The 140,749-nt window shown below is 44.0% G+C and overlaps 6 protein-coding genes across 7 annotated transcripts in view; 4 read left to right on the top strand and 2 right to left on the bottom strand.

The window, feature by feature from the left end:
• CAPZB (capping actin protein of muscle Z-line subunit beta) overlaps positions 1-27,931 on the top strand; it is a gene marked incomplete at its 5' end in the record, with an annotated part of 42,737 nt that extends 14,806 nt beyond the window's left edge. Inside the window, 6 exons of the mRNA XM_082009302.1 lie at positions 2,419-2,532; positions 15,601-15,742; positions 16,264-16,380; positions 24,338-24,403; positions 25,643-25,719; positions 27,007-27,931. Of these exons, the coding sequence (XP_081865428.1) occupies positions 2,419-2,532; positions 15,601-15,742; positions 16,264-16,380; positions 24,338-24,403; positions 25,643-25,719; positions 27,007-27,109 (619 nt within the window). The 3' untranslated portion in view covers positions 27,110-27,931. The remainder of the gene's footprint in view (positions 1-2,418; positions 2,533-15,600; positions 15,743-16,263; positions 16,381-24,337; positions 24,404-25,642; positions 25,720-27,006) is intronic.
• A 5,434-nt stretch (positions 27,932-33,365) lies between these two features.
• On the bottom strand, positions 33,366-37,242 carry SLC66A1 (solute carrier family 66 member 1; the record flags this gene model as incomplete). Its single annotated transcript, XM_082009493.1, has 7 exons — positions 33,366-33,464; positions 33,796-33,981; positions 34,351-34,443; positions 34,675-34,829; positions 35,947-36,034; positions 36,270-36,399; positions 37,073-37,242. 7 exons carry the CDS (start codon positions 37,240-37,242, stop codon positions 33,366-33,368), a joined length of 921 nt encoding a protein of 306 aa, XP_081865619.1.
• An 809-nt stretch (positions 37,243-38,051) lies between these two features.
• On the top strand, positions 38,052-41,692 carry AKR7A2 (aldo-keto reductase family 7 member A2; the record flags this gene model as incomplete). The annotated part of the gene is made up of 7 exons (XM_082009454.1): positions 38,052-38,250; positions 38,764-38,951; positions 39,481-39,585; positions 40,085-40,181; positions 40,282-40,381; positions 40,706-40,835; positions 41,402-41,692. The coding sequence occupies 7 exons, from the start codon at positions 38,052-38,054 to the stop codon at positions 41,561-41,563; spliced, it is 981 nt and encodes a 326-aa protein (XP_081865580.1). The 3' UTR covers positions 41,564-41,692.
• Positions 41,693-42,349: 657 nt separating this feature from the next.
• On the bottom strand, positions 42,350-44,534 carry MRTO4 (MRT4 homolog, ribosome maturation factor; the record flags this gene model as incomplete). The annotated part of the gene is made up of 8 exons (XM_082009393.1): positions 42,350-42,478; positions 42,791-42,867; positions 43,306-43,457; positions 43,701-43,768; positions 44,019-44,100; positions 44,192-44,295; positions 44,366-44,424; positions 44,507-44,534. 8 exons carry the CDS (start codon positions 44,532-44,534, stop codon positions 42,350-42,352), a joined length of 699 nt encoding a protein of 232 aa, XP_081865519.1.
• A 187-nt stretch (positions 44,535-44,721) lies between these two features.
• On the top strand, positions 44,722-55,502 carry EMC1 (ER membrane protein complex subunit 1; the record flags this gene model as incomplete). Of its 2 annotated transcripts, XM_082009267.1 has the most annotated exons (23): positions 44,722-44,798; positions 44,977-45,101; positions 45,378-45,443; positions 45,612-45,705; positions 46,167-46,295; positions 46,449-46,575; positions 46,926-47,075; positions 47,449-47,616; positions 48,194-48,265; positions 48,742-48,801; positions 49,048-49,170; positions 49,404-49,500; positions 50,204-50,320; positions 51,221-51,420; positions 51,663-51,812; positions 52,341-52,502; positions 52,747-52,866; positions 53,103-53,240; positions 53,621-53,794; positions 53,955-54,165; positions 54,388-54,472; positions 54,968-55,097; positions 55,323-55,502. In XM_082009267.1, 23 exons carry the CDS (start codon positions 44,722-44,724, stop codon positions 55,500-55,502), a joined length of 2,955 nt encoding a protein of 984 aa, XP_081865393.1. The 2 variants fall into 2 exon arrangements, with proteins under 2 accessions (XP_081865393.1, XP_081865394.1); XM_082009268.1 differs by lacking the exon at positions 48,742-48,801.
• Positions 55,503-56,727: 1,225 nt separating this feature from the next.
• UBR4 (ubiquitin protein ligase E3 component n-recognin 4) lies at positions 56,728-135,226 on the top strand (the record flags this gene model as incomplete). Its single annotated transcript, XM_082009450.1, has 106 exons — positions 56,728-56,861; positions 61,086-61,183; positions 61,913-62,016; positions 62,730-62,859; positions 62,964-63,103; positions 63,453-63,555; positions 64,082-64,223; positions 64,387-64,511; positions 65,230-65,354; positions 65,605-65,664; positions 65,794-65,984; positions 66,206-66,305; positions 66,395-66,532; positions 67,043-67,160; positions 67,593-67,780; positions 68,361-68,520; positions 68,653-68,738; positions 69,721-69,890; positions 70,581-70,863; positions 71,531-71,663; positions 72,089-72,168; positions 72,799-72,927; positions 73,380-73,562; positions 73,789-73,911; positions 74,001-74,230; positions 74,877-75,001; positions 75,571-75,668; positions 75,797-75,954; positions 76,659-76,868; positions 77,876-77,977; positions 78,827-78,927; positions 79,106-79,304; positions 79,531-79,719; positions 80,082-80,145; positions 80,275-80,466; positions 81,091-81,161; positions 81,285-81,432; positions 81,971-82,198; positions 82,423-82,593; positions 82,716-82,898; positions 83,172-83,330; positions 83,939-84,091; positions 84,395-84,622; positions 85,490-85,647; positions 86,709-86,880; positions 87,042-87,243; positions 87,554-87,717; positions 87,943-88,159; positions 88,554-88,770; positions 91,302-91,365; positions 91,850-91,984; positions 92,658-92,835; positions 93,070-93,207; positions 93,658-93,779; positions 94,386-94,497; positions 95,030-95,160; positions 95,302-95,479; positions 95,665-95,769; positions 96,248-96,385; positions 97,064-97,232; positions 97,965-98,061; positions 98,507-98,614; positions 99,075-99,191; positions 100,367-100,576; positions 101,325-101,474; positions 102,154-102,381; positions 102,496-102,574; positions 103,036-103,278; positions 104,215-104,383; positions 105,000-105,144; positions 105,850-105,935; positions 106,453-106,540; positions 106,675-106,868; positions 107,905-108,144; positions 109,299-109,437; positions 109,974-110,099; positions 110,267-110,395; positions 110,851-111,194; positions 111,429-111,519; positions 111,901-111,985; positions 112,390-112,517; positions 113,249-113,378; positions 113,872-114,029; positions 114,562-114,671; positions 115,210-115,351; positions 116,111-116,192; positions 117,171-117,344; positions 117,778-117,899; positions 118,270-118,467; positions 118,594-118,674; positions 121,006-121,093; positions 121,499-121,626; positions 122,071-122,178; positions 122,405-122,524; positions 123,259-123,449; positions 123,797-123,970; positions 124,503-124,602; positions 125,167-125,385; positions 125,651-125,764; positions 126,073-126,215; positions 126,523-126,648; positions 127,428-127,622; positions 129,519-129,743; positions 133,261-133,351; positions 133,942-134,104; positions 134,820-135,226. The coding sequence occupies 106 exons, from the start codon at positions 56,728-56,730 to the stop codon at positions 134,882-134,884; spliced, it is 15,495 nt and encodes a 5,164-aa protein (XP_081865576.1). The 3' UTR covers positions 134,885-135,226.
• Positions 135,227-140,749: the final 5,523 nt, after the last annotated feature.

Genomic DNA, 140,749 nt, shown 5'->3' with positions numbered 1-140,749 from the left:
GGAGCTAGGTAGTCAGACTTTTTCACCGGGAGTCAAGTTTTATAGGATTTTTTTGAGTGACTTTACAATTTGACTGGGAATTAGCTTTGAAAAAAAAAGCTGCTCTGGGATGTTTGGCCATTCAGGTGGTAACTCCACCAATTTGATGGGGCAGCACACGGGGAAATGAATATCCTATTGCTTCCCCCATCACAGTTGACTCCTTCCTCATATTTAGACAGACTTGATTTTCTCCATGTCGAGCGTGGATCAGACCAGAAGGTAGATTTTTGGAGTCTCTCTTGGATCTTCATAAATAGATAATTTTCAGTTTCTTCATATTATCGCACTGCTGCTTGTGGGAGCAGCCTTCCGTGCACGTGGTCTCGCAGGCACTTCTGTGAGTACTCCTTGTAATAACAAAGGTTTGTGGAGGACATCAAACAGCCATGGAATCCATATTGTGAATATGAAGGCAGAGCTTTTATTAATTTTTTTTTTTTTAATATAAGACTTCAAGGTCCTTGACTTTGTCTATACGTTTCCACTCTAAGTATGTTTGATCACTCTATTAAATGGAATCCTTATGGGAAATTTGGTGCCAACAACACTGAAACCTGTTAGCTTAAACAAAAACCATTCTCTCTTAGCGAAATTAGAGGTCTGACTTTTGAAATTTAAGTGCTAGTCCATCTGTCTTTCTTCAAATAGCCTCCATTTAAGCTTTTAAATGTGTTGTGAGTACTCTTCCACAAAAAGGAAAAAAAAAAAAACCAAACAAAAGCAAGGTTGTGTTGTGAGGGTTTTTTTTAGGTGAAGTTGCTGCTGGCTCCAACCGTAATGGGTTGAAAATGCCACAATCTGCTAGCTAGAAGAATCTGTGTTACCAGGCTTCCCTTAAATCCCATTCCTGCAGCCTGCAGAAGAGGTCTGATATTTACAATTAAAGTATCTTCACTGTGGCTTCTGCATGAATTCTCTGCTCACAGATTTCCTTATACGTGATTGAGAAGCATAGTGTTCTGAATTTACAGAAAACAGGAGGGTTTTTTGAATTCGCCTCTTAAAATTTAGAGAAAGACAAAGCAAGTGCGTCCTAATGAACGCTGCGGATCAGGTAGCAGTACGCTTCTGCGTTGCTTGGCGTACGAACCCTGGCTTTGCTTTTGCAGGCTTCATGATAGCAAGGTCAATGCTCTGTCTGCCTGAAATTCTTTGATGGTGTTTGGTTTCGTGTGTACTGCCTGATGGGTATAGGTGTGCCATTTGGGAATCCTGCAGATGGCACCGGTGGTGATTTTTGTGCGAATCTCTTCCAGATTTTGGAGCTGTTAGGTAACGGAGCACTACTGTAGCTGTCGACTCTTCTCCAGAGCAACCGAGTTTTAAGCAACTGTTTTTAAAATGAGAACCACCACCTGAAAAACATTGCTTCGGGTGGAAGTGACATAATGATTTAGCTTTTCCTGGTGTCTCACCTTTTGAGTCAGATGTGGTAGGGAGGGGTGAAGTGCTGTGAAAGCGCAAAGCCAGAGCGAAGCAGAGCCTGTTCTTTGTGCTTTGCATTAAACAGATGTCAAAACTAGATGCCTTTCTGAGAAATTAATAACAAATGGCTACTGAGCAAAAAGCCCTTACGTATGGACTGCATTAAGACCTAGTGTTAGTAGGCTGGAGTATTTTGAAAAGTGAGTAGGTAAAGGGTAGAGGTACCTTTCTTTAAACCAGCAGTGATATATGTGGATTGGTTATTCACAGGGGAAATGAAAAGGAGAATGCAGGTTTACAGAACAGGAATTATAAAAGTCCCAAGCAGATGGGCAAAGGGTTCCATTAATCTTTTAATACCAAATCTTTCATTAAGAGCACAAAATCTCTTCCACACCTGCAGAAATCGTAGTAACACCTGCAGCTTTACAAACCCTGTTAAATCCTTCGAACTGTTCAAATGTTTTCCTAATGTTATACTAAAAGTAGAGTTTCTTTCAAAGCAAAGTAGTGGAGGAGAATTTGGACCTTAGTTGTAGACAGCAGTGTTTGGCACAAATACTGTCAGATCCCAAATAAACTACACAATCTATCTGCATGAAAAATAATTTTAAATATCTAATGGGCAACAGCTGAGGCCTCATTTTTTTAATATTTAAGAAGGATCAGATTCAAACCCAAGCATGGTTTTTTATATAGTAGTGACCTGAAGAACCTTAGGAACGTTCCCTAAGTACACTCTAAATTTCAAGGAGTCAGTGTTTTCTTTTTGTCAGTGTTTGAAAGAGCTGTTGAGGGTGAAATTCTTAAAGATAGATGACGGCTCTCGGTACGTCTGGCATTTTTTTGGAAGTTCAGCATCTGTGGATGAGCTCAGACCCACCGATCTCAAACCTTTCAGAGCTTGTCTCTGTTGTCTAACTCTCTGTATTTTCCTTGTCTCTTCGGCAGATCACCGTGGAGTAACAAATACGATCCTCCCCTGGAAGACGGTGCCATGCCATCTGCTCGCCTGCGCAAGCTGGAGGTGGAAGCCAACAATGCCTTTGACCAGTACAGAGACTTGTATGTCAGTTCTACCATACAGAGCCCTCTGCTTTCTTTGTTTCCTTCAGCAGGCATGTGATACACATGCAGAGTCTAAAATGTGATCACTAGCTGCCTCAGAGTGGCATACCAATGTATAGCGAAGGAAGAAGGGTAGGCAGCCGCTGGTCTGCTGTTGGGAAGCGTATCTGCTGTGATTTCACGATACGAAAACGTGAACAAATTTGTCAGCTGATGCTAAAGGCAGTTGCTGAGGTGCTTTCCTGCCTCCCTCCCCGCTTTAACAGATTAATGGCATCTCTGTCCTGAAATGACCTGTGTTCTCTTTGATCTTGACTAAGTTCAATCTTAAACCATCTGCTTTTTCCATTCCCTCAAGACTGTACTCTCTCAAAATATCTCTATATATCGCAGCACTTCCACATCTTCCAGTAAAAGGACATGTGCTAGTATACTGAAATGCAGCAGTTGTATGGGGACTAATGTGCTTCTGCTGCAAGGGCTGTTCTCTGATGCTTGTTTTAGACCCTGTCTTTGTTAAAGAGGTGTAAAGCAAAGAATTAATAGAGCATATGTAAGACAAATGTAGTTTAAGCGGTGTCTTTTTTAAAGCAGGCAACAAGCAAACTGTCTGGGTGACTTGTCAGCCAACCAATTTTTATAAAAGGTAGGACTGTGCTGGTCTTGCATTGTAGTCACATCTGAGGCCTCAAGATGTAATCAAATGTAGCTGTCTTATGTATAGGCTGTGGTCTCCTAAGCAGTGGTGGGATGGAAATAGTAATGCTAAATCTAAAAAGCAAATGTGCGCCACAAAGCGGAGTGAACTTACTGCTTTATCCAGTAACATTATTGGAGATGCCTAATGACCATGAAAAAGGTGAACAAAGCTCATTGCTTCTTCATGTTGCCCAAAAATGGAGATACAGCACATCTTTAGATGTAATTCGTCATGTGTCACTGTGCTATTACAATGCTAACAAAAGCAGGTTAAAACGTGCTTTTCTTGCTAGATTTTTCTACTCATTTTAAGATGTGGCTTGACATAAATGTAGCCTGTCCGAATGTGTAATCTTCACGCTTTTGTTACAGGCATCAAATTTTTACTTACTTTTGTGCATCATTTCCATAGATAGGCAACCTCTCCTGTAAGTAACGGTTGTTACTGGTATCTGAACTTAGTAGAAGAAAGGAATTTTGCGTATGCAGCAAAGAGAGGTTTGCAGTTACTCCCCAGGTGCAGAACAGACCAGACCCAACAGGATTTTTAATAGGCTAAGAAGAAAATGAGTGGGTTTATGGAACCAAGGCTGTCTTTTTAAATCCCTCTCTGCTCAGATGACTGTGAAGTCCTGGTTGGATACAGTAACTTCTTTAAAAAGGTTTCATGTGCTGGAAGGAAAGTGTGGTACAGGTTACTCTCGGACTTGGGTGAATCTGCTGAACCCTGTTCAGCATGTGGTCCAACAGTAGTTTTAATATATCGTGTGGAAGTAAAAGGTGAGATTGTATCAAATTTCATCGTTCACTTTGTCAGTCCAAGTTTTATAGGCGATACATTCTTAGAGGGGATACGGGAGGGGTTTCTCACAAAGACTTCATTCTCGTGTCATCAGCCAGAAATGATGGAGGCATTATGACTTGCAGCGTAGTCAGACTAGATAAGCGCGTCTGTCAGCACAGTACGCTTTGATGCACGTCATGATCTCAAAAATGTGTCAGAAAAAGAGGAGAAGAGTGGCTTACAGTTTGCTGAGTGGTGTAAGAATTGTGGCATTTTTGGAAAGAATTTGCAAAGTTAGGGAAACTTAACCTGACCGTTTGAAGGGTTCCTCATGCTTGAAATTGGAAATGATCAGTACTTTCCCCGCAACAGAGATTTGGATAGAAGCATGCTTTTGTTCTAGTAGCTGGACTCTGCAGTTTCTTTAAAAGACAATTGGATTTGGTATTGTGATAGCAGAAGCTTAATTTTTACTTGGAGATAGAGCGGGGGAAAAAATGAGGTGGGGGTAACAAGTGCCAGCTTTTCTCACTGCTGCTTGCTGGTCTTGCCAACACATCAGGTTGGGAATGACTGTAGCAATTACCGGCATAACAGCTGCTGAAGCTGTGTGGGAGTCTGAAGTGTGGGGAAGGTTGTAGTGGGAACAAGATGGCAATTGCAGTGATGTAATTTCCATGGTCTGCTAGAACTGGAAACTAGTACTGCGTACCCACTGTAAAGCCAGAAGTAGGTCTGAGCCGTGCGTTGTCGATTAAAGGTGTCACTGGCCTTCTGGTTTGGCAGCTTGCAGCGCTGGGAAAGGAGTGCACAATGCATTGGTTCCAGGACAAAGTTATCCGCGTTGTTTCAAATTCCAGAGCAAGTGACAACAGAGGTTTTCCAGCATTGTGCAATATTTCAGGCTCATTTGAAAGCGTTGATGTATTAATCAAAAAAATAAGTAGCGTGCTGGCAGTCTTTAGTACTGTATCTTTTGTGGAAGTTACGGTTTCTGTTACATGGGAAGATTTATAACAGGTTCACCTTCTAGTAACAGTGTTCATTTTGTAGGCAGTGTGCAAAAAAGGTTTCTTGAATTGCCCTTCAGAGACTTTCATTGTCTCCATTTGCTCTGATGGGGTTGTCTGTCCAAAGAGACTGTTCACAGTCGACACCAAGCTAACCAATAGTTCACACGACAAAGTCTTTCTTAAAAAATGCGAATTTAAGTGCAGCACTTGTTGCACTGTTAGACTTTCAGCTTGCATTGCAGATTAAGAGGGTGAAAATGATGCTGAGAGAGAGGCCTCTGATTTGACACATCAGGTTCTCATTCAGCCATCTCTTAAGAGACTGTTCTGTCCCGCTCTCTATGGGGTAGAGAATGTTTTTGAACTACACCTTTAACCACAGCTACGCTGTGTTTTGCGGTAGAGAGGTAACAGTTAATACAAAAATAATCTTATGTAAGCAGTAGTTCCCAGAGAACACTGAGCTCCAGTGTGCTTGAATTTCCTGGGCTGTTAGGCATTTTAGTCCTAGAATGAGGGTTTCTGCTAGGTTTTTCAAAGCAGTTTGTGGCTTTGTTTCCAGCCTTGCTGGGCTAAACTGCTGGATCTTGCACTTGTAGTCATCTAGGCAGTATGGACTGCCTGTCACAGAGAGGTGGTGTGCATCTTAATACCTTGTAAGCACTTGTTTCTGAGACTTCCCTCTGCATGGTGCTCACTTTGCTCCCCAGCTTTAAAACACATCTTATACTGGTTGTTCCAGTGGGGAGTGGAAGAGGAAGATGTTTCCTTTCTATAGAAAAAGCGCTCTTGAAAATACGTGCTCTTCCTACTCTGCTCCCAGCATACAGTCCAAGCTTCCCCTGGATTATCTCCCGTTTTACCTTAGCACAGTAAGGGATAATATCTCATAGAGTTCATCTCGGGCATCTCCCAAGACTTCAGATAGTTTAAGTTTTTCCTTGTGTCAGTCCCGTTTGGCCCACATACCATTCCTTTTTAGATTTCTGTTCTAATCAGGTGTGGTAAGTATCCACCTACATTTAGTGAGTCATTGGCATGTATTTGCCGTTTCCCAAGGGCTTGGCACCTGCTAGTGTGGGTGTTTAGAGGGAAACAGCCTGTTATGTGTTTGTTAACAATTTGTGTGAAATAATCCATTCAGATTTGCTCGCCGGTGACTAAACTTGTTTGGTCCCCAAAAGCTTATTGGCCAGCATACTGAGTGACTGTAGTGTGAAAGTAAGCGTGGAAAAGCCTTGTATCTTCAAATTGTGAAAGCTTGAAAAGAAAAATTTTACTGAATCATCAGTGCCTCCTAACCAGCACTGAGTTGTTCCCTCTAAGTGTCTGTTTTAAGGCAAACTACCTGTAGGTATCTCTAGGGTTGCCCCCCTTTTATTTCTGGAGGAACGTTCATGTCCCTTTGGGTTAAAGAGGAGTCATACTAGGTTTTAATTCCCTCTCTATTATGTAAGTTAAACAACAAGCATATTTCTTGGTTATCTGTTTTACCAAAATGCATGTCACTTTCCCAAAAAACAACTGTTTAATTTTGATCTCCTGCTGCCAGGTTTAACTCAAGACACTGCCTGAAGCTAATGCCCTGGTATGTTTTTGTTCAGTAGATTATTACTCCCAGATGGAAGTTTAATATCTTACACCATTCAGTTAGAGCCTTGGTTCTCCACTTCCAATATCGTGAAGATAATTTCTTCAAACACATGGTTGTAATTTATTGCCCTTTGCTTGACGTGTGTGTGCGACTGATTGAAATCAAAGCGTAATGAGGACCAGGGCATCTGGATAAATCTATCTATTTTAGATTCTGTATTCTGTTGTTTTGGGTTGGAGATAATCAGTGCTTTAATTAAGTAATTTAATTGCTCTTTGTTGTCTGGAAGAAATAATTTCTGAAGTGATTAACTAGACCTCCCTGGGGAAGGATGCTGCTGATCTGAATATTTCTACAAACAAAATGAGTTCTGGCAACTTTGGACCGGTTTAGTAAGCTGACATACATTTAGAAAGTTATCCCTTACCTCTTTGTTTCTCGGGTTAAGTTGGATTTAATTGGTACTTTTGTTTGGTTTTTTTTAACAGCTTTAAAAAAAAAAAAGGAAAAGTTAAAATGCTCATCTTAATAATTCTGCTCCTGAAAATGTTTTTATTGATTAAGGTTTTGACTTCCCCCAGCAGAGTAAGCCATGAAGCCTTTTGAACTTCTGTTTCTGTCTGTGTTTTGATGTTGATCCATTTTCAAGTTGTTATATTAGAGCTCTGGACAAGGAATTTGGTAGGAGCAGAAGGAGGTCTGGGAGAGGATTGACCTCTAAAATGTCTTCATTGTGTGTAATCCTCTTGTTATTGAATTTTGTATTGGAATCCTGTCTGAAATGGAGTTAGTCACTCAAATTTTTGATGGTGTTAGCAGTCCTAAGGATGGCACCCCTGCCAACCAAGCACTTGCAGCGCTCTTTGCAGCGTAGATACTGCCTAAACCGAACATCCATCACCTTTCCCTTCTTCAGCTCCAGGAGGAAAGGCTACAGTAATTTCCTGTATGCATGTGCTAGAGAGCTTGAAGGGGCTGCTGGTCAGGTAGAGCAGCGAAGTCCCGGTGGCACACAAGCTTACCCTTTAATTTTTAGAGTGTGTTTAGTTTTATCAGTGTGTTTAATGTCATTGAACAGCCTTGATTTGCTGAATTTCAGGGACGTCTCATTTTTACTCTGTGGCTCTTTGCCACTGAACTCTGTGCCATCGTCTCTACTACCAAGTATGTTCAAATGTCCTGTAAGCTGCTGGATAGCTTTCCCCTTTTTAGCTGTTTTTACCATTTTTTCTTAGCGTATTTTAGATTGTGTGCTCAAACCACCTCTGATACTAGCCTTCATCCGCTTGTCTTGGTAAGAAAGAGGCAAACCTCTATTAGTGCTGCCCTTGGACTTGAACTCTTTCAGAGTGCTGCTGTAGTTTGTAATCTAATTTTCTCCTTTCCTGCCTTTGTATATCCCTTTACCTGGCCTGATATGTCCCTTTGCCTGGTCTGGTAGACCACAAGGTCCTTTGGAGGTCATTCCTCTCCAGTTTTGAAAACACTTTGCATTTCTCACAAGGTTTGTAGCTGTATTTATGTGTTTGACCAAGTTTGATTTATTTTATGCATGGAACAGCACCGATTCCACCAAGTAAATAAGAGAGCACCCGATGGGAGAGGCATAATTAGTGTTTTTGGTTTCAGCACAGCCTGCCAGCGCTCGTGCCCGTAGGTGTGCATGGGGGAGCACTCGCTGAGCTTCAATTCCTGCGGCCCGCAGCGCAACTTTCAACTCACAAAGTGATTAGGCAGCTGTGAGCTCTTTATGTAAGCGTTCTGTCTGTGTTTAGATGTAAACCTAGTTTGCCTAAACTAAAAACCCGTGGAAAGCTTTGAAGTTACTTTATTGCCATTAGCTCACTGTTCCTCATTAATGGTTACTAGCCCTTTGTGATGGCTTTCTCTTGGGCACGATAGTTACTGTGGTTTTCACAGCAAGGGCTCTGCAGATTGAATCCAGATGCATTTGTTATGCATCCTAGCACTAAGGAAACCTGACTTTCCATCTCACTGCTGGCTAGGGTTTTGCACAATAGGGTGTGACATCAGGATTATGTCATCTGTGAGATTCTTGCCTCCGGGTTAGACTGATAAGTACAAGATGAAGTCTCATAAGACAGATCTAAACTGCCGAGATGCTCGCTGCTTTAATGTTTGTATGCTTTTAAAATTAAAACCATGATGTTTTCCCAAGGAAAATGTTTAGATGTAAGAGTAAACAGAGCAGTGTTGGGGTCCCTTCTTTAGCTTGCCCCGGGCAGCTCAAAATAGAATCAATATTGAAATTGTTGATATATATATATTGCACAGAGCAAACTTAGAAGAACAGAGGAAAAAATTAAGCATAGTGTCATGCTGTGAAATCTAAATTAGTTGCTTTTCATCTGAAATATATTTTTTTTTTTCCCCCCCTCTTTCTTTGGGTGCTGCCTTTTGGAGCCGCTCTGTACAGACTACATTCTTATCTTCTGAATCTGAGATATTCAGCAGAGGAGGGGTTTTTCCCTTGGGTTCCCACGGTTCTCTGTGATTACATAAAATCTTGAACACGGGAGAGGAAATCTTGTATTAGGAGGTCAGCACTGATGATGCAGTGCTATCCTCAAACACTGCTCTCTGAAGGTTTTAAACCCCTAGTTAGAAATTACCTACATGCTTTCAAAAATGGAGTAAGACTCAATTTTAAAATGTCAGTTTATTATGAACTGGAATTTTTGAAGTGAATACCTCTAACAATACGTGGCTGTGCTTGCACTTACAGTAATTTACCTTGTGCTCTCCGGAATGTCCAGTGTTTTAATGATGGAGAATTTGAAGACGGAGTAACTTGACAAGTAATAGCCATCTCGTAGCCTATCTGATGCATCCGAAGAAAGAACTATGCCACATGAAATCTGTAGTCTGCGCAGACTTTGGCAAACAATATATGGCACAGAAGTCTGCTGCTGCTGTATTTTCCCCTCCTACCCATATTTGAATTATAGCTGGCAGAGTCTAAAATGTGTCAGACTGCCGGTGGGTGAAGCAGTGGGCTGTCTCTGCAGAGCATGCTGGTCGAATGGATGGGTAGGGGTGAAAGATTTGTAAGCAGTCGGCGCTTCCCGGTAGTTAATGAACCGGTTACGCGTTTGGACATGTTACAAAGTGACCCATTGTCTTGCTTATTAGGTGGCTAATGGAACTGTTTCCAGGTGACTTCTCAAAGGGGATTTGGTCATTAGTTTCCATCTGCCAAGAGCAATTGGATAGTAAGGAAAACGTAAGCAATATAGTTTTTGGATTTTTTTGTTTTTAAATCATGAAAGGTACTAGAAAGCACAAAACGGGACGTCCTGGGAGATTTTTAGCCTACAGGATCCCATTGTTTGGATACTGTTTTCCTTCCTTGCGGAGTTCTTGCACTTCACAACTCTGCTTCGCAGTTTGAGTCACCCCACCATGGTCCAGATGTGTGCTTTTAAGTACAACTGGCATTGAAGTTACACATACCTAACTAGATTGGTATGTTTGCTCGAGGGATTTTTGCACCTGTGTATGCTGGAAAGAATTTCTGTAAAATACCTGTACAGAGTCCACAAGCATACTTTGGGCTGTGTTCATAAACTGTGGTGAAAAACAGCTGGTCTGTATACACAAACATTTTACCTTCTTCCTTTTAAGTATTTAGGTAACATTCTAAGCGTGTTATACAGTTGCACTCCTGGGACCAAAGAAGGAGGGAGAGAGGAGTTCTAAATCATCCATACTCACGCCAGTGGGAGAAGTGTTACATCCTGGTTAGTTCCTGGTACCGACCTGTCCTTTTTATTAAAGAATAGGCTTGTGAGCCTCATTACTAGAGAGCTGGATGGAGGACACGGGCAACAAAATTTAGTGACAACTTTGATCTCTTGATGTTGTCCCGAAGACTGTTTTTTTTTCTTTTTTCCCCTCACTTGAGCTATGGGATTGCAGGTGATTTGAATGAACACCTTAGCGATGTTTTGGGTTTGGTGGAGGGTGAGTTGCTGAAACTTGCCACTTCCTTCATATTTTTGTTGCTATTAATGTGCTGGTTTGAAATGACAGGGTGCAGGCATAGGGGAAGGACTCGGTGAAAACTGCGCCCAGTCACTTGCCATTACACTCATCTGTTTTAATAATAGTTGAAATGTCTGCTTCCTCACCTAGTCTTTTAGGTAATGTTTTTGGGTTGCTGTTAGGCACTAGCTTCTCAGATTGCGATTTTAGTCATTGTCACTCTTGTAAAAACATTCGTAGCTGAATGCTCAATATTTTCCTTTGGGGTAGTTTTTTTGGTTTTTTTTTTAAATCACAGGTTTCTTGGAAGTCTGTTGATCTAAATAGATGGAGACATTTCCCTTTCTATGCTGAACTTCTGTAGCTGGAAGGAGTAGCTATGCAACCTTTAGGAGGAAAAAACTGAAAATTTATTTTTATTGCTTTAAATGAGCCAGTTTGAAACACTGTGCAGCTCTTCTGAAGGTTTGCATAGCCAGTCTGAGGTTCCAGGTATTGGTACTTTGGCATCAGGAGTTTGTGGCTTAGTGCTGAGGGTGCCATAAGCCAGAGACAACTGGGTGGGTTTTTGTCTCTGGCTCTCAGTTAGTTACTGGAAAATACACGAGTGGTTTTATGGATGAGTGATTTGGTCCTGAAGTGTAATTGAAAGTCATAGCTTGTTTTTAGTGCTGTGTGGTGGAAACTCATTTTCTCAGTAAAGGGTCCAGCATTCATTTGCAACGCTCGTGAGAAGTAGAAAGCTATCGGGAAGGTTACGGTGCCTTTTCTGTTCTGTCCTTTAGTGGTAAAACGAAGTGATTAATCTGTCCTGCTTTCTTGAGGTCTATGCTGGAAGCTGGGGGATTTCCTCCCCTATCACATCCCTCTTGAAGTTACGGCTTTGTTCTGGCCACAGTCTCTCTATTTCAGGGATACAGCTCGAGTTCCTTAAACAAGTTTCCATCCTGTGTCTCCACCCGCTTAAACTTCAAACACTTCATAAAGCTTTGGATCACTCTTAGCTTAAATATTTTCTTTTATTCTTGCATTCGTAAAGTAGGTCAGTCTTAAGTGTGACATTTTTTGTATAGAACAGCTTTTTCCAGGAGTTCTGTGGTTGATGAGTAACGGATATAAAACTTAAGTGTTTGATCATGACATTAAAACTAGAATTGATTTTGAGTGAAATGCTGTTCTGAATTTTGTAAAGAGAGCGAATGATTGCATTGGGCCTTATGCCTTTTAGTCACCTTCCCGGGCAACTTTATAAAAAGTGATTTTTACCAGAGACGGAAGAACACTGGCTGTCCTCAGAGAGGGCAGGGGTATCATTTGGACTAGATGATCTTTTAAGGCCCCTTCAAACCCAAACTGTTCTGTGATATCATTTGGCAGTGTTTGGGTTCTTAATAAAGGGACATGACAACTCCAAGACTATGTTTTTTTCATTGTTTTATAACAAACTTTTGCCTAAAATCAGGTAAACCAAGAGTACATCCTCGAGAGATCCGTGCCCTTAAGCAGAAGAGGAGTGATTGCTTTGCTTTGAATTGCTGTCCTTTGAGAATGGTTTATCCTTTGGGGACGTTTCTGAGGTACCCCAGTATGAATTGGAGTTTTCCTCCTACTTGAGACCTCTTGTATCTCTCAAAAGCATCTGCTGATTACTTTGGGCCTTGGATGCTTTGGGAGAGGACTTGAGCTTCTCAAGAAGATGGATTGTCTTTTGTGACCGCTCTTGTGCGGGAGGGTAACGTACCACGAGCAGGAGTATCCAGAACGGGTGATCAAAGAAAATGGTGTTTGATCCAGGAGCTATGTAGTGCTTTCAGAGTGTTTTGCTGCAGCTGCCGCGTGTAATTTTGGTGGGCCTGTGCTCTGGTTTGCCCATCCGTTTCTTTAACAGAGAAGATACCAGCTTATGCCTTCCAGGAACTTTTTCCAAGCTGGTTACTAAAATCCAAGCAGGAGAGGTAAGTGCTGCTTTTTAATCTGTGGGGAAGGGATTTCTTGGAGGTAGTCCAGCCTTCTTGCACTGAACCCCAGTTCATGAATGTAGATTTAAATTCCTCCCAATCTGTCTGTCATCCAGTTTTCTATTATGTAGCAGCCAATGAAACTGTAGCACTTCTTTTATTTTTCTTGAAGAGAACAGGCCTCGAGGAATGTTCCCCTCTCCAAACATGACTTTCCTGGGTTTAGATAGTCTTCAGAAATCCTACTTCAGTGCATTTTAGTTGCTGCGTGAGGAAAGGTGAAATCTAATGTAGGGATCAATGATACATATTTTCTCCCCATGAAGGAGGAGTGAATTTTTGAAGTCATTATGTATTGCTGAAGCACAGAGCAGGCTTTGGCTAATATATATCCTGGCATGCCTTGGATTCATAATGGTTCAATCGCTGGCATTGTTGTTTGAGTCTCCAGATACTGGATCTGGCTATGGCAAAGTAACTTTATTGAAATAGCATGTTGGTATTTAAAACAATATTAATACTATATTTGATTCATTAAATATACAAAGGCAAGTTAAAGCGTTTCCATGTGTGCACTGTTAGTTCTGGCGGGAGGTTCTTCAGATGGTTTTATGTGGTTTCAGACAACATTTTAGCACATTCTTAAAATACCCACAAAAGCCTTTATGTAAAATCTCATAAAGGTGAACCACATAAAAATTATTTTTTTCCTGTTTCATGTCATTAGGATCAAAGTACAGTAGGTAAGAATAAATTTCCAAAAGCCTTGTTTCGGTCCCTCTCTTAATTAATGTTTCATGCTCATAGCAAGCTCATAAAGTAGGTAATGGGGAAACTGTCTGTACACACTGTAATATTCTCAGTGGCTGCCAGTTCATTTTGAGTGAATTCACTTATTCTATATGTGAATTTTTAAATTTTTTTTTTAAGGAAACTTGGTCTGGAAATGGACAATAGCTTGTGCTTTCTGGCCTTTGATTCCCACTGCCCTGTTGTCAAAGGAAGGGTCACTTGGATTGGAAGAGAGGTTCACTGTGTGACTAATTCCCATTAAGTGCATGAACCAAAATCCATTTGTGAATTCCCCAGGGGATATAAAAAGGGTGTGTGTTGGTTTGTTAGGTTTAAATTGCCTGCTGGAAGTCTGGCTTTACATGCCTGTGGAGCAAAGGGCTTTCCTTTTTTAATGGTGTATTATCAGTGCTTGACAGATGTCATAGGACAGTGCTGTGTGTGTTGGGTAAACTGCCCAGGCTAAGCTTGGTGATGAGTAGCAGTAGTCACCCATTAAAAATAAAATGATATGATGAGTTAATACGAAGTCAGGTACCCCTCCTGGGGTCAGCAGTGGTTTTGATAGAGACTTGGAAGCACGCAGTTAAAAAGAATTGGCGCTCTTTTGGTGACTCTGCCTTCTTGAAACAGCATACCGGACTGACCTGTAAGTGCGGAGAAAATGTTGAAAGTTGCTAATGTTATTTGCGTTAACTTCACAATATCTTTTCTCCTGACTTGTAGAAAAGCATGGGTTAGTGTTCTTGAACCTACAATACTTCAAGCTAATACTTCAAGTCCGAAATGCATGGTAAATTGAATCTTAAATGCCATTAACAACTGTCAGGTGCGTGTTTAGAAAGGAGGGAGGCACAAAGGTGGGAAGGTTCAACAAGTTTTTCATGTTGGTGGTGAGTGATACTTTCCTTTCTTGCAGAAGAGGAGAAACATGCAGTCACTTGCAGATCTGTGCGATCGTCTCGCTCATGACAGTAAGAGGCAGGAACGTCGAACGGTTTAAACTGTGTGACTCTCAGTTTAGCTGCTGGAAACTGTCAGTCATAGCAGCTCCTCATGTCTTTGGGTGATGAGCTTTTGCTCTCATCCAGACACTGAATTCTCAGGTGTTTTGTCTGCTCTATGTGGGTACTTGCAGAACGGCAGTATGTGCTCAGAAGAGAGTATTACTAAAATGTCTTGTCGTTGATCTTCTGGCTCAGCTGAGGCTGCCTCTCCTCCTTTCCTTAGTTCTTCACAGGACGTGGTGATTCTGTGCAGCACGAGTTCATCACTGAGATCTAAGAGTTGTGTGCCACAAAAGAGTATTCCCTTTTGCTTGATTCTCCTTATGGCTTTTTGGTAACTTGAGAATGGAAACAGTTGGTAAAATGCTGTGGGCTATAGTTTCAGTTTTCTAGAAGCCAAAATTGGTTCTTCTGCATCTTTCTTCCTACAGTGTTGGGTTGTTTACCGTTACTTTAAAGTGCATCTTTCATCTGGCATGTAAGGAGCCTAGCACTGGTGTTATGGAAAAGGAGTTGGGTTCATTGCTTTGTTAGTTTTCCAAGAGTGTACTTTTTGCTACCAGAAACCTGAAAGTTAGGTAATCTAGCCTACTCTCTGTTGTATACCATAGCTGAAGCTGGAATAACATGTAAACCTCGACAGCATCCCTTCATTTCCGAGCGCCTTGGTTTCAGTTCAACTCTTTGCAATAAATCAGTAAGTCAGCTTTACGCAAACTTTTGAGACAGCAGCATAAAGCTACTTACTTGCTCCCTTTTGTCTTAATTAGCAGACTTTGTTGTAAAGAACTTCCAGACTTTGCCAATAGTGAGAGAAAAGGGGAAGAAAAAAAAAAAGACCGAACTGTAAAATAAAGCCTTACTCTCAGCCTACTTTGTAGCTTGTGCTTTTACCAGCTGTTATAGTTAATTGGAATCAGAGGAATTGTTTGCTCAAGTACTGTAGAAATCTGCAGCTAGCTCTGTTTCTCACTCGACTTTTATTCTCCTTCAGAGAAATGTGCAGTTTTTTGTCATTAAAGTCTCTGTATTATAAAATTATTTAAGCTGCTGTGTTTCTAGGTATATAACTGGTGAGAGTGTGCTGTTTTAAAAGAAAAAAAAAATCTTTACTATGATACAGAGATTCTGCTTGTTTAAGATTATTGTTGATATCTGACTCTGGCTTGGATCCTACTTGCTTTTAACATGCCTATTGGATTGCGTCCTGCAGGTATTTTGAAGGTGGAGTCTCCTCTGTCTACCTCTGGGATCTGGATCATGGTTTTGCCGGGGTGATCCTCATTAAGAAAGCTGGAGATGGATCAAAGAAGATTAAGGGATGCTGGGATTCCATCCACGTGGTGGAGGTTCAGGTACAGCCTCTGGGGCAGCTGATATTCCTAAGTGAAAACAAAACCCAGTTAATTCCAGACAATTAACGAGCACAGGTGTTCTGCTGAACAATGCAATATTGTGTTAGGGGCTGTAAACTTCTTTCCCCTGTTCGTTTTTGAAAATTCCCTGAAGCAATTTGGGTAGAGATAAGTCAGGGCTGTAATCAAAAAGAATCCCAGAAGAATTGAAAATATGTTACTTTCTGTGCATGTGATCCTGAGATTTTTTTTTTTAACATAAAGGGCTACAGATAAATATCACTAATTAGGTAGTAAAAACAAGGTAATCGGAGGTTAAGTTGTTCTAACTAGATTTGCTTTAGAAAATTAGGGGAATGTGCACACTTAGAATTGTTTTTAAGAAACAGACTGTGCTATGTGAGTGGAATTATACGTATCTGTCCTGTTGCTTGTGGGGTCTTTGGGGCCAGCCACCATTCAGTTTTTGGAGGGATTTTAACCTTTTGTCTCTACCCTTTTTGTTATCCTTCCACTTCTAGGAGAAATCCAGTGGTCGTACTGCTCATTACAAGCTGACCTCCACAGTGATGCTGTGGCTGCAGACTAATAAAACTGGTTCTGGTACCATGAACCTTGGAGGGAGCCTTACCAGACAGGTATGTCGTATATTGGCAGGAGTGCACGCTGCAGACTCAAGACATGCCTTTCCTTATTTATATACCCAGTAGCCCCAGTCGGGAACAAAAAGTTGATTTTGTGAGGTGTTGTATAAACATCTATTCTCCTGCTGCGTATGGAGCCCAGTGAAACAGTTAATGCATAACTGTGTAATTACAAAGAAAGCCCTTGAACTTTGCTGGATGGCTGCGTAGCTTTCAATTAAAAATATAAAACATTCAGTAGGAGTTTAGACTTGCTTTTAAGTCTTAATTTTTCTTTTGGTTTTCCTAAAGTTTTATACTTCTATATGCATTACCCAGGCAAACATCTCTATCTGTAAGATTTGCTCACTTTCTTACTGGAAGATTCCAATAGAATTATAAAATGCAAGATGACTTCTTTTGTTATGCCTCTCTTTCAAAAGCCAGCGAGACCACTGTCAACGAACCTGTATTTTGCATTGACTGTAGGATCCTTCTGCTCTTAAAGGCATCAGTTACCTTTTAGTATCCTGCTTTAGTATTTTCTTCCTGCAGTACCAGGACACTGATTGTAAAAACTCTCTAAAAAAAAAAAACCCAAACAAACCAAGCCGACCCGCTTCTAAACACTTGGGGGTTTTGTGCCAGTGTTAATTCCTTTGACTTCCTCTTGAGAGAGATGTTTTTTGCAAGGAAGGTGCCAGCCTGATGACTGTTCAGGCAGCGAACAGTCTGTCTTAGTCTCTGGCAGGCAGGATATGCTGGATTTGACTGCACTGGGTGAAGGTGCTTCTGCCCCAGCCACCTGCCAATGTTTGCTGTCTCCCTACTTCGTGCTGCTGATGAATTGCGGTTGCTTGAGATCTGGACTGTGGAAATCAGTGACTCGAGCAGAGTAATAAACTCTGGAGGACAGGAGGCATATTGTATGGTCATGAGTGACTAGAGAGATTGGCAGTAGCTGAAACTCCTTTATGAGACTTCCCAGGGCAGACTGTTGCTGTCGATACGAAGGACAATGCAGACTCTGTTAAACGGTTCATGTTTTTGTGCAGGTTTGAGGCAGGCGAAGGAAAGGAGGATCCATGATTGCAGAGAGGAACTGAAATCGTGTTAGTATTGCAGTCGCAGAAGCTTGCCCTAGACCTAGGTGATTTTTCTTTCCACGTTGTCGGTTTACAGAAGAAGCTGTTGGAAAAGCGTGGTGGTGGGGGGAAGGCATCTGGAGACAGTTTTGAGCATTGCGTACTCTTTTAAAATGTTTGCAGTAATTACACCCGAGTTATGGTGACCCGGACAAATATTTAATCACAGGCCTTCCTAATACTTTAAATCATAGCTGTGAAGTGGAGGCCAAGGGCTTGACTCTGGCCATGGCCTTATGGTGCACGAGAGCTGTGCCAAGGAAAACAAGAGTCTGTTGAGAATGGGTGTCCTCAGTACACCTTGGCCTGAACTGCTGGGCCTTGTTTAGTTTGACTTTCACTCTCTAAGCTTTAGTGGGGAGATTCATGCTTCTGTCATCATTTTAACGGCAGATCATTTAATTCATATGTGATGCATTAAAGCAGGGGCCTGCTTCCAATGTAAGTAACCATAAAAAAGCCACTGGGGTAATGATGCACTGCTTCTGCACAAACAATGGAAACTTGAGTTTCAGAATTTAGCTTTGGGCCGGAGATTTTATGTTTGCAGATGCCATAGTAGGCTTAATGGGACAGGCTTCGTCAGAATCTGTGGCAGAAAACGAAAATCTTCATGCTGCCTTGAGGTATGCTATGTGAGGAGGAGCTGTTTGTTCTGAGCCATTTATTTAGCTGTAGCTGGACTAAAGTCCTGAGTGCAGGGCTTTTACTTTGCTGTAAAGCCAGTTTGCCACATCACCTAAGGGCAGCAGGTTTTATTTTTACTTTTTGGTGGGATTTTTATACAGTCAGCACCAAAAGTAGGTTTTAGTTGTCTCTTGAATGGTATGTTAGAGTTTTACCTTGACGATATCAGTCATCTGATGTCGTAACCGTAATTTTGAAATAATTTTGTCCATGGTGAGTTGTACGTGGTTTTGGTCAACTCAACATTTAAGCTACTTGACCACCTTTGATCCTAAAATGTGAATAGCAGATGTCCTTGTGTTTCAGTGGAAGCTTTTGAAGTGTTCACAAGCTTTGTAATATCCTGGCTTATAAACTGATGGCGGAGAGAACCTTTCAATGCTTTGAAAGGGAAGTCTGAGAGCCATTACTTTGAAACCAGTTTTGCCTCGTAGCTGCAAATCAGGTATTTTTCGAGTGATGACTGGAATGATTAACTTGGTGGCCAGGAGCAGGCGCAAAGGAACAGCTAATGTAATGCCTCCTAATTCACCACCTCTGGCCGCGATGAAGAGCTGGGCACGTCTCGCACTGAAATGCTATGGGGAGCATTTGCAACTTCATATGGAAACACTTGCTCAGTAATTCCCCTTCCTAATGTCTGCAGATTACGCTCGGTGCAAGTAATGAAGCAATCTTATTTGTTCTTCTGTGAATGGACAATGTGGTAGAGCTGAAGTTGGATCTAGAAGTAAGAATCTAGAAATAGCTGTTCTCTGGTGTCATTTCCTATTGGAGAAACACTGTTGCCCTGCATCAGACACAAACATGGGGGTTTTTGTTGCCTTTGTCAAGACTGTTTGGAAAAACTTGTCTTTGCATTTCTTGAATATCCCCAGACTCTTGTTACTACAGGGCTCCCACTTAGGCTGTTCCTAAATGTTGCACTGAACTTAAAGGAATAATTTTTTTTTTCTCTCTCTCCACGGCACCGTGTATTTGAGTCGTCTTACACCTGCTTTGGGGCCACGCGATGCTACGTTCTGTGGTAGCTGTTAACGTAGAGGTCACGTCTCTATCTTACGTCTACTTTAACGTCATACACTGAGAATTGATGTACCTTTCCCAATTCATTGAACTACTACTTCTGAGTGGGTTTCCCAATGCAGGTTTTTATGTGCTACGGTAGGCGTTGTCTCTGTCTTTGTTTATAAGGGGAAAGTAACTGCACAAGCATTTTACATTTCTAAGTGGACAGAATAAGGAAAGAAAGGGAGAGACGTGGTAGACGGAGGACTTGGCCTGTTTTGGGAAGTTGAAAATCTCCTTTGTGTAGCTTTAATTTACTTTACCTGGTGGTTTTCAAAATGAGAACTTAATGCTTTTTCTTTATCAGTTCAATTATGGAAGTATCTTTTTAAGAGTTGGAGTATAGACTAATTCAAATACAATGGCATGTGATGTGTTCTGAATGGAGTTTTGGATTTTGGTTTTGTTTAAAATGTAGGATTTCAGATTCTGTCCTGATTCAACAGAGGAATGTGTGTACACACACAAGTATATGACACAAAAACATACGTGTAGCGATACATATTTCGTGACATAATTTATGTATATGCATTATTGATTTATAAATGTGCATGTATAAACTTCTGTTTTGAGAGGATGAGACAAATTCTTAGCCAGCTCTCTGCGTGTAGGATCCATAGATCGTAATTTTGGCCTGAAAACTTAGGGGGAATTAAAACTTAAGCGACATCGTCGCACAAAGTGGTCCTTTTGCATGGAAGAACACTTGTCTTTTTGCCTAGTGAAGATTATGTTCTAATCTTCAGCAATATATGTCGTTATACATAAATACTGACTGTGTAGCCATCTGTGTTTTGACTCCAAAGGACATTGCAGAAGAACTGTTTGGTGGAACTGGAAGGAGGAAGCTGATTTTTTTTTTTTCTTTTTACTTTTTTTTTTTTCCCTTGCTGTAGTCCTCCTGCAAAAGGCATGCAATGTCAGATAGAGAACTTCTATATTTACAGTTTCCTAGATGAGGGTGCCCTTCCAGACTGTCTGTTCTGGAGACGAGCCTGGATACAACTCAGGGGAGCTCAGAGTTAAGTACCACAGGCTGGAGGAAGCAACTCCCAGCTCACGTCCGACACTGCCAGGCTTCACTCAATGCAAGGACTGAGGCTGGAATTTGGATAGGAAAAGAGTGACCGGCGTGTTATATGTCATCTTCCTTGACGAGGGGCCGCAGACTGAAGTGCTGTATGTCTGAGAGGAAAGGACAGGACGTGTTACCTTCAGGTTACAACAAAGGGAGCAATCCTTGCAGGGAAATGAAAAATGCCAGCAGCTTTTCAATTACCTTGCACGTTCTCCAATGGCTGCAGGTAACTCCCACCCGCCTCCTGATTCAAGCCAGATGCTTGGCAGATGATTTTCTCTGACAGACGTTGGGGTCCCGTCGTCTTTGTGTACGTTGGAATGACTTGTGTCGTTTGCCACGGCACTGTATTGCTTTGGCTGAATTTTGAGATTTCATTAGGCTGCGCTTTTATTTAAGGTAGGAGCAGCTGTATGATTCTGTTTCATTTTATGCAAAGTAGATGTAGCCTTCCTGTTTTCTGGCAAATAGTCAAAACTGCACTTTGTTGGACAGATTTCTGGAGCCCCCTCCTTGAAAGCAAGACTAACAGGTGCCTTTCTGAGATCTCGTTGCACACAAAGAACCTGTGTGTGTTTCCTAAGCCAGGATGAACATTGTGAGGGAGTGCAAGTTTGCTGAGAAAGAAGTTGGCTCAAAACCTGTAGTTTATTTACATACGGTGGTGTGGGAAGGGAAGGTATAAAGTTGTAGGGGAAGTGAAGCCTGGGATTTCAGATTAAAGCAGCACAGATGTGCGTCGATTTTGATACTTGAAATACTCTTCAAGCAAAGGTGGAACATTTTGCAGAGCTGGATGAAGGCTGTTCTGTTGCAAACTGAGCTCTCCCTGCATTCGGGAAGATGTGCCCTGTGATGTATTACTGCTCAATAAAACACCAGCGGAGACATTCCGCCATTTATCATAATAAGTAAATCCTTCGAGGCTTGTGCTCTGCAATTAGGAGAGTCATATATTTTCATCAAGTTGAGCTTTCATGTAAAGGCCTATCCCACCGACTTCCAGATGTTGTAGCGTTAAGCAGGGCGTTGGGGAGTGTTTTTCCACCAGAGGGATCTTCAAGTTGTAGCTGTCACGATCCTTAAGCTCCCCCTCAGCGGCTGTCCAGTTTCCTGGAGGCACTGTCTCTCTCATTGCTAACCAAGTAGTATTTCTGGGCTGCAGAGGGTAGCAGCGATGTACTGAACAGTAATTGTCCGGGAAATGATTTCTGCTTCACATGAACATACAGATTTTTACAGTGGTTCAGTTATATAATAGGTGGTTTAGGAAAAGAGGGAGTAGAAGAGTTGAGCACGTATGGACTAGTGGCAAATAGAGCTGATGTGGCATCCCCAGATTTGCTCATGGTTTTGAACGTACAGTTTGGTAGAGGGTATGGGATATCTTTTGGTTACATAAATATACATGAAGGCCATGAAAGGATGAGGTAAGTTCTCAGCTGATTTCTACAAAGCTGCAAGCTCCTTAGAGCTCAAAACCTTCATTTATCTAGTTACAGTTTGGAGAGGCCAAATTTTGCCTCACTTGTATCCAAATAATTCCACATATTTTCCACCTGGAGACTTCAGTCTGCCCACTGCTTGTGGCTTGGGAGCCTTTGGCTCACATTGGCCTGTTTGTGTTTCATTAAAGAGATTTTCATGTCGCTCTGTGGCCAGAGCAGCGGTGGATGTTGTTGTCAATTCTTCAGAGCAAAATGGTGGATGAGTTTCCTTCTTATCTTTCTAGTATTTGGAGACGCTTTCGTAGTGAACCGAAATGTTTATCCAACTTAACATTTCTCTCTTCGTATTAACTCTTTACTCCAAATAACGTTTACAGAAAGCCCAAACAGCTGCTATATTCCATGCAGGAAACATCCAAAGTGACCAGCCAGCCATCGAGAGCTTAATATACCCAGAAGAGTGAGTTTCCCTCTGAGTCAGACTTGCAGCAGATGGCTGGGGAAATGAGGCAAGGAAGCCAAGCAGCGTATCTTTCGAACGGGAGAGGAGCGACTGAGCCATGTAGATTGGACTTGGCTCATTTCTGGAGCGTTAGGTTTTTGGCTCAGCTCAACGGCAGATGGGGAGTGACAGTGGGAAGATGAGCTGCTTGTTAACATCAACTTACGGAATGGAATTTCCCCTCAAAGCAAATTAACCCCTTTATTTAAGCAGCTACAGGCTTTCTCCTTAGGTCCGTGCAGTAACAGCCACCGGAAGGAACCTTTAAAAATCCCAACAACTCTGCTGTTTGTATAACATGGCTGCTTACTGACTCTGAACTCCATTAAAACAGCCTCTTGTAACATCTGGGCTTCTATAGCATATAAAAATGTTTTCCTTCTGGCAGCAGCTTTTATGGAGATGTAATAATATACGTTTTGCAAAAAATATAATTCTATTTTCAGATTCTGCTGCTTACCAATGAGCTTGGCCTGTCCAGGTGTGGAGGAGACGCAGTGGGGAGCCTGTGGAAGTAAATGACCCACTGCCAACTCCCCGACTGCCCCAGATTTGGCCAATTTGCTGATAGTTCCCAAATTCACCGTAACATGTATATGTGTGTTTGCGTAGTTCAGATTTGTATTCTCCCTCTACTGCAACTGGATCTGTTCTCCAGGCAGCATGTCTCCGTTCCGTGTAAACAATCTGACTGCAATCTAAAGGAAAAATTAAACGTCCTTGTTCTTTCTTCCCCTCTTCTAGGTTATCTTTTGCCTTCGGGGTTCCAACTAAATTACATGCTTCCCCAAGCCTGTTAGAGACTTGGCTTATTAGAAGAAACCTGTAGCTGGCCCAGATTTTTAAACTCTGCCCTGAGGGAGGGATATGAACAGATGGATAAAAGAATTCAGTGGGATTAGTAAAACCCTTTGAAGGCTGTTCGTCCCACTACATTTTTCTCCCGGTTTTGTTTTCATGCCATCTCAGCACATCTTGTATCAGTTGAGGTTCCTGGGACTGATGTTCATTGTTCAACAGCTTGTCTGTATCTAGCCAGAAATTTCATCTCAAGAACTGGGGAAAACGGTCTTTTTTCCCTAGCACAGATCGTGGATGATCAGCCATGGCCTCTGGATGGCCATTATATGGGGCAAAGTCAGATGAAATAAAACAAATATTGCATTCTGCAGTACCCACTCCCAATTTTTGATCTTGGCGATGAAAAATCTCACCTAGATCGCGTACCCATCTCCTGCTGAGATACCATACTGAGGGCATGGTATCACTGTCCACTTGAGTTGATCCAACTCTGCGTTTCTACTGCAAAAGGAAATCTGCTTCTTTCCTCCTATATTTAATGCTTTGTACTTCCATCCTCCTAATAGGTAAATGCTGGTTCAGCTTTTTGGTGTAAAAAGAACTACCAATTGTCGAGTATCTCTTTCTGTTTTATTGCAGTAGTTTAAGTCATTACCAGTCTTGCAGGTAGTTGCAGCTTTTGGATTCTCTGCACCTTCCCTCTCTGCTGGAAGGTAAATAATGCCTAAGGTGTCTTTTGCCAGGAGATCCTGAGAATGGAGAATGTGCCCCATGTGTGGTCGGAAGTAGCGTTTGAGACGAAGATTAAAAGAAGCAGCTGGTTTTGCAGGGATAGTTCACAGCTGCTGAACTGACAGCACCATCCTCGTGTGCATCTCATCAACAACAACCTTGTTTTCATATCCACACGCTGTGCTACTGTGCTTCTTGTCGTGTTACATGTTCACTGCCATAGATCTCCTGCAGCCCCGTAGTAGGTAGGGAATGACAATTTTGTAGTGCCTGTCTACAGCAGGGTTTTATTTTGATTCATGGTTTTTATTACACTACGTTTCTGTTATCAATATGTGAGCCTTTGTCAAGTTCTGGGAATTTCTCGGTACGTTACTATCTGTATTGAAAGAATAGTTACTCTAGGATTTTGAGACCCACTTCTTCCATCCCTCCTTTTGGAAAGGGAAGCTGTCACGCACCTACCGTCAGTTTTCCATGTTATCAATGGACCTGTGTCTTTCCTTTCTAGATGGAGAAAGATGAGACTGTGAGTGACTCCTCTCCACACATAGCCAATATTGGACGCTTGGTAGAGGTGAGTGCTGTGAAGCCGCCGCAGCTTGAGCCTGCTGCAGGTTGTCTTGCCCATATTGGGTCCCGTGTCAAAGAATTTTGTTGCTTTTGTCTTTACGAACAAGTTATTTATTCGTATTTTGTCAAGTCTCGCTGTGTGGATGTTGCTCAGTGTTTGATGGCTCAGTACTCCTGCTAGTATGCCTTCCAACCATTTGTAGATACAAAAACACCACTCTGCACTTTGTCTTCTGCTCTTTACAGCAATAACTTCATGTGGTTAAGTGGTCCTTTCCTGAGAACTAGTTAACAACTTCCTACCCCCACGTTTGCTTCTGTGGTCTCTTTTGGGCGGAATTACTTAAAGTCAGGTTGTGTTATACAGAACTGTCCCTTTAACTGAAAGCTCAGTGTGCATCGAGAGCTTATTAAATCCCCTGGATGTGTTTTTATGGCGGCTGTCAGTCATGTGCACTCTGCAGGATGAGTGAAGGCTGTGATTGTGTTTAGTTGCTCGGAAGGGGCTGTGGTGCTGCACCAATTTGCTGTTTCTATGCACTGTCCTGTATGAAGGTGTTTTTGATTTCCTTGATCTTCATAGCCACTTTGGCAAGAGAGGAGGAAATTCTCGATTAAAATAGACTGCAATGCCCTTTTTAAAGGAACTGGGAAATGGAAGGAAGGCAGGTACTTCTTTTTTAATCCCTTTTCTAAGTTTTTGGCTTGAGTGAAAGCAACCTAATGAAAAAATGCTGCTTATTTACAAGACCTTTCTCAAAACTTTGCCATGCGGTTTCAACGAACGAGTCGTCAGCTCAAAAATTCAAAGGAATCCATAGAGCCCAAAACTATTGACCCGTTGGTCGTGCGAAGTGACTGACTTGCCACTTGTAGTCCGTTCGGTGCCAGGAAATTACAGAATAAGCTTGGGTTGAAATGCATTTTCCTTTTCTGCAGCTGAAGGCAGAAAAATTGATAGCTGGACAGAAACTGCCCTCTTGTGGTCCGGAAAGAAATCTCAGAGCCTTTTTTGGGAGGAGAGGAATAGAGCTAAGCTTTTATTTCTTTGATAAGAGCAGAGAGATAGGGTCATACTGCCTGCTGTGAGAATGTCAAAGTAGGAATACACTGGGTTGAACTGTGCTGTGGCAAGTGGTGTGCGTCAGGGTGCACGCAGACGGCGCGCAGAAGAGTGTAAGTGCACCGTTCCTGAAGGCAGCTGATGTGACTAAAGTTCTGCTTTCTCACCTTTTTTTCCTAGGACATGGAAAACAAAATCAGAAGTACACTGAACGAGATATATTTTGGAAAAACAAAGGACATCGTTAATGGGCTGAGGTAAGGGGCTCTTCAGCTGGCTATGGGACCCCCTTCCCTTCCCCGCATTCCCCTGCAGTGCCTGTGGTACGGTCCCCAGCCGAGCACTGATCTGCTTCTGTTTGCTGGGACTCCCCTTTCCTACACTAAGTCTTTTTGTGCCCCTAATTGTTCACCTCACTGTGCTTTGGAAACGTTATTTGTTGTGTGGAGTTTAGAGAACACTTCTACCTCATAACTATAAAAATTTGAAGCGATGTTTTCATCCCTTGTTCCCTCACCAGGAAGAAAATAGCCCAATTAGCAACACTTGTATTTCAGAATTATTTTAATTAGGAGTTTTCTTCTTCACGGTCCTGAAAATTGTACTTAAGTTCTGACTTCTCTTTCTGCTATCCTTAAAAACAGTCGGTAGGTCTCAGAATTAAGTCATGACATTAGTGCTTTGCGGTATTTAGACTTTGTTTTAAATTCTGTCTTTCTCTCAACACCGCTGGTCAAAATATAGTGTACTAGAACAGATGAAGTGAATAACCCCCCTGTGCCTTTCTGTAGGGAAAGTGTACTGTACTTTTCAACCTCTGCTCATTTCTGGTCAGGAATTTTACACAGAAATCCCAAGCTGGTAGTTCTCATGCTCGTAGAGGGAAGTACAGAACCGTGATGCCAAATCATTCCATTTTAAACTGCAGATCGACCTCCTAGCACAGTGTGGTAATGCAGAATAAACAAATGGTGCAAATAAGTATACCGCTGTTCTCTCACATACTGAAATGTGAAAGAAGACAGAATAATGGTGCTAATTAAATATTTGTGCTGCCTTCTTAACAGCATGGGCAGAGGGAATTGACAGTATCTGAGAAAGCAGCTGTTCTGGTGTTCTTTGTTTTGTTTTTTTTTTTTTCCCCAAACCCCAGCTTTCATAACAGGCCTCTATTTTCATTTGTGGTGTGCAGGGGTTTAGCCAGGAAGCGTTTATTAACATTAAAAGGAAATATGTAATACAGCCTTTTTCCTTGTGAACATTGCCTTAAGCTTTTGTAATTGAATCTATTTCCTATGTCTCCCCACTGCTCAGTTTGAGTCATGGCATCGGTGAGATGATCTGCTCAGAACTGGTAACATACAGAGCACCTGGCTTTGGCTTTGCCTTTAGCCTTTTTCCTCTTTCTTCTAACCTATGTATTTACACTTATTCTTCCCAAGTGTGCTCCTGGTGGTTTCCAGAATACCAGCTCTGTGTTACTGAGTTCTTCTGACTGTTCTTTTCCCTGTTTACTTCCCTCGTTTCTAAACTGCTCTCTGTAGATCTATTGATGCTATCCCCGACAACCAAAAGTATAAGCAGTTGCAGAGGGAGCTTTCTCAAGTGTTGACCCAGCGCCAGATCTACATCCAGCCTGATAACTAAACCAATCCAGGTACCCCCTGCCTGTGAGGTGTGACAAAAAGCACTAAACCAGGACTCACCCAGCCAAGACCCTCTGCATGATAACTGAGACCAGAACTAACCCCTAACTCCCGCAGACTGATAAACGACATCTGATCCGTGTTTCACCCAAGGGTTATTTCTTGATACGGCCAACTAAATGCTGTGATTTTTATTTCAAACGTTACTCCACCCCTTTTCCCCCCATTTGAAATGCCACGCTCTGAAACGTGGCAGGATTTACCACTTTGCACTCTAGCTTGGGAGCAAGAAAGGAGCATGTGGTCACATACCCAGCGTGGTGTTAGCTTGGACTGATTCGATCCAGGAGCCCCGGGACTCTGTCCCATGTGCACTATAAGTTTTTTACAGCTGTGGTACACCACTTCAGTGAAGAAACTCCCTGTAATTTAGCACCTCCCTGCAGAAAGGAATGAAATCTTGGAAGTCTCACAGTTTTGAAAAGACAAAAAAAAAAAAAAAAGACTGGTACTTCCCGTGACCTCTGAGTAAATGTAAGCTCACCCCACATGCACATCCCCTATTTGCCTGGTGTATCTTGAATTTCCTTGGAGCTTTAAATCTGGTCCTGCTCAAGCTCTACTGAAACATTCCTCACCTCCACTCGTGCTCTGCAGAGCCTCTGAAGGGATTTGTTCATATGCTCCCATTTGCTCTGGAGCTCTGAACGTCTAGGACGCACGGCAGTGACTAACCCTGAGCCAGTTTAACCTTCCACTCCAATTCATAATGAGTTGCAGATGTTGTCTTAAACACGTTAAGCTGACGAAGGGGAAAATGCACTGTTTGTTGATAATGGCCGAGAACCACTTCTTTAGCCTGTGACAAATGCAAATATAAAATGTATATATTTTTATTAAAGCAGCGGAAGTCTCCAGAGACAAGAGAATGGAAATACTGTTATAAAAATGTTAGGAAAATAACTGACACAAAGAGCAGCCTTGTTTACAGGAGACAGCATCCAGGCAAAATAAGGTAGCTTTGAGTACTGAAAAGGGTGTGAAATAGGGTTTACTTGGGGAGAAATCCTACCAAACTGGTTCCTAACCACTTCTCTGTGGTAGCAACTCTCAAAAAGTCTAGTATTATTATTCTATCAATGATCATATTTGAGAGAGCTTTTTTAAAAGTGGGAATTTCTTATTGTACCACTGAAAACGGAGGTTCCTCCGCAGCTGTCTTACAGGGCAGCGAGCCAAGGTGACTCCGAAAAGATGTAGCTTTTCTTCTGTAACCAAACTTTTAGCAAAAGGGAACCCTTGCAGTAATCTCGCTCACAGCATCTCTGTTCTTCTTCGGCTGCTTTGACTCACCAATTACTCTAGGTAAGGTACAAACTGGAAAAGCAAATTTGAGAACAGAAACTCCGGCTGCTTTTCCCACCGGTGAATACGCTGGAGGGAAGTTTTGACGCGGCTGCTCGACCCTGGGTGAACAGTCTGCAAAAAGGTTCTGGAGCTCCCCCAGCCCGGCCCTTTTCACGCTCGTGGGTAGAGGCTGGATTTTTCTCTGCCTTCCCGTCACGGCCGTTTGGAGAGCGAGAGCGCTAACACCCTTCGCTGGTGGTCCACTGGGGTTTTTCCAATCTGTAACGTAAAAAATTGGGACTCTCCCTCCAGCAGCTGGAGGCTGAGCGGAACTTCTGGGGAAGCGTGTCTTTTGGTGCCGTCCTTGCTAGAGTGAATTTTCCTTTGATATACTCACTGAAGTGTTCACTTTGCCTTCTGCTTTCCGTATTAAAACAGGCAAGCTGAGTTTTGTTTCCTCTAAGCCTGGGTTGAGGTGCTTCTCCTTCCTCTTGACTCACGTGCAGAAGAACTGTAAAAAACGCCTTCTCTCAACCGCATCGCCTCTGACTTGTGTTTCCTTCTTCCCCGCAGGTCTGTGCAGACTTTTGCAGACAAATCAAAACAAGAAGCTCTTAAAAACGACCTGGTGGAGGCTTTGAAGAGAAAGCAGCAAAGTTAAAATACTCTTCATGCTAACAAGACATGCCATGCACTCATTAGATTCCTTTCTTAGAAAACTCATCCCCCCCTTCCCCTTTTCTGTTACGTCACGTCACGATTTGCATTCAGTACTATCCATGCAACGCCATCTTCTCCCCATGAATAAAGCTGTACAAACTTTTTCAGTCTCTGAGGCCTACTTTGCACCACATTTTACTATTGAGACCTTAGGCTACGTTTCTGTAGAAGTCCATGTATTCCCCCCCTCCCCTTCACCCTCCCCCATGCATAAACACGGATCATTGTTTGTCTTTTCCTTCCTGCCCCCTCCTGCCTTTTGTTACATTGGTGTAAAAAATGTAAAACAAAAATTTATTAAATACTGTGGTGTGTGAAAGAGGAAGAACTGGAAAAAAAATAATAAAAAATCTATTCCACGTATGTTTGGGGGCTGGGCACAGGGGCTGGCTGGTGGGAGGGAGGGAAGAGAGGGTGTTCCTCGGTGTTGTACTATACTGACTAAATCAGATTTGCAAGGAAACGCTGATTAGGAGACCTGCTGAAAGTTCTGCTCTTCTATAGCCTGGTTCCAAGGCGCTTTTCTGTCAATTTTTATGGAATGCAAAAGGGGTTTTTTGTTTTGATTTTGTTTTTTGTAAAGCTTAAATTGAATCTACATCTGATACTTGAGCCTCCATACTAAAAAAAAAAAAAAAAAAAAACCGACTAAAACAAAAAAAATAAAAATAAAAAAATATCCCAGGAAGCAGTGTGTGCTGTTGGTGTCCTCCTTATTTCTCTTTCCTTCCTGCAGCGTTACCTGGGGTTTGTGCTGCGAACACTCTCCTTTGTAGCACCTGAAAGCCATGGCTCTGGCTGCAGGGGGGTAGACGTGTACTTGAGAACAAAGGTAAACACCGAACACGTCCATAATCCAAACAGCCGCTGGATTATATGGCCACAGAAAACGTGAAAGCTTTTTTTTTCTTTGTTTTTTTCCTCTTGCATCCAGATTAGCTGAAACTTGTTTTAAAGAGGGTTTAATGTACTGCTGCGCTTCACAGGTGGAGCACCTAGCCTGCTGTACTTGCAGCATGCTGGCACCTGGCTGTTCTCCTCCCGCTGCATACTGGCATCGATGCTTTGGGCATCCAGCAACCATGAAACAGATGTATTTAGAGGAGAAGGGTTAGTCCAGCTTTACTGGAAAAAGAGTCTTGGGGGGGGAACCTGTGTGTTGAAACACGCCGGTGGGCAGAGGAGAGGCGTTTCGGTTCACTTGGTGGTTAGAGGGGGCTGGCTCCAACCAACAATCCTCGCCCAAAAACTCCTTTTCCGCTTGGTCCCCGTGTGATTTGTGAACCTCTTTCCCCTTCTTTAAACCCTTGGTGATCAGAGGGCCCACGCATGGCTCCAGGGCCGCTGCCTGCATGGATGGGCTTTGGTTATAACAAGCTCTTAATCCCAGTGAAATTGAGAAAGCAAATAGCTGCTGGGCTCTTCCTGTACATGGCCCTCGGAATGAGCCCTCGGGTGAACCCATGCAAACCAGGACTTGGCATCAGAATTAACACGCTCTAATTTTGCTTTTCTAATGTGACCCATGTCACATCCAGACATCTGCAGGCAATTACGGTCCCATGCCGGAATATTTATGCGGGGGTCTCTGGTCCATGGTGCTGCTCCGTGGCACGCAGGCTGCGGAAAGGCTCACCTGCTTGCCTCAAAGCTGGGGTCCCCGAGGGGAACACGTTGACATTTTGTCATCGTCTCCTCTGCCTTGTGTCTGAGGAAGAACCTTTTCTGAAGTTTTCCAAGCTTCATTTCATGAACTCCTGAAGCTCAGAAAAGAGCGTGTTAGCCCAGGAGGGGGAGATGTGTGGGTCCTCTCTCCCATTTCCAACTGTGCTGTGCTCAAGTTTTTGCGGGGTTTGTTTTCCTTCTCCAAAGCCATCTCCATGCACACAAGCCAAAAATGGAGGTGTCTCATCTCAGCTAAATTTAAGCTATAGGCTCAGGGTATACAGAGAGACCCCAGCTGCTTTCCGCAGCAACCTGCAGGACAGATGCAACGACAGCAGCAGCTTATTCGTCTTCTCAAAGCAGCGTAACCCGACGGTTTGGGTCCTAACCCCCAGCTTTGGCTTGGCCGCTACAGCCCTAAGCCTATTGCCAAGTTACATTTAGCACTTTAGGACAAGTTGTTTCTGGTCCGTGCCTTTTCTGGTTTAACACTTGCCTCTGCAATATCTTAAATTGGAGGCTCTTTTGGGGACAGGGCTGCATTACAGTCTCAGAGGGACGATAACCTCGGTGAGAGCCTCTTTGCCACCTGAATTTCCATCCACCATCACCTCGATGGCTGCTGGCACATGAACGTACCTGTGGGGTCTTTTACCTCCTTAGATTAAAGGTGCTTCTCTTGCCTTTTTCTTGGCTAGCTGGAACGTGGCAATTATCTTGCGTCCTCAACCATAGTTTCCGCAAGGTGGGTGTGCCAAATCCCATCCCGTCCCCTTGCCACAGGTCAGCTTAGTAAATCCAGCTCTCGCTAAACCAACCCTGCCTTCCCCGGCCCGTCAGGGCTGAGCCAGCAAACGTCAGCCCAGGTTCAAAAACACTCCTGTAATAAAACTGAGCCCTTCAATTGGAAGAAACAGGTATGAGGTCTAACGAAGCTGTGCCTTCTATCTTGCTAGGAATCTGCTCATGGTTTGTACGAGTACTGGATGGGAATGTTTTTTCTGCAATTCCTAGGGAAAGGCAGCAGAAGAAATCCTGCTGGCTCGAAGACGGGGAAGAGGCGAGCAGCCCCATGGCCTGTGATGGGGGGAAGGATTGTCAATGAATGGAGTGAAAAAAACCCACCAGCTTTGTTCAGGGGGCTCAAACAGTTGGAAAAATATTTCTTCTTTCCAAAAATGGGTCAGCTTTAAATACTGGCACAGTTCCAATTAACCTGCTGTTGCAGTTTGATGGGCATCAGGTAGTCTGACTCCCACTTGATGTACGATCTAGGCTGAGCCGTGTAATCGCGGAGCTGCAGCTTGGCTTCCTCGGTTCGAGGCCGAAGCAGGGAGGAGGGTGACCTCCTCGGCAAAGACAAACGTCATGGAACTGGCCGAGGAGTCGTAAATTAATGACAACACAGCTAAAGCCAAAAGGGGCACAAACGGGGTGCTGCGTGGGTGGGCAGCGGGAAAGCTGTGGGTCTGGGGAAGGAGAGGGAGAAAAGGGGAGCAAAAAGAGCTAGTAGTGACTGCAGAAGGAAAGTTCTTGTTTTTAAAAGGACAAATTGTGTTAGTTTTCCTTGAAGGGCTACAAGCTTTGGTCGATTTTTCTCTTGTTGCCTACCGAGAGGGACTGAGCTGCTCCTCCCCAGCAGAAATAGCTCGGCACACCGCTCTCCCCTGCCCACCCAAAAGCATCTCTCCTGACGGGGATAAATTCATCAACAAGACCGGGCAGGACTGAAAACCAGATCGAACAGAGAGGCAGCATCTTCTGCCTGGGTGACTGCCTCCGCAGCTAAACAGAAAGTGATGGAGCAACTTCCCTGAGAAATCCATGCAATTAAAACATGGCTGAGGCAAAAAATGAGAAGTCAGAGAAATGGGGACTATGAGATGCATTAAGAAAGAGGCAGGAGCTGCCAGTTGAACCGGCAAAATAAAACCAAAGGAGGCATGGGGGGCAAGGACTTGTTTTATCGACATGTGAGCCGCGCTAGTTAAAATAGCGTGGACCGAAACACTTTGGTTACGCTGCTCCTTCCTTCTGAACTGGCTCCAGCCACTGCTGTATGTCCCAGAAGGAGCTCAGTGGTGGAGACGTGAGGCCCACAGAGGTAACTGGTGCTCGTGTTTGTGGCAGGTCGGTCATCTCCATCCCCTCCCCGCAGCTCCCTTGGCTCTCCTCATGTTTGCCAGTACCAGGGAAGCTCCAGATCCCCCTTGAGAAAGAGCAGGTAAAGTAGAAGTGACTGGGCTTATGTGTGAGGCATTAAAGCAGTGATGAGCAACCTTTTGAGGTATCAAATAATTCCCTGTTTATCCCGATAGCATCACTGGCATCAAAGAGGCACGGGGTCTCTCCTCAGCATCCTCGGCTGCCTGGCTGGGCTCAGTGTCTCAGCAGCACAACGTCAGCCACTGGCTCAGGTCCTCTTCTCCCAAGAGCCACCAAGATGCAGGGGCCAGTTTGCCTGGCGTTACAGGCAGCTTTCTCATCTGCGTCATCCTCTTCTTCCTCCGGGGCAGGTCCCTTCGTCAGCTCTCCAGGCTGTCACCCTGCCCGCCGAGAAGAGCATCCCTCTCTTCGTGGGTATCGGGTCTTCCTCTCCGATAAGCAAGGAACTGGAAGGAGATCTGAGAGGAGGTTAAGGCTCTTCATGCAACCAAGGGTGGGTCTATGTGACAGGCTGGGTCTCACCACCTGAAAGAAGGCTGTTTGTGCCAGGACAGGTGGAAACCAGGCAATGAGCTTAATGCAAATAAGGGTCTGAAGCATTCCACTGTTGCAACACCATAAATTACTCACCGGCACACGGCTGAGCAAGCTCAGCTCAAAAGCAACTGGTGAATAGCATCGACCCACCCGCTCCTGCCTAACCCTGCCTGCTCGAGACGGGATCGCTCCCTGCAAAGCCTCGTCGGTGGGATGTGATCCCAGGGGGAAGTGTTGGCGGGGGAAGGATACAACCACGTCGAGGGAAAGGACACCCAGGCTGCCCACCAGCCAGGGGAGGTGGTGCAGGACGTAGTCACCTTCGCCTTGCCCTGGCTCGGGGTTCTTCAGGAGGACACTGAGGCCGTACAGAGAGTTCCCCAGCATTACCAGGGCAAAGAGGGAGTAGGAGACCCCGATGGTGGATTTCCTCTTGTACTGGAAAAAGAGGGGCCAGAGAGAGGAGCTTGGGTGCAGGTCTCCAAAATCTTGCTAGAAAGTCGTATTAATCACCCTCCCCCCGAAAAAAGAGAAGAAAAAAGGTGGTGACTCAAATGCCAAGAGCCTTTTAGTTCCCCTTTTGCTTGTAAATAAAGACAAAATGAAAGCCCCTCCCCAAGATATTGGAATGTTAAAGGGAGGGGAGAAAAATGAATTGGGTTTTGGAACAGAAAAACAGAAAGGTATGAAATGATCAGAGACGGGGACCTCAGACCTTTGAGCAAGAGGAGAAAGATGATCCCTCTTCAATTTGCAATCTCGGGACCCAGGGGGTCCCCAGGACCGGGCTCACGGCGTGGCACTTACGTTAGTGTAGATCTGGGGCACCCGGGAGCACAGGTACAGCACGGAGGAGATGGAGCCGATGGTGAAGCCAACGATCTCACTCCTGGTGAAAGGCTGAAAGGCAAAGGGGGGTCACGAGCAGCCCCCGTGTTTTCAGAGACGCGCCTACCACGCCACGTCTCTGTGCGGGTGGCAGCAGGACCAAAACCCAGTTTTTCATCTCCCCATCTATCCCTCGCCCCACTGAGCATTAAGCGGGGTCACACTGGTCCAGCTGGAGATGCCCACCCCACCGGATGCTTTACCTTCTCTCCCCCCATCACCTAGATTAAGGAACCGGCTCACCTTCGACCCAAGCTCATCCATGCGAGCGGAAAGCAGAGACCTCCCTTTAAACGTAGCTGGGTCCTGCGCCACGGCAGCACCTCTGCCCAGGAAGGAGACGGTCGACACTGTCCCCACAGAAAGGAAGACGAAGGCTGCGTTGATTGGGGCGGTAACTGTGGGGAATCAAGCGGAGGCTGGTTTGGGAGGGTGCCTCCATCAGCCCCCGGTGCGGCCCAGCACCCTTGGTGGGTGCCAGGACCACCTCCGGGATAAGAGACCTTCAAGCTCTCCCTTATCTCTGCGGTGGCACAGCCAGTCCCGAGCAACTCTGGCAATAGCTGCTGTGGGCGTTTTATCTCACAGCGATACAGACAATTTGTGAGTTATCAGGGAGGAAATTGCTCCTATCTCGGCAGACTCACAGCACTCGAGTTTCTTTGGCTGTAGGGCTGCTAAAAATTATCCCCCCTGTCTAGAAGCTTTTCACTGTCGTAACTCACAACAGCACACATTCCAATCCCTGCCAGACCAAGCCCTGCTTCAAGAGCAAGGCTCGTATTATATTCTGTAAACGAGCTCTCCAGCATTAACAAAACTATATAGTTGATGGGCCATCTATCAATTGGTTTAATAAATTCAGATGGCTTCAATAAGTGAAATAGTTTCAGGGTTCAAAGGGATACCCGTTTGTAGTTCACAGAAAGCTGTTGTGCCAAAAAGTGGCTTTTCTCTTGCTGTTTAAGCCTTTCAAGAACTGCAGAGCCCCGTTCAGGTTCCCTTTTTACTCCATTTGAATTTCTCCATCATGTCATGGCTGCCATTAATTGCAAGAGGAGTATCGACCGGAAACCTGCCGGAAAACTTCACCCCTTCCCTTAAAGCGCTGGCCTGGGTCAAGAGCTCTGGCTGTGGTTTCCAGCTCTGAGATGGGAGTCACCGCGTTAACTGCGGGCAAGTAATTTCTTTCTATGCTTAATGAAACTCACAGGGGGTTTATTTTCAACCCAGACATTGTGCACAGAGGTTTGCAGGGGTTTGCAGAAGCCCCAGGCATGGCTGGTAGCCATTCACTAAGTGGCTTTCATGGGTGCCCAGATTACCTAAGAAAAAGGCCAGTAAGCAACAAGGTGCATCTAATAGCTGCATCAACGTGTCTGCAAGACTTCTCTGCCCCGATGAGTCTCCCCTAGAGATTGCTTCCTCTCCCGGCTCCGCAGCAGAGGACAAGCCAGCCTGAAAGACGTACCAAGGGGAGCGCTCGGCCCCACCACCCTCGTGACCCCGACTCACATCCTCCGCCTCGGTTCTTCACTTTGTAGTAGCAGTAGAGAGACAGCATCACCAGGTCTGCAAGCACATAGTAAACAGCCGTGTAAACCTGCGGGGAGAAGGACGGGTTGGTCCTGCCTGCAGAAAGGCTTCCAGATGGTGGCTAGGGTATAGCATGGTGTCCCTGGGGAAGAAGGGAGCACCCCAGGGGGGAGAAGGGAGCACCCCGAGGATGTTTGGGTTTCTGGTTCCCGGTGCTGGATTAAGCAGCACCCATCCCATCCCTCCTCCCTGAAGCTCGGGGTGTTTAAGAGCCAATCTAGCCCCAGCGAGTCGGTCAGTACCTGCAGTGGCAGCTGATCAGCCAGGAAGGAACCGATGAGGTTTAGGAGATCTCCGCCCAGCCATCCCAGCAGGAAATATATGGAGAGAGCCCGGTCCATGATGCCTGTTTTGCAGGCTTGGTAAAACTGCCTGCAGAGAGTCGGGCAGAGACACAAACCTTCACCGCTGCCCAGCTCACTGCTACCTGGGAACCACCCCCAGGTTTCCCTCTTGTTCCTACCTGGGTCATTTTGCAATTGCCACCCACTCAAAGCACCCTCTAGCAAAGTCACGTGCTCCCCTGCAAACTGTCCCCCCTGAGAAGTCAGGCGACCCAGTGGGTGCTCGCAGCAACCCGCTGTCCTCAAGCCCTCGTGATCCGTCCCTCGTGCGGGGGCAGAAAACAGCGAGGAGAAGCACCGGTTGCAGAAACCGCCTCTCTGGTTGCAAAATAACCTGATGATACACTGTGACTGAGCACGACCCCCCACGTCCCCCTCTGCCACGGTTGTCCCAGCACTTCCCAGAAGCCCAGGGCTCCTGGAAACATTTCTTCCGCACGTATGACCTGCAACAACTGCGTCGCAGTTGGCTTACATGGGTTATTACAGCTGCCAAGCATAATAATACCAATATAATAACAAACAAGCTTTGGGGCTGTACTGCCGGCTCCCTGTCCTCCCGTAACCCAAATTTCCCAAGCCCAGATTTTTTTTGCTGGGTAGATTTAATAATTCAGGCAGCTTGTGCTTGAAATTTGATTTTTAGAGAGGGGCATTATACCAAGGGAAGGGCTCGGATGGATTTTGGGAGCAATACTTACGGAAAAGAGGCAGCCGCAAAGCACAAGATGGAAACCAGACCCAGGACGACGCTGGCGATGTCCCGGCCATCCTGGGCACATTCGCTGAACACGTCCATCACCCAGCGGGAGCCGTTGGGACAATCGGAAAGATTCCCAGGCGGGAGACCCCTCCAGCGCCGTCCATCCATGGCCTCCAGCGCTCAGCTTCGCCGAGGGGTGTTTATCAGCGTCCGGCCGCGAAACTGTTGGGATAATGCCAGGGAAAATGCAGTAACATGGAAAAAAATTAAATAACACTGGGGAGAAAATGTATCTATATTAGAAACGGGCTCACGGCTCCTCCGGCTGCGGCCTGAAGCCGGCTTGTGCCGCAAAAAACACATTACTGGCTAATACACCTTAACTGGCCTTAATTTCGTGTCGGGTGGGATGACCCGACCGGGAAGGCCGTCAGCCCGGCAGAATTTGGCTTTAAAGACGAAATTGCAGAATTCCTTGCAGAATTCCTTACAAGAACAGGGACTTACCTCACTCGCCGACAGCGGCTTGAGGATTGGCTTTTATTTTTTCTTTAGAAACCCACTGCTTTTCCCCCCCCCCCAAATCCACTGCTTCTCTGGAAACTTGCTGGGTTCCTTTTGCAAACCTGCTGCTTTTTCAGAAACTTGCTGCTTTTCTTCCGAATCGGCGCTTTTTCAGGAAGTTGCGGGGGCTTTTTTGCAAATCTGCTGCTTTTGGAGGAAATTACTGGGGGTTTTCGCAAACCTGCTGCTTTTTCTGGAAATTGTTGGGTTTTGCAGACCTGATTTTTCCAGAAACTAGCTGTTTTTGCTTCAAACCTGCCCGGTTTGGGGAGCCGGCACGTAAAGGCAGAGGCTCAGGCACGGACCCGCCGCCGCGCCTCAGCGCATGCGCGCCCGGACGGGCTCCGGCGGGAGGGGCGGGTGCTTTCCCCGCGGTCCGCGCCGGGCGCGCAGGCGCAGTGGCGGCGGCGGCAATGGCGGCGAGGGGCGCGCGGCCCGGGGTGGTGCTGGGCGCCATGGAGGTGGGGCGGCGCGCCGGGCCCGAGGCGAGCGCCGCGCTGCTCCGCGCCTTCCTGAGGCGAGGATACCGCCTCCTCGACACCGCTTACATGTACGCGGGCGGCGAGTCAGAGCGCATCCTGGGCACGCTGCTGGCTGGTGGCACGGAGCCCGGTACGGCCAGGGCCGGTCGCAGTGGGGCAGGGAGGAACGGTCTCTGAGGAGAGGGGTCATCTCTGAGGAAAAGGGTCTTCCCTGGGCCTGTTTCCTGAGGAAAAAGGTCTTCCCTGCCAAGCTGACACTGTCCGTGAGGAGAAGGGCCTTCTCCCCGACCCATTCCCTGAGGAGAGGGGTCTTCCCTGCCAGGCTGACACCATCCTTGAGGAGATGGGACTTCCCCTGGGCCCGTTCCCTGAGAAGAAGGGACTCCCCTGCCAGACTGACACTGTCCCTGAGGAGAAGGGAATCCCCTGCTAGTGCTGAGCCCCGGGACTTGAGGAGAAGGGCCTCTCCAGGGCAGACCTGCAGTCCCCAAGGAGAAAGGCCTCCCCTGCTAGGCTGCCATGGTTCCTGAGGAGAAGGGCCTTCCCTGAAACACCTCAAGCAGTAATTGGGTTACATCCCTTATCCCTGCTCCTTTCCTGAAGGTGGAAACATCCCTGCTCATTCTTTCTTTTTCTCTGCCAGTGGAAGTCGCCACCAAGGCCAATCCCTGGGATGGGAAGACACTAAAGCCTGAGAGTGTGCGATCGCAGCTGGATACATCCCTGGAGAGGCTGAAGAGGGCGAGTGTGGAGCTCTTCTACCTCCATGCTCCTGACCATGGGACCCCGGTGGAGGAGACGCTGCGTGCTTGCAATGAGCTGCACAAAGAAGTAAAGTGGGAAGTCCAAGCCTGGACCACTTCTTAATTCCCTCCCACCACTTTTTAAAACCAGGGCTGCTTGTTGTGCCCTTCTGCAGTGCCGGGTTTGTGCAACACTAGGGAGAGGGGACACAGATGACCAGGGCAAAGCCAAACAACTGACGCTCCGTTGCACATTCACGTGGTGCACTTTGTTCTCAAAAGCTCTTGGAAACGTTAGAACATCTGAACTTTGCTTTCAGCCATGTTAACTGACTAAGTTAAGATTAGTGCTGGTAATGGGGAAGAATAATTCCTGAATTGCATTAATCTAATAGTGACATTTAAATTAGAAGGTGTGAATTCCAAATGAACAGAAGGCAGGAAATGTTTTTGTCAGGTCTTCTAGTTCATAGTCTATCTAGAAAAGGGGGACAGGAATGGGCAGAGATCTCTGGGCTAAAATTTGGTGACTGTCCTTTTCACCGTAAGCATCTTGCACCATCTAGATACAAATGCACTTTTAAAAACGAGCTGAATACCTTTTTATTCCTCTGCAGGGGAAGTTCAAAGAACTTGGTCTATCAAACTACGCAGCATGGGAGGTTGCAGAAATCTGCACCATCTGCAAATACAACAACTGGGTGATGCCAACTGTGTACCAGGTAAGGGATGGAGGCTTGCTGTGATGGGGGAAATCTTTTGTGGAGGCTGAGATGAATCAAACCAGAAGAATACAAATGTTCAGATCAGAACAGCATACAGATGGTTCTCTGTGTCCTTACAGCAATGGTCAGTTGCTGTGGGGAAGGGTCTGGGAGCCCCAAATTTAGCACCAGCCCCCAGTGTGCCAGACAGAAACACAGAAAAGGAAGCTGCTGCAGTTAGTCTGGGAAGTCCTTTAAAGACACGCATGATTAGAAAGCTGAGTATGTGTTTGTTGCTTGAGTCAGTGACTCCCTTGATGTGGAAATTAAAGGTTTGTGCATTATTTGCAATCTTTTAGAAAGTCTGTTCCTAAGCAGACAATAACCTTGTGTGACATGAAGCTGCTCTTCTGGATAAGAGTATTGTCAGTGAAGGGTGGGGAAAAGGCTGCTTCAGGTGCTCATGACCACTGCCATGAGCTACCATTTGAAGCTTGTCTCCCTCATCTTTGTGCAGGGTATGTACAACGCGACCACTCGCCAGGTGGAAGCCGAGCTGTTCCCTTGCCTGAGATACTATGGGCTGCGGTTCTATGCCTACAATCCGCTTGCAGGTACGAGGACGGAAAGGGTGAGGCTTTGAGACAAAAACATGCAAAATGAGGGCTGTAGAACAGCCAGCCCATCTCTAAATGTGCTGCTGACCCTTTGCAGGAGGGCTGTTGACTGGCAAGTACAAGTATGAGGACAAAGACACACACCAGCCCACTGGAAGATTTTTTGGGAATGACTGGGCTCAAGCCTACAGGGACAGGTAGGTTTTGAGTGGGTAGGTGAGCAGGGAGATGCGGCAGGAGTGGCTACATAAAAAACCCACACTAATAATTAGCTGAAAGGAAGCAGAACTGACTAAAGCTTATGCAGTGATTACGTCTGCACGTGTAGTTGGGGCCGTGGCTTGTGACCAAGCTTTGCAGAGTGGTTTTTAGGCTCAGCTTCCTCCTGGCTTGCAGAAGTCCTTGAAGGCTACAAAGAGTTTTATGAGGCTTCCTAAAAGCCCTTCGTACGTGACTGGAATATAGATATTACCATTCACTGGAGGTCCCAAGGGCAATGACTGTGATTTCTCTTCTTGCAGGTACTGGAAAAAGCACAATTTTGAAGGAATTGCCCTTGTAGGAAGAGCTCTGAAAGATGCTTATGGCTCCAATGCACCGAGCCTGACCTCCGCTGCGTTGCGTTGGTTGTACAATCACTCCAAACTGCAGGTAAGGGCTTCACATGGCTGCAGCCAGCGGCCTGCACAATGCCACCAGAACACTGTCGTGCCACACGAACAGGGAAATGTCTCCATACAAACAGTTTTAATCTGTATGTCCTGTGGGCTTGTGGCCTTCCAAAGTGAATATTGCTGTATGGATTCTGCCTGCCAGGCTGTAGGAGGGAGCCAGCTCTGCATTTCTGCATGGTACCCTGTGTTCATAATAGGGCTGGAACAAGTGGAAGATTTTAAGTGCCATTTACTTGGGTCTTTGCTTCCCACCCAGACATCTTCCCTGCGAGATGACTTTGCATTTCACTGCACTAGAAAATTGATGATATATTCCCCATCTTCCCACAACGTTCCCATACCCCTCGTGAAGTAGGATTTGGCAGCTTTTGAGGAGTCAGCATGACTTGGAGATGTTCTGGCCTTGTAAACAGGACTTTGTGGTGTTAGTTGTTTAAACATCCAGGAGTTACTCGAAAGAAACATTGAAAGTTTGGCCTGCAGCAGCTTGAGAGGTGAACTAGGTTTCTTTTGGGATCAGCAATTCCTCTTATTGCTTTCCAGGGTTCTCTTGGAGACGCAGTGATCATTGGGATGTCCAACTTGGAGCAGCTAGAGCAGAACCTTGACTACAGTGAAGAGGGTCCCCTGCTTCCAGCTGTCGTGGAGGCGTTTGATAAAGCCTGGAACCTGACTGCGCATGACTGCCCCAACTATTTCCGCTAGAGACTAGGGTAGGGACAAAAACGCGGGTGTTGTGGGGGTGGATAATTGAGCACAAGTCTCTTGAAGCACAGGAGAGGTACTTGCCCACCCTGCCCCTTTGATCAGCGTGCAAATGGGTTGAGATTTTTTTGTGTATTAATGAAGCTTTGAAGGATCCACTACCGCCTTCAGCACTTGATGTGTTGGGCCATGCCTTCTTTCTCCCCTCATGGACCTTCAGCTCTACGCAGCACACACTATAATTTAAAGATGGAGTTGATCGGGGCAAATGGACACATAACTGGATGATGGCCCCACTTCTGCTTTAATATGATCGTAAATAATTCGTAATACAAGAATAAAACCTTTTTCTAACACAGACCGCATCTCTTAACTGTAGCTACAACCTGGCTGGCATCTCCTTATCAGGGCTGGGTGACTTTGAGCTAAATGGCTTCTTCTGAAGCTTTTATCAGAAGATTAAGAACAAACATTCAGCATCTCCCCTGGTGTCAGATGTGCCGTGTCTAAGCTGCATGCTTTCTGCCTAGCTTTCATGTTTGAGGTGGCATTTCCTCAGATCTGGGGTAGTCAAAGAGTAACAGGCAGCAGCAACAACCATCTGAAGTGTACATATAGATTTATATTAAAAAAAGCATAATTAGGTCATCTTTTATGAGCAGCATATTTGAGCTGATCGTCCCTGTCCTCGGGGTGCAAACAGGGAAGGGAAACACCTTCCTCTTTTTGTCTCTGAAATAGAGTAGAAATGTCTTGTTCTACTGCTGCTAGTCCTCATTGCTGTCATCATTTGTCATCCTCCTCTTCCTCCTCCTCCGCTGTGTCTCCCACAAGCTTCTGGAAGTCTCCCGTCTCAGAATTCCACAGAAATTTGATGGTGACTTTAAACTCCGCCATCTCATAGCCAAAGAGTTTCTAGGAAAGGACACAAATCTGTCATTCCTGCTTTATTGTCTTTGTGTCCAGCCTAGCAAAAACGCTTATGGTAAATAACGCTTCCAGATGGGAACTGCAACAAAGCAGGAGCCAAAATGATTGCTGCAGTTTTAGCACTCACATTAGGAATGCATAAGGATGTTTGCTGCACCCCACTGAGTGAAACCCAGAAGTACTGCTCACCTTTGTCTGAGAACTCACACACTTCAGCGGAATTAAACTGAACGGTTGATTATTTGGTATCAGGGGAAATGGGGGCTGGTGCAGACTCTGTGCTACAATGATACTCACCAGGACACGGGCTTGTTCAGGGGTGAGAACGTCCCCTTCTTTGCAGACTTCATAATCTGAAAGTAGCGTCACCACTCCTGCAGGAACAAAAGCTCTTGAACTAGGCTCACAAATACTGGATAAGACCACCAAAATGTGCGGAGTGCAGAGCTAAAACTTTCTCAAACTTTGTAGCTATGCCTTTCCATGCAAACATTTGTACACCCCAAGAAGCTGGGTGACATAAACTTCTAAAAACCCCCACATCTGGTTTCTGAACAGGATGCCAAGGTGCTGGGTTAGGCTAGGCCTAGTTGTTCCCACTGAAAAAGGACAGTGTCTTGTAGAAAGCTGGTTGTTTCACTCATCCTTTGGCATCAGTTTGGGAAGAATGGCACAAGAAGAATATAAGGAGAAAGTTGTCCACTGCAAATTTTCAAAAACTAAATTCTACTCGATTATTTGACGTTCTCCTTAAAAGATCTCATCTGCGCAGATGAAAAACGAAGCTTGCCTTCTGCGGATGCTTCACGTACCTTTCTTTAACGCTGTTGGCAATCCCAGCTGCCGTAACTGAGGCTCCATGGAGTGGGGGAACTGCTCCAAGGGCCCCGTGTCCAGGCTCACCGCATACGTCGCCTTGTTCCCTGCGCGGGCGAAGTCCATCTCTTTGAATTTGGAGAACCACCTGAGACAGATATGGGTAACGGGAGCTTTAGCTGCGGAAAGAACATCCCTTGTGCTAAGGGATTACAGCAGAGCCTGCCGCAACTTCTTCCCTGATGTTGCAGGGATGGCAGAGAAAGGCAAGCACAGAAAAGCCTCACGAGATCATCACTGCTTTAAGAGAAACATCAACAAGTGAAGTAGTCGAGTGGTAAAAAGGCTGACCTGCATTTCAAAACCACAGCTGCCACACACGCGTACTTACTCGTCCACCTCGTCTTTGGTGCGGTTAGTGAAGAGGAGACCAACTTCACCTCTCAGGTGTTTGCTGACCTGAAAGAAAGAAGTCATCTGTGGGACTGGGGCAGCACCCTCGGGCTTGTCTTCTAGGGTTACGTCCTGCACAGCTACAAAAGCTCTGCTAACAACAGAGCTTTTGTGCAGCGATAAGGATGGATTAAATTAAAACACCTGCAGAAAGGTGGCCCAAGGAAGCTCTGTCATCCCTCAACATTACTCCATAACGCAGCGACCACACATGAGGCGAAGCTTTAGTACAGACAGAAAAAACCCCAGCCCCTACCTTGTGCAGATTCTCCTTGTACTCGTTGCTCGGCTCGCGTCCCAGCGCCACCATCATGACTTTGTTCTTCCCGAAGAAGATCCTGGGGCAGCGGGAGGAAGAGGAGGAGGCAGCTGTCAGCTCCCAGGCTACGCTCACACCTCGCATCGCCCCCCGCTGCTGCCCTGGCTCACCTGCTGTGTTTCCAGGCGTTCCGGACGTCCTTCAGCTTGTTGTTTCTCATGTTGGCAACGGAGAAGATGAAGATATACTTGTAGGTGTCCACGCATCGCCGCAGCTGTAAGACAGCGGTTAGCCAGGAGAGAGGGACCGCGGCAGCGCGCCGGGCCGGGCCGGGCCGCACTCACCTCAGTGATGAGCGCCTGCTTGGCCTCCAACCCCTTCCTGGGCGTTCGCGTTAGGGAAACTGTGGGGAGCGGAGACGGGCGCGTTAGTGCGGGGATAAGGACGGAAAAGCGGAGGGGAAAAACGAGGGTCGGGGCACTCACCTTTGCGATCCCGCTTGGACTTCGGCATGGCGGCACCGCCGTGCTTCGAGGCCCCCTCGGCGCTGCGCGGGCTGCTGGGAACGCCCGCGGGCTGCCCCGTGCGCTGCCTGCGTCCACCCGGCGGTGCTCACGTGGGGTTTCCGCGCAGGCGGCGGCGCGGCCGGCCTCGCGGCGGTAAGGCCCCCTCGACGCCGGGATCGCGGCCGGCCGCTGCCATGGCGGCGGGGCTGTGGGTGCTGCTGCTGCCGCTGGCGGCCGCCGTCTACGAGGATCAAGTGGGAAAGTTCGACTGGTGAGTGCTGGGGGAAAGCCAGGGCGTCCCCGCCGCGTCGGGATCCTTCTCCGGCAAGCAGGCCCTGCGCCCGCTGTGCTGCCTCCTGCTGCAGCCGTCCGTCGGGCCTTCCCCTCCCGCCCCCTCAGCGAGGCGCCCCGTTGTCCCGTCTCACCTCCACCCGCGTTTCCTCTCGCAGGAGGCAGCAGTACGTGGGGAAGCTCAAGTTTGCTTCCTTGGAGGCCTCGCAGGGTTCGAAGAAGCTCATCGTGGCGACTGAGAAGAACGTCGTGGCTGCCCTGAACTCCAGGAGCGGTGAAATCTGTGAGTGAAACGGGCTTTTGTTGTGGGGAATACGCCTGTTATGCTGGGGCTAACGTGTCAACGAAGTTGCGCTATGTTTTTGTACTGTTAAATTAAGTTTGGTGGTACCACTTTGTCATACTGAGAGGGTTCAGCTGGCAGTTCAAAAACCGTTGCTTAGGGCAGGCAGAAAACAGTTCTCTGCATAAACTTGTTATAAAGAGCTGACGTTTAAAAATAATAATAAATGCATTCAGGAGAACAAACCGTGTTCTCACTTAACTTTATTTCTTTCAGTGTGGCGCCATGTAGACAAGGGGAGCCTCGAAGGAGCAATAGATGCGATGCTGATCCATGGGCAGGGTAAGGAGAACATGCAGATGGTGTGCTGGGGTTAGCAGTTGTCCTTGCACATGGGGTCTCAACCACATGTTAAGACCACACGTTGAACTTGCCAGAACTGATTGTCTTCTTGATCTGTGGTGGGATGCAAGTTCTGCGTTCATCTCCTTTTCTTAATTTCCTGGGCAGATGCCATCACTGTGTCCAATGCTGGACGTATTCTGCGTTCCTGGGAGACCAACATCGGAGGGTTGAACTGGGAGACGTCACTGGACACTGGCAGGTACAGTTTTGTGTTTGCAGTGTGTCTTTCCCCTTGTAATGCTGGTCTAGGGAGAAAGAAGGGGGTTGTTGACTGTGTCTGAACTTGCATTATAAGGGAAACCTAAGATATAGGTTTCCAAAGCAGTATTTGGCTGAGTTCTTTAGGAATGCTTAAACCTTGCAGTTATATCTAATGCTATTTCTATTTCTTAGCAAACCATTAAGAGAAAGAGATATAAATTTTTTTTGTAAATGGAGTTTCTCTTCAAATATACAACATGTTAAACCTGCATCTGGTTTGGGGTGTTTGGGTTCCAGCCTAATGCTCTCTGTTGAAATCAGCAAGGATAGAAGAAGTGGGCTATAAATTGTACTTCAGGACTGATGTTAAATGTTTGAAGAAGGTCAGAATGATTTGTTTGTTCGTTTTTTGCTAGAAGAAAATAATCTTCTAACTTGTTGTCTCTGACCTGTGCTTAGTTTCCAGGTGGCTAGTTTGGTGGGGCTACAGGACGTGGTGAAATATGTGGCAGTCCTGAAGAAGGCAGCCATCTCTCTTCACTACCTTTCCAACGGGCACCAGAAATGGGTAGAACACTTACCAGAAAGGCAAGAAAATATTTTTTAGTAGAAGTGTAACTTCTGGTAGGGAGCCTTTTGCCTTGGAGAGGAGAGGATGCTGTACTTGCCTTATGCTTTTGAAAATATCTGAAAACAGTGTCGTGAGAAGATGATGCTTCACGGTTGCTGCTTCTCTTGCAGTGAGAGTACTCAGTACCAGTTGTTGTATTCCCATGGCACTGGAGTGATCCACGTGCTTGGAATCGTTCCCCAGAGCCACTTGAACATTTTAACGTTCAGCGTAGAAGATGGAGAAATTACAAAACAGGTAGTGCTTTATTATGGATCCAAAATATTGAATTTGATGTTAACAAATGCACTTCCAACTAGATGGCAGAGTAATTCATTGTTGTTGTAGTATGGATAAACTTCCCTTTCACCATGGCATAATCTGTGGGCCAATAAATGGATTTCACTGCTGAATTCCCTGAAAGCAAAACTTTAATTAGACTTGCAGGTATTAGTCAAGAACATCCTGGAAATCTCAGGCTGATAGTTTCTCCCAGGGTTATGGGTAAAAATAATTCTGACTTAAATTTTTGGTTGTGTCCAAGTTGGTTCTTTGAAGGTTTTACGCTATTGACAATTTAATCTCTTTGTTTATGTCTCACTTGGCAGGGCAGAGTAGCGGCCCCGTGGTTGAAGAGCTTAAACGGCGCCTGCAGTGTGGTGGGGGAGGCAGTGCTGGTGTGCATGGATGTGGACACGCATTCGCTCTATGTTTGCTCCTTGGAGATGGAGCAGGAGATGAAGCAGATCCCACTGCAGGTGAGAAGTGCTCAAAGAGCGTTGTATGGCATTCGTTTGTCCAACTGGTTTGGTGCCTGACTGAGCCTGGCAGCGTAGAGGGTTCTCCTGTTGGTAAACTACAGAATGATTAAAGATCTGTGGGGAGGAGCATGATCCATAAATTGGGGGAAGGCAGAGAAAACTCTATATTGTGTCTGTCTAATAATTCCTTCTGGATTGATGTTTCCAGAGTGTTGCTCCAGTAGGAGCCTAGGCCTCCTTGCTTCTGCTCTCTTTATCCTGACATGGGGAACCTCTTCATAAAGCTTATATTACTGCTAATAAAATGAAGATATTAGTTTCGGTGAAGAAAAAGTTCTCATGAACACATACGCTTGTCTCCCTTTCACAGTCACTGGACCTGGAGTTTGCTGATGGCTTCCAGCCCAGGATATTGGCCACTCAACCCAACGTAATCAGTGCTTCACGGACTCAGTTTTTCCTGCAGCTGTCTCCGAGCCACTTCTCTTTGCTGCAGTACAAACATGGGCTGCTCAGCCACCTTCGGGACTTCCATCAGGTAACCAAGATAAATACAGTCAAGTGAGAGGGCCAACTACAGCGTGAAATTCTTTAAAATAAATGAATACCCTTGTACTAAGCATTTTGAACAGACTGCTGAGCTTCTCATTTCAATTGTGCTCTTGGCTGCAGCACTTGAAAATAATTTGATTTCATTTATACTAGCTGCTGAAATATTTCCGGACATCAGTGTATGTATGCTTTGTTGCCAGCAACTGTCAGCGTGGGGGTGGTTTCCTGGTTTTGAGGTCTAAGTGGCCAGTGGTGCAGCAGTACTTTTGTTAGGCCAGCTGAGAGGTTTTTGAAAAGCAAACAAGGTTTAAAAACTGCAGTAACACTGGACATAATGGTTCAAAAGCCTGTGGCAGGTCAACTGTTTCCATCTTTATGAGAAGTATTATCAGTCTTAGATAATTTTTTTTTATTTGGTGAGACAATGACATCTAAAATTTGGCTGTGAAAGATCCTCTGTTTTTAATTCCAGTGTGGCTTAATTTGTTGCACAGGTAGTTTTTGGTGGAGTTTGGGGTTTTTCTTGTTTGATTTATGATTTCCTACTGTTTTTTTCTTTTCAGGCAGCTCTGGTGAGTTTTGCAACAACAGGGGAGAAAACTGTGGCTGCTGTCCTGACCTGCAGGAGTGAACTGGTTAGCACAATTTGCCTGTACTACGTAACCAGCACAGCTCTATTATGGATATGCACTGGGGGTGGGTTCTGCAAGTGTTTTCCTTCACAGGGATGGGTAGTAACCTGAGGAAGAGGAAGTTTTAATTAACTTCTTAGACATATGAAGACAATGGCAATGCAAGCAGGTCTTGAATATATCTCGTTAAGGCTACCTCTGGCTTGGTGAAGCATGCTGTCCCGTGTGCAGCCTGTTTCAGCCCTGTGTATTGCGGGCACGTAACCTAGGAATTGGCTTTACTGATCCGTAGAGGATTTCAGTTCTTAGGGATATCAAACTTGGCAAGGTTTCATTTTTATCAGGAGTAGAATAGCACAGAACTGTTTCCTGCCTGTTTTCAGAATCAAGCTGAGGCCTGTCAGGCACTCAAAAACTTTTTTTTTTTTTAACACTCAAGGGGTCTGAAGCCATGTTATCTCTTCTCATCCTCATTTCAGAAACCTGGAAGTTCTGATGGCCTTCATGCTGGAAGTACTCTGGAGGATTCCCAGAAGCAGGTATAAAGTGCAGTTGTTCCCAAGAACAGTAGAAATTTTTGACAGTCCATTTTATTCTTTTGTGAACAGGAACAGAATGAAAAAGGTGTTACACCATCTTTTTGGGGTCTGATATTTTGTAGCAGCTCCATACATATAATCTAAAAATATCTTGAAGCCTGCGTTCTTACTGATATAAAATCCTTTTGCAGAATTTGGTGTGGCATGTATGTTTAACTCAGCATTTTTTTCTGCTTGTTGTTACAGGAATCTTTAACCTGTTCCAATCAAACCTACAATATTAATCTCTACCTGGTTGAAACTGGACAAAGGTTGCTGGATACCACAATTACCTTTAACCTGGAGCAGAGCGGTGCCAAGCCACAGCAGGTGAGCAGGGAGAGATTATTTCAATCCTGTGGTTTACCAGACTTGCCATGCCCTCCCTACCCTGATTTGGCAGGATTGGTAAAGCCCTTCAGACAAGGTGAAAAGCGTTCTGTGGATGTGCCAGAGTACTGCATATAATCACACTGGTTGCTCTTGTTTCACCCAGGAGTTCTGTTTTATCCGAGGAGATGAGTGATCATTAACCTCACTGTTTTGCTTGCTCTTTTGTCCAGCTATACATCCAAGTTTTCCTGAAGAAGGATGACTCTGTGGGCTATCGAGCCTTGGTGCAAACAGAAGACCACATGCTAATGTTCCTCCAGCAGCCAGGTAACTGGCAAACAGCTAACCTACTCCATTTTTAACAGTGCACACCTTGTCACTGTAGGACAAGAAGAAAACTCCCAAGTGATTATATTTTATCATTGCTTTCTTTGGAAACTGGCAAAAGTAATTTTAACGGTCCTGAGTCCCATGAAAGGTACTGGAGACTTTCACCCTCACAAGACATTTCTGCAGTGTTCTTTGTGCAGACAGAGCCTTTGAATTTTGTGGGGTTTCTGCAGATTCCAAAACTCTTTGTAGGATGAGAGTCTTAAGCCCTGTTGTAGATCTTCCTCAAAGTTTCTTCAGAAAAGATTCTCATGGCAAAAATGTTAATTTTTAGTACGGGTTAAAAGTCCATCTCATGCCAGGAATCTTCTAGGGTTTAAAAGGAATCCAGGTGTTCCCATGTGTGTCTCTTATGTTAAATAGACTTAATGACTGTAACCGTTTTAAAACACCAGATGGTTTTACTGATTCTGTGGGGTTTTTTTTCCAAAAGTGGCTCCAGTTGCATAAAGTGTTGGTCTTTCATGAAGCTTTTATGAAGCTGATTGCATGGTACTGGATAGATACACACTATTTTGCGTTTCATTAAGAACAGTGATTTGCATTTGAAGGGTCCACTGGAAGATATTCCTGTACTGAGTGAGTCTATTCGCAGGTATTAAGTTGATTTTTCCAATATTCTACTTTTATTTCTTTCCAGGAAAAGTTGTATGGAGTAGAGAGGAGTCACTAGCAGAAGTGGTAAGCTTGGAGATGGTAGATCTACCTCTGACAGGTGCACAGGCTGAGTTGGAGGGAGAATTTGGAAAGAAAGCAGGTAGGCCAGAGATTTAACAGAATTACCTTTGTGAATTTGATTTTCTTTCTGAATGCATTTATTGCTATCTTTTTCCTCTGAGCTGAGAGTTAGGATTCAAATTTCTACTGATGGCAATTAAAATGAGCAGAAATAAACCCATTTCTGTCTAAACTTTTGAAGTCCAATGCCAAATGCAGATGACTTGAGTGTATTACGTTGTTATATTAAAAAAAAGTCAGTAGTGGTAGGAGGGATTTTGGCCATCTCTTCTAAATGTTTCCCTTTGACCCTTTCTGGAAGATTCGTTCGCAATAGCTTTTGTTTCTTGCTTTGTTTTATTTTTTCTTGCTATCCTGGATGCAGCCATTCAAGGTAACCTCAGACTGCATGCAGTGTTTTCTAATGCTTCCTAGTGGAACTTGATCTCCTTTCTGCTTGGTTTCCTCAGTGGTGAAATATCGTTGAAGCCTGGTGTTTCACTTATTTCATGAAGCTAAATATAAACCCTGATTAGGCAGAATTAAGTGGTTTTTTTTACTTAAAGAGCTTCTCTTGCTCTGAGTAATGAGTGCAGAGGGAGACATCTAGACCTTATAGGTGGGTAAGCTTTAGGTGGGCACTTGCTGTGAGTGTACCAGTGAGGAAGAAGGAATACAAAGGAAGAGATTATGTACTCTGCAAGAAGGTTTGCTCTCAGTTGATCAGAGTGTCTTTTGGATTGAGCTATACCAGTGTGAAGTGGGAAAAGGTTGGTAAATGCCAGAGTCTGTGATAGAAATAATAACTGTAACTCTGCTATTCTGGAGTGGGAGGCAGAGGCAAAAAATCATCATAGATTCATGCATGGCAGCATTTCTTCTACTGGCTGAGGCCATAATGTTTTTTCCCCTCTTGTAATCACTGTTGACCTATTTGCAGATGGTTTGCTGGGGATGTTTCTGAAGCGGCTGTCCTCCCAACTTATCCTGCTGCAAGCCTGGACCGCTCATCTTTGGAAGATGTTCTATGATGCCAGGAAACCCCGGAGCCAGATTAAAAATGAGATTAACATTGACAATTTGGCCAGAGATGAATTCAACCTCCAGAAAATGATGGTGATGGTCACCGCTTCGGGAAAGGTGAGGAAGCCAGGGTAGGAATCTGTCTCTAGACTGTAGCGAAGAGTCTCAGCTCTGAATTCCCACCCCTGTTTTTAGCCAGGCTTTGGGCAGAATGTCATGAGAAGATGCACAGCATGTTTTGTGGCAGCTTTGGAGGACGACTAAGACTTTTCTTTGTCATATTCCGAAGAAAGATGCAGTGCTTGAATGTGAGAAATGTGTAGTTCTGAACTTTGGCTTTACTGTGTCTCTCTGCTCAGCTTTTTGGTATTGAAAGCAGTTCTGGCACCATCCTGTGGAAGCAGTATCTCAGGAATGTAAGACCGGGCTCCTCCTTCAAGCTGATGGTCCAAAGAACAACAGCCCATTTCCCACACCCTCCACAGTGTACCTTGCTTGTTAAGGACAAGGTGAGTCCCTTTCCTCTATCCCTCCACTGAACCTTTGAAAGGGCAGGAGAAAGTATCTTTTTGGGTATCATCTGGTTATCACTGATGTGGGGACAGGAGGATATTGAGAGCTGGAGGGAAGCAGACACACAATCCTAAAAAAACTAAGGATGCTCATTTTGAAGCGTTTTGTTGAAACACAAGAAATAATTTCACCCAGTTTCTTTGGTTGTGTGAGATTAAGTCATGTGTGGTCTCCATTAGCTAGGACACAATGGCTGTCCTATAGCTAGCTGCAGGATGTTCTGTACTCCATATGTGAGGGAGGAGGAGACATTATTATGTGTTGATACTGCTTTAGCAGGTGATAGATAGGCCATGAACACTGTGTTATGCCACGATATGGTTTTGGATAGAGAAATGTGGGGTAGAGTATATGTGTGTCCAAACAGAATATTTTGAAGGTGGAATTGACAGCAGCAAGTAACGGTAGAGAAACAGCTCTTTTTTCTGCCTTAGAAAAAGTTTTGAATCTTGTTTGTTTTGTAGGAAACCAAAATGAGCTTTCTGTATGTCTTTAACCCCATCTTTGGGAAGAGAAGTCAAGTAGCTCCCCCTGTTTTGAAGCATCCAATTCTTCAGACTTTGCTTCTGCCTATTATGGATCAAGACTATGCCAAAGTACTACTCTTGATTGATGATGAGTACAAGGTAAAGTGCTTTGCCTGGAGGCAGTTTTCTTCATGTTCTGGTTAATTATTCCCCTCCCTTTTGGAACAAGATTAAAAAAAAAAAAGCATTGAACCACATTTCACACAAAACTATGAAGTTATTCTGGTGAGATGTACCTCATCCTGATAAACATGTTTGAAATAAACTTTCTGTGGTTGTTTTATTTATTTATTTATTTCATGTGTCTGTTGGTTTTTAACCTGTTTCAATTCTTATTTTCTAGGTTACAGCTTTCCCAGCAACTAAAAATGTCCTTCGCCAGTTAGAAGAAATAGCCCATTCTATCTTTTTTTATCTAGTTGATGCTGAGCAGGGAAAACTCTCTGGATTCAGGCTAAAAAAGGTATGGAAGACTCACTATGGTCTAAGTTACGTCACTTCCCTAAATGTCCCCTGGATAATGGTAGATCTCTTCATTCGGTTTACAGAGTTTTGCTTGGAATAGAAACAGTTTAGCTTCAAAATGTGTCTAAGAACTTTTAAAATTCAAAAGCAGAGAAAGCTCCTTGCATCTTAATGGTGGAGATGGTGTCTTTTGAAGTCCACATAAAAACTCCTGCATAATTTTTTTTCTTGCAGGACCTGACAACAGAGGAGAGCTGGGAGGTGATCATACCCACTGAAGTACAGAGGATAGTGACTGTGAAAGGGAAGAGGTCCAACGAGCATGTGCACTCCCAGGGCCGTGTGATGGGAGACCGCAGTGTTCTCTATAAGGTGCCGTAGGAACTTTTTATTGATTCCCCCCCCCCCCCCCCCCCCCCCCCATGCATTATGTCATGGGAAGATCTCAGCACCATTTCTAGGCACTACATTGAGATTAATTGCACTGTGGTGCCTTTTTTTCTGTATGTGCATCAGTGTCCATAACCCTCTGCCGAAGATGCTAATTTTGCTGGAGGTTTCTTTTATAAAATGTTTTCTTTTATAAATATTTACCCCATCTTATGATGGGGAAATAGCTGCTTGATTTCTTCAGGTGATTTGTGCTAATAAGATACTTAGTTTATTACATGCCTAGTCCCAGGTGAAAGGCAGATAAATGAGGTGCCTGTGTCACTAAAGAGGGAGTCTCAGTTTTTTTTTCTTTTCTCTAGTCCTTGAATCCAAACCTGCTTGCTGTGGTGACAGAGAGCACAGATACGCATCATGAGCGCACTTTCATTGGAATATATCTGATTGATGGAGTCACAGGCAGGATCATCCACTCGTCGGTACAGAAGAAAGCAAAGGGACCTGTCCACATTGTCCATTCAGAGAACTGGGTGGTGGTAAGAAGCTATTCTTATCTTGTTCTTTATGTTTGGGAGGTAGGAGCAGTTGCTGAACCTGTATGGAGAAGACTTTTTGACCATTCTCTGTGATTTTCTGCTACCTCTATATTACTGACTTTGCTTGCAACATATTCCTAAAAATCTTTTCTTATTTCAGTACCAGTATTGGAACACGAAGGCACGTCGGAACGAGTTCACTGTGCTGGAGCTGTATGAGGGGACAGAGCAATACAATGCCACAGCCTTCAGCTCCCTTGACCGCCCAATTTTACCTCAGGTCCTCCAGCAATCTTACATCTTCCCATCTGCTATCAGTGCCATGGAGGCCACCATCACAGAGCGTGGCATCACCAGCCGTCACTTGCTCAGTAAGTACATGCTCTGTTCTGATGTGTTTATGCTACCTGCACAAGCCAAGTTTTGCACTGAAAACCAAGCAAAATGCAGTTTACTGCCAAAAATCCTGCCTGTGGCCTGCCCTGGACTCCCTGGCAAGTTCAAGGATAAGCACCAAGAAGGCATTTATGTTATCTGTTGGAAAATGCTGTCAGAAATGGCCATTTTTAAGACGCATTTCTTTTAATGCATAGTTGGGCTTCCCTCCGGGGCCATCCTCTCCCTTCCAAAGGCTCTGCTGGATCCTCGCCGCCCAGAGATCCCTACAGAACAAAGCAGGTAAGGAAAGCCTGATAACCGCTGTTCCTGGGCAGCTTGGAAGAGGGATGTGTTTTGTGTATAATATGGTAGTGCGAAGTAGAACAACGTGTCTTGGACAGATTGAGGGCAATTCTTGCATGAAATTAAGTGAGGTTGCTTTGTTGTCAGTCTGTGATTATGGAATAAATTTGTCTGTAACGCAGCAGGTCTTATCGTTAGCAAAACCAGCCTGTTGTCTGCACTTTTAAGAAGTTGGAGTCTGAGTAACTCTGAAGTTTTTAGAATGACACTTACGGTTTCAAACTTTCGAAGCCTAAAAGGAGGCTGCTGCAGTGTTGTCTGACCCAGCTGGCATGTTTGATTTTCATCCTGCAGCAAAAATTAATCTGCACTGCGAAAAGCTGCTAGATTTGCTGGTTTAGGTCAGCTTGTGATGATCAGACTAGGAAAAGCAGACAATGTCCTTTGTGTGCTGTTTGATTGGGTTTTGATTTCTCTTTAAATGCCTTTCAGAGAAGAGAACCTGATTCCATACTCCCCTGATGTGCAGATCCATGCCGAGAGGTTTATCAACTACAATCAAACCATATCCCGAATGAGAGGGATTTATACAGCCCCCTCCGGCCTAGAGTCTACTTGTTTGGTGAGTACAGGGCGGAAGATTCGATGTAGAGCTGTGGAGTTTGTGGGTAGAGCAGTGTAATGCCTTAGGCTGTGGCAGGGAGGTCTGTAACTTCTGATCGTCTGGCTGCTCGCTGCTTGAACATTTCTTGTTTTAATCGGAACTATAGACCTGAGTCAATAATTTTTGACGTGTCTGGTTTTCTGCTGGAAGCTGCGTTACCAACTCAAGATCTCATCTCTTTAGGTTGTTGCGTATGGCCTGGACATCTACCAGACCCGAGTGTACCCATCGAAGCAGTTTGATGTCCTCAAAGACGACTATGACTACGTGCTGATAAGCAGCGTCCTCTTCGGGCTGGTTTTTGCCACTATGATCACAAAGAGACTTGCTCAGGTGAAGCTGCTGAACCGTGCCTGGCGGTAAGGCTGCAGGTGAAGGGAAGGCTGAGGCTGGAGAACGTATCTGAGATTCGGACTGGCTGAAGATCTGCCACCCACAGTATTTTGCTGCTGGGTTCGGTTAGAAATTCCAGCTTGTATGACTAATGGATGCTATTTGGGAGGAAAAGCTGCTAACGCAACAAAATGATATGCTGCCTATGTGTCTCCTAGTGAGAAATGGAAGAGAGATGGAAAAAGAGACAGTGGTCTGTAATGACTAGAAAAGAAATCTTCCAAACCTCTGTTAAAGCCCTAAACCCTGCCATCATGTCATCTCCCCGATGTTAGTGAAGATAATGCTAAGGACATGTGTCCTCTTGATTCTCGGCTCTTCCTCAGCGCCAGCCACGACTGACGTCTTGGCGAGAGGAGGACTGAGGGGCTGTTGGCTGCTGTGATGTGAACGCTAGACTTGGTAAAGTGTGAGGCTACTGTATGCAAGGCCTGAGAAGAGGAGGCGACGTTGAGTCATTTCGATAGGAAGAAGGTTGGAAATTGTGTGGATGTCGGTGGGAAGTGGCCTCATCGTGTCGCTTAATTACAGTGCAGGGCTGTGGGAGGAATGTGAATGTAAAGCCTCTCCATGTTCTTTATTTATTATGATGACGATGCTAGTTCCTTCCCGTTCTTTTTCTAAAACACTCCCATATTTGGTGTACAACCCTGGGTTTAAGGTGTTGTGGTTCAGGAGCAAAGAACCTCGCAGCCTTTCCCCCCTGGATAAGGGCCGTTAACGCTTGGTACGTGGATTTAAATTGTCATAACCGAGTTTTGCAGCGAGTTGTGCCCCCGTGAGAGACTGTGTCCTATCAATCACCTCCTCAGTGTGCAGATCGCCTCAATAAAAGTCTGTCCTGAGGAGCCGTAAGTGTTTTTTCCATCTTTCGGGCTCATTGAAGCCCTGACCGCCTGGGCAGGGTGGGGGCAGGGCGCAGGCACGGCACCGCCATAGCGCATGCGCCCCGCCGCGCCCCCCCCCCCCGCCCGCCGCCAGAGACGCTGACAGCGCATGCGCCGCCAGCGAAGTTGCTGACTCATTTACTGCGCAGGCGCCTGGGCCGGGCCCCACCTCTTCCAATCGGGAGGCGCGACGCACGCGTGGGCTTTGGATCGCTTCCTGTCTCGCGGCGCGTTGCGGGGGGGAAGGCACTTCCGGCCCGCCGTCCCCTCCGCCGCCGCGGCCCCCCCTCGCCCAGCGGAGCGGCAAGATGGCGGCGGGCGGCGGCGCGGGGGCCGCGGCGGAGCCGGGCTGGGAGGTGGCGGTGCGGCCGCTGCTCTCCGCCTCCTACTCGGCCTTCGAGATGAAGGAGCTCCCGCAGCTGCTTGCCTCGGTTATCGAGAGGTGAGGGCTCACCTGCCCGGGCCGGGGTCTGGGGTCGGGAGGGGGGGTGCGGCCCTGGCCCTGCCTCCCCTCAGCGTCGTTGCCTCAGGCCGGCTGCCGGGCGGCGGGGAGCCCCTCGGAGGTAGCGCTGGGGGGAGCGGGTACCTCTGGCGGTAGCCGGTGCGGGGCTACGGGAGCGGCTGAGGAGCGTCCCTGCGCGGTGCTGGGCAGGGGACGGTGGCGGGACTGGGACGGTGGCCAGCGCCTGCTGGGGCTGCCGGGGAAAAAAGGGAGCCCCGAGCAGCGTCCGGGGAGTTACTCACACCCAGCCTCCTCCCGGTTTCCTGGGGACTGGGAGGCTGTCGGGGAGGTGCCCTTGGGACCTAATAAGCGGGGATGAGGATGCACGCCCGGCTGTTCGCGTTGGCTGCTGCTTGGCCACAGCTAAACCACCTTTGACAGTTACCCCGCGGAGAGGCTTCGGGACTGTTCTTGCGTTTTCGCTTTTGTTCAAGCGCGTTACGCTTTTGCAGGCCGGGCGGTGAAAATTGTTGTCTCACCTGGTCTGTCTCCTTTGGTGACAGACTTATGGCGGGGGTCGTTGTATGGCAGTGACTTCCTTTTGGATTTGTGCTGGTGAAATACTGCTCGTGTTTTAAGGAGGAATGAAGCTGAAGCAAATCAAGTCTGCTTTTTCTTAACCAGAAAGTTTGGACTTAGGGCATGAAAGTACTCATTGGAGCTATTTCGTTTAACTTATAGCTTATTTTATGACCTAAAAGGCTAGGTATGAATGCCACGACATTATGTTCGGTTACAGATATATGACTGACCACAATAAGTTGTTAGGAAACAAAAAATAAACACTGCGCTAAAGAAGATAATAAAACAAAGCCTTGTGGTATTTTGCTTAATATAGAATGGCTGAGCGTACAAAATGCTTCAAATTAGTGTTCTGTGCCTATATACACATAGTAGTGGTTCCCCTAGAAACCTGCATATACTCGATATTTACGTGATTTGGGCAGTTCTTTGGCTAATCTTCCTTATAGGGACCATTGCAGCTTCACTTTTCCTTGTGGTTCTCCACTGTCACTGTGCCTGTTCATTATTGGAGTGTTTCGGCAGAAGAATATCATAGAAACCCTTAAGTGGATGCAGTTGACTTTTGGGAGAGGTCTGTTTCCTCCATCAGTGAGAATGATGGTTCCATTTTCCACTTGAGGTGGCAGTTTGTTGCCTTTAAGTAGCACTGCACTGAGGTTTCAGTTGTGTGCCTGATGCTGACTGTGTTTCAGAGCCAGCAGGATTTAATGCGAGCGCAAGGCCTGTGGAGTCTTGCAGGATGGTATCTTTTATTTCGTGCTTTGACACAATGTGGCAAAGCACAGGAGAAAAAGATAGCTTATTTGTGTTTGGAGCCATGCTTTTCTATGCTGAACAAATAATCTATCTTTAGATTTCTAATCTAAAACATTTTATCTGTTCAACTTATTTTTAGAAGATGATTGTTAGCTCTTGTAGTGAGACAGTTGGTTGACACCATCCACAAAGTGACTGGATTTCCTGTTAAATAAATGTGGCGCATTGACAGCAAAGTCACTAACATTATTCTTTTCAAAATAAATTAATAAACTCCTTTTCTTATCTCTTATATATTTAATTTTTAAGTTTAAGCATCATCAAGTTACTGGAATTCCCCTGTTAGCTTGTATATTCAAGAATTGATAGATTTTGGCCTCTTACTTGACATAGATTATCAAAATGCTGACTTGGAAAGATGCAATTCAAGTGGAGCAGTTTACAAAGTCTGTGACAGTGAAATGAGGCTGGTTCTCAGGGAAGAGTTTTCAATAAAGAGGGAACTCCTGTACCTGCTGCAGTGCCTTTTCGAGGAGGAGGCTGCTTTTGTGCCTGCTGCCTTACATAAAGGGTCTATTTTGGGCCTGTTTAAGATTTGGAAGCAGAACTGAGAAAGGAGGTGGTATTTGTTGCTGATGTGTTATATTTAATATTGACACGAAGGCTTCTGGCTTAGCATAAGTAATGGTTTTCCCCAGGAAGCAAATGTTATTTAAGCAATAAATCACAGTACAATAGCCATAAGTTATTATGAAATCTCACTGTGCATGCAAAATAACACTCCAGCTTGTCACAGATTAAGCTGTTATTTTTTATTTCTGTTTATTTGCAAGGACTTGACGATTAGTTGACAGATGCCTTCCACTCTTCACTACCCTAACAAGTCCATGACTTATTGTGATAGAGCTCAAGACTCTTTTTGTCCAATCAGGATGAAATTTCCTGACTTGTTCTGGTTTCCGCACTTTTGTGTTCTTATACCTTGTGGGTATTGTGTCTTGCAAAGCTTGACCTATACAGCAGAATGGTAATTGAGGAGCTGCAAGTTTCTCCTGTACTCTATTCCCAAATTGTTCTCATTTGTTCTCTTAAAATATGTTGCATACATCTGATACAGCTCATTTATAGTTAGGCATAAAGAGGTAGATAAGCAAAATTGGAGTCTGGCTATAAGAGAGCATGAACCTTCTTGCACGTGCAGTCTCTGGGCTCGTTAGCCTTCGGTGCCCTTCTGGCAGGAGATGGTGAGGTGAAGCCTGGTAAGACTTTGAAACTCAGTCGTGTTACACTGCTGAGTATCTTCAAGGGAAGCCTCTCGCTTCCTAACGGCTGCTTTGCTGTTTCAGCTTCTTGGGTAGACTAAATGCAAAACCCCTCAGAACTAAGAAATCAAAGCTACAAAGCTGTTGAGTCTGTCTTTCTGTTCATTTTTTCTGGAAGATGTGATACATTCTACGGTATCTTCTGCTTCAGTCACATCTCCCATTATGACTGGAAACGATGACTTAGGATAGAAAAAGGGAAGGTCACTGGGCATAAATTGGGCACTGTCTAGGTCAGCAGGGAACAGTGTGTCCTCTTCCTCCTCGCACCCTGCCAAAGCTGGGGTCGTTGTGTGCAGGTGGGTGAAGGGAATACATGGGTTCGTTTTGCCATACTCCCCGGCAGCTCTAGTCATTGCCAAACTTGAGAAGTCATCGTTTTAGTTGAGTATAATGTGCCATGGTACGTTGATGCCCTCTGCTCCCCACCTCCCCTCCAGAAGTAAATGCTGTTGTCGGAGGTGGAGAAGGCTGTGTTTCGAGAGGTGAAGTTAAAAGTGGCTGATGTAGTTGACGTGTAAAATCTCTTCTTCCGACTTGGTCATTCACATCACTGAATCAAAATGTGAAAGAAATTAGTTTAAGCATTTAATAGGCAGATATCCACATCCCTTAGCTTTGCCACAGGAAAAATTAAAGGTAGAACTAGCTATGGAGGCAGAGCTGTTTCTGTTCTCGAGGTGGTGGCCTTCAGGTTTCTGTGCAAATGGGATGTGGCGTGACGTTTTATTGCAGCGGCCTTTATTTAACGTGTCATTTCTGAGTGCAAATAGACGCTCTCCGTGGCCAGTGAGCCTCACTGAGAAACCTGAGAGACCTGACTTTCAGTGTGTTGATGTATATTTTGCTTTACAGTTTTTACTTTTGGTTTGAGTTTGCATTACATTCTAACTTGCTCTGAGCTTTGTGTGCGGGGCAGAATGATACAGATCTCTGATATTGCCAGCCTCTACCCATGAGGCTGATTACAGTGGATGTATTTTTCTCCTCTGTGTGTTACCTGCCAAAAGTCTTTACTCCCCAGCTTGTTGCAGACACTGCTGTTGTGTATTTGTTGTTATTATGCAATTGCCTGTTTTGATCCTTCTGTTTTGCAGAATTGCACAAACTCCGCTTGACTCCGTGCCTTGACAGAAAGGGAATGCCTGTACTCCAGTCCTGGCAAACCCTTCCTAGCGTTAGCAGAACAAACAGTCCAAACTTTATGAGCATCTGAGTTTAGAATAACTTAAAGATTAATGGATCTCTAGCTGGGAGAGCCAATTGTTAAAGATGGTATAGAGGAGAAACATTTGCAGTATTGGAATTATTTCCTTAAGTTTACTATGTGGATAGTGATGCTATGCCATGGTCTGTCTGCTGCTGGAGGACTCAGTCCTGAGGACACAAGAGGTGGGACACAAGGGAGAGGATTCTGTTCTCAAAGCTTTGATTTGGACAGAGCACGTGATTTTAATGATCTTGTCTTACATCTTTTAATAGATATAATGTATTCTGAGTGTTGTGTGGTGCTGCTGTTGTGCTGTATACAACTGACATATCTCCTGTTCTCCTATTGCAGTGAATCTGAAATCCTGCACCACGACAAACAATATGAGCCTTTTTACTCTTCCTTCGTTGCACTTTCAACACATTACATCACTACTGTGTGTGGTCTAAGTAAGTGTTCCCCATCCTTTGCTTCTGTTGCTTTTGTGGTATGACTAGGATATAGTAAAAGTAAACTAGAACTGTTGTCCTTTTGATATTTGTCTTGAGCGCTCTCTCTCTCACCCAGATATTAAGGCAGAGCATGTGAGGCTGGCATTGCTGGCTTTTATACTAGTAAAATGCCAATTCAGATGGAAAGGGAGACTTGTCAGTAGGAGTATTTGGCCATTTGTGCAGCATTGACACTTTGGTTGCTTATTCATTGGTCTGCCTTCATTTAGGGAAAATAATTTTTGGTTAAATGAAGTGTTTAAATCCATTTTCAGGATTTTTAGATTGTTCTTTAGCAGTTATGAAGTTGGAATTAATGATCAAAACATCATGACTCAAAATAGTTTATATTATTTTGGGTGTCACAGTTTGGCAATTTCAGCAGTAAAGTGGTTGTGGTCAACTTGTTTCATGTTCTTCAATGCTTCTGTCAGTATTCAATGTTGCTGGGGAAGCGATGGTATCTATCTAAATAACCTTGTCTGAGTAGAAGGTATTATCTGTGTTTTACTGACATTTCTTGGGTTACGTTTTAATGAGGCTGAAATTATATTGCATCTGTGTGTTGGACTTGATAGACTGTGTATGTGTGCGTGTTGCATAGCATTCTGCTTTATTGAAAGCATTAAGAACATCATACACTGAATTATTTAAAAACTGAGTCATGTAAACATCTGCTTTTTTCAGTACCGAGAAACCAGTTGCAATCAGTGGCGGCTGCTTGTAAAGTCCTAATTGAATTCTCACTGCTGCGTCTTGAGAACCCAGATGAAGCGTGTGCTGTTTCACAGGTAAGCACAGATCTCAACCGTGTGGGCAAACCTTAGTGCAAAAGCAGACTTTGGCCTCTAATTCCAAAATGTTTGCTTTAATGTTACATAAGACAAAATTACTGAAGTTCTTAAAATATTTAAGATCTGGCACTTTGGTAGAGACTGATAGCTGCCGGATCTTTCCTCTGCATTCTTTTCTCAGAATTTCAGCTTGTGAGCAAGCCAAAATAAAGGTAGCTTGAAGCCTTGCTTAAGCTAATCTCAAATCTGTTTCAGTTTCCTATAGTCTGATTTGGTTTTGTATAATAACCTGGATCAAAACTGTTCTGTTGCCCATTTCTTGAGTTTTTAAGGATGGATTCTTCCCCAGTTGTATTTTAGTCTTCTAGGAAGAGCTCAAATCTATTTCAAAGAGAAAGGCATGTGAAAAGTGTTCACATAGTGTAGCTTTTGATAGGGCCGGCTTTAAGGCTTAGTGTGTCATAGGAGGGAGAGCTTTTCCAGATGCTTTTCCATAACAAGCACATGGGACAGTGTTAGCAACCTGAATTATCTGCAGCTAGTAAGCTGTCACGATTGTTGGTATGAGAACAGAGTGGATTCGAGAAGTTGCAGTAGCCTTACTAGCTGAAGTTGCAGTACTCTTAATGCAGCTGCTTAGAATAAATGACATCGAGGAATAATTGGAATCAAGAGAGTTTAAATTGTACTTGATATCTTTTTCTTTGTAGAAACACCTCATTCTACTGATAAAAGGGCTGTGCACAGGCTGCAGCCGCCTGGATCGAACTGAAATCATTACCTTCACGGCAATGATGAAATCGGCCAAGCTGCCTCAGACTGTCAAAACTCTCTCTGATGGTAGGTGTTTTAATTTATGGTTATATCACTGCGGGACTTGAGCTAGGCATAGAAAATACTATGGTTTTGGTGTGTCAAATGGTGTTTTGCTGTTTCCCCTGCAGTAGAGGACCAGAAGGAGCTGGCCTCCCCGGTGAGCCCAGAACTAAGACAGAAGGAAGTGCAGATGAACTTCCTCAATCAGTTGACATCAGTCTTTAACCCTAGAGTCTCGTCATCACCATCTATCACACCAGAGACACAGGTAAACAAACAGCCCTAGAATAGAAGCAGTCTGAATTTTAGCATTAGTAACATTAGTGCAGGGAAGGACAGAGGGCAGTAAATGGTAGTTTTTTAATACATATGTGTAAAGAAAACCTTTTTTAAATATGTAAATCCAACTTGCATGCTGATGAATGGCAAATGAGAAAGTACTGTTTGCATTATGTTGGCGATACTAGCTTTGTTGCTTCATGGAAGCTAATGTTCAGTGATATTCATCACTCTTTTGCGTTCTGCTGCTGATGCACCTTGCTCCTGTGTAGAGACTTACGACAACACTGTATATTTTTAATGCTTGGATGATATATTTAGTATGCGCTTCCTTTTAGGTGGAAGGAGAGGGCGAGGATCAAGCTTCCACAGATCAAACCTCTGCAGCAAAGACGAAAAGCATATTCATCGCTCAGAATGTAGCCAGCCTACAAGAACTTGGTGAGAATCAGCTTTCTAGCATGGGGGGAAAAAAAAAAGGCTAGAGCAAATGTCTCTCCAGTGTTACACCTTGCAGCTCTGAATGGGAAGAAACTTTCTGACCTAAAGGATTCACTTGATTGCATGCTCATGTTACCAAGGGAGGTTGTGGCTGTAGTGTAGTTTTCTTCATTGCAGAGGAGATGAGCTCGGTGTATTTGTATGCAGTAGGTTTGTTTCTGGGGGGAGGAAAGGTGGATGGGATAAAATAGCCTATGGGACAGATTACTGAGCAGGTGTGAATTAGACCTGATGTGCCACATAACATGTGCAGAGAGCTTTGTGACACCTGTGATGATTACTGGCTGAAAACTTCACCATCTGGTTTATGTGTTGTTAACTAGTCTTTATCTTGTTACCTCATCTCTGATGATACTTTCTCACCACAAAGAATAATTAAGTCAATTATTGATGACCGTTAGATCTGTTCTGCTTAGAAGCTCTCCCATGGAACAGTAAAAGTAACACTGCTGTTTTTGTTTGGTAGGTGGCTCTGAAAAACTGCTGAGAGTGTGCCTGAACCTCCCATACTTCTTGCGATACATAAATCGATTTCAGGATGCAGTGTCAGCCAACTCATTTTTTATTATGCCAGCCACAGTGGCAGATGCCACTGCTGTTCGCAATGGGTAAGAGTCTGTCTGTCACCACTCGTCTTTGGTAGATGCTGGGTACCCTGTATGAGAGAAGATAACTGTTCTTAGATATGCAGTATTAATTATTGTGCTGCTCCCGTGAGCTGTCTGATGTGTACCTTGCATTGCTGAACCTTGACATGTGTTGTTACTATAGATTTCATTCGCTGGTAATAGATGTGACCATGGCACTGGATACCCTGTCTCTGCCTGTATTGGAGCCCCTGACACCCACGCGTCTCCAAGATGTGACTGTTCTTGCTCTGAGCTGTCTCTATGCAGGTGAATGGATTTCCTGTATTTTCTTTGGAGCTTTAAGTCACTCTCGCTTTTGCTCTGCTTTGTTACCTGCACATTTGAGGCTCAGCCCCCAGGTAACCTTTATTTCTCATGAATTTGAAAGCTGTGCAGCATACTGCATAGTATGGTGACTGGGTTAATATCAAAGTTCTTACAGTGATGCTGAAATTCTGATATATTCTGTGAATTTTCTTGTCAGTATCTGAGAGAAAGACTGAGTGACTCAACATCTTCTTAATAGCCTGTAATTTCAATTCTTTTTTTTTTTAAGTTCAGAGCATAATATATTTTTGCAATGCTTATGGCTTCAGCATAATTGGTTGTGCCCCTAAATTAACCTTTTTTCCCAGGATTGGTTTAAATACACCAGAATCCTGAGTGTTTAATTGGTATGGATAAGATTTTTAGAGTGATGTGGCAGTTGAGTATGAAGATAGCCTTAAAACTGGTATTGAATTACATGGTAAAACATTTCCTTCTTTAATTGTTCTCATGTGTTTCTGTAGCACAAAAATTGACTCTTTTAGGGGTACTTCAGAAAGATTTTTTTTTTTTAATGTCAGCTGTATTACTGAGTATTCCCAGCTCCATCAAGTTTACAGACATGTTTGATACTGATTGTTTTAATGTGCTGAGTAGGAACATTGAGTCCCAAGACTGGCTCTTAATAAGAATGTTACTTCCACTTGTTTTCAATCAGGTGTGAGTGTGGCAACTTGCATGGCCATCCTACATGTGGGTAGCACTCAACAGGTACGAACTGGGTCAACAAGTTCCAAAGAAGAAGATTATGAAAATGATGCTGCTACTATTGTACAGAAATGTGTAAGTAAACCAGAGAGTGTTTGTTGCTTTCATTCTCGGCAAGTGAAGCACATAGAATTTGGATTTATTTGGATTGCAATACATATCTCTTATTTTTAGTCATTGGACTCGCTGATAAAGGAAGTAATGGGGTGGCTAATTGTAGAGGGCAATATACAGTTGTACTTGGAGTTTTAAACATATGTCTGGTGGTTTATTATTGCCCAGTGGAGCACTTTAAACATTTCCATGGTTTTGGATTTCTTTGCAGCTTGAAATCTATGAAATGATTGGGCAAGCCATCAGCAATTCACGCCGTGCAGGGGGTGAGGTAAGATTTGCATCTTGGGAAGTTTTTTCACTGTTTTTGTGCTGGTATATTTTGGCATTTGGATTGACACTATTTTGTCTTTTTAATGCTTTTTTTTTCTTCCCCCTCCCTTCACTTTTGGGATGATAGCATTATCAGAACTTCCAGCTGCTCGGAGCTTGGTGTTTGCTAAACAGCCTCTTCCTCATCTTGAACCTCAGCCCCACGGCCTTGGCTGATAAGGGAAAGGAGAAAGATCCATTGGCTGCTCTTCGTGTCAGAGACATTATTGCTCGTACTAAGGAGGGCGTTGGGTCTCCCAAACTAGGACCTGGGAAAGGGTATGTAAATACCCTACTGAAGTAATCATTGTCCACATACCTAACTGTGCCGAGCAAGCAACTACGACAGCCTCTTGTTGGTTTCTTGAAATTTTGTCTCATAATTCAAGTCTTGATTCTTTAAAAGAAGTTGTCTTCAGTTTAGCAAAGCAGTCACTTCACTCAGTTTTTTACATACCTATATTTCCCCCAAAGTTACATTGTACCCTTTGTTTTTGTAGGCATCAAGGGTTTGGTGTTCTGTCAGTGGTGCTAGCAAATCATGCTATCAAATTGCTGTCGTCGCTCTTTCAAGATCTGCAAGTGGAGGCGTTACACAAGGTATGTAGATAGCATGTACATTCTTGTGAAACATCTTGCCTTCTGCACTGAAACACACTTTAAATTCTCTTCTCAATGCCGTCCTGCAGGGCTGGGAGAGTGATGGTCCACCAGCAGTGCTGGATATCATGGCTCAAAGCACATCCATCCAGAGAATTCAGCGGCTGATAGATTCTGTACCACTCACTAATTTGCTGCTGACTTTGCTATCTACTTCCTACAGAAAGGTAGGAACTCGCATACAGCTAGAGAACTTCTATAGCTGAGCTGCTCCTGCTAAGTGTCATCTGCATGGACAATTCTCACTTTACAAACAGTGACTATGCTAAGAAGAATTTAGAATTCTTCCTTCAGAAGCTGTCAACTCGGGCCTCTCTCTTTCCTCTTTTCAGAGATGTAAATCTGACAAACTTGTTCTAATAAAATTTTTCTGTAAGCTCAGTCGTGTTTGTGAGATTAGTGAGAAGATGAAAAGACTGTAATCAAAATGGATGCTTTTATGTTAGAGCTGTTACTTGAAGTGTTGCTTACAAGCTTGGCATAGGTTATTTGTTTTCAACCATCCTGTGTAATTTTTTAATACAACTTAAAGGGGAAAAGCCTTGCAAAACTGTTAATAAATTATTTGTGACAAAGTTGCCAGAACAAAATTAAAATGCATTAGGAACTTACTCTTGTTTTCAAATTCTTATCCTTCATAATCCTAAAATTTAACTTGTTCCGCTGTTCTTCTCAAGGCTTGTGTCTTGCAGCGTCAGAGGAAGGGCTCCATGAGCAGTGATGCAAGTGCCTCCACTGATTCTAATACTTACTACGAGGATGATTTTAGCAGCACTGAGGAGGACAGCAGCCAAGGTAATAGAGTTTGCAGCGAGCAACTTTAAGTCAGTATTTTACGCTGTCTGTCAGATTTAGTGGAAACCTGACTACTGGGTTGTTGCCTTCTTGGACTGGAATGACATGTAATGCTGAAAATATGAAACAGTTTGTAAGATCTGTTTGGCAGAAGTAATGCTGACTGTACTCTTTTATGTAAACTGAAGCCAGAGTGCCTGGGTTTTGGCAGTATTTGCTTAAGAGGAGAGTGGAAATAATTTCTTCTTCTAAACTCCTGCTGGATTTCTGTAAAAGTGCTTAGCCTTGTGATTTTGAAAGGAAAAATGAAGATGGCACACGCCTTAATTCTGCTCGCTGAAACTCTTTGTCAGGCCTTTTCTTAGCTGAGTAGTTTGCATAAGGTATTTGCTTATAATAGTATGCTTTTGTTTTTCCTGCCTCCTGTGTTAGATGATGACAGCGAACCAATCCTAGGGCAATGGTTTGAAGAGACAATCTCTCCAAGCAAAGAGAAAGTGGCCCCACCACCCCCGCCTCCACCACCGCCTTTGGAGAGCTCGCCTAGGGTGAAAAGCCCTAACAAACAGACTACCGGGGAGAATGGGAACATCCTGGCCAGCCGCAAAGATCCAGAATTGGTATGGGAAGGTCTTCAGGCTTAGTGGAATAACTGATGTGCTGTAATGTTATTTACTTGCCAGTGGCTAGCGATGTTGATGGACAAGATGATAGATGTCAGGTATTTTAAATACACTGCTGATACATAATCGATGAGTGTCTTGGCTTTGAAGAAAGAGAATCTACTCTTCTGTTACATGGAATATCACTCTATTTGTTTCTGCCAGGGAAGCAAAGACTGAAGAGAATATCTATTTTGGTTACAGATGGAGGGGGAAAATGAGGGCAGAGCTATAAGTGAAATGACTTGCTGATAGAATGCATTTAGCCCCAACTCCGTTGGGTAAAGACAAAAATAAATACTGCAGTCGAGAAGTTAGAGACTTGCAACCTTTGTAGAGAATTCTAAAATCGGTCCAGATATAGAATACCGAGTGCAGTGAGCTGGACTGTGATGAGTAAACCTGTACTCCTCTGCCAGGAGTGGAGTTAGGGGACTTGATTTATTTTGCTGGTGGTTTAGTTTTTGTATAATGTTGTCTTACAGTCCTTCTGCTTTTGTTGCTGCTATAGTGTGTTTCTTTTTTTTTTTTCTTCCAGTTTTTGAGCCTAGCTTCAAATATTTTGAATTTTATCACTTCTTCTATGCTGAACTCCAGGAATAACTTCATTCGCAACTACCTGAGTGTGTCTCTCTCGGAGCAACACATGGCTACACTAGCTAGCATCATCAAAGAAGTGGATAAGGACGGGCTTAAGGGTGAGTGAGCAGAACTTCTCTGTTAGAGAACATAGACCGTAGGATATATAGGTGTATATTTTCTTAGTTTCATGTGGAAATTTTAAAGGTGGGAGAGCAATGGTAGCAAATGGCTTGATCCCTGTCTCGCAGGCACGTCAGATGAGGAGTTTGCTGCTGCACTGTATCACTTCAACCATTCCTTGGTGACGTCAGATCTTCAGTCCCCTGCCTTGCAGGTAAGTCTGTGACTGAACGTATAAATATAATGAAGATGTGTTGGTGTCTGTTAAAGTCTCTACAGGGATTCTCTGCACCTAGAGTAGTGTGTTGATGGTTCCATTTGGCTGTAGAACATATTATTTTGCAAACAGAGCTTGGAATATTTTGGATCCAATGAGTTGTATGACCTTTGCAGACATCCAGTACAAAACATCCTGCAGAGTGTGCACTTAACATCTAGAGTTCAAATCAATCCAAGGAACTTTGAAGGTGGTGAAAACTGAAAAGGAAATGAGTTTGTATCTTTTGTTTTGGAGACTTGCTTCTATCCATGCGTTTATCAAGAGGCGTTCCTGCAGATTTGCTTTGCTGTCAGGACTGATGCCAAAAGGCCTTCTGTCTTGGGAGAGAATCAAATTAATCCTTCTCCTTTCATGAACTAACTTTTTAGCTTCTAGGTTTCTTTGCTAGGTTGTGGGCTGACCCGACTTAACACTATAAGCAGAGGTTATACATCTGCTTACCAATCAATGAATTCAATCTATATACTTTTTGTTGACTGTTTTCTGCTGTATTTAAAATACTCTGTTTGTTTTTTTTATATCAGTTGAACTTTTCAGAAGTCTTTTTGCTATATTTGAAAAGAAGCAAGCATTACTGTGGTGAGAGGGGTCATCTTCCAAATTCTTAGATACTGAACGTAATGGCATAATCTCTCCAGCTGTGATATTGCAGTAAATGAGTAGAGGTCATTGATGCCATTTTTTCTGCATTGGCGTTGAAGTTGAGAGCTTGTTGTGTTTTAGGTGGCAAAGTGACAGCATAAGTGCCCCTCAGCAGCTATGCCATATATATGAGATAGGAGAGATATTGCTGTGTGAACCCTTAGGAGCTCTGAGCGCCCTACTGTTTATTGTCATCTGTATGTTCAGATCATGCTTTTCGTTAAAGCATCAGACAGGACTTGCCTCTTCTCAACAAGTCTCTGCTTTGTTCCAGAACACACTTCTTCAGCAGCTGGGAGTTGCCCCTTTTTCTGAAGGTCCGTGGCCTCTCTACATCCATCCTCAAAGTTTGTCGGTGCTCTCGCGTCTTCTCCTGATTTGGCAGCATAAAGCCACTGCCCAGGGAGATCCTGACGTTCCAGAATGTCTTAAAGTTTGGGAAAGGTGAGATAATTTTAAGCTGAAAGTCAGTCATCTCTTGGTGCTCTCCTTTTCTATCATGTGCAAATTCTCTGGGATCGGTGTAACAAGTGTGTGTGTGTGTTCTCTGAGCAGTGATGGTATGTGGTGCTTGGAGGAGCAGAGGGTCAGTCTTCCGTGGTGCTGGAGTCCTTCACCCAGAGCATAGGAAGCCTAGAATCAGGATTAAGTGGATAGAGGCTGAATTACTTACAGCAGTGCTGGTTTTAAAGAGGGAAGGCGAATGTCTTATTTCAGCAGGTTTCTGGTAGGTTGTGTTGGGACAGTGCCAAGATTTGTCCCCTCTGCCATTACCTGAATGTGAAAGTCTCTGATAGGGCTTAGCTGACTGAAAGCTCTAGTGGACAGCCTTTCCTGTGAGAACAAGTTTGCATCTCTCTCTCTCCCCCTTTGAATGATTGTTCATGTTTTCCATCAAATGTATTTGCCGCTAATGGAATTTTTATAGGTTTTACTGTTTGCATAGTCTCATTTCGGTACATAATGTAGTGAATTATTATTTGTGCATATATTATATATGTAGTGAACTAGTAGAAGAATAAGCAGAAAAATGTAATTGTGAAAATGTTTCTCTAACCTTACTTTAAGAGATTGGAAAGAGGGATCTAAGCAAGGAGAAAAGTAAACTTCATAAACTTCCTCTCCTGTTGTCAGGTTTGTGGGCACACTGAAGCAAAATGCCTTGCAGGGGACTCTTCCCAGTGACACAGAAGATCTGAATGTTGAACATCTCCAGCTGCTGCTGCTTATTTTTCACAATTTCTCTGAGAGGGGCCGCAGATCTATCATGATGCTCTGTATCCAGACAATTGTGGAGCTGACGGTGAACATGGATACCCAGCAATGTTCTGTGCCACTTATCGTGGCACGTCTACTCTTGGTGTTTGACTACCTGCTGCATCAGTATTCCAAGGCCCCCATGTACCTATTTGAACAGGTAAGATTTTGAGATCATGTTCTGTTTTTTCAGTTGGTCACCCAGCAGAAATCTGTAACAGGCAGTCATTTGGTGTGTTCTGGTGTCTTCGTGACCTTTGCGAATAAATCGGTTTTGATATTGTTGCCAGCCTTTGTAGTTATAATGCATGATTAACTACGGTTGCTGACTCAAAGAATCGCAGAATCTTTGGGTTGGAAGGGACCTTTTCCTAGCAGCAGTTCAGTTTGAGTGTAAATTCCTTGTGTCACTACTGTCCTAATAAATCCTGGTAAGGACAGGATGAATGCCCTGCCTCATCTTTCAAAATCTTGAGTATTTGTGTATTTAGGCACCGTTTCACAAATACCTTGTACTTGCTTTAGCTTTTCGCTGTTGAGGTTTTTGGTGCTGTTCTCATTAATGGGATGCTAGTGTTTTGTGCATGGCTTTTTCAGTTGTTGGAAGCTTTAACGTTGATTTAAGTTGCTCACTCCAGAATAAAAATCATCAGGTAGGGTCCAGGGCTTCCCTCAGAAGCTGGGAGTGAATGTGTTTTAGCAGCAGGATGATTTTGTAGTTTATGTTTCTTTTTCTGTTGGTGGTGGCATTTTTCCCCCCTACCTCTTAATGGTAAGCATGACATAGGTTTTTTTTGTGTGTGTTTTTTTTTTTTTTTCAAATGTAGGTGCAATATAATTTGCTGACTCCACCCATTGGCTGGGTGAGTGGATCCCAGGACAGTAGCAGACGAACGTCTGTCCCGCTTTATCATGGGTTTAAAGAAGTGGAAGAAAACTGGACCAAACACTGTTCATCAGGTAAGAAAGAAAATTTTTATTTTATTTATTTTATTTTTTTATTCCAAGATTTGCTTTTACAAATAAATGAGAGCCCTTGGTGTGGGTAGCTTTTCCTACTTTTGATGGGCATAGTTACAATAGATAAAGGTGCATCTAATAATGCAAGAAAAGTTCTAGTAAACAAAATTACTGTCATCTAGGATTATGCTACAAGTAATTAAAAATAAGTATGCATTTGCTGTGCCAGGATTGTAGGGGTAGGAAAACCTTGGCTCCATATAGCATAGGTTAGAGCATGTATAATGTGTCATGGAGCTAGCTTAATAGAAACTGGTAGTTGTCTTAAAATGTGAAAGGTTGTGGGGATGCAGGAGAGATTATAACACAATACTGCCTAATTAAAACTGTCACTTTGAACGTTATTTTCTGTCCTCATGTTCCAGACGCAGTTCCACAGCCCAGGTTCTACTGCATCCTCTCTCTAGAAGCTTCTGAAGATGATCTGAACCGTCTAGATAGCACGGTATTGGGATTTCTGTTTTAAAGACCTTTCTGTAAGGCTTCAGAGGGCTATGTTGATTTGACAAGTGCCAGGGAAAACAGACAAGAAAGAAAGACCTGATGAAGGAGAGAAACCAGAAATTTTTCACTGAGTGGAGAAAGGAATAGTGGCTGGATAAGATAATATGGGATTCCTTTTTGCACCTAAATATGTGTCAGGGAAGTCAGTATGCAAAGTCTAGGAAGGTGTGTTAGATTACTTTTAGTGATGCTTGTGATTCAAATATGTGTGCTATGACAGAGCGCCCTATCATATCCACACTTATTTTTCAGTGCCTCTGAAACATCTGAGACAAAGACAGGTGGCATTAGAGTTGCTTTCTCATCACTTTGCTCCATGTTCTTCCTGCGTTTTGTTTCCTCACTAAATTTGTTGTCATCAAGGTTATGGGCATGCTTTGTGCATGCATGCAATGTTCATTGGTACTCAGACTGGGGAGAGAAATACCCGAAGAACTAACTTCCTGAAGTTTTATTTTGCATAGTTTTGGTCTGTGGGTATTCTGAATACTTAAGAGATGATCTGGGCTGTATATGAATGCAGAGCTGTGCAATTTGCAAAGCAATGTTCCTGACTTGTCATCTCTTACAGGTTTGTGAGGTCCTTTTCTCTAGGACTATGAAGTATGATGAGCTTTACACAGCCCTGACTTCATTACTTGCAGCTGGATCACAGTTTGATACACTCAGGAGGAAAGAGAATAAAAATGTCACTGCACTGGTAAGACTGTGTTGCTGTAATGTTGTCTGTGTCGAGGAATAACAATTTTTCAAATTTGGTATTTTCAAGCAAAGTATGGTTTGACAATGGTTAGAATAATGGGGAACTTAAAAATCCCATAGCTAATGGTAGTGTTTATGGTGGTTGTACATTGCATGTTTTTTTTTAATTTGTAACATGTTTTAGGCTTGCTAAATGTCCCTGGTAATTCCAGAAGATCTAGCTAAAATATGATGAAGTATAAAAAGTTTGTATGATCTTTCCTTTTTCTTTTCCCACTCCTCCTTGTTGCATAATTTGTTGTATAATATGACACAAACTCACTCCACTCTGTGTTCATCTGATCTGGCATATCTACAGGAGTCTAGAGTCCGATGAGATAATTTCAGTAGCAGTAACGATTGAAACTGCAATCTTTCTTTACTAATTTATCCAACTGTACTTCTGTTTAGGAAGCCTGTGCACTTCAGTACTACTTCTTGATACTGTGGCGGATACTAGGGATTTTGCCTCCATCCAAAAACTACATTAATCAATTGGCTATGAACACACCAGAGATGAGTGAATGTGATATCTTACACACATTGCGCTGGTCCTCCCGTCTGCGAATCACGTCTTATGTCACGTGGATCAAGGTACAGCCTCATCTTTATAGGTCTGTTTTGTAACGTTGTTGATAGTAAGACTGTCAGTCTCTGGTTCTTCCGTGCTGACTGCGTGTGGGATTTGTTATGTGGGCATGGTGGTGAGAAATGGGTACTTGTGTCGGTGTTTTCTGAAGTGTTCTAGCCTGGTAATTTGCAGAGTGGTTAATTACAGAGCACATTTAAAATGTGACAGGTCTTTTTTTGGCATCTGTAGGATCACCTTACCAAGCAGGGCATGAAAGCTGAACATGCTGCTTCTGTCATTGAATTGGCCTCCAGCAAGTGCAGCTCGGTGAAATATGATGTGGAAATAGCAGAGGAATACTTTGCTCGACAGGTAAGGTGGTGTGAATGCAACTGTGCATATGGAGCTTCTATTTTTGTGGAATGATATGCACTTACTATTCCATTCCTTTGTATTTTAAGATATCTTCTTTCTGTGGTGTTGATTGCACAACTATTCTCCAACTGCACGAAGTTCCCAGTTTACAATCCATTTACACTCTTGATGCTGCAATTTCCAAGATTCAGGTTTCTCTAGACGAGCACTTTTCCAAGCTAGCTGCAGAAACTGATCCACACAAGTCTTCAGACATAACCAAGAACCTCCTGCCTGCTACGCTACAGCTTATTGACACTTATGCTACGTTTACCAGGTACAGTCCTTAGGGTTGCTAGGAGGAATACAATTTTCTTCTGTGCATAGCGCTTTCTGTGCATGTTGTTTGTTGTTTTCTTAGAGGTAGGTGCTTTTTTTTTATAGTCCAGTATAATTACTCTTAACTTATGTCCTTTAGAGGGTCAAGTGTTCTAAAAGAATTAAAAGTAGCCTCTCAAGTCATGTATGTGAAGTTGTTATTTCTAAGTGGCCTCCTTGTCTGATGTTTCACGACTTTCTTGCAAGCCTGTAAAACTAGCTTTTCCGCCAAAGATGAAACCTCCTCTTACCACTCTGTAGGATAGTGCTGCTTAAGCTTATTTCACTGAGGTAATATTGAGGCTGTCAGACCATCAAGAAAGAGGAGGGGTTTAATTCTTACGTTAAGAGTCTGAAGTCTTCTAAACTCTCGTTAGAACCTTTGTAGAAGAAAGCGAAAGTAAATCAGCTTTTTCTTTTGAGTGGGTGCTTTTCCTGGTAAGTAGCTTAGAGGAGATAAAAGCCCAGAACTTCCTTAGTGGTATAGCACGAAGTATGGGGCCGAACTTCAGAAGTTTGTTTTCTTATCTGTCACTATATTGACACACTTAGTTCTGAAATGCAGAGCTGGTTCCTGAAAGAAATCTTTTCCATCCTGAATGCAGGTCTTACTTGCTACAGAGCCTCTCTGAAGAGGGCTCCGCTGAGAACAAACCCTCTGAAGAGAAGCTCCGAGGTTATGCTGCTGTCCTGGCCATTGGATCCAGCCGTTGCAAGTCTAATACTCTAGGTGAGGCTACTGGATAGTTCACATTTCCTTCTCTATATAGGTGAAGCTTTCTACAATGTTGGCAGCGTTCAGTTTCAAAGCTGTATGCTGGCTAATGTGTTCTCAACCGCTTTGTTCCAATGAGTGCATTTATCCTGTCAGCAGCAGACTCGGAAGCCTTTTCCTTTTAGTATTCTAACGACTGAAGAAGTTGAGCAAACCTTGAAACTGTCTTGTGGGCTTGCTTGGCTTATAGAAATGCTTTTATAACCATGTTGGTACTCTGGCATGGCATAGTAAAGGGAATTATGAAATGTTGATATTTTGAAGACTCCTGTGAATTAGTATTTCTGCCATGTTTTCTGTTGTTTTAATAAAGTGAAACAAGCTGGGAAACTCTTGCAAACTTTTAGGGATAATTTTGACTTGTAGAAAAGCATGAAACTAGCCCTCAGTAGAATTACAGCTCAACTTAGCTACAGCTGTGTCTTAATCAAATGATCTAGTTTTAAACAGTGTTGCAGAAGGATTCTGGTTTTCAGTAGACCCATGAAATGACTCGGTGACCTATGATTCCCTATTAATTGCAGGTCCAACGCTTGTTCAGAACTTGCCATCAGCTGTGCAGACTTTATGTGAATCATGGAACAATATTCATACAAATGAGTTTCCAAACATTGGCTCATGGGTGAGTCCAGGCTTGTGGATTGATCTGGCGTGATCTTAAATTAACTCCATAAATTGCTGCAAATGGCATGCAGTGTGTCTTTCTGTTAAATTATTCTGATTTTTGTGCATGTGTGTCTCAATCCTTAGCGTAATGCCTTTGCGAATGACACGATCCCCGCAGAAAGCTACATCAGTGCAGTTCAGGCCGCACATCTCGGTACTCTCTGCAGCCAAAGTCTACCTCTTGCAGCTTCCCTAAAACACACCCTTCTCTCCTTGGTCAGACTCACTGGTGATCTCATTGTGTAAGTGATGTTTTTTATATTACATTCTTGCTGTATAGGTCTGTCTGCTCTTCTGAATGGCTGTCTTGATCAGACTGTTCAGGTGAAACACTTCATGAACTGGGGCTGTATTTTGAACTAATAAGCCTTTAATGAAGTTACTTTCAGTGTACAATTCTAAATAAAATAGCCTTTCTGTCTTCATCTGATAGCTCTAAAAGTCAGACTCCCTGAGAGAAACCTTTAGTCCTTTTTGTTGAATAGGGACTTGAAGAAACTGGGATATAAACTGAGGCAATATGGATCTAATTCATTTGTGTTTTGATATCATTCACTTGTGTGATGTTTTCAAAGCATAAGGAAAAAGTGAAATGAAAGAATTATTTTTTTTTCCCAGGAACTTACTCTAAGATATTCTGAAACAAAAAAATAATTGTTGACACTGCAGACAAGTCGAAAAGCCATACTGTGCAGTAGCGTGACTATCTAGGAAAATGTTGTAGCTGTATATATGCAAAAGTAACGTGTAGAGTTTTCCAAATGAAGACCATTTTTCTAAGGGGAAAAATGGCTGGGGGGGTGTGTTTATCCTGGCTTTCTAAAAAAGGTTTTTATCACAAACTTCCACCCATACTTGTGCCTTACATGTGTGACTTCTGCTTTATCCAATAAGGGCGTTTTCTGATGCATCATACAGAGAATTAACTTTTTCTTTTCTTTTCAAGCTGGTCAGATGATTTGAACCCGCCGCAGGTGATTCATTCCCTATTGCCCCTCCTTTTGGAGACCAGCACAGAGAGTGTGGCAGAGATAAGCAGCAACTCCCTAGAAAGGATCTTAGGCCCTGCAGAATCAGATGAATTCCTGGCACGTGTTTATGAGAAATTGATCACAGGGTGCTATAACATACTGGCCCATCACTCGGATCCAAACAGGTAACGGGGCTGTGTGGCTCGTAGTTCTCCTCCGACAAAGCTGTATACAAAGGTTTACGACACTATGTTTAAACATCCATGTTGGTTCTTGAAAAGCACAACAGAAAGGTGAAAAATCAGCTTATTTCTCTCTGTTGAAGACTTCTATACTTGTAGACTAAAAATACAAGGTATTTTATTGATGTTACCATCATTTTCAGCACTGCCGTTCAGGCAGTGTGGATTTTAATAATTTCTTGTAACTCGGAATGGAGCACGTGTATATCTGGATAGTTTTTAAGCAAATAGAAAATTATGTAAGTACAAGCACAAAATCAAAGCTGAAGATGCCAGCCTAACTTGCTTTATATTTCTTTGTCTCTGTTCTTGCTGTTTGTAAGGATGGCTAATCCCTGCTTTATCATAGCAGACTAGTCAGATTTGTGCTTCCCACCCCTTACTCGCTGTGTGTATTAGAGAATAAGCTTGATGTGCAGATGTTGATTCTACCCATCTGAAACATAAAACCATTAGGCATGATGATGTTGCATCTTTTCAACATTGATCCTCTCTGGATGGAAGGTATTCAGAGGGAGATCTACTGCGCCTTCTGGTAGGGAATGTAAACGTAATTGGATTTTACTTGCAGGCTGCGTTGTGAAGTGGGGATGGGCACCGGAGAGAATGGGGAGGAGTAACACTAAAAAGAGACTGAAACTGAGAAGAGCAGCCATTTAGAGGAATTTGTAATGCAAGGAGTCTGAAAGGTCTAGATTTCTGGCTGTGTAACTTGCCTACAGCATCATGTGCCACTTCTTTTTTCCTGAACATTTGGTGGATTTGTTAGTATTTGTGTTTATTCATCAATTATTTTCCTCCTGCTTCTTGGAAGGAGAGCTGCTTTCAGCTAGTAGAAAGTTCATTAGAATCGTATTAGCAAAATTTATCACTTCTTGGCCCTCAGAATTCTTTAAATTGTTAAATTGCTCTTCTGTATTTGTATTTAATATGCTTCTTTTGATCCTCAGTGGCCTGGATGAGTCTATTTTGGAGGAATGTTTGCAGCATCTGGAGAAACAGCTGGAGAGCAGCCAGGCCCGAAAAGCCATGGAGGAATTCTTTTCAGAAAGGTGAGGTCATCCTCAAAATTGTAGGCCAAAGACTTACTTTCTCTTCCTTTTTCTCTTAGCTTGTCACTGTCAACACCTAAGTGATATTAATGCCATGGTGCAGGAAAAGACAGAACCATGTAAGGATAGGATACCGTTCAAGCAGCACAGGAGAGCGTGAAAAGACTTTCTGGGTGGGAGAAGACCTAGGTCTTTGTCACTCCAAATAAAATACTCGGCAAGTCCTCAAAGTGATCATCAGTGGGGAATCTTGCAACATGGTGGTTTTATCAAAGGCATTATAAGGAGGTTTTTCAGAGATGCTGGTCTAGAAGGCAGTTGCAAAATCCCAAGTCTTGTCAGTGCTTCCTCGGGGCAATAGGTTGATAATTTTAAGGTGTGTTAAGCATAGCACAACAACAGTGTTGTGTAGAGATGTAACAGTGAACTGGAGGAAAGGTTTTTCTCTATTAGAAACCTGAGCATTGTCTGGTTTAGCTCTCTACTTGCTCAGCAGTTCAAAATTGAAGCCGTCTGGTGGCTGGCTGTTGTACTTTGTTAACATGGAAGGGAAAAATGGGCAAGGAAATCTTGAGTGTTGGTTTGGAAACCAGTACAGCCCCTTTTGTGACTTGATATGTGGAGAATACCGATATGTTACGTAGGAGCTCATGAGACTTACAGGTTTTAGCCTGAGCTAAGTGTTTGCTTTTTGTCTGAAAGCAATTTCTGTGCCTTGCCTGCTGTGCTGAGCAATGTTACACAAACTATTACCAATCTGAAATGTGAGGGCAGATATAACCAAGTGCAAATGAAAAAAGGAATGGGTTGTCTTTTACGAAGCTGACTTAATTTCCTCCCTCCATGTAGTGGAGAACTGGTCCAGATCATGATGGCGACAGCCAATGAAAACCTCTCAGCCAAGTTCTGTAACAGGGTGCTGAAGTTCTTCACCAAGCTCTTCCAGCTAAGTAAGTGTTGAATCTCTTCTGTCCTGCCTTTGTCCACCTTATGCTGTTCTTGTGTTACTGTGATACAAAGATGCTTGAAAGAAAAGCTGCAAAAGGAAGCTTTGCACTTTTGGTGGAAAGCCATCTTCAGACACGTTCGTTGTAGCATCTGTTACTCACTAGTAATTTTCTCTGCCAGCTGAGAAGAGTCCCAACCCCAGCCTGTTGCGACTTTGTGGCTCTTTGGCTCAGCTGGCTTGTGTGGAGCCTGTACGTCTGCAGGCCTGGTTAACCAGGATGACCATGTCCCCACCCAAAGATTCAGATCAACTGGACATTGTGCAAGAGAACAGGCAGCTGCTGCAACTCTTGACAACTTACATTGTTCGGGAAAATAGGTAAGTACAGCCTTTCTCATTTCTTTTGTGTGCTGTTCTTTTTTTCTCTAGCTGTGCAAGTTACTTGTGAGTTGCTGATGGCTTTGTGTTGTCAGCTTTGAAATGAAGTGGGGTATGGCTGTTTGCCCGGAATGCATTGCTCTGTCAGGGCCCTTGCAGTGGGGGCTTAGCTGTGTTTCAGTGGGTGATGTATTTCAGCCTCTGAAACTTTCTTCTTTTTGATTAGCCAAGTCGGAGAAGGCGTGTGCACTGTTCTGCTGAGTACGCTAATACCAATGGCAACAGAAATGTTGGCCAATGGTGATGGCACAGGCTTTCCTGAACTGATGGTCGTGATGGCAACTTTGGCTAGTGCAGGACAAGGTGCGGGACACCTACAGCTTCATGGTGCTGCTGTTGATTGGCTAGGCAGATGGTAAGAGTGAAATGTATACTGCTGTTTGTTCGTTTGTATCACTTCGGTTTTGTTTTTTTTCTTAATTATTTTTTTTTCCTGGTAATTTGGGGGCAGAATTTCATGTTTACTGATATATGCTCATTTTTTAGTGTATTGTTTGTTGTTTGGAATGTGAGGTGTCTGAGAGGTGCTGATCTGTGTCACCCCGTTAAGAGCAACCATGTGTTTTCTTTGTCTTTTCCACTCTTGATGGTTTAATTACTGCATTTATACATTTCCTCTAAAGCGAACTGAATGCTTGAAGCTATTGGTGAGAACTGAGTTTATACTTTTCAAAGGCTGTTAGCTGTAATGATCTTCTCCACTGTTTTCCGTTACAGCAAGAAATACCTGTCTCAAAAGAATGTCGTAGAAAAAATGAATGCAAACGTCATGCAAGGGAAGGTAAGACACGTGACTATGTGGGAGTTTTAAAGCAGTTTGGTCAGGGAGACCCTTCTATTTTCTTGCCTTATAGCAGCTATTATGGGGTCTAAGTACTGCCTCTCATTTTCATTCATCTCCACTTTATAGCATGTGACTATCCTGGAGTGTACATGCCATATTGTCTCTTACCTGGCCGATGTTACTAATGCACTGAGCCAGACCAGTGGCCAAGGACCAAGTCATCTTTCTGTTGATGGAGAGGAACGGGCAATTGAGGTGGATTCAGACTGGGTAGAAGAGTTGGCAGTGGAGGAGGAGGACTCTCAAGCTGAAGATTCGGTAGGCAATAGTCACAGTTAATGCTGCAAATGAGATGAAGAACTATTTTGCAGCTTCCAAATCAGAATTACTCAGGTTATAAACTAAGACGATGTTGTTGGTTGTTCCTAACGTGAGATTGAGTGAAGAACTAGTTGTGAAATCTGGAAGGGAGTATCTGTCATTCGTGCGTAGATCTGTTGACTTTGTGATGTCAACAAAAATTAAAAAGTTGGGGTTTTTTTAGAAAACAAAAAGGAAGAAGTGGAGTAAGGTGGGTTTATTCCTACTGGCTTCTTTATCAGCTACTAGCTTTTATACCAACAAACAACTTGCATTATGCTTTTAAGTGCTGTCGGGTGGGGAAAAAAAAGCTGCTGTTAATGCATTCTTTAAAATGTATTGTCCCAATACATTCTTTTTCTTACTGTTTTATTTTTCTGTTTTTCTGTTTTCTTGATTCACTCGAGCTGCTATAAAATGTTGCCATCTCCTCTTTCTGTGTGGCTTGATAGCAGCTGCTGCCTTTAGCTAGGTGGTGCTAAAACTTGCTATTCTTAAAATGCGCACTTAGTGGCTGAGGAATGTATTCTGTACCGTGTGCCTTTACTGTAGCTGCAGTTATAACACCTTTCTTCTTGACAGGATGAAGATTCTCTTTGTAATAAGCTCTGTACCTTCACAATCACACAGAAAGAATTCATGAATCAACATTGGTAAGAATCTCAAACTTGCATTCAGAATTTCAAACTGATATTTCTGGCTATTGAGAAGGAAACAGTCTGTGGAGCCTTCCTGAGGCACTGTATTTTATAACTCATATGGCTTATTTTGTGCAGGTATCACTGTCACACTTGCAAGATGGTTGATGGGGTTGGTGTTTGCACAGTTTGTGCTAAAGTTTGTCACAAGGATCATGAGATTTCTTATGCCAAATATGGATCGTTCTTCTGTGACTGTGGAGCCAAGGAAGATGGCAGTTGCCTGGTAAAGTGTCTTCATGTCAACGTACAAGCTGTGATTTCTTGAGTTTTTAAAGTTTTTTTTCAGAGGCTTCTGTTCTGCAATAAGTTAGGTCATGATACGAGTGCATAAGAGTCCCAAGACTTGAAGGCTGTGGCTTTATATTGAACCCTTTTAATTTACAGCTTGCCTGGCAATTTATTTTTTTGGATCAAGTAAGTGCAGTGGCAAATCTCTGTCCTAGTGACTACTGGGATTCCACCTACCTTTACAGAATTTGCAAGTTAGCTTAAGCTACACAGGGGTCAGATACCACCTTTTTCCATGTTTTCCATTGGCAGCAAAGTAACTTTATCTTAAATATGAAAGTTTTTCTAATACTTGGGTGCAGAGTGGCATGCAGGATACCATTGTGTTACTTCTTTAAAATGGCAGTGTAGGAGAATTGCATTCTATTTCTTTAAAACTACGTTAATCTTGCTGCTATTACAATCTGTATTCCTTTCGTCAGTGGTAAAATTGAGTCTGGTTTGGGCTTTCCGCATGGCTGTGTCATTCCCAGGCTTTGGTGAAGAGAACTCCCAGCAGTGGTATGAGCTCCACCATGAAAGAATCCGCCTTCCAGAGCGAGCCCAGAGTGCCCGAGAGTGTCATTCGACATGCAAGCACCTCTCCTGCAGAGAAAGCCAAGGTCACCATCAGTGAGGGGAAGGGCCCTGACGAAGAAAAACCCAAGAAGAGCAGCCTGTGTAGAAATGTTGAGGGCTGTCGAGAGGAATTGCAGTCCCAGGTATAATTATCAGCTAGCTGTTAAAAGGGAGATGGTTCATGATGAGGATCTTGGGCAGACTGTGTTGGTTATCAGCCAAGTGGCTTGATTTTTACGTTCCTCTTTATCATAAAGAGGGATAATAAAAGCGGCATCAGGCTTTAAAAACCAGTTGACATGCTGCTTTTGTGAAGGCTTCCAGCAGGAGCATCTTGTGCCTCACTTGCCATATCTATTTCTTGTAGGCCAACTTCTCCTTTGCACCTTTGGTGCTGGAGATGCTGAATTTCCTGATAGATGCCATTCAGATAAACTTCCAGCAAGCCTCAGCCATGGGGAGCAGCAGTCGTGCACAGCAAGCTCTCAATGAGCTACATACTTTGGACAAGTCAGTAGAAATGACAGATCAGTTAATGGTATGATATGAAAGGAGTTATTATGAGTGATTATATTATGAGTAATCACTCGTTAAGTGCGATTGCTTTTAAACAGAAAAATTGCAGTGATCTGGTTTTGTATGCTTTTACTAATGGCTCAGGTCCCAACTCTTGGCTCTCAAGAAGGTGCTTTTGAGAATGTCCGTATGAACTACAGCGGTGACCAGGGCCAGACGATCCGGCAACTGATCAGCGCTCACGTGCTGAGGCGGGTGGCAATGTGTGTGCTGTCATCCCCCCATGGACGTCGGCAGCACCTGGCTGTGAGTCACGAAAAGGGCAAGGTGAGATCTCTAACTCTGTAGAGGATGTTGGACTGTAAAGGAAAATGAAATAGCCTTAGAGCACTGAGCAACAAGCAGGATATGATTTGGGCTGCCTGTCGCCAGATCTGGGTCTTTTGTAAAGTATTACATAGCTTAGAAAAACCTCTCCTTCTTCAGAGAAAAGAGTTCTTGCAGCAGAAACAGTGAAAACTGCAGGGACACAGTCCTTGAAATTCCTTTTTTTCCCCATGATTTGTAAAGTAGGGTAACAAAGTTCTTTTTGTTCTGCAGATTACAGTCCTTCAGCTCTCGGCATTGCTGAAACAAGCAGACTCCAGCAAAAGAAAATTGACCCTTACTCGCCTTGCATCTGCACCCGTTCCATTTACGGTACTGAGTCTAACTGGAAATCCCTGCAAGGAGGACTACCTAGCAGTGTGCGGACTGAAAGTAAGTGCCTGACAACCCCTTTTCTAGACAGCTGGAAACGCCATCTCTAAACCAACTGTATTTCTTTCCTCTGAGGAGCTAGCACAGAGCTGGCTCCAAAGGTCTGTCACTAATTTTAGGTCATGAATTACTTTGCTCCTAGATATATGAAGTAAAAGAAGCAGGACCTATGTGAATAATACAATAAATGAGACAGTGCCTCAAAATAATACTTCTTATTGTATTTAGGCCAATTTTACTTTAAGACATGAGTCAAGGTTTGGTCATATGAAACTTAGTATGTTAGAACTAGTCGGTAACAACTAGTGTTTTGTAGCAAGGACTCCTCTTTTCTGTATTATCCCAAATTTAGATTCAGCTTTCATAGTGTAGAATCCACAAATCTATTAACAGCTGGACTCCGTCTGGTTTTGGTTTGTTGGTTTGAGATTTTTTTTTTCTTTACAAACTCTCATGTCATTCATCTTAAATGCAGGAATTTTAGATTCTTACTGTATGAATCATTATTGGCACTAAGAGGAATGCTGGCTTTTAAATCAGTTCTTGGTTTGAAATGCTTATAAACATTTTGTTCTAATAATTGACCATTTTTTTTTTCATTACTCCAGGACTGCCACGTGTTAACATTCAGCAGCTCTGGATCAGTCTCTGATCATTTGGTACTTCATCCCCAACTAGCCACTGGAAACTTCATCATTAAAGCTGTGTGGCTGCCAGGTTCTCAAACAGAGCTTGCTATTGTGACTGCAGACTTTGTGAAGGTATGTTTGCTCATAAGCTATTGATGATGTGTGGTCATCTACTTTCACACAATAGAGCCTGGATCTCTGCGGAGTTGCCTGTAGAAAGAAGAATGTGATAATATTCTTAGTTAGAAATAAATTGGAAATAGAAATCTGTGGTGTTTGTCTACTGTTGCCCTAAGAAAAAGCAAACCCAAAGAACCTACAGAGGAAAAAACACAAACCCTGTAACATCTAATAGGCATTCCCTTGTCTCAACTTTTGTCCATTTGCACTGTTTTGTATCATAGTAGTTAACTGTTTTCTTCATTCTTCCCACAGATTTACGATCTCTCTGTAGATGCTTTGAGTCCAACTTTCTATTTCCTTCTACCAAGTTCCAAAATCAGGGATGTCACATTCCTTTTCAACGAGGAGGGGAAGAACATAATAGTGATCATGTCCTCTGCTGGGTACATCTATACGCAGCTCATGGAAGAGGCGAGCAGTGCCCAGCATGGACCGTTCTATGTCACCAATGTGCTTGAAGTCAATCATGAGGACTTAAAGGTACTGGTGACTTCCCTTTCTCGTAGTATGGGCTGCAGTGGCTTTCCCTCTTTTGTTTGTGCCTTACATTTGAAGGCAGAAGTTTCCTTTTTTCTTTTTATTTTTCTTCTTTTTTTCCCCTTTTAAGCCCCCTGATCTAGATCAGTGAGCTTGCCATTCCTCTAAAGAGAGAAATATCCTTGCAGTGAAAGAGGGTGGGGATGAAAATTAAACCCCTTGATCCTTTCATCTAGAAAATGGAGCATGTTTTCCGTGGCTGGCTCTGAAGTCATGCCCAGCAGGATTTCTCAGCAGGGAGGTGGTTTCAGAGCGGTGCTGTTCTCAGAGCGAGGCACTCCAAAGGTGCGGTAACCAGAATGGATAAAGTTACTCACCATTGCTGGGGCTGCAGAGGTGGAGTGAGCCTTTGTTTCTGGTCAATAGCAGCTCTGTTGTTGTGGGAATGACTTTTAAAATCTGTCTACATTTCACTTGGTGTTTTTAGCCCAGCCTGCTCCAAAATAGGAGAATAGATGAGAGGGCCCTCAGGAAAGCTCTTTTATGAGCTGGGAACATGGGGAGTGCTCCGTGTGAGATTGTCGTACAACGTTCAAGCGCACAGATGCAGTAGCTGAGGGCGCTGCCTACAGCCTACGGGGATGCAATCTCAGTGTCCCGTGCAAAAGCCTTTGAAGTATCTGATGGATGAGTTCGCCAAGGAGTTGAGCTTAGAAAATTGTCATTTGGGGCTGCATCCTCTCACTGATGCGGAGGGGGCAAAGGAGAGGCTTTTGGAATAATTCCATCATGAGAAATTTAGAAGCCTTACCGTGTTTTGGAGGATGCGTGCTTATCTTGCATATCGCCATTTCTCTCCGATCCTTACAGGACAGCAATGGCCAGGTGGCAGGAGGTGGTGTCTCGGTGTATTACTCCCATGTGCTACAGATGTTGTTCTTCAGTTACTGTCAGGGCAAATCCTTTGCAGCCACCATCAGCCGGGCCAATCTGGAAGTGCAGCGGCTATTCCCGATTAACATAAAGAGGTGAGGCTCATGTGGAAAACTCCCCTGAAGGTTGAATTTCTGTTTATTATTGTTAAATATTACTAATTATTCTTAACATCTCAGCTCTGAATGGCCAAAGTTTGCGGTGAAGATCCCTTTTTTGACTGATGATTTCTTGCTACTTTTCCTGTTGCTTCTGCCCTAATTGCAGAATGATTTGAAACCAAAGCTGGCTGTTTCGGCAGTGTTGTGTGTATATGTTTTTTCTTCCCACTAGGATTTCACAGCAGAAAGGTGGCTTCAGAGCAGCCTTGCCGTACAGTGCGGAGCTGCTACTGGTGCAGCAGCTGGAACCGATGGGATTACCCACCCTCGTGGAGGCTGCGGAGCAGGAAGCTTTTGTTTCCTCTCGGCACCAGTACTGCAGTGGACCTTGTGTATTGTGCACGTTAAGGCTTATTTTCAGGCTCGCTTGAGGGAAACCAATCTCTTATGCTATGAATGTGGCAAGAAAAAAAGCTGTTCTGTCATTTGTTCTGACAAGCAGATCTGGTCATTTAGGCCTCAAGACTTTTTGCTCACCTGACACCAAGTCACTGTCATGAGTAGGCTCTGTAGAAGGGTCAGATTCCAAGAGCTTTCTACCCCTAGTCTTGTTTGGCTTAGTCTTTTTGCAACTTTGTTTTTTTCCAGTGAGCAGAGTCACGCAGATTCTCCTGCACTGGCCCTTGCTTAGCGCCGCTGGGTGTGTTGAAATGTGAAACTGTGCATTTGTTCAGATAAAAAGATAGCTGAAAGTCATTTTTAAATTAGCCCCTTGGTTTTAGGCATAAAATGTTACTTAGTGTCTTTCCTTGAGTTTTCAGGGCAGAGATGAGGGCTGTGAATTGGGATGCTTGTGCCTTTTGCCCACTCAAGTGATTGTCTTGGGTTTCTCACCTATAAACTGGGCACTGATGTTCCTGGCTGTTCATCAATGCAGTGATTTGAATTCCTGCTGAGGATGAAGCTTTAACTGATTTGAACAGTGATCGATTTTTTATGTTTTCATTTGTTGTTGCTTCTTACATTAATGTCATTCTGCCCTTTATCTCTTGCAGTTCAAACGGTGGGAGTAAGACTTCACCGGCACTGTGTCAGTGGTCTGAGGTGATGAACCATCCTGGCTTGGTGTGCTGTGTTCAGCAAACCACAGGTGTCCCACTGGTGGTGATGGTGAAGCCGGACACCTTTCTCATCCAGGAGATTAAAACCTTGCCAGCCAAAGCAAAGGTTAGTCATAGTTCTCTGTATTTTTGGCCCTTCAAATATGGTTTCTTCTTGTTCCATCAACAAGATCTCTAGTCTTTGCAGATTTTCTAATGCAAAGAGTTTGTTTCTTCAAGCAGCAGTTGCGAGGTCCTTTTCTTGACCTGCATTGCTTGCCTTTGCAGATTCAGGACATGGTGGCAATCCGTCACACAGCCTGCAACGAGCAGCAGAGGACCACTATGATCCTCCTGTGTGAAGACGGCAGCCTGAGGATCTACATGGCCAATGTAGAGAATACCTCCTACTGGCTCCAGCCCTCTCTCCAGCCTAGCAGCGTCATCAGCATCATGAAGCCAGTTCGCAAGCGCAAGGCAGCTGCTATTAGTAAGGGTTTTCTCATACATAACTTGTGCAAGGTAGCAGTGGCAAATGTAGATGCAGAGATTGTTCAGCATCGTATAGATACTCAAGATGTTCACTTCTGACAATTACTGGTTAACCTCAGGTTTAAGTACTGGCTAAGTTTGGGTAAAATGTTTCCGTAGATATATATAAAAATACATAGTTATCTGGCTCACATGGGCATTTCCAAAGGAGACGAGCACACTCTGTAGCTTTTTTACCGTAGCTTTTTTTACCATAGCTTTGCCTGGTTGGATTGTATTTCGTCAAAAATACCTCTCTTCTCTTTCAGCAACTCGCACATCTAGCCAAGTGAACTTTCCTATTGACTTCTTTGAACACAACCAGCAACTCTCAGATGTAGAGTTTGGAGGCAATGACCTGCTGCAGGTTTACAATGCTCAGCAGATAAAGCACCGGCTCAATTCCACTGGCATGTATGTGGCCAACACAAAGGTAAATGGGGCAATTTGGGGATTCAGTTGGGCTTCTAGGTGATGTTATTGTCCGAAATGACAGCATGCCTTTTCTTCAAAGTCTGCATTGTTCAAATGACCCAGTACAAATCCTGTGATACTGTTAGATAAACAGTGGAGGCACCTGTGTACAGACATCAGATTCTTAGCTTAGCAGTGAGTTTTTTTTACTTCACCTTGCTGAGCTGTGTTTTGTCTTCTGCAGCCTGGGGGTTTCACCATTGAAGTGACAAACAATAACAGCACGATGGTGATGACAGGCATGCGGATTCAGATTGGCACACAAGCGATAGAGAGAGCGCCCTCGTACTTGGAGATCTTTGGCCGCACCATGCAGCTGAACATGACCAGGGCTCGTTGGTTTGATTTCCCTTTCACTCGTGAGGAAGCCTTGCAGGCTGACAAAAAACTAACTATCTTCAGTAAGTCTTTGTTAATTGTTTGCTTTGACTACCTGTTGATTTTGCCTGGGTTGGTTGAAGCTACTGTGCTTCGCCTCATAGTAGGGAGGGTTTCCACAGTCCATTTGTTTGACCTGACTACAGAAACAGTTTGAGGGGCAGATCCTGAACAATTAATGACTTTATTTATGGCCCAGTTTCTTGCTGCAGTGGATGACTGTGCAATAGCTCAGCTCAATAATTTTGTGTTGAGATAATAGAGGAAAGTGGCCTTGAAAAGGAGATGAAACTGTCAGTGTGAGTGTATATTAGTGACACAGTATAATTGCTGTCCTGACCTTATGAGGCTGTGCTTGTTTGTATTAAAAAAAAAACAATTTTGTTAGTTCTTGAGAAATTTCTCTCATCACTGCAGTTGGGGCTTCTGTGGATCCTGCTGGAGTCACAATGATGGATTCCATAAAGATTTATGGCAAAACCAAAGAGCAGTTTGGATGGCCTGATGAGCCCCCTGAAGATTTTCCATCTGCTTCAGTGAGCAACGTTTGTCCCCCAAACCTGAACCAAGGGAACGGCACTGGAGACACAGAGTCGGCTACCCCTGCTGCTGCCAGTGGGACTGTCCTGGAGAGGTATCTCTGCAGTCTTTCTTTTATTTCCCCTTGGAGGTGGGGAATACAGTTGCTCTGGAGGGGACCTCGGTACACTTGTGTGCCTTTCTTAACTGGGAGAACTTAAGGGAGTTAGTGAGTTCTTCTCACTGCCATACAAAACAACAACTGAAAAGTCAGTGTTTATCTTCAAAGGAGAGCTTTGTGCTCACTCTTGATTTATGTGGTGGAGTGGATGGATAGATCTACATGCATGCTTTATTTCGCAAAATTCATTTGTTACAGCAGTCTTGAACAGCTAAGAGAGACTTCTGCTTTCTTGGTACACTTTCTCATTTCAAGCTGGCCCTTCTTCGTTCTCTAGAGCTCACAAAGCTTAGGCCTGTCTGAAGTAAAGTTCAGTTTTGAGGAGGGCTTTGTGTGTGATATATGTAGCCCATATATCTTGTGATCAACTAACTGTGGTGGAGAAAGTCTTAGTTCCATCCCCACCCCAATATCGCTATTGAGTGTCAAATCACAAGGGTGAGCTGAGGGTATATTTAACAGAAGAAAGAGAACTTTTTTTTTATATCCACCTCATGTTTTTTCTCTGAGCACATACAGGCTGTGCCATAAGGGTTGTAGAAAGCCTGGCAAGCTAGCAAGGCTAGGAGGGAAACAGATCAGAGAGGAGCTAGAGTTGCTGAAAAACGAGGATTTTAAGGGATATGCTACTTGGCTGTGAGTAAATGGTGGTTAATTTTGTCTTACTGAAATTATCAGGTAAAGGTTCAGGGCTTGAAGTGGCAGTTACATCCAGTTCAAGGACCTGTTTGGCCATGCTTTAATGTTTTGTCTAATAGTTCATGGGATTTTTTTCCTGTGCTTAATTTCTCTTTTTCTTCCCTCCTCTGCTGTGACATCTCCACAAGGTGTCCCTCTCTGCACAGACATGCTTTCTGGTTTTCCAAAGCAGTCGGTTTATATTCTAAAAACTCAGGACCAAAAAAGTTGTTCTCTTTAGTTTTACTTACATGTTACAGAATGCAGTATGGTTACCCTATAAAGGGCCTCTTGAGTAGGAACAACTAAAGACAGGCAAGAGGCAGCTTTCCTATCAGAAGTTTGGTATCTGTACTTCAAATTTAACCTTCAGTGGTGCTTTAAGCAATGTGCTTGGCTTCTCTGTGCTAGGTGGCCTGGATCTCCTTTATTTGTTTTGCTATTAGGCAAGTGTCTGCTGCCCAGATAGGAAGAACCTTGCTTAGATTTAATGTATATAGTGCTCTCCTGGCTTCCTGACTTCCCCATTTAATTTGCCTTTTGCTTAGAATGTGTTCTAGGGACTTTTTCTGTGAGCTTTACACATTTTTATTTTTTTTTCCTTTTTCTTTGCTCCCCCAAAGTTCTGAAACTGAGTCCCTAACCACCCTGGACCGGTTAGTATGCCATCCTTTTCTCTGCACGAATGAATGTGTGTCAGAGAGACAGAACATATGATGTGGCTTTTGTTGATTGTTTTTTTGTTTTCCAAGTGACATTTGCTTCTTTACATTCTGGTCATTGCATGGCAGATGGTTTAGCGAAATGTAAAGATGAGGTGGTTTGCAGATTTTTGCTGTATACAGCGTAACTGTTGCTTGTTTGACAGACTCCTCTTTTCGCTTTGTTCCCTCCTTGCGTCTTTTTATCCCACTTACATTCCCCTACTAGCTTTATGGAGGGTGGCTGCGGGTAGGGGAATGTGATGTTATTTATCACCACCAGACCAGATAATTGTTGTTTCTTCTACCTCGTATCCAATCCTACACTGTTATTTCTCCCCTTAATGCTATCTCTTCCCTCCGTTTTCCTGTATTCTTGCACTGCTCCTTCTGGTGTGTCAGATGGCGTTTCACGTAGTTCTACTGCGAGGCATGAAGCGGTGCTGCAAGGGAGATTCAGCACTTTGCTGCAAGTTGTAAATAAGGTTTTCCCTTGGGGCAAGTATTTTACTAGCCTGCCTTACCACTGTCAAAAGTTTGGATTTCAGCATCTCTCATGAGATACCCAGTGCTCCAAGTTAATTTTCCTCCGGGAATATTTTGCACTGAAACTCCAAATTGGAAAGAGCAACCTGTGTGAAAATAGCAAGCGAGTAGAATCTTGCTCCCTTAGAAAAGTCAGTTACGCTTTTTCCCATGTGTCATACCAACCCTTGATCTGCAGTCATATGTACGTCTGTGGGCCATGGTGAATTGGTACTGTCAAGACAATCCAAGTTATCCCTGCTGCAGGCTGCGTAAGGAAATGTTTTATCCTCTTTGGTAGAGAAAAGCCCCTGTCTTTCAGCTGTGGATTATTAAAGCAGTCCTAAGTTTGTCTGTGAGCGTGAGCCAGGTTTAACTCTGGTCTGTAACACAATGAAATGATATGCATGGTGCCTGTGGCAGGTTTTATCATGCTTTGATTTTGTACTTGGCATTCGTTAGCTGTCTCTGAGCTACTCATGACTGTAGCCCGCATAAAGCAAAGTGCTAAGGAGAGAGAAGGGTTGCTGTACTCAAGCCTGCTTTCCTTTCTCCCTTCAGGCTAGTAGTGAGTTCTTTAGAAGCGCTGGAAAGCTGCTTTGCTGTAGGACCAGTCAACGAGAAGGCAAGTAACTTTCTGAATACATTCTTGAGCTTTCAGAAATGGGGGAGGAGGAGCAAGATCAGCAGCACCTCCTGCAGCCCTGGGGGCCTGATACGGGAGAGAGCTGCATCCGTTTTGCTCAGAGCACTGATCTGAAAGTTGACTTAGCGAAAAGCATTCAAAACTAGTTTAGAATGACAATTGGCATTTGCATTTATCGCTGGTGGGATTTTTGTGCTGTAGAGTGACCTCGTTTACAAAAACAGCAAAGTAGAAGCCCATAAATCTCAAAAGGACTTTTCTTGTGTAGACGTGTGAAATGTTCCTTAAATGTGAAGTAATAAATTGAGGAGGCTATCAAGACTGTATGGAGGGAAGGCAGAAACTTGTATGCACGGTGCAAGGAGGGGAGGGAGCTGCAGGTACGCTGAGAAATCAGACTCATGCATCACCTTAATGGTAAATACACTGAAGAATGGGGTTTTTTGTCTGTTCTTGGGAGCAGGAGAAGAATAAGATGGCAGCTCAGGAACTGGCTACTATGCTGCTGTCCATGCCAGCTCCTTCCAGCGTCCAGCAGCAAACCAAGAGCCTCTTGGCTAGCTTGCACACCAGCCGCTCAGCATACCATAACCACAAGGTAACGTGGTGCAAGGATTTCAATGTCTCCTGTAACTTGCCAGTTTAGGGTTGAGGTGCAGCATGGTCCTAAGAAAGCCCTTTGTCCATGCAGCGTAAACCTGCTGGCTAATTTTCCTTTAACTCCTGGTGCCTGCCTTGCTGGCTTTTGTTTCACCAGAACTTCACTGCTTAAAATGCTTTTTGAAGATTTCAGTGGCAACTAATGTCAGTTAATCTAGAGAAATCAGGATCTCTAAACACAGGAAGTTTGTTTGCAAACTGTATAGCTCTGGTTTCTATTTCCACAGGCATCTGGCTTAGGGTGATAGGAGAATACTAGGGTAGGTAGCTAGTGACTACTAGTAGTAGACTATGTGCTGGCGTGACTGCAGCAAATGCACAGATGCCTGCAGATAGCCTTTGCTAACCACTGGAATGGTTATGTTTATACATTGGTCTTTCCATCCGCATTTAAGCCTGAGGGGAAGAAAATGTGAAGATCCATTCTCAAACCAGATTTCTTCCTGTAACAGGGTGACTTTTCAATATTAATTGTCCTTCTTGGGTGACATTGGCCAAGAGTTAAAGCAGCAAGTGTCAGATTTCCCCAGGATCCTGTAGTTGTATTGCAGTTGCCTTGTTGTGCTGCTGTCTGTTGTTTTTCTTTGCCTATGTTATCTTTCATTTTACAGGATCAAGCGCTGTTAAGTAAAGCCATTCAGTATTTGAGTTCCTCAACCAAAGAAGGAAAGGACCTTGATCCTGAAGTGTTTCAGAGGCTGGTCATCACTGCTCGATCCATTGCTATTATGAGACCCAACAATCTGGTCCATTATACGGAATCAAAGCTGCCACAGTTGGAAACTACAGGTAAAGAAGTCTGGATTTTTCTTCAGGTTTCTCTTGTGATAACTGAAGATGTCTTGGGGTATCTGGTTCGGTGTGACAGGGACTGTATTTGATGCATTTGTTAGGCTTGCAATAGTCCTTGTAATGAGGACATGAGAACTTCTAACAAAAGCCATTTCAAGTAAACTTGGTGTTACCCTCCTTGTTAACGTTTTCCCCTGCATATATCTGACAACTGTTTCTTAATTTATACAGAGAATGAAGACGTGCAAGAGGCCCAGAAACACACTGAAGGAGATGGCTGCACATTTATTACCCAGCTGGTCAACCACTTCTGGAAGCTACATGCGTCAAAACCCAAAAACGCCTTCCTTGCCCCTGCCTGCTTGCCAGGTGTGCTAGCTCTTCTTTTGTTATTGTAAAGCTTGCATATTTTGAAGGAGCCTATTTTGAGCTTGTAAACAGAGAAAATGACTTGTTCCAAACTAGGCCTAAGGTGTTAATGATGCAGTGAATGCTTTTGAAGGTATATCTGCTCTAATGCTTTTGTTCAGAAGTATGTGTATTGTGCTAGTAAAAAGGGACTGATGATTGATTTATTCACATTTGACTTTATGGATGGTGTTAGAGGATATTCGATGGTGCTGGTATATGGCATGCACAATATTCCATGAGACAGACCAGACTGGTGTTTAAGCATATTTTGGATTGAAACTTCAATATATTTGTGGTGCTAACATTGTGCCTTGAAGTCTACAAACAAAAGATGCTTCCTGCAGTGTCTCACTCAAGTGCTGAAAGGGCAAGATAGTTGATTACAGTCCTACTTTTATTCTTCCTTAGGTCTCACTCACGTTGAAGCCACAGTCAATGCTTTGGTGGATATTATCCATGGATACTGCACCTGTGAACTGGATTGTATCCATACAGCATCCAAGATCTACATGCAGATGTTACTTTGCCCGGTATGTAATCTTGCTCTGCTTTGCTTCAGCCTGTAAGACTGCACCAGAGGACGTATAGACTGGGTATTAGGAAAAATTTCTTCACCAAAAGGGTTGTCAAGCTTTGGAACAGGCTGCCTAGGGAAGCGGTTGAGTCACCATCCCTGGAGCTATTTAAAAGACATGTAGATGTGGTGCTTAGGGACATGGTTTAGCAGTGGACTTGTTAGGTTTATAGTTGGACTCAATAATCTTAAAGGTCTTTTCCAACCTAAATGATTCTATGATTTTATAATATGAAGAGAATTAAATACAGGTAGAATGATAATACATAGTGCAGATAGAAAATAGAGGCATGCAGCCAAGAACATTCAGCCGGAAGCGAAGGAAGGAGAACTTTCTCTCTCCTTGTGTTTTAGTAACGATTGTCATGTGCTGCATGTGGAACGTTAAGTATTGCTTTATGGCTGCTGGGAGAAACAGGGAGTTTAGAAGCTAGGCAGTGACATACGTCTTACATGAATCCTGACCAACAGAGTCATTAGTGTATTTTTAGCTATCTTTCCGAATACTATGAATAAGCATTTAAAGCTTAAGAAGTTTAATGATTGACTGTTAACCCTCTAGGATCCTGCAGTGAGCTTTTCTTGCAAACAAGCTTTGATCAGGGTGCTGAGGCCAAGAAACAAGCGGAGACACGTCACCTTGCCATCCTCCCCTCGGAGCAATACTCCTATGGGTATGCAAGATCCATTCATCTTTGCCTTTAAATGAGCCTGACCTACTTTACTTGTCAGAAAAGACAAGAAAATAAAGTAGTCTTTTAAATGGGACAAAAATCAGTCTTTTTCCTTTCTTTTCTCTCTCACCCCCTAAAAACCTTTTTTTTTTTTTTTTTTTTTTAAACATTCACCTCTTTGATGTTCTTGGGTTCAAAGAGGAGATCTCTCTGAGATACTCCCATTTCAGTGTTAGGGAAATCTGACTATTCTATCTAGGGAGTAGGAATCCAGAGTGCCGTAGTATCTCTGTGCATATTTTAAAGTCCTTATAAATCAATCATAAAGATGTGTGCAGACCAAAATTAGGCTATCAAATCTCCATCCCAGAGATATGGTTTTAGCACTGATGTGAATTGTAGTTGTCATGGATCTGTTAGTGACCGAGGGGTAAACTGTGGACTGTTTAGGTTTTTTGCTCCGACATTAATTACCTTGTCTGTGATGATGTGAAGAAAGAGTGCATTTGAGAATTATTCCTTTGTAACTCAGGAGATAAGGATGATGATGATGACGACGACGCAGAAGACAAGCTGCAGAGTTCTGGGATAGCAAATGGTGAGCATATCCGACAAGAAAGCCAGGAGCAAAGCGAAGTTGATCACGGGGACTTTGAGATGGTGGTAAGTCCAGAGGGCTTCTCCTTGGAGCTGTTTAAGTATGTTAGGTACTTGACTTTAATTTAATTTTGATGAATCGGTTTGTAGTGCTCCGTTAGCTGGTGATGGTTTGATGAAAGCTCTCACTGTGTTTCTTCTCTGTAGTCTGAATCTATGGTTCTGGAGACTTCAGAAAATGTGAATAATGGGAACCCTTCTCCCCTGGAGGCTCTTCTGGCTGGAGCAGAGGGATTCCCTCCTATGCTGGATATTCCTCCAGATGCAGATGATGAAACAATGGTGGAATTGGCTATTGCTCTGAGCCTGCAACAAGATCAGCAAGGTAAGATGTAGGCATTACTGGCAGTGAGAAAGGTAAATAGAATATGAGGAAACTGGGAAGGAGACAGAGCAGAAGCTGCTGATGTCACCACAAGCAAAGCAAAGATAGTAGAAATATACAGACAAGGCCAGAGTTAACATAATTCTGTCATAAAAATATACTCATACTTTGTTTTCTTCTTGCAGGGAGCAGCAGTAGTGCACTTGGACTTCAGAGCTTAGGACTGTCTGGCCAAGCACCCAGCTCTTCTTCTCTTGATGCCGGAACACTCTCAGATACAACAGCATCAGGTAACTGTTCACTGCGAGAAACCAAGCTTTTTTGATTTTGACCTAAATAATGACTTAAAATTTGTTTGTAAATACAGTTTTGAAGAACCAAACTACTGGCTTCATGTGTTCTTCATAGCGTATTGACGGACTTTTGTTACAGGCTGCTGAGGAATTTGTTTCCTCTTCTTAAAATAAAGCAGTCAAAATAAACCCTATACTGTATTTCCTTTGCTTTTATAAACAACCAGACACTGTTCTTCAAGTAACTTGTGTAATTGTCTATTTGATGAGGTTTCCTTCTCAGAGCATTTCCCCTCCGCTGCTTTTAGCAGGCTTAAATGTATTGATGGACACTTCTAAGTTCCCTTTTGCTTTGTAGTTGAAAATTGACACAAAAACCAAAGACAAATATTTCTGGCTTTTCTTTTGAAAAATTTCTGTTGAAGTTGTATCAAGACAGTGTTTTTACTTGTAACAGCTCTCTTTATTCTCTTAGCTCCAGCATCTGATGATGAGGGCAGCACAGCTGCAACAGATGGTTCAACTCTTCGGACTTCACCTGCAGACCATGGTGGGAGCGTGGGCTCTGAGAGCGGAGGCAGTGCGGTGGACTCCGTAGCTGGTGAGCACAGTGGTGAGTATCTCTTGCTTCACCAGTGTCTGTACATCTGTTTTTTATTCTAATAGGCCTTTACCAGAATGACGGGGTGGGTAAGCCCTGGCAAAAAAGAAATCTCAGTTCCAAATAGGCTGTGCCATGCGTCATTTTATGGTTACTGCCAACGTGCTGTACAGACTACATATTTACTCACTTTTTGTAGTTCTCTAGGAGTGTGGCATCTGCAGTAGTTTTTGGTGGCCTGTAGTAACAGAATGCAGTAGCCTACAGCAAGGCTGAAAGGATTCGCTATACTGCTAGATAAGTTTGGATGGGGTAGAATTAATTTCTCTCCTTTTTGCTTGGGACTGATACCCAGGTAAAACTAATCACAGACTTTTATAAAAAAAATTATGTCTGTGCTGCCCATCCTGTATATAACACACGTCTTCTGACTCAGTTTAAATTACTGCTGTGGAACCAATGCAATTTGGGCAGCAAAGATGAGGCTGGCAAACAAAAGAATGCTGGGGGTGTTAAGTAGCATCCATAGAAATGACTCCCTCGTAGCTTTACGAAGGTAACCAAAGACACCGGCTCCTCAGAACCATAGTTCCAAAGTATAGTTCAGCTGTGTCAGCTGCTGTGAAGCAGGCAAGAGGCATGTTCAGTTGTGCTGATACTGTCTTTCCCTTTTTTCTTTTTCTTTTTCAGTGTCTGGCCGTAGTAGTGCCTATGGGGACACGACAGCCGAGGGCCACCCTGCCGGACCAGGCAGCGTCAGCTCAAGCACAGGTGCTATCAGCACTACCACAGGCCAGCAAGAGGGAGATGGTTCAGAAGGGGAAGGGGAGGCAGAGGGAGACGTCCACACCAGCAACAGGCAAGGGGCTTTGCTTTCCTCTTCAAGAATAGCATATCTGGTCTGCAGTGTCATTGTTTATAGAGGAGTGGACTACAGGTGTTGAAATTCATAAAGTATGAGTTGTGACTCTGGATAATAAAAATTGGAAGTTGCAAACACAGAGTACAGCAAACTGCCATTGCAAAATGCTTCCCTCTGTGCATTCACCATGTAACGTGTTACACGTACCTAATGTGCGTCCCACAAAACTGCTGCCTGTCCGAAGTGATGAAAAAGTCCTGCATGAGTGTATTAAACACAGGAATCACTAAAATCTACAGCTTGTGAGCCTATGAAATTCAGTGTTAGGGGAAGAAAGTATGTGCAAGAGTGCTAAGCGCTTTGGGAGAGACCTGCAGTTTTTCATTCTGTGGGAACGGATGCTCAGTCACTTTTACAGTGCAATTTGGAACTGATTTATAGTTCTCTGTTTCTAGACAATTGAATTCTCCAGGTAGTCATGGTAGGCAGCATAGTTCTGAAGTGAAGAACTACATCCATTGTCAGAGTTGCTCTGCATCTTTGACATCACTTTGGCTGTGAAGTCTGAGGGAGTCAGTCCACTCCTGTCTGTGCTGACCTTAGGATTTGTTCATGCTCTGAATTTGTGTGGTAAATTGCAGAGCTCTGTTGGTAATCCTGCTGGGTCTAATGTTTCTTGTGATGTGTCTGAAGTCCTTTGTTTCTGATTCCTCGCTTCTGACTTCCCAGGCTGCACATGGTCCGACTGATGTTGCTGGAGAGACTGCTGCAAAACTTACCCCAGCTGAGGAATGTTGGAGGAGTCCGAGCCATTCCTTACATGCAGGTGAGTGAGGAGGGCTCAGGAGTTAAGCCTTAATTAAACAATTGATCACTGCTACTACTGCTGGGTTTATGTTTGCACATGCTTTTCCCTTTCTCTTCCTTCTCAGTCACAGTGTGTGAGTCCATCTCTAAAATGTAAAGTAATCTGTTGTACAGCATTCCTTACCCATAGATTTTTGCTAGACTTGTACCCTTTCTCAGTGTGGCGTTACAGCTGGCTGATGAGCCCTAAGGGCTAAAAATCCTTTAACTCCAGTGTATTTTAGAGGGTCTTTTGGGTTTATACTGAATGTTCATATTAGTGTGTGATGGTGCAGGCAGAATTTGAGAAAGAACAGAAATTAATCAGGGTAAAATCTGTGATGCGTATCGTGTGAAAGATAATCTGTATTTATCGTGAAAACATGGAACCTGCATTCTATTAATTCTCTGACTTTCATTTCCAGGTTATTCTGATGCTCACGACAGACCTAGATGGAGATGATGAGAAAGACAAGGGAGCTTTAGATAACCTTCTGTCCCAACTAATTGCAGAACTATGCATGGACAAAAAGGTAAGCTGTGGTATGAGCACAGACTCTTTGATTTGCTCTTTCTAGACAGGGCTTCTTCCCGTGGAGGGATCAAATGCATAGGAGTCATAGAAACACATTGCTGTATGGATGTGTTCAGGCAGTTTATTTGTCTTGGCTCACTTCACATAAGGTAGAAAATTAGATAAGTGTAACTCTCACTGTTTCCTCGTTCTGGCATCCACAAGTGAGCAGGAAAAGTCTTAAAACAGGCATGATCAGTGATGCGTGATTGTCATATATACCTTTTCATTTGTGTAATACTGTTCTCTGGCATCCAGGACACTGTCTACCCTTATATTGAGGAATTTGTGCTGCATTTTTAGTATTACTGCTTGAGCTTAAATTAGAAATGCTTCATGAGGATCAGAGCACTGAAATTTAGATGCTTAGGACAATATGCTCAGCTCCGTAACTAAGCAAGCAAGCTCTCTTCGTGCAGGATGTGTCTAAGAAAAATGAACGCTCTCCTGTGAACGAAGTGCACTTGGTGGTAATGAGGCTGCTTAGTGTGTTCATGTCCAGAACTAAGTCAGGATCCAAGTCTTCCATTTGTGAGGTATGTTCTTCAAAGTGCTTTGTCAGGGGGATGATGTGGTTGGGGGCTTTTGTTCATCAAAGATGGTCTAAAAGCTGCTAACTGAAATAGCTGGTCTGAAACTGAAAAGCAGTTAAAAGTTCTTTGGAAGAATTCATGAGGAATCTGTAATGTTACTTGACACTTCTGAAAAAAGACCTTTGCTGAAACCCACAATGGAGGAAACCAACATTTAAAGACACCTAGATTCACTTGTTTGTGCGTGGTTTCTGACTGAGCTAAGCGCAGCACGTTAATGTTGTTGTTTAAAACTGCCTAGCAGATTTTCTTCCTTGCATCTTACCAGTGCTGAAGGGGTTAAAGAGGATTTGTAATGTGATTATTGGAAAGCAATATGCTGCTGTGTCAACGTAAAAGTCGCTAAGAGGATTCCTTAGATATTTGTTGCTAAAAGGTACAGTAATAAGGCATAAAAAGCAGTATGTGTGGTGGGAAGGAGATTAATAAAAAAGCATAGAGGTTAAAAAAATTTAGTCTGAACTGCATCAAATTTTAATGAGCTTATGAGCTGTGGGGTTTGTTTGGATTTACAGGCCTGCTTTAATAGTTTTATTTACAGTAGCTTTTTCTCCAGCCTTTGTTATTCACTTGAGCTTCCCACAGAAATCAAAGCTCATCGTCTTGCAGAATGCAGGTGGAGCAATACCTGGGTGGAGCAGAGCCTCTGAGCGGCATCTGCAACAGGGACTCTTTCTCTACCAGAATTCACCCCCAGCTGGCCAAATCCCAGATAAACAGACAGAAATCCCAACTTTAGAAAAAAAAAAAAAGGGGGGGGGGGGTGGAGGAGGAAGAAGGGAAAAAAGCCCTAGTCGTCTAATCCATAGCAGAGTGGCCTCTGGCACATGTGTCGAGGGGAGATTAGACTTAAGAGGAGATTTTATTTGTTTTCCTTTACTAAGCGCTTGTTCAAAAGAGTCTCTGTAAATATTTGAGTTGCTTTTCATAAACACAAAAAACCAAAAACCCCAACCTCAAACAAACCCCAAACTTAAAAGCTGCCTGTAAAGTTTCATAAAAAACTGCTCCCTTTGTCCATACTGTCAGCAACTGCTGTCTGATTCTCACAGCCTCCCCTGCTCTTCCGACACGGTGGTTCTCAGGTGCTTTAGTAATCCAGCTCCTCTTTGTTTCAGTCTTCCTCCCTCATCTCTAGTGCCACTGCTGCTGCCTTATTGAGCTCTGGTGCTGTTGACTACTGTCTGCATGTGCTGAAGTCTTTGCTGGAGTACTGGAAAAGCCAGCAGAATGACGAGGAGCCTGTAGCCACCAGCCAGCTCCTGAAACCTCACACTACTTCTTCTCCACCTGACATGAGCCCTTTTTTCCTCCGTCAGTATGTGAAGGTGAGTTCTACCCTATGCTGTTAGCTTTACGTGACCTGCATTAAACGGCTGCTTCACAGAAGCAAGTAAAAGCATCCTTGCAGAACTGGCTTCCCCTTAGTAGTGCAATTAAAATCCGTTCCCTTAGTGCATAGTTAAAACTAGGATTGCTCCGAGATCTCTGAGTAGCCCAGCTCACTCTATCCATCGATGCACTCCGACACCAAGCAATTCTGTGGAGCTGCTGTCACTGTTTCTGATTGAAGTGTTAATCTTTCTGAAGGGAAGCTACTTCATCGCATGACTCCTTTTGCTTGGCAGGCAGAATTTCTGAACCACCGCTACTTATTGTGGCAAGGAAGCCTAGCAGTTGATGGGGATTTTCCACACTAAATCCTAAACTTGTTCAACCACCGTGGTGCCTTTATGCTAAGACGCTGCTGGGGAGGGGGTGGGCTTTGATACATGGACAGGTGCAGTGAAAAAAGCCTAGTTAAATGTAAGAATGTCCCTTAGGTTGAAAGCTCATATGTTAAAATGTCTTATTACTACAGACTAGCTGACTGCATCCTAATAGTTATCATCTAGTTAAAGTCCTCATGCAGGTTTGTTGGCTTGTTTTAATTTATCAGCTGAGAGTGTTTCTTCTGCCTGCAAAGGTGCAGAAAAGCTTTGTTTTTAGAAAACTAATAAATGCGCCTGTAGCTTGTCATGACACCACACTGGGAGTGTTCAGTGCCAGAGCCTGACTGATTGCTCTTGCTGTCAGGGTCATGCTGCAGATGTTTTTGAGGCCTACACTCAGCTCCTGACGGAGATGGTACTGCGGCTGCCCTATCAGATCAAGAAGATTGCAGACACAAACTCCCGCATCCCACCTCCCATCTTTGATCACTCCTGGTTTTACTTTTTGTCTGAGGTAAGTGAGAACGCGATACGCCTACTGGTTTTAATGAAAACTTCTAGTAACGTTACCTTTCCGGAGAGAGGTGAGCTTTTGTAGGACTGATCTCAGACCCATCTCTGATTTCCTCCCCTCCCGCCTTGAAAGAAGGTTAACTTTCAGCTTTGTTTTATTCCTGTTGAACAGGAATCTATAGGAAAACATATGTGAAAGATAAGATTGCTATTGCTCTCTGTACCTCAGTGTTTGCTGCCAGAAAACTCGAATAGAAAACTTTCTCTGAGATGGTACAAAAGAAATCACTAAGATATTTGGAGTATATCTTTTAATTTCCTTTGGTTGTATAGCTTCCTACTTGAGATAACAAGTTATCTTATATTTGCACAAGTTTGGGGGAGGATTTCTTAATTAGGTTTGACTAGCTTTTTATTTGAGGTCATAGATGACAAAGAATGGTTTTCAGGAGCAGTTTCATAATGGCACAGCTCAGGATACTGCAGTGTTGCTGTGCAGTGTTTCTACTGCCTGTGACTTGCTTTTACAGGTGACTTTGCACTACCTTAAAGCTGACAGATTCATTAATGCATCTCCTGTATCTTTTCTTTTTGTAAGAAAACAGATCATATTTTTGTTGGCGCAGGTTGCCTACTGGTGAATTCACAAGTGCTGATGTTGTAGGCTTTTCTTTCTCTAGTACCTGATGATCCAGCAGACTCCATTCGTGCGCCGCCAAGTCCGCAAGCTTTTGCTCTTTATCTGTGGATCAAAGGATAAATACCGCCAGCTCAGAGACCTTCACACCTTGGACTCTCATGTTCGTGGAATCAAAAAGCTCCTAGAAGAGCAAGGCATTTTCCTCCGTGCCAGTGTGGTCACAGCAAGTTCAGGCTCTGCCCTGCAGTATGATACGTTGATCAGCTTGGTAAGGAAAAGTGTGCCACTGTACTAGGAAAAGAGATCTATGTTGCATTTATGTAAGCTGTCGGTAATAGAAATACTGACATGGTGTTTAATCCTGTCCCATTGTACCTTTCAGATGGAACATTTAAAGGCTTGTGCAGAGATCGCCACACAGCGAACAGTAAACTGGCAGAAATTCTGCATTAAAGATGACTGTGAGTTCTTTCTCAGAGAGTACTTGAGGGAGCAGAGGGGGGATGCGTTATGTGTCTCGGTTTGAATCAAGACTTCTCACATGGGGAAGCTGAGCAGAGAAGAAGGGGACACAGCTGAGAGTTTTGAGTAGGACTGAACTGCTTGGAGTACCAATTATCACAGGGCTCTAATTGCATCTGTTCCTTAGCTAAAGAATACAATATGGTGAATGGATGACTAGAAGGACAGGAATAGGAGATCTGTACTCTCGCACTGCCATTGTTCCAGTGTGTAATTTGGGATGAAACGCTTTACCTTGGTGTACCCAGGTGTTATGCTTCTGTAGTTTAGCAACAGGAAGGTTCTGTGAGTTTGTGGGATGGCTGTTGTCATGTTCAAAGAGTTTTTTGTTTCAGGCTGGGGTTTTTTTTCTTGCTTTTTTAAAATTCATCCTTCAAAGATTTTCTTCTTCTCTCTGCAGCGGTTCTGTATTTCCTCCTTCAAGTCAGCTTCCTGGTAGATGAAGGAGTGTCACCAGTTCTCCTGCAGCTGCTGTCTTGTGCTCTGTGTGGCAGTAAAGTGCTGTCCGTGGTTTCATCCTCTGGATCATCAAGCACCTCTTCCACCTCTGCTCCTGCAGCATCGGGTTCTGGGCAGCCAGCAACACAGAGCAAATCCTCCACTAAAAAGAGCAAGAAAGAAGAAAAGGAAAAGGAGAGAGACGGTGAGCTGCAGCTGTGCCCTGATCCGTGGTGTTTTTAGGGATGAAGTCTGCTCCTCTTGGCCTTTCTTATTTCTATTTAGAGAGAACTGCTTGCTTTTTATTGTGATTAAATATCACTATTGTGAAAGGGTCATGGATTGTGGCGAGGGCACTTGCAGACTACCACAACAATTAGGAGAGAAGAGCAGTTTTACTGTATGTAGATTGGAGTGGGTCAAAGATGAAGCAGTATGCCCTACAAGTTGGGGCTTAAATCAGGTGCTGCGTATATCCCAAACCCATTGTGAGTATTTATTAACTTGAGTGGGCTTTAAGTTGTCTAATGGAAGTTACCTATACCAGTGACAAAGTAGATTCCACCTAACTTGCCTACCCTGGATTGTAGGAGGTTGAAATGTTCATAGGGATTAAAACAAGTACTGGAGATGCACACCCAGTTAGCTCTGCTCTTCAATGATTTTGTTAAGACTTGTTTCTTCTGTCTGACTTGTAAGCTATGTTGGAGCCAGGGATGCTGCTTAATGAATATCCAAAGTCCTGGGAAAGTAATTAAGCTTTCCTATAAAAGTCATGGGCATAAATTCTCTCTTGGCTTTTCTTCAAGGAACCATTTTGGTTTCCTCTGTCAGATGATTCTCTGTGAGTCTTTTCACTGCCCCATAGTTGATCCTTTTCTTTTTATCAGGATGTGTAGCACATTTCTCAAGTCCTTGCTGCCAAGTTTTCCAGCAGTTTTCTTCTGTGTTAGTCAGGAGCACTAGGTTATATTTTTGGAAAAATAAAGGAACATTGAAGTTGCTTGTTGCCTGAAACACAGTGATTTGTCCCCATTATCCTTGCTTCATGATCTACAAAACAGGAAATTGTCCTGCCTGGGAGATACTCCAGTCATTGGCTTTCTTAATTGTCTTTCTTCTGCCACCCGATGTCCCCTAGGCGAGAGTTCGGGCAGTCAGGAAGATCAGCTGTGTACAGCTCTGGTGAACCAGCTGAACAAATTTGCTGATAAGGAGACCCTCATTCAGTTCCTGCGTTGCTTCTTGCTGGAGTCCAACTCATCCTCCGTGAGATGGCAGGCCCACTGCCTCGCGCTCCACATCTACAGGTGAGCTGGGAGGGATCCTCTGACCTGGCTCTTCTTAGCCAGGTTCAGCTCTGTTATGAAGAGCTCTGTCCTTGTGGAAGAGTTAATGCTTGAGCGTCTGGCCTGAATGATGCTGAGGCTTGCAGATGACTGCACCCCCTTGAATCGCTTACACTGTTTTGCAGTTATTGGGGCTGGAGGTAGAAGTTGTGACTTACTTGTTACTGATCAACTTGAGTTAGCATCTGCAAGAGGCACTTTATTTCTGTCTGCAGAGTCTGTCTCCTGACATCTATGGGAGTAGGTACTTTGGGAGAGTGAATGTCTGAGGCAGATGCAGACTCGTACAGTTTAAAAGTGGGAGTTATGTAGGGAAAGGCACGTTTCAGGGTGCTGAACTCCTTCAGGACTCTATTCAGTTGTTGCAAGACAGCTGCGTTCATTTCAGAGAGCGCAGGACAACTGCTGATGGCAAGAAGAGATGAGATTTAACTCTGTGAACTCTGATGTATAGCAAGATAATAGTTTCCAAGTTTGGTGAACTGTAGCATGTGTTTTCCTTTTGAGTAAGATTGTGTGCTATGTGATCTGTATAGCTACCTTTACAAGCCTAATTGATATGTCATCCATTCAACAGGAACTCTAACAAGTCTCAGCAAGAGTTACTGTTGGATCTCATGTGGTCAATCTGGCCAGAACTTCCAGCCTATGGAAGAAAGGCTGCCCAGTTTGTAGATCTCCTGGGATACTTCTCGCTGAAAACACAGCAGACTGAGAAAAAGGTACGGTGTCATTCTGAAAAGAAGGTACAGCGTCCCAGGTCCTGCTGCCTCCTGTGAACTATGTTGGTGCTCATTTATGATACAGCTGGGACAGATCTTCGGTCAAAAGAGCTTCTGGTGGGAATTTTTTTGTTCCTGAAATTTGAATGTTAAAAAAGGCAGGGTCCTTAAAAAAAAAAAAAGAGGGGAGTGTGGATCTTTTGTTTTATTGTTTGGGACTTTTTTATTTAGAAGAAAACTTCTTTCCCACAGGAAGACTTTGTGGGAAAATACATTTATCTGCTAGCTCTAATTTTTAGATTTTTGGTATTTCAGCTCCTAGAAATCTTTCGTAACCAAGACTCTTGAACAAAGGAAGTGGTAGGATTTCTTAGGGGACCAGTGAGCTTGAGAACAAATAATTTAGATGCACTGATACTTGCATATGTACGTTTAAAGAGCTGGGAATGCCTTACAAATCTTGGCAGGCATTTGCAGTGATTGGCTGACAAATAGCATTGTTATTGTGGTAAAGGTCTAATTTTAGGATCAGATTACATTACATTATATATATACATTACAATGATTTAACCACATAAATTCCTGTGAGTATACTGCGTGCATCTTCTGGGGGACCTGGAACACTACCAGATGAGATATCTTTATGCCTTTGTAGCAATAAAAAAAAAATGTTGAGAAGATAGTATTTTCCTAATTGTATTTCAGTTGAAGGAATACTCCCAAAAGGCTGTGGAGATTCTCCGGACTCAAAACCACATTCTTACCAACCACCCTAACTCCAACATTTACAAGTGAGTTACTTCAGACTTTGATCCATTTCACTAAAGAAGCTTTTCAGCAGACGAGCTGCAATCCACAGGGGAATACACAATTCTTCTAATAAAATCGTGGTGGAGGAAGGACCCCTACTGAGATTGCGTGCTTGCTGCAGCTGGCCTTGGGAGAATAGCAGATTCCTTTCTGCCATCTGAAAAATGTGACATTTGATGTGCTGTCAGCAGTAGTCTGGCTTTAGCTTTTTTGCTTTCATTGTTGGTAAATGCTGCAGAATAGTAGGAGCAATTGGAGAATATAGACTTGCAGAATTAAGTGTTGTGTTCTTAGTCATGCCTTGACAGTTAATAATTATACTAAAATGCTGCCTAGTGAAAAACAGTAATTTTCAGTGTGCTTTACATTGTAATGCTTCTGTTGTTAAATCTGGGACTGGGACTACAGGTAAACTGAAACTATTCTGATTGAATGGCTTGTGTTTAAAACACAGTGAATGCCAAATTATATATGTCAGTGTTCTTCCCCTCATTTCAGCACGCTGTCTGGGCTGGTGGAATTCGATGGCTATTACCTGGAGAGCGATCCTTGCCTTGTCTGCAACAATCCAGAGGTGCCCTTCTGTGTAAGTAACTGCTGTTCTGAAACCCTTCCCTATTACAGGGATCCCAGACATTTACAGCAGTGTGCTTTGCTGCGTTTCTGAGTTTTTTGGGATGGAACCACATAGGCGGCGTGTCCTTGTTTGTGTCTTCTCAGTACATCAAGCTTTCCTCCATTAAAGTGGACACGCGGTATACTACCACCCAACAAGTGGTGAAGCTAATTGGCAGCCACACTATCAGCAAAGTGACAGTGAAGATAGGAGACCTGAAACGAACCAAAATGGTCCGAACCATCAACCTCTATTACAACAACAGGACAGTGCAAGCCATAGTGGAACTGAAAAACAAGTACGTTCGTCCATGGTTTTTTGTGTGCAAGTCTCTGAATTTGACATTACGATTTCTACTGAGGTGCTTGGCTTCTTGATTTAGCTAATGTTCCTTCTTAAACCTGTCAGCCTACATTGGGTGGGATTGTTCTGAATCTCCTATGATAAATTATTGAAGAAAAGACCCAAATTTCACCTAGAGCTTGAAATATGCTGGTAAAATTTGTGTATGCAAACTTTGTACAGGCTCAGTTTTAAGCACCTAACTTAACTGTGTGGAAACCAGTGCTAATACCAAGAGCATCTCCTGGAGAGTGTGCCTCGAAAGGGATTTGGACCTTGCAGCTTGTCCAGAAATGCAGAAAGCATTAACATTACTCAATTGAAACCATATAGTAGAATTAAAATTAGAAGTTGGATGGCCTAACTCTTGGCTGCTGCTTTACCTATGAAAAATGGCTTCTTTTCAATACATTGCTCAGTCTGCAGCCAGTTCTGCTTCTATGCTTTCCCTTCTTACTTCTTGAGATGTTCTCCCCAGAATCAGATCTCTTTGGCTTAGGGATTAATCTGTGCCTGCCGCTTATTGCTTATTTGAAGTCTTAATCCTCTGTGACATCACAAGTGGCTGCTGTGGAGAGGATTATGATGTCACAAGGAGAGGATTCTGACTTCAGGTTGAGAATAAGCAGTGGGAGCAGATGAGATCTTTAGAAATAAATATCCTGTTTTCATGCAAATGTTCTTACTAATAAAAAAACGGAGGTGAAAATCCCTAGAAAATGTGTGTAGAATTAAAGTTTTTCCATGAGGCATCAACAGCTCTTTAATCCTAAACAGTCTCTCTCTATGAAGAGGATAAAGGCTTAAAATGTATTTCTGGCTACATATCATGTCAATACAGAAGCTAAGGAAACGAATCCTAGAACTGCTCTCCATTCATCCCATTTAAAGTAGATTTGGAGCAGAGACGGTTGTATTTGGCTTCTCTTCGTACGTGGGCAGGGAGGGTACTTCCCACTGAAAACCGATGCCGCTTTCTTCCCTTTTCCCAGACCGGCTCGTTGGCACAAAGCTAAAAAAGTCCAGCTGACCCCAGGCCAGACGGAGGTGAAGATTGATTTGCCGCTGCCCATTGTGGCTTCGAACCTGATGATTGAATTTGCAGATTTCTATGAGAATTACCAGGCTTCCACAGAGACCCTGCAGTGCCCCCGGTGTAGCGCATCCGTCCCAGCCAACCCGGGGGTGTGTGGGAACTGCGGCGAAAACGTGTACCAGTGCCACAAGTGCAGGTACGTCATCCTCGTTCCTCCCCACGGAGCCAGCGCCAGGGTTTTACAGAGTCCTTGTGCTGTTGCCCATGTTGGATGTTCAACAAAATACCCTGCTATTTAAATACATGATTCTGGTTAATACAACTGCACAATCAAATTAGTGGAGAAGTATAAAACAGGCTTACAGGGATTTAATGTTAATGCAGGATAACAAAGGAAACCTGATACAACAATACTGAAAGAACACAGAAGTTTCAGATCAAGCCCTCTGAAGTTTAAAAAAGAAAATTCCCAGGAGGAGGTTATTTTTGGCTTGCCTGTTCAAGGGCATGAGACTGGAGTTCAGTTACACGATTGCAGGGGGGTTTCCCTGCAGGATCCCTGACTTAGCTTGCAGGACGGACAGTGCTCGCTTGTCTATTCAGAGCTTTTGTTGTACTCTGCTCATTCAGAGCAGGGCTCAGGGCGTAATTTACTGTGCACTATGCAAGCTTTCACTACAGTATTATAAAGCCTTCTCTTTTGTGAGTTTTGTCTCCTTATCTGATACCTCTTCTCCCTTCATTGTTGTCCTGTATTCTCCTCGAATCCTCAGGGGATTCAAGGTGTTTAGCAGATTCTTTCCATAGATCAGCTGATTACTGGTATATTGAAAGGTTTCTATAGCCCTTCTTGAATTATGGGAGCTGTAAATCAGTTTGTGTCATGCTACTGTAGCCTGCAACTGGATAATAAGTATGCTGGAGCTAGTCCCACTGCAACTGGGTAAAGAGTGAAAGCTATTGAAAGCCTAGACCTTGCAAAACAAAATGGTTTCTTTTTTATCTGTGTTCTCATAAAGGGCACGGTGCCCTAGTCTGATGTTCTGCTGGGAATTACTGTAGTTGAAGTAGAATTGTTGGGAACAAATTCACATCTGTTTCTGCTTTTTCCAGCCGGAATGAGGCACTGCTTCTGTAAGGATTTTTTTTCATTGCCTGATTTGTAGGTTTTGATTCTCATGTACCTCATGTATTTCACTTGTGGCTTTGCCAGGGCGGTTAGGTAGGTTAGACATTTTAAGGGCCATCCTTCTGTTTTACCTACTGAGTCCATCCACCGCTTACTTCATTGCCTCAGTTATCTTGATAAAGCTTAGCTGCATTCTTTGACCTTTCTGGCTTGTCTTTCAGATCCATTAATTATGACGAGAAAGATCCCTTCCTTTGCAATGCCTGTGGGTTCTGTAAATATGCTCGCTTTGACTTCATGTTGTATGCCAAGCCCTGCTGTGCAGTGGATCCCATAGAGAATGAAGAGGATCGAAAGAAGGTGAGACTAACAGCAGATTCTTTAATGAAATGCTGTATCTCTTGGCCAAGTCAACAGTGTAGGGACATCAGAGGTCCATCCCTCTTGGGAGTAACATGAAAAGCAGTGCTCCTTCAAGGCTTCTCACTGACTAATGCCTTCCTTTGTTTACTGTCTTGATGCATTAAATAGGTAATTTTTCAAAAGACATAATCCAGTGCTTTATTTATAAACTAGTTATCTAGCACTGCATCTCTTTGCCTTGCTGTACAAGGGGGTGAATTTGGGTGGTACTGTATGTTTTACCATCCCATTTGAGGAGCCCCACTAATGAAGAACTCATTGCAGTACGTGGCCTGTCCCAGTATGTCAGCAGTATGTGTGCTGAGCACAGAGTCAGCAGAGTGGTACTTGTGGCAGAAACAGGGTGCAGGATCGCTTTGTTTTTTTCCCCAGAAAAAGGCAGAAGAAGCGGAAGACTTAGAGGTTAGTGGCTGTAGAATTATAAACCGTGTCTGAACATAAAATAAGAGTTTCCTTTCCTTTTTCATTCTTAGGCAGTAACAAATATCAACACTCTGCTGGACAAGGCTGACAGAGTGTATCACCAGCTAATGGGACACCGACCGCAGCTGGAAAACCTTCTGTGTAAAGTGAATGAGGCGGCTCCTGAAAAGCCACAGGTAAGAAGGGGCAGATGGATCTTGCCCAGAACCCCAGGCTGGTGAGACACTGGCCTTTATACTGCTAAGAGCAGCTAAAGGTCCTTGAGTCAGAGGCTGTTCTGCAATAGTTGTTCTTGTGTGTAGCCTCCATATATGATTCCTTTTTGGTTTTCCCTCTGTTCCAGGATGAATCTGGTAGTAGTGGAGGGATAAGTTCTACCTCAGCTAGTGTGAATAGATACATACTCCAGTTAGCTCAGGAGTATTGTGGTGACTGCAAGAACTCTTTTGATGAACTTTCCAAAATCATTCAGGTATGATGCGCTTTGATTTCAATTTGGGTCATATGTTTTTTTCTGTCAGATATAGTGCATATCAGAAATAAAGTAAGATTGTTGCCATTCTGTGTTTAATGATACCGTTAACAATAAGAGATCAGGTGTGTATTTTCAGGGAAACAGCAAATTAATTCTTTTTAAAAGCTATGTTTACCATTAATGCTATGGATTTGTCCCATTTCCAGTGCTACATTGCATATAATGTAGACAACAAGCCTTTAAACAGGCAGGTAACTGGGAGTTAGGCTGATACTTATTTCTAATGGATTTCCCAAGTCTGCCATTGACACGAAGGATTTCAAATCTTGAGATACATGGTTAAAAATGTTTCTCCGCAAAACACACAGTGAAAATAACCTGTGAATGGGATGAGCAATTATGTGCTGCCTCACAAGTCCACAACTTTCATTTCTCCTTTTCTGTCTTTCCAGAAAGTGTTTGCCTCTCGCAAGGAGCTCCTGGAATATGATCTCCAACAGAGAGAGGCAGCAACGAAGTCCTCGCGAACCACTGTCCAACCCACATTTACTGCCAGCCAGTATCGTGCCTTGTCTGTTTTAGGCTGTGGCCACACGTCATCAACTAAATGCTATGGCTGTGCCTCAGCTGTCACTGAACACTGCATAACGTTGCTCCGGGCTTTGGCGACCAACCCTGCCATCAGGCATATCCTTGTGTCCCAGGGCCTAATCCGAGAGCTCTTTGACTACAACTTGCGCCGGGGCGCAGCCAGTATGCGGGAAGAGGTCCGTCAGCTCATGTGCCTTCTGACCAGGTTAGATCTGATTCAATGTTTGCAGCCTTCTTGACTTCTAGTGAACTCTGGAAAGCCACATGCTTGTAAATGCAGGATCAGAAAGGAGTAGCTTTAGGGGGAGAACGTTACATCAGCAAACTGTAGACTTTAAGTGCTTGTATGTTTGTTATCAACTAAGCTGAAATCCCAGGAGCTTTTGGTATTCAGTATGAGCACAGCATAACAGTGTTCTCTCTTTCTTTCTGGAATTAGGGACAATCCAGAGGCCACACAACAAATGAATGACTTAATCATCGGGAAGGTTTCCGCAGCTCTGAAGGGTCACTGGGCAAATCCAGACCTGGTGAGAGTGTCCAGTGTTTTCCTCTTTCTTTTTTCTGCCCCTCTGCAACTGCTGGTGTATTCTAATCACTGCATCTTCTCTATTATTGTGGTCTGTTTGTAATACAGAAGGTGTTTTGTGTCTTGATAGGACTTAAGATAGACGTTAGAGTACAAAATGATGTGATAAGATACATGCCTAAGTTTCCTCAGGCAGTTCTGCCTGTCTTGGCTGTTGCTTGCAGCGCTCTCAAATAGGTTGCCAGTCATCCCAAACGGGCATGGGATTAAATTCATGTAGATTGATGTGTTTTGAACCTGTGTGTTTTAAATATCAGGAGGCAAAAAAGACTGCTGTGTCACCAAGACTTCTTAAGCCTTTGAACATGTGTCTGTATTACAGGCTAGCAGCCTGCAGTATGAAATGTTGCTGCTAACAGATTCCATCTCGAAGGAAGACAGCTGCTGGGAGCTTCGACTACGTTGTGGTGAGTTTAAACAACTAGTGTGAAAAGCTTTATTCTGAAATTCTATGCCCAGGTCTGTGCACTGGGGTAAAATTTTAAGGAAGGGAACTGATGCTGACTCAGGTAGCTTGTGACTAGGGTTAAAAATGGAGTTCGCAGCAGATAGCTTTGTCTTGCGGAAGTGTGTTTCTTGAAACAAGAGTGCTAAGAAATAGAAAGATGGAGGTGTAAAGCGAAGGATGGTAACTCTCTCACTCTAGTAGAAAATAATTGTTTTCCATCCATGGCTGCATGAGAATGTGATAGTTTTGCTTGAGGATATGAGGTCTTGCCTAACTCTAAATACTTTTAACGTGCTGTATAGAGCTGTGGAGGTGTCCTATCTGCAGGTCTTACAGTGGAATGAAAATTTATGTGTCTTTCAGCTCTCAGCCTCTTTCTGATGGCAGTGAACATTAAGACTCCAGTGGTTGTTGAAAACATCACCCTCATGTGCCTGCGCATTCTTCAAAAGTTGATCAAGCCACCTGCTCCAACCAGCAAGAAAAACAAGGTACTGCCTTAGATGCTGAGCAAAGCATCTGCAAATTTGCTGACTAAAGTCTGGCACACTGATCTTGGCGATTAATAACTTTGTGAAGAGGCCAGGGGTTGTTTTTCCTGGTCACAGTTACTGGGCATGCGCAAGCCCTGTGACTCTTGACTTTGCAGATTACAAATTAGAGATAACTACTTTCCATTTTTTACTGTTCTTGGTGGCTTTGACCACTACTATTCAAAGCAGGGCTTTGTTTTTTTTCTGCTCAGATTTGAGGTATGGGGAAAATGCTACTTGAAAGCCATGGCTTGGTTATTTTGGGCAGGCTTTTGGTGCTTTCAACAGCTTTGTAGAATCAAGTACCTAAACATGGTAGAATCAAATACCTTTGACTCAGATTTTTAAATAGGGAGCTAAGTTTCTGATAAAAATTATATTGACTGTCTGCTCCTTGATTGTAATTTAGGATAACATTTGCAAGGGAGAAAGGTGTGTTTCTGCTTTGATCTAGCTATCTGATAATCACAGATGGATGTCAAAGATGGGTTTAGTGATACTTCTGTAGTAACTGGAATGAGACATTTCTCTTAGATCGCCACTAACAGAAACTGTATACCCTGCTGTTGTCCAAGAGCTACATTTACCTATTCATGGAGCAGACAACCAGCGATCCACCTACAGGAGTCACTCTTCAGGGAACGGGCTGTGGCTTTCTGAAGAATCACAGTGCTTTTTTTGTTTATTAGGATGTGCCTGTGGATGCTCTCACCACTGTGAAGCCTTACAGCAATGAAATCCATGCACAAGCTCAGCTGTGGCTCAAGAGGGACCCCAAAGCATCGTATGAAGCTTGGAAAAAGTGCCTCCCTGCTAGAGGTAGTCCTGAGCTTTTAACTGTAATTTTTTGAAGGAACATACGTGTTCCTCCAGGTTTAATAAGGAATGACATCTGCAGAATTGTGTTGGCTGCTGTCCCATGATGTCTGGTACCATCTTCACGCTTAGCTGTGTAGTCCTTAGAGAGTGTAGTACTGACTTTTCTGGGCTGTGTTGCTCAAACCCTGAGCAGAAAATGCACCGTGCCTGAAGATAATCAGGAGAATGTAAAAAATGAAACTTGTTGCTTATTTAAAATGATACCAGCCAACTGAAAAGCTGATTGAATTCCCTGTGAGGCTATGGGATTTGCATCTGGCTTGGAAATGAACATAGCTCCACGCAGAAGTAAAAATGACAGCAGAAAGAAATAAGAAGCTACTCAGCTTCTCAGCTGGAGTTTGGAGAGTTCCAGTATGAAGAAGAAAATAACAATGGCAGTTTGCAGTTAATAGCTGCTAACAGTTCTCTTGGGCTGTGTTCAATGTTGCAGGTGTAGATGCCAATGGGAAATCTCCCAGCAAAGCTGAGCTTCACCAGCTCTACTTGTCAGAAAAATATGTCTGGAAATGGAAACAGTTCATGAGTCGCCGTGGGAAGAGAACTTGCCCTCTGGATCTCAAGCTGGGACACAACAACTGGCTGCGACAGGTAAACATGGGTACAAACTCCAGTGGGATGCACTGGAGAGAGTTAACCAGCAGAGATTATTGGTAGTTTGCCACGTTTTATGCGCTTTGCAGACAATATGAGCAGTGGTATTTGGAGACACTGTAACTGCCTACATCTAATTCCAAGTCAGGTTTGCAGCTTTGTTCCCTTAAAAATACTACATCTAAACATTTATCCAGTAGTCTGCATGTTCTTAAACTCTGAACTTCTAATTGCCATTGTGCTCCTACCTGTCTACTTAGTTGCATTTTGACTAGTGAATTTTCATAGGTCCTGGGCAAAATTTTTTCTTCTTGTGTATGTGGATGAGTTTGTCATCCACACAGTGCATTGTTTAACATTTTGGTGGTGAGCAAGTAGGCTTTCTCACAGAATCAAGTCTTTGAAAGAACAAGTAAATGCTGCCACCAGGTCACCAAACTGTCCTAATGTATGCTATGCTTTTTTGTAAAATAGCACTAGTTTATCTGTGCACATCAAATGATACCGTCTTTTAATGCTCTTGCCTTAGGTGCTGTTTACTCCTGCCACTCAAGCTGCAAGGCAAGCTGCGTGTACAATTGTGGAAGCTCTGGCTACCATCCCCAGCCGCAAACAGCAGGTCCTTGATCTCCTGACGAGGTATTTCCGTGTTGCCACAGTTAGCAGCTCCAGGATTATTTTTCTTTAATTCCCATGAGAATCTCTCCCTTCTTCCAAATTTTCTCACACCTCTCCCTTGTATACCTCTGGTTCACAGAGGGTTGGATTCTAAAACTTCATTAGCTGTGACGGTATAGACTTAGGGAGACCTTTTTTGCTGCCTGGCAATAAGCTATTGCAGTTCTGTACTTTTTCCAGAGGTAAGCAGATGGTGTTCAGCCGTGTGGACAACATTTCCCCTGCCTGTTAGACAGGAAGATAATAGGCTGAACTCTCTTCCAACTCCTGCGACATAACTTACCCCAACTGACGCTAGCAGCACAGTTGGGGAACTCCTTTTTGGGATAAAATACCACTTTAGCTATCAAGTAATGAATAAGAGTTACGCCATTAGCCAGGAGGGCAACAGGGGAGGATAGATTTCTGGAGGCTTTTCCTTTCTTTCCATGGTGTCCTTAAGCTGTGAATACTTCTTGTTACTATGATGCGGTTGGCAGCTTGTGTTTCTCTTTACTAGCTACCTGGATGAGCTGAGCATTGCTGGCGAGTGTGCCGCCGAGTACCTGGCACTGTATCAGAAACTCATCAAACCGGCCCACTGGAAAGTCTACCTGGCAGCCAGGGGGGTTCTGCCCTATATTGGCAGCCTTATCACAAAGGTATGGACTTGTATGGAGAAACTAGGTAGCAACAGGAAGCTTGTCCCTGACCTGTTTGGCTTTTTTGCTTCAAAATCTTCATCTTCTTGTTCAGTGCCCTGTTGCTGACCCTTGCCAGGTTTATGAAGTTCACACTTCTGCGCCGTCATCTCTGAACAGAAAGAGCTGCAGTGGTTTTAGACCCAGCTGTAGCATTCCTCAGTGCAAACTGGCTGGTGCACATTAATTAACTGCTCTGGGGGCAGCTGTGCCAAGGGACATAAATATTGCTACACTGACTTGGCACCAGGTCCAAGCTGGAAGCTGTCTTAGCTGCCAGACTGGACTCTGGAGGCCCTTAATGACAAGGGAGGATTAGGTGTGCTACCATTCCTTGAATGTGAATTACAACCTGTTGGAGAAGCACCACGTTTAAGTTGCAGTCTTCAGCGTGTTAGGTCTTAGGAGATCCCTGACGCGCTCCCAAGCGGCAGATGACACTCTCCATATTAATGGTGGTCTTGAGTCCATCATGGAGGGCCACTAGAGCAAAGCAGTAATAGGTAGGTCTAGGGAGAAAATGAGCAGGATGTTTGAGGTAGTTTTTCCTCTTCTCTTCTCTCCCCCGTCCCTGCCTGCTGCTGCGTTGCTGTTCCAGTTTCTCTGTGGCTGGCTCTGTTTCTTTGCTGTGTTCCTTTGCACCCCGCGTTAGGCACTTGCCAGCTAGTCGTCATTGGCATTGCAGTTTGTGGTCCTAATGGACTTACTAATTATTTTCAGGAAATAGCTCGTTTACTTGCCTTGGAAGAAGCAACACTCAGCACTGATTTGCAGCAGGGGTATGCCTTGAAGAGTCTCACAGGTATTTGGTGGCGTCAACACAAGTCCGGTAGTAGGATTAGAGATACGGTGATCGTTGTTCTGTAGCAGCATGTAGCAGAATTTCAAAGAGATGTGATTCAGTGTTTTGCAGTTGTCAGCACTGGATTTCTGCCATCAATGTAACAATCCCTAAATAGATTTTTCCATAGCTTTTTTTGTGGTCAGTTTGAGTTTTTAGTTACTTGAACTGTGGTAATGTATCATAAAAAAACTTTGTCTTATCACTTTTCTCCTCCATTTCTTAATTACATTCATTGTACAGTATAATTCCCAGGGCCATTTTCTGATTTATTCCTGCCTGTTGTTTCCTACCTACTTATTCTATGGTAGCTTTTCTTTTTTGAATCTTCTACCGTATCCTTTTTTCAAAAACTTGGTGGAAATGGAAATGCATCATTAGCTAGGTCATTCTTTTTCGTATTCTCTTCCATATTCTTCAAACATTAATGGACTAACTCATAAAGCCTGGCTTCTTGCAAGAAAAACCATGTAGATAAATATGCCATGGGAAAGAATCCAAGTGTTCGCTGATTCTTTATTATAGGAGTGACCAATTTGGTGGTGTAACTGATAAGTCACGTACCACACTTACTGTCACATCATCAGAGCTAGCTTAAGTATTAGAAGGGGAGCAGTCATCTGCTTTTTAAATATCTTGTGACAGGAAAATGTCCAAAAGTGCAGAATTTTGTATCACGCACTTAGAAAGCTCCTTATACCCTTTTCTCCTTCCCTCATCATGGTCCCATGTGGTATAATTTACAAGGCAGCTCTCGCAGGCCGGGGTTTTTGCCTCCACCCGTTCAGTTCATGGAAGTGAGCTTTAAACTGCAGACTGACAATGGGAGTTGTAACGAGCCATTTCATTGTGCTGCTTTTATGATACTGGCCCCATGAAATTTAGAGCTAACAAACCAAACTTTCTCTCCTGCTTCCTGAATATCTCATTGTGTTATAGGTCTTCTCTCTTCCTTTGTGGAGGTGGAGTCCATCAAACGGCACTTCAAAAGCCGCCTGGTGGGTACAGTCCTGAATGGTTACCTGTGTTTGAGGAAGTTAGTGGTACAGAGAACAAAGCTGATCGATGAAACCCAGGACATGCTGCTGGAGATGCTGGAGGATATGACAACAGGTAAAACCACCTCAGTTCCCTAAATCCAGAGTTTGAGTCAACCAAGATGAAAAAATCAGATTGTTACAGCCACACAAAGAACTTCTTTCTAAAGGACTACTACAGTGAGGGATTTCTTTATGGCTTGGACCTTCCAATATTTCCTTTTGGCACAGAAAAAGTAAATAACGTTCCTGGAGTTGTCTCTTATTTTCCAGGAATTTAAGCCTCCTCCTTTTTATGGGATAGTTTTACTGCAGCACAAGCATGCTAAGGGCTTTCCTAGTAAATATACCAGTAAATAGCCTTTCATCTTTTAAGTAGTGGATATGCAAAAGAAGAGGGCACCAAAGTATGGTGCTTATTGTAGAAGGATTTATTCTGTATCCTGAGTTAAAATGGAACCTGTAAAACTGACGCCTGTGTCTCTTTTAATACTTCTATTCCTTGGCAGGCACAGAATCTGAAACCAAAGCATTTATGGCAGTGTGTATAGAGACTGCAAAACGTTACAGCCTTGATGACTACAGGACTCCGGTCTTCATCTTTGAGAGACTATGCAGTATTATCTATCCTGTAAGTATAGAGGTGGCTGTAGCCATCACTTATAAAGTTAGACTTCTTAGATAGATATAGTTGCTTGCATTTGTAATAGGGTATCCCATTTTGTGGGTTTAGTATTCAGGTTCCCTGCTGTGGCATGCTCTGTGCAAAAAAGCAGAACCGGTAGTATTGTTTCACATTGAGGAATTTGCTTGAGAAATGATACTAGACCTACTAAATGATCCTCTAAATGCCACATCCATGGCAGTTTACGGCAGGATGCACCAGTGACGAGAGGACTGAAGGTTTAGGGACATCCTGTCACTTGCTACCATAAAAAAGCAGGAATGGGAGCGTGGTTAGGGGAAAACTTATTCAGTCTGTTTGTGCTGCTGTTCTTTAGGAAGAGAATGAAGTGACTGAGTTCTTCGTAACTCTGGAGAAAGATCCTCAGCAGGAAGACTTCTTACAGGGCAGAATGCCAGGAAATCCCTACAGCAGTAATGAGCCTGGCATTGGACCACTCATGAGGGACATCAAGAACAAAATCTGTCAGGACTGTGACCTGGTAGCTCTGCTGGAGGATGATAGTGGAATGGAGGTGAGAATGCACAAGTGCAAATTTCTTGCATGGATACATGAAGATGCCAGTTCTAGGCAGCTGATGATTGCTAGGCTGGTGACGCAATGTGAGCTTACTCCTGACTTCCCGTTTGCTCCCTTTCAGCTTTTGGTGAACAATAAGATCATCAGTTTGGATCTGCCTGTGGCTGAGGTCTACAAGAAGGTGTGGTGTCCCACTAATGAGGTATGTGTTATATATGTTAACAGCACAAAGCACCTGTCCTTGATACTAAAAAAAAAAAGGGGGGGGGAGCTGAATAAAAATCACATGAGTCAGGATTTATTTTCTGGCATGTAATTTCTTGGGTATAATTGGGCAGCACCTTTTTGTGCTCCCTTAGGATAGACCATTACTCAGTTCTACAACGTAAGTGATAAAGTAAGCACATAATGCTGACCCAGGTGAGCGTATTGAACTTAGCTGTGTACCCTCTCAGATATGTCAACTGTCTTCTTGAGTAACAAACTTCCTTATATTTCTTTGGGGAAATAGCTGAACTTTGTGTCACTGCCCTTCAAAGCGCATTTCACACTCCATCTGCACGTGACAGTTTAATGCATGTGTACAGACAGGGACACCAGATTGCTCCATCAGTCTGCGCTTCAGAGATGAACCAAAGTTATTTATGCAGAGAGCATCCAACATTTCTCCATATTACTTTGCAACGTCTGCTCTTGTGCTTTTCACGTAGGGATCTCAAGAACTTGACAGATTTCATCCTCCCGGTTTCCTCTTAGTGTGCGTATCGCATGTTTTTCAGATGAAGAAATGGACCCAACAGGCTTACAGGACTAGTCCACTATGTCACAGTAAGCTTGTTCCAGAGGTGGATGTGGTCCAGAACAAGCTCTTCCCTCCCTTTTCTTGTAGCCACTAAAATAAACTCCCACTGAGGAGGAATCCATCAGACTAAATCTTGCCCATTACGAATACTTTCTTTAGAGGCACTGCTGGTAGCCCTTGAGATCATAAAAGAATGCTCAGCATTTCTTGTTCATTCCTCATTTACTCTTTGATTGCAGTCACCTTGGACTGAAACGGCAGTTTCCTGAAACCGTTTGTTGGCTATGCTTGTGGGGAAGAAGTCAAACTAAACGCCTGTTTTCAGCGAATTATGATATGGGGAGTGGTTCTCATCAAGCTTTATTTAAGTAGAAAAGCCTGCTGTACTGCAAAATCATGCCCAAAGCTAGGCGACAGTGATAATTTTTTAGTAAGGTACCATTTTGGATAGGGAAATGAGGTGCTGGTCTTAATCTGTGAATTCTAATTTGAACTCTAATCAAGTTACTGAGCGAAAGCATCGCACGTGCTGCCCCAGCCTGCCAGCCCCTGGGAGCGGCGAGGTGCCGTTCCCGTGAGATGCCGAGCTGGAGCCGACGTGCGGCTCCCCCAGGATGCAGTGCTGATGGTGAAAGGCAGAGCTTGCTCAGCGTTACTGTCCATGAACAGCTTTCATCTGTCTTCCTTTGTGTGCACCTCCGCAAGCTGCAGCTCACGTTCCCTAGGAAATAGACAGGCGCACAAGAACGTAACCTCAGGCCCCTTTTTGTTTCCCTTGTCTCTCACTGGCTTTTTTTGTTCATCTGCCATTTTACCAGGGCCCCTGTGGTGTTAATTGCTGGTCTCTAGCGTGGCCTTTGAGCAGATCTTCCCCCCGGGGCTTTCCCTGTGCTTATGTATTTGCTGTGACATTAAGCACTGCTTATTCCACATTAGGCTTAGTGCGCTCTCTGACAGGTTTTCTCTCGCAAGGTCTCCTGCTCCTAAATCGGGGATTTTTCTTTTCTGCTTTTTATTTAGACCAATGGATTAAAATGGAAAGTTTAGTGATACGCTGTCAGTATTTTTCAGTGGAAATGCATTTGGAAAACTAGCCCTTTCCCAGGGTACCAGCACAGCTTGTGCTTCCGTGGGTTTGGCTGTATCATTTTGGTAATACACTGTCTTACTGAAAGCTCATTAAATTGTCTGTTCTCCTCCTCTTCCATTTTCCATCCCTGCAGATTTTATCTATTTGAAAGCACTCATCCAATTAGCCTCTCCTGCTTCATTTACTAGGCTGTGCCTGATCCCTGTATTTCCCAGGTATGCTGTGCAATGCCCTTAAAGGGAAAGGTTGCCGTGGAAAGCAGGCGTCTCTCTGTAACTGAACATGTTTTGCTTGGCTAGATCTTTCACTGGTGTTAAACAAAACTGTTGGAGAAGATACAAGGAGGAAGAGACTTTATTACCAGCCTGTTTGTCTAATTGGAAATTCTAGGAAAAGGTGGACAGACCAATAGATGAGTTACTGATGAGTTGCAGGTGGTGGCTTTACTGTTGTTTTTAATTCATCTCAGTAAAGGGAGAACGAGGGAGTGAAAGATTTCTCTGTGTTACCATCCACGTTACCAAAACAGCGCAAAGGAGATCTGAGGCTGGAGTGTCTGTTACACACTGTAGTGAGAACTGGACTTACACATATAAGTTTCCACAGAGGTATAGTTAATACAATGCTGTCCTCTCTTGCAGGGGGAGCCGATGAGGATCATTTACCGTATGCGAGGGTTACTAGGAGATGCAACTGAGGAATTCATCGAGTCTCTCGACTCCACCACTGGTAATGCACTTGTCTCCTGAAAGCTGGGATTAGATTTGAAATCTGAGGTTTGCTGCAGAGCAATGACACTATTATCCTTACAGCAGTGAGCTTAAAGTTGATTGACGTTGCTTTTGCTACGTTTACCTGCTTCACCTAGAGTGGAGGAGGATTTTTCAACAACCCTTTTAAGTCTATACTTTAAATGTGAACGCTTGCACGGCACAGGGACCATTCTGCCTGGCCTTTCTTCATACTCCTGCTCATAATGGTTTTCATATTTGATACAGTTCAAGTGACTTGAACTGCTGGTAAATGTGTCCTGCTGTGCTTTCCATATTTGCTTTGCTGTTTTGTCCCATGGGCTGCCTGAGCTTGCCATATTGTGGCTGCTTCCTCTCTTCACAATCTGTGTCTGTCCTGTAGATGAAGAGGAGGATGAGGAAGAAGTTTATAAGATGGCAGGTGTCATGGCCCAGTGTGGAGGCTTGGAGTGCATGCTCAACAGACTGACTGGAATCAAGGACTTCAAACAAGGCCGGCACCTCTTAACCGTGAGTCTCGGCTTCTGTTCTTTGGGATCAGGAGTTACGTGATGGAAAATGCCACGAATGTTAGTGAAGTTTAGTTGTGTGCCCTGTGTTGCAGTTTAAGTGTTGGAGTAGAGGTTTCAATTCACTAATTAATGAAAACCAGAGAAATTCCTTCCTTCCCTCTCTTGTTCCTATTGGTTAACAATTCTTTAAAAAGACTTTGAAGTGTGTAGAAGCTGAGGAGTTGGTAAGACTAAATCCTATCTTGCCTGAGTGATTGTTTTCAGCCTTGGCCTTACTTGAAAACCAAAGCTACCCTAAATTTTATATTGGTGTAAAAATCTGGCTTGCGCTTTACCCCAAGAGTCTGTAAACTAGCTGTATTATTGGGTGCTTTTAGTTTCAGCAAAGTGCTCCTCCTCATTTTGAACGTACTGTAGAGGGTGCATTCTCTGTATTTTGTAGGTGCTGTTAAAACTGTTTAGTTACTGTGTGAAGGTGAAAATAAATCGTCAGCAGTTGGTCAAGCCGGAGATGAACACTTTGAATGTCATGCTGGGAACTCTTAACTTGGTAAGGACAACCCGGACTTCCATAAAGTGTTTTCCGTGGACTCCAGTGAAATTAAGCTACCTCTGACTGTCATGCTGCCTTATGACAACTACAAGACATCAGAAATACTGCTGGATGGGCACTGCAAATTATGTTAGACGTTCCTTATCTGTTAGTGAGTGGAAGTGTGTGGGTCGGTTAAACAAGTTACTGCTGGTGTTCCAATAACTGCTGCCATCTTCTCCAGGCTCTGGTGGCTGAGCAGGAAAGTAAGGACAGCGGAGGAGCGGCCGTGGCAGAACAAGTGCTTAGTATAATGGAGATCATACTGGATGAATCCAATGCAGAACCTCTGAGCGAGGACAAGGTGAGCGCCTGGGGCTCGGTGCACGAATGGAAATGTTGACTGGGATTCAAGGCTTGCAAACGTCGTATTACAGTGGTGCTGAGCTTCAGGAGCTGTAGAGGAGTGCTACATGGGAGTCTAACCCTTGTTACGCTTGCTGGCGTGTCTTAGCAGGCCTTGGAGGTAGGGCAAGAGGAGTGCCCTGAACCAAAAGCACTGTGAGGCTGCTTTTGGATGGTTCTTGCACAGTTGGGTGGGGGTTATTAAGCACTGCTTTGGATCCCTTCCTTGCTGCTTTGGGCCACAGGCCAGTGAGAGACAAGAAAAGGCACAGCTCTGCCTTGTTTTTTTGAGTGTTTTCGTACCTGTTGAAAACACGATTGATTTTCCAGCTAATTGAGGATAAAAGCTATATCTCAACTGCACTGAGAATGAGAAGAGTTTCTTGGTCATCTTTTGAAACTGTTGGTGTATAGGAATCTGACATCCTTTGGACTAGAATTATTAGACCTTTTTGTGTAGAAAGCCCTTCAATAGTAAGGGGAAGAAGTCAGTTGTAAGCTAGAGGAGTTGTTACAGCTGTTCCACGAGACATTTGGGAACGAGGCAGGGTTTTGTTCTTCATCAGGCTATCTTATCAGGGTCTAGAGCTCTAATCCTTCAGGAGTGGAGTAGTCTACCAGCTACTAGTGAGGGTTTTCATGAACATTGTAGATATATTCCTGAACATAAATCAGGATCTTCTTCCTTTGCAGGGTAACCTCCTCCTAACCGGTGACAAAGATCAGCTGGTAATGTTGCTCGATCAGATTAACAGCACTTTTGTCCGTTCCAATCTCAGCGTTTTGCAAGGCCTATTACGCATCATCCCTTACCTGTCCTTTGGGGAAATGGAGAAAATGCAGATTCTGGTTGATCGATTCAAGCCCTACTGTAACTTTGATAAGTATGTTGTATTTCAACTAAAAGCACATGAAATCAGTTGTACTGACAAGTTCTATACATTTTTTTTTTTCTCATTGGTGCTTACTTCAGCATAATGCAAAGCTGCTGAGATTCCTGGTGCATAAACTGAATTTCCTGTTTCACTTCTAAGCCATTTTTAAGAGAAATAGGTGAGCATGTAGCTCAGGAAATGGCGCATCAGAGTATATTCTGAGGCAACAAGGGTCTGAGTAGCTTTTCTGAGTCTCTGAGCTGGAGTAGCTACGTGCATTCAGCAGTAATGTAATGAAAATTCCAGGCAGAGATTTTTGGAGAGCCTCCAAGTTACCATTTCTTCTCTTCGTTCAGGTATGATGAGGAGCACAGCGGAGATGATAAAGTTTTCCTAGACTGCTTCTGTAAAATAGCAGCAGGAATAAAGAACAACAGCAACGGCCATCAGCTGAAAGATCTCATCCTTCAGAAGGGAATTACGCAGAATGCTCTTGACTACATGAAAAAGCACATTCCCAGTGCAAAGAAGTAAGAGTCACTACTTAACGTATGTAATAGTCCTGAACATCCTTCTCTCATTTCATCACCGCAACAACTTTCCAAGAAAGTTGTTTATAAGTCCGCATTCAGAAGCGTTTAGACTTGGTACAGCTGTGATGCAGAGGGTCTGGCGAGACAGTGCTGCTATAGGGATGGGCTAAAAAGCCTGTAATCTTCCCATTTTGATACCCATCTGAGCTGATGTCTTGGATATCATGATGCTTGTGTTTCCTGCCTGTTCCTTACCTATTGCACTGTAACAGAGCTTTTGCTGTTGATGGCCAGCTTATGAACATAAAACGAATCCCAAGGCTAAGTGTTGACACCATGGCTATTAGCATGCACAACGTGGAAGTGGGAGTGTGAATGTCACTTCATTAATGGAGGAGGAACACAGCGGGAAAGGGTGCTTGTCTTCCTTGCAGCCTGCGCTCTGCAAGCTGTGCTGCTGGCTGACTGCCAGGTGCCTTTTCAGAACGGGTGACTGCCCTTCAGCTGCTGCCTCTTGTTTTCTGTGCAGCTTGGATGCAGACATATGGAAGAAATTCTTATCTCGACCTGCACTTCCTTTTATTCTGCGCCTGCTCCGTGGACTTGCCACACAGCACCCTGCTACGCAGGTAAGGAGACTGTCCTGAAAGCCAAGTAGGACATGACTGGCTTGCGAATGCTGCTTTTTGTGGCTGTAGCTAAGCAGTTCCTTCTACAGGAGTTGATTCTATGCTGGTTTTCGTTGGGCTTGGAGAGACACACCAGCTTCAGGTATCATCTAGTCTGGAAAAGTCTGGAGGGCAGAGATCCTGACTTAAGTATCTTCTCATTCGGTGTGGTGTGAGATTTACATGCCAACATGAAGGGAATGTAATTTAGGACTGTGAACTATGTATGTAATATTCATAGGCTTCTCAGGGCCTGATTGTTGTTTTAAGAATTCTCTTTTTCCAACATCCACATCTGACCTCTTGGTAATGGCCAGTGTAGAGGCAAATTGCCCTGGTCTCATACGCATTTTTTAGGGTCCAGGGTCCATAATGTAGGAGCATCAAAGACGACAGACAGACACTTGGAAAAAATTGTTCCAGATCAGTGCTTCTGCTCAGCTGTCGTGGGTGGGATTAGAGAGAACAGTTATTGTCACGTGCACCCTTTTTCTGAAGAAAGTGCTGCGTTTCAATCCCCACTAGGTGCTAATAGGTACAGACTCGATTACCAACCTGCACAAACTGGAGCAGGTGTCTAGCGATGAAGGGATCGGGACGTTAGCAGAGAATCTTCTGGAGGCACTGAGGGAACATCCGGAGGTGAATAAGAAGATTGATGCTGCGCGGAAGGAGACACGTGCAGAGAAGAAGCGCATGGCCATGGCAATGAGACAGAAGGCCTTGGGCACTCTGGGGATGACGGTAATGTCTGTTTGCATTGACGGCAGACTAGTGATCTCATGATCTTTTCTTTCGGTCTTGCTAAAACTGCCACACAAGGGATTGTGTAAAATGATTTACTGACAAATATTGCAGACCTCAAGCCCACGGTTTGCCTGGTGCTGCTGGGAGAGTAAATACGGTTGCTAATAGCAGGCTGGGAAATGGATTGGGCATTCCTGCTACAATGGTGGGGATGGTGGTGTTCGTCCTTGTCTCTTTAACCTGCTTGAGTTCTCTCTTTCAGACGAATGAGAAGGGTCAGGTAGTGACCAAGACAACGCTGCTTAAACAGATGGAGGAGCTTATAGAAGAACCAGGTCTGACTTGCTGCATCTGCCGGGAAGGATACAAGTTCCAGGTAAAGTGAGATACGTTTGCTCAGCCTCTCACCAGCTGCAGGGACTTGCCAGTATCTGGCTGCACAGGGCACGGTGTGTTGCCATTGGGAGACTGGGAAATCTTAGATTTGGTTCTTGGGATCAGGAATTCCAGAGGTGGTTGGGAAGCGGAAGTGTGTTTCTAGTGAAAGCTGGAAAAAAGATTTGCTCGATGTAAGTTTGAGGTAGGGACCGGGAGAGATGAAGTTCAGCACAGTGTTGAAATGGAACAAAGTGTGAACTGTTACAGGTGTGAATGATCTCTAACATAGCTGTTGTGTCATTGCAGCCTACAAAAGTCCTGGGTATTTATACTTTCACCAAACGCGTTGCACTAGAGGAGTTTGAGAACAAGCCCCGAAAACAACAGGGGTACAGCACAGTCTCTCACTTCAACATTGTCCACTATGATTGTCACCTTGCAGCTGTAAGGTATGTTCTGATCACAAGCTGGATAGAGATGGTTGATGTTATTTTCCAAGGTGGTTTGTGAGCATGGCACTTGGCCTTGTAACTCAGGGTGGGTTTGCTTATGAGTTGATCACTTTGCAGCCTGGAGACGGCCATGGGCTTCTCTGTTGTGGTCTGCTTTAATGTGCCGAATAGAGGTCAGGCCTGGACGCTGAAAAAAGTGAAGTCCGTAATTTAAAGGTGTGGAATTGTCAATTTTTGATGGTTTCTTAGACAAAAACTGGCATACTTCTAACTTGCCTGGGTGTGGCTGGCTTTCTCAATGCAGGCTTGCTCGCGGCCGTGAAGAATGGGAGAGTGCAGCCCTACAAAATGCCAACACCAAGTGTAATGGGCTCCTGCCGGTCTGGGGACCTCATGTGCCAGAGTCTGCTTTTGCTACTTGCTTAGCACGGTGAGTAGAAAAAGTTATTCTCGAGCTGGTTTGTATTTGGGTAGGTAAGTCAGTATGTTACAACAGAGACATGCTAGTTTTCAAACTACAGAATCAAAGATGATGGCAGTTAAATCTTAGTAAACCTGAGCCATTTCGGATTCTACCATCAAGAGTACATCTCCTAAAAAAATGCAGGTGTCTGTTTGCTTCTTGGCTTCAGATAAATAAATAAATTCATGACCTCCTTAGCCCCCAGTCACTCCTGAAGATGCAGTGTGCAGTAACAATTTGTGGCCCAATGACCCCCGGCTTTACAAAAGAAACCTGCCTGACACCAACAGGTTCCCTTGTGTAGATTCCCAAACCGCTGTTGGAAGGCAGTGAGTGACCATAGCCTGACCGCTTACCTGGAGCAGATAGAGATAGTTGATCCTGTTGTCAATATTCTGGTCCACCTTGTGCTGGGTTTGTACAATCACCTTAGAAATCAGGAGTGGTAACATCTTTAATGCATTTCAGCCAGGGAGCTGTATCCCAAACCCTAGACATGGGAAAATAGTATCACTGAGTGTATATATGTATGTGGATGGAATTGGATTTGCCAGAGTAAGCAGAGAGCTTCCTTTTGGGCAGGTTAATTGAAGGTAGCAGTGCTGACATTTTCATATCCTGGTCATTTTTTAAAGGTTTTCTGTGAAGTAGTTGCTCAGATTCTGAGCTATGGTGTGGAAGAAAAAACTTTAATAAAGTTTTTACAGGTTTTTTTAATAAAGTAACACTTACTGCTCTTTTGACAGACACAACACGTACCTCCAGGAATGCACAGGGCAACGGGAGCCCACCTACCAGCTCAATGTCCATGACATTAAACTGCTATTTCTCCGATTTGCGATGGAGCAATCATTCAGCATAGATACTGGAGGAGGAGGAAGGGAGAGCAACATACACCTCATTCCGTACATAATCCACACAGTGCTCTACGTCCTCAACACGTCAGTACCTTTTTCTTAGCAGCAACCTCTGCCTTCCACTTGTAGTCTCAGAAGGGTCTATAGGGGCTGCAGTCTGGGCTCTGTTACATGTATGTGGCAAGAAAGATGGGAAATCGCACAAGTTTTTTAGGAGGAACCAAACTGCACGTCTTAAGCAGACTGTTAGAGGTTTACATTGTTTAGAGTAAAGCGTTACCGCCTGAACATGCAGGATGACAGGGAACCTATTGAGTAAAAGCAATTGGGAATTAGCTTCTCTTTCCATTCTAGATGTAATTATTACCTCTGAGGTGAGTGACAGGGTTATTAGATTAAAGAAACACTGCCAGCTTAATTTTTGCTGGAACAGACAAAAAAGAGACACTATGATGAAGTAATTGTTGTTAGTTGAAAACTTAACCCTGATATCATTTTATCCAACATGAAAATAACACAAACAGTTTAGGTTCCAGTTTTGACATACTGGAATTCTCCTGTAGCGGTCAGGTCCATCAGATTCTCCTGACATTTTTAAGATTTTTTTTTTTTTTTTAATAATTATTACTTTTTTAACAGTAAACAGCAGCATAGGACACTTCTGCTGAAGTGTTTCAGTAATATTTATACAAAACATGAGTATCGGGTGTGCTTTGCCTTGACACTTGGACATAAGTGTACAAATCTGTAGGGACCTAAATGCTTTTGAGTGCATGAGCTGTTTTTGGTACCCCATGTGAAAATGTAATGCACATACACCATTTATTTGTGCAGTTAGATACCAGAAAGTAATAATCATTAGAAGAGGGTATAAATGTTAAAATACATGCCTGTTCAACCAAGGCCACTCCAAACGGAGTGCAATGAAATCTCTCTCACTTTCCTGCCTGGAACTAATCAACGTTTTGGCTCTAATACAATTTGTCTATTGTTTTTAATATCTATCTCCAGATCCCTGTGCTATTGTTTTCTGAGTCCCTTGGGAGACAAATAAATGAAACTATTCTTTTCATCTTGGTAGTCTGCTTACTGGCACCAGAGAGCCCAGAACCCGCTGTGTGGCTGTTGTATAAAAATGCATTATGTAGTTTCCAGACATTATTTTTTTTTCTGAAGACATGTTTGATATTAAATGGAGAAAATGAAGAGCTACTAGTTGGCTACCAGCTGCATCATGTAGCAAATGAAAAGGTCACACAACGCTGACACCTGGACACAGCTTTATCTGCTAGGATGCTGCTTTATACCTTCCTGATAGGGAGAGTATATCTAACTTAAAAATTTAGGGACCTACCTGGCTGCCAGCCTCTTCCTGATGAAGCAGAGCAATAGACTGTGGTGAAGTGTCATACATCTTCTCAAGGTCTACTGTAACACAGAGTTTGCAGGTCAGCTCTGGGGTGTCAAGACTCCTGAAGAGACTGGAGCTAGGGGAAAGGAAAAAAACTATATATAAAAGCTTACAGTAAATACACTGTCTTTTTATTTTTGAAATTGGCCTGCATCTTCTCTGTGATTGCTTTTGTCGTAGATGAGTAACATAAATAGATTCTGAGGTCTGGCTGTAGGAGCTGCAGTCACGTGCCTAGTGTCGCATGGGAGATGATACAACCTGAACACACGGACTGGCCGGCCTGACTCTTTTTTTCTTTTAAAAAAGGAAAATAAAGCTTTGCGGTAGTATTGCTCTCTTGGGCAATGCCACCTGTCTTGCAAACGTCTAGTACCGTACACAGCTCCAAGGAAAAGTGAGCTTGTTAGACTTGGATGCTTCACTGGGAGTAAATACTCAACCAGTGGATGAATTTGGGGGAACCTGATAGTGCCAAGCGCATGAATGCAGTACCTCAAAGCTCCTGAGAAGTAGCAAATTAACGTGTAAGAGCCAGAACAGCTGCTGAAGCTTTCCTTGTATTTCAGAACTCGAGCAACTTCGAGAGAGGAGAAGAACCTCCAGAGCTTCATGGAGCACCCCAAAGAGAAGTGGGTGGAGAGTGCCTATGAGGTGGACGGGCCCCATTACTACACCGTGCTGGCGCTGCACATCTCGCCCCCCGAGAAGTGGAAGGCCATGCGAGTGGAGATCCTCAAGAGGCTCCTCGTCACCTCCCACGCGCGAGTGGTGTCACCAGGGGGAGCCAGCAGGTCAGCCACCGCCCCACTGCGGCTCCGCAGCTGCTGGCTCACTGCTGTTACTGTCACGGCAGCCGGAGCCACACGGCAGCTTCTGAGGAGCTAAGGAAAGGAGCCTGCATATTTTAGAACAGCAGACATTAACCCTTCTGAGTAGCTTTGTACTCAGCATTGCAGAGGTATGAGCAGGAGCATTCAGTTCTAGGTGTTTTTTGGCATGGCTCAATCAGCTTATCGGTGGAAACGATGCTTTTCCTAGGAGTACAGCTAAAAGTAAGAAAAGGGCAAGGTACTTATTTCCCCCCCACCTCGAGTGAAATCCTGTAGCATGTGAAATACTTGCATGTTTCAGAGCTGCTAGCATGCTCGCCTTGCTAAAGAAGCTGTTTCTATGCTCTTTTGATCGGTGCACAGCTTCCTTAAATAGAAAAATAGAAATAGAAATCAAATGCCATTGCTTTTAAAAAAGAAAAAAAAAAAAAAAATCAATCGCAGCTGTCAAGCACTTGAAGTACAAGAATAAGTGTCTGTGCCTGCCTAACAAAAGCACATATTTCCAGAGGAGGAAGGGGAATTCCAGTTTCTGAAAAGATGATTTTAAATAGCTGTCATAATTAGGAATAAATTCATTATTATTCTAAGTCGCCTTAAAGGGCATTCTTATTCTGATGACATTAATTATGTGTTTGATAAAGTCATTACATTGTAGTAACACACAACACAGCATGCATCAATGCTATTAGGGGCATCAAAAGTGAAAGAGCCCTTAAAGGGGCTCCTGTATTGATTTCTGTGCTAGTTTCTGCTGTTTAAGCTCAGCCTGCTCTCTGTTCGTGTCTCCTATTTCCACCACCCTGGCTGAGTTCTGGGAAGGGGGGTTTAACAGGAGATTTAGCAGTTTAACAGTTACAGGAGATACTACCGTGGACGTCTGTTTTCTCAGACACAAGGGTGTGCGGCTTTTCACGTGGCCCATGACAGAGACTGGTAAAGCAAAGCCCCTGTGTGGGTTTGCTGTGGATGTTTGGTGTTTTTTTTAAAACCCTCAGTAATTGATTCTGTTTCTTTCCCAACTTGGAGATAAGCATGTATGTTATAAAGGCATATTGAAACGGACATAGTAAGAAACTTCCAGCTAAACCATCCAATCTCTGGAATTTCAGGGGAAAACACTCAGAAATAGTTCTCGGGAATTATGTCAAGGTTTATTCAAGGGCTTTCTTTAATCCCTGCAGACTAAGAGAGCACAAAGCCTTCCACTGATAACGCCTCTCAGAAATAGAAATACGGCAATACTTATTTCCAAGGTCTGTGCTTGCTTATCCTTTTAGAAAATCAAGAAGAGGGTGATGGATGGTGAAATGCTCTGCAGATAAGTGCCAATACCTTGAATTTGTAGGCTAAGGCAAAGAGGAAGCCAGCGTCTGTAACATCAGAGTAGTCTGCATACAAAAGATTAAAATTAGCATTCCATGTTAGCTGCAGTACAAGGGTGTTATCTGGGAGCACCACCATTCAGAGTGCATCGGGGTGGTGTGGACTCAAGGGTAGAGAGACGCAAGGACTCGCTGCTACCTTTACTGGAGGAGATGGAGAGAAGTCACTGTAGGAACCAACAGTGCATCTAAAACAGCTGAGGATCAACTTGTGATCCTAAAAAGCGCATGTAGATCCTATGGATGAAGATGCAGGCAATACTCTGCATTCCCTTGTACTTAAGTGAAGGCAACAAATACTGCCTGTGCCCTGTCCTGTGGTTAGGTGTTTTATCTAGCTGCTCCGCTGGAATAGTCGGTGTAAGGCAGATTTGAGGAGAATCTAGCCAAAAATGTCTTCTGCCTCTGCCAGGAGCTACAGCTATCGCAATTTGTCTGCAAGACCAAAGCGAGGGATACTCGGAACCTTCTGGGTTTTAAAAACACTTTGTATTTAAATGCAGAGATGAAATTACTGGGACGGATAGGAGTTCTGTGTGTGTTCTTTTTTTGTAAATGTAGTTTACAAATTCCAAAGGATTGAATCAAGTGACCGATTACCTGTTTGTTATTACTGAACCAAGAGTTCTGGCTAGAAGAATCCTGTAGACACTTTGAAGTATAGCTTTCATCTGGAGTTGGGAGGAAAATATCCTTCTGATTTTTTTTCCTTTTGCCCCCGACTGTGACCTTTCTAAAATATTCATGAGAGAAGCGAGGTTCCCAAAGGGTTAATGTCTAACTTTCTGCTGGCAATCCATGCATAGCTGATGAGCCTGAACCAGCTTACAATGATGAAAACGTGGCAGCTATTACATGAAGTAGCTCTTCCAGAAGGTAGATACCAGGCTTAACCCACAAGGGCCTTTTAGTTTTCAATTAAAGGAGCAGACTCCAATTAGATCAAAACCATTCACATAAAAAGAAACTCTGTCTTGCAGTATTTGGGAGTCTAGAATTAGCCTCGCTCTAAGTTGCTGTTCTTCCCGTGGAAATTTAGTCACCTTTACTAATTGGTTTTCCTTTAAATAATTAAGCCTAGCTGCCCAAGCAGACTGCCACCTACTAAGCCGTCTGTTTTAAGGGCAGACACACAAATGTAGCCTTTTAGAATAACAGCAGAAAAGTGTTCATTTCCCCAAAACCCCAGCTTTTAGGCCGATTGCAGTTGGGCCCATGGTGAGATGATACCCTTTTGTCTTGCTGACTTGCGTCAGTGGCAGCTGAACTAGTTCTAGATGCATAAAAAAGGGCTTTTTTTTCCCCTCAAGCTTTTAAGTGGCGAGCAGGAAGCAGCATGTGATGGAAGCAGATGTACCTGAGAAACACATGCAAGAGAATTCCAAACGCATTAGAGATTCTGGCAGGAGGTTCTGCCTTGCCAGAACCTGTTTGTGATTAATCCTGTAAACTTTGGGAGCTATTATCCCAGGACAGCTCTGCACCTTTTATAGCATTTCTTCAGCCAGATGCTGAATTTCCAAAAGAAGTCCTTTCATGGCAATGAAGTAACCAAGAAGATGGAAAAATGGAAGTTCCTCTATTTCAAGGACAAAATATTTCCCTCAGAGTGTTTCAGAAACACTTTTGTGAGTTAGAAGCAAAAACATGTTCTCTCTCATTGACACAGACTGAGTCTGAAACGGAAATTTAGTTATTTCTTCAGGAATCTGTTATACTCCATTCAGTGAGCATACAAATGGGAGCGGTGCGTTGTTTTTTCCGACTTTGCTGTTGATTTCCTACATAGTCTTAGCTGTCCACTTCCCTCTCTGCTTGTTTTCTTCCTGTGGAATAAGGTTTATTGGCTAACTGCTTTGGTTGCACTAGGCACAGCTGGTAAAGCGACTTCCTAGCCGTAGGAATCAGCGCACGGAACTGACGGATGCCCAATGTTTGGTTTATGCCCAAGAGCACACAACAAAGCTTGCTCAGAGCCATTCCCCGTGTGTATTATTGATAGGCTTTCTGGCCGCTTCTGCGCTATTCATCAAATTGGTTACCAAAGCATAGTAAAGTGATTAACTCAAAGATTGATTTCATTATCTTCCTAGACTGGCAGATAAGACAGTGAAGGAATACGCAACGTACCGCTCTGGCCTTCTCTTCTGGGCCCTAGTAGATCTCATTTACAACATGTTCAAGGTAAGAAAAAATGTTGACTTTCATCTGTATCAGCTTTCTAACCTGACCAACTACATGCATTTGAAATAGAAGGCAGGGTTTGCAGCCCCTTTTTCCAAGATCCTTGTAAACATAAAACTTCACCTTGTATGAGCAGAAAGGCTGCAAGAGCCTGCCTGTGCTTATTGCAAGGAGTACAATTTGGTATCTGAAGAAATGAGAGACTTGTCCAGTTTGCAGCACTCCTCCTGTATTGTATATTTGCTTATTTTTTCTGTTTGTGGTTCACTAAAGCAAGGACATTCAGAGCTGCACCAGGGAAACAGCTGAGTAAAGGAGGAAGTAGGGGCATCCACCAGAAAGAAGCTTGTCGCTTCCAAAGGGGGGTTAAAAAATTAGAGCGAGAAAGTGCCTGTGACCTCTTTTTGCATTCTGTACAAAAAGATTAAAAAGTCACATATGGGGTACCTTTTCTGTGGGGCTTGTTTACACGAGGCAGGGGATATAAGTCCAAGAGCAATGGGAAAGGGCATCAGGGTTTGCAGTTACTCTTCTAAATAGGGGGTTTGGTTGTTTGGGGACTGATTTGGTCCTATTTTCTTGTCTTGTAGAAGGTGCCTACCAGTAACACAGAGGGAGGCTGGTCCTACTCTCTTGCTGAATTCATACGACATAATGACATGCCAATACATGAAGCTGCAGACAAGGCCCTGAAAACCTTCCAAGAGGAGTTCATGCCAGTTGAAACGTTTTCCGAGTTTTTGGATGTGGCTGGTAAGTGTGCGCTTTCCCTTTTATAGACTGTCTTATGCAACTCGTGACCGCCGCTTGCTTGAGACAGCAGCATTCCCAACAGTGCTGCAGCAGCTTGTTTGTATGAGGCAGTGAGCGGAGGAGATCTCGACAGTCCAGCTATTGCCTCATCTATTTCAAAAACAGTTGGGAGACACGCTTGAGCATCCCCAGACAGGAAAATTTCTCTCATCTGATCCTGCGAGTCCTCCCCCTGCGCTGTTAAACACACATACTTACAGCTTAGAGGTGGTTTTGGGTATATGTGGTTTGAAGGCTGATAAACAGATGTGACCGTGTACTACAAGCAGCAGTTCAGTGCAGTGAGAGTTCCTGTCGTAGGGAGTTTGGTATCCCCAGGAGTCGGGAGATGCTGAAAGTTGACGTGCAGCGAGGCTACTCTTACTTTGTTAGGAGTTAGTAGTGTCCCAGGCCAGTCTCACTGTCTTGCCTATGGAGCCAGGTCCCTATAGTAGGTCTGTTGCACAAGAGCAAGTGTCATATGGATTTAATGTACACACATTGGTCCCTTCTGCACATGCATCCAACAAGGGTTTATCTTCATCTTGTCCATACTTTAAATAACATTGCAGCTGTCATTATTAACTTACACATGCCCTAGTGCAAATCCCTAATGTGGGCAGGAGAAACTGCTTCGTTGATCTAATTATTCTGTATTGTCTTCTTTTGTTTAAAGGACTCTTATCAGAAATCAATGATCCCGACAGCTTCCTCAAGGATCTTTTGAACTCCATCCCCTGAGCCGCCAGCACAGAGAAGCGTTGGGCAGAGACTACACTAGCTTGCCTTCCATCCCTTTGTGTTCCTCCTTGTGCAGTCTGTCCCTTCCCTGAGGAGTGCTGCAGTTTTTTGGTTTTTGGTTTTGTTTTGGGTTTTTTTTTTATTATTATTTTCTACAATTTTTCTTCTTGGAGTGATTTGGAATTTAGATTTGTTTTATCTTGTATTTCAGTGCTTCTATCTGTAAAGCCTTGTGTATTCAAGCTGGTTGAAAGAACTTGTACAGAGAGGAGTCCAAACCAGTAAATCTTAATGCTTTAGTGTGCACCTCTTTGAAGTTAAATAAATCGAACAAATGGGTAAGATGGGTTTGACTAGTACTTTAACCATGCAGTAGTCTAAATGCCAAGTTCTTTCTCATCTTTTCTTTCAGAGCTCCTTCTCTCAGGGCTCAGAGCTGCTGCTCTTTCCGGCCCGTAGTCTGGACAAGGACACACAGGAAGCAAAAGGCTCGTAGTGAGCAAGGAAGCAGAGTGACGTTGTCTTTACTGATTGTACATGCAGAGCAGGTTTCCCCTTGTGGGACATGAGCCTTAGAGACTCGTGGACTGCAAGGACAGCATTTGCTTCCACCCCTTCTTCACCTGGGCGAGGGCAGCTGTCCCAGCCGCAGTTGTATCCCCTGGCTTTTCGTGTTACCCGTCTCCAAGGCATGTTGCATATCACAGTGTCTTTCCTGACTTTACTCTCACCAAGGCTGTATTCAAAGCAAGCGCGCATGTTGTTGCCTTGGGTTGCGTAGTATGATTGGCGACATTACCTCTCAGAGGGTTGCTACTCATATTGAATTTATTTTCTCTCTGGTAAAATTTTCAGCTTCAGCAAAATGCGTGGAAAACATAGACCCTGCACGCCTCTTGAGCCGGCCACTTGCCCTTTCCATAGCTTGCATTTTGGTGTGCATGCCCTGACCTGAAGCCAAGTACCTGCTTTGAATACAGCCTTGCCTTTTCTCACCCAGTTGTGCATGCTGGTAACTTACCTTTACCACCAGTTCTGCTGTCCTGTAACCCAGCTGACACATGGTTAAGCTGGAATCTAATAAAGCTTTCCCTGTCTTCCTTGTCTCTGTTTGAACTTGAATTTCCGCAATCCTAACACAGTCCCATCCCATAAATAATAATTATTTTAGAGGCTGAATAACTCGGCAACTCATTTGATGCCTTTTGTTAGTGTTGAGCACACATTATGATTTGGCAATTAGCAAACGGGTGAAGGCGCAGTGTTTTTCTTCTCACCTCCGTGGGTGCTTATGTCACTCCTGGGCGTCAGATTTGGTTCTGGGAAAGAGTCTGAATAGCAAGTCACCAAGAAGTTTGGGTTAGTGTCTTGCAAGGGACTCGAGGACGTGTCAGTGGGCTGCTTTGTCGGTTGGGTAAATCTGTCTTGCTTTAGGAAGGTACAGGAAGGGGGGCTCATGTGTGGAGTTTGTTGTTCTGTAGTACAGCCATGTTACACTTCACCTGCCTTTTAACCACATAAAAGAGAAAACACACCTTGTTTTAAAAGCACTGTGAAGTCAAACCTAACAGTCTTCTCTCCAAATAAGCAGCTGTAATATACCTATGGGTGGATGCAGAAGCGTTGCTTACCAGTACTGGTGTACAGTAACTTGGGCAGTACTAAAAACTCTTTTTGAGTAAATGACCTTTCAAGTCAGTAGGATTCCTGAAAGCAGCAGTGAGCAGGTAACAAGAAACTGGGTTTTTATGACTGGGGTTCTAAAGCTTCTCACAATACAGAGAGTTCAGGTGCAAGACCGAAACCCCACCACGTTTTGACTTTGTCATTTGTGTCAGATTGACTTGTTAAGCTGCAGACAAGGACTATTAATGTGATTCAAAAAGCAGGGGAGGAGTACTAGTCTGCCTTGCTATCTACCTATTGTCTTTTCACAGAAAAGTGCGTCTTTTCCCCTTCAGCCACAGCCTCAGCATGCCAGGCAGTCCTTCAGCTTTTGCTTCACGGCTGTTGCCTCACTGGCACAGAGGAGGATGTTACAAATACCCAGCGCAGTACCTTGCTTCAGCTTACCTAACAAGGTAACTTCAGTGTAGCTCCAGTTTTTGCTGATGCAAATCCTGGTATAGCTCCATTTATGCTGGCTTTGCGAAAACAGTCACTGCTGTTGCAGGAACTGGTGAAGTTTATACCAGCAAATTAATTCTTTTTCTACCCGTGCAGCTGGATCAGTGGATCCTTAAACTTACCAGGAGCAGAACGCGATTGCTGTTTGTTCGCCGACGTTATTACAACTGTGAGGAAGTAGGATCTTAAAGGGAAGTCTCAAACTGAGTCCTTACCAGTATAAGCACAATTTCAATAAAATACTTGGAGCTACTCTAGAGGGTTTTGCAAAGGCCCAGAGATGCATTTTGGAAAATAAAGGTGGTGTATCAAGTGCCTCCCTGCCCAGGGCGCAAGAGGGCTGTGATTCAGGAGGAAGCCAGATTTGAAAAGAAGGTGGAAACAGCATGATAGTGTTTCCATGGAGCAGAATAGCTTGGGAGGGACTAAAGACTAACAATAACGACCCCAGAAGACCTAGAGAGGGACAAGAACAAAACAAAAGTGTTTTGGAAAGTCTCAGCTGACATAGGCCACACACACAGGCTCAAACATTGGCAGGACTGCACAAAGGCAATGCCCCCAGGCTGCAAAATCCCCCGCAGGCAAAGACACTTGGGGGAAGCGTGTTACTTAAATTAGAAGTAAGAGAGGAGAAAGACTGAAGGAAAATGCCTCAAAACAAGCAAAACGACTCAAACTGATGAACCAAACCACTAGCTGAACAACAGAGTGTCAAACCTCTCTCCAAAAAATACAGTTTATTTGCAAAAGACTTTTTTTTCGGGGGAAAAAAATCTGTTGTGATGCATGAGAGCCGGTGTGACCTCTGTGATTGCTTTGAGCCTGACTTCATGGGCAAGAGCTTCCCTGAGATGATCCAATGTCCCCACGATGGCTGTTCCCACTGGGTCAAACTCTGGTGACTGCTTATTAATTAATCTTGGGAATGACACCTCCCAGGGAGAGCAAAGCACCCAGCCCTGCCCCAGGCACCAGCTTCGGCAGGGACGTGCCGGGCTCTCGAGCCTGCTACAGGTAAAAAAGCCCCCGTGAGCCTGAATCCATTTGTTGCTGCTGCCACGGCTCACCTCTATGATCGCACAAACCCATCGGGCAGGTGGTACCTGAACAAAACCACCTGGCACCCGGGGCTTGTTCCGTGAAGATGGGAAGCCCTTGACCTTCTTCCTTGTATTTCACGATGGTTGCCTTTGTCCCACTGCCTCCTCCCTTCGTAATTCCCTTTTCCAAAGCCGGGTGAATGTCCTGGAAGCTTTGCGTGCCTGGGTGCTCTTTCCAACAGCTGTCCCACCGGGAATGGAAGCCTGCTCTGCTACCGATGCTTCCGATGAGGTCTCCATCCAAGTTTCCCTCCTGTGTTTTGTCTGTTACTGTAATTGCCTGGAAGTATTTTCAAACAAGCAGTAGGATTAGAGCTGCTGAGCATAAACACTGTGAGCTGCAATGTTCTGATGCCATAAGAGATTCCCTGGACTTTACAATGCAGGAAAAGTGATTTATCTCCCTGGACACAAGTCTGCATGGCTTATTTTTCAGGCAGGGAAGGACATGTGGACCTCGTGCGTTCAGCAAGACCGGTGGAACCTCAATGATTACGTGGGTCCATCTTGGTGTTGCAGTCTCCAATGCAGAAATTTGGAGTAAGGAGCCTCTTTTCCCTTTGTCCGAAGTTTTTGGGGAGCCTTACTATGTGTGAGCACACGCTGTACCGAAGACTACTTCAGTATTAAACAACAAAAAAACCTTTCATACAAAACCATTACCGGTTTTTGCCGAGGCGATGCTGGGATGTTGCTCAAGGAGCCTACAGCAAAGAAGTGAGACACCAGACATGCGCCACTGACCGCTGAACCACATGAAAACGGCTCCTACGGCGGGACTTGCGCTTACCCTGTTTGCATCATGTATTTGCTGAAACAGGGTTCGACGTTTTTATCTTACCAAAATGCCTCCCGAGGTGCTGAACCACTGGCTTTGGGAAGCACAGAGGCTTTTCTCCATTCCGGGCAGCTAATTACTAGGGAAAGACCCCCAGTTTGCTCATCTGAAGGGCACAGCGTAGGGCTGGACTCTCCCTGCTGCAGCAGCGTCGTTAGCCGAATTGCTAATCCTCCCTCGTCAGCTCCTGGCTCTGCAAACCTCATCTTCTCCCGTCTTGCTCTCAGCATCGCCAGCCACTGCATGGACACTGCACCGGCACCGGCCATCGCTTGCACGAACCTATATCGAGTCCCACGTGCTTTTTTTGGCTGTTGAGCACCTTCTCCTCCAGGAAGATCTCACCAGGCTCCGCCAGCCCAGCCCCTTCTGTCTTCCTCGGAGGAATAACTGCTTTCGCCATGCCGTGAGCACAACCCTTGCAGCGCCCGCTAGACAAACAGCGCGCTGGCTTTGCTGTCCGCCTGTGACAATAAAGCACATCTTCTGCAAAATTCCCTCCCTGCCTCAGCCTTGCCTTTCAGGCCAGCCCTGTTTTCAGCTCAGGGCTTAATCCGTACCCATTTATGCCCTATCGAGCTCGAGGACTAGATCAGGCATCCCCCAAGCATCTAAGTGACATAAATGAGTACAGAAAGCACCAGGTCCAGGCTTCCACATTGCCTTTAAATTCACAAGTGAAACCAGGCATGTTTTCAGCTGCTCCAGAGAACGGCCACCCTGCCGGCCCAAGGAGCAGCTTTCCCAGCACATCTCAGGAGACCTCCCATGGTCCATGTGAGCTTATTTAGAAGCCGCCCTTTGGGTTCCATTTCTGCTCCCCGCCCGACTCCAGATTAAAAAAATCAAGATTGGCCTTGACTTGTTTGCTGCACATTGCTGGGGCGCAGCCCGGCCACGTTATCACCCCGAGCAGGGATGATTCACAGCTCACGCGTACAGAATCGAGGGCACGGGAAAAAGCCACACAGCTTGCAAGGACCGCTGGAAAAGATGCTCAGGTGTATTAAGTACAGCTGCAACCACCTGAACCTCCAGGTATAGTTACTCCCTTGCTGGTTTCCAAGAGGGGAAAAGAAAAAAAAATAATGATTAAAACCCCATTTGCAGATTTTTTTGGCAGGATTGATTCCGCTCATTCACATTGACTGTCTAGCTCGGGGAGGAACCACTGACTCCATCCCTTTTACCAAAACCCCAGAGAGATCCCCTTCCCAAAGCAGAACGTGCCGATAGGAAGAGATGCTGTTCAGTAAAAAATAAGATGGTACAAATGACAGGCGAGGGGAAGCCCTCCTGCTGTATTTTAACACTGAGACCCGAGGCAGGTTAAGGGGCCCTGGGCTTCGCCCCCCAAAAGGCAGCATCCCCACAGACCGGGATGGGGAACGCTCCTTTCAGCTCCCTGAGGTGTATAAAGACACCTGACTGCTGCCTCTTGAAAGATTTTATTTATTTTCATAGTGCTTATTAATCTTTCATTAGAGCGGGATAATCCCATGCGTAGTGCTATTCCCTGCATCCAGGCTCTGTTGCTACCAGTCCCAGATTTGAGGCAGGAGTTAACCATCTCTCTCCAAACCTCCTCTCCTGCCCCACAATGATTTTTCCCTTCGTCCCACCGTTGCCACAGACTTGGGAGGGATCAGACACATTCCGTGTTGCCTAATTCACGCAGCCAAATGCTGCAGAGCTCTCCTGCCCCTTTCTACATCACCCCGCGAGCATTGGGAACCTCGCGGTGGATTTTCCCCGCTAAAAAAGCAGGGGCTTCCTTCTGGAAACGTGCCACCGCCC

This window comes from Phaethon aethereus (genome assembly GCF_964289735.1).
Source record: "Phaethon aethereus genome assembly, chromosome: 21".
Taxonomy (NCBI): Eukaryota; Metazoa; Chordata; class Aves; order Phaethontiformes; family Phaethontidae; genus Phaethon; species Phaethon aethereus.
The sequence above is the reverse complement of the archived record's forward strand: the minus strand, read 5'-3'. Positions and strand labels throughout refer to the sequence as shown.